Source organism: Pristis pectinata, chromosome 16 (assembly GCF_009764475.1).
Source record: "Pristis pectinata isolate sPriPec2 chromosome 16, sPriPec2.1.pri, whole genome shotgun sequence".
Lineage (NCBI taxonomy): Eukaryota > Metazoa > Chordata > Chondrichthyes > Rhinopristiformes > Pristidae > Pristis > Pristis pectinata.
The window spans coordinates 11,408,349-11,552,527 of record NC_067420.1 but is presented as its reverse complement, the minus strand read 5'-3'; positions in this window follow the sequence as shown (position 1 = coordinate 11,552,527).

Sequence of the window (144,179 nt, the reverse complement as noted above, 5' to 3'; positions counted from 1 at the left end):
TGAGGTGGGAGAGGAAAGGGGAGAGAGAGGGGGAGAGCGAGGTGATCAGGGGGAAGAGAGGTAGGGAGGGGAATAGAGAGAAGGAGGGGACAGAGAGGTAGAGAGAGGATGAGGGATAGGAGACAGAGGGGGAAAGGGGGGAAGAAGAGTGGGAGAGGAGAGAGTGTTGGGAAAATGTGGAAGGAGGAGTGAAATGGAGAGGGAGAGAAGAGAGGGGAGAGTGGGGAGAGAGGGAGGGGAAAGTGAGCGAGAGAGGGAGAAGGGGTGGGAGAGGGAGGGACAGAGGGAGATGGAGGGTGAGAGATGGTGGGGAAAGATGAATGGAGAGGGAGAGGAAGGGAGTTGGGGAGAGGAGGGAGGGGAGAGGAGGGAGGGGAGGGGAGGGAGGGGAGGGGAGGAGAGAAGGAAAGGAAGAGAGAGGAGGGAGATGTAGGGGAAGAATGGAGTGGAGATTGGAATGGGGAGGGAGAGAGGGAGAGAGAGAGGATGGGGAGACGGGGAGGGATAGTGGGAGAGAGGGATGGGAGAGAGGGGGTTGAGAGAGGTAAGGGGAGAGAGGGGGGAGATAAGGTGAGAACAAGAGGGAGACCAGGTAGGCCAGGACAGAGGTAGGGGAGAGAAGGATAGAGATAGACGGGGAGAGGGAGTGAGCAGTGGGAAAGAAGCAGGTGCAGAGCGGGAGCGAGACAAGGAGAGGGAGAGAGGTAGCGAGAGTGAGGGAGTGCAACTGTGATATTGTCCCTGATTAAAGGTGCACACCCCACCCCACCTCATTTATCTCTAACTTCTAAAACGTGGAAACCCTGAAACATTGTATCAAGTACTGCCTCTCAACCAAGTCTCTGTAATTGCCACAACATCATAGTTTCACGTACTGATCCGTGCTCTTTCATCACCCTTACCCCGAATGCTCCCACGAATTACAACCACATCGTCTACAGTTCACAGTGTCCGACTCCCAGTAATACATGACCACCGGTTCACGTGATCCATTCGGTTGTGTGAGCAGCATTCGGTACAATGTTACTGTGGCAGACTCCCATCAGCCCTGCGTGACCTCACTGGCAGGTGTTCACTCACAGGCCGGTCAGTTACTGGCAACAAATGAACTTCTCCAATATTTCACCTCCCCGGCCATACAGTACCTTCCGAGAGAACTACCTGCTCTGATACAACAGTCAGTGTCCCAGTCAAGGCAACAGCGACATTTTCAGGGCTCCCATGAGGCACAAACAGAGATTTACGTACGGTTGACTGAATGTAATGAAAGGGCAGTGGTGATTCAGTCTATTTAACTTCATGTATATCGCAGGTGTCTGAATAACGGTCATCAATCTGACAGAGTGGAACGATATTAAAAGTAAACAGCCAGGTCATTGAACAGTGAAGCAATGAGGCACTTCGACCGTGTTTTGTGCTTCAATACGATTCTAGTAAATCCTGTTTTTGCACGAGATTCCATCTCTCCAGAGGTCTATCTATCTCAGTTTTAGGTATGTTCAACCATTTGGTCTCCTGACCCTCTGTGGCAAAGAGATCCACAAGGCCACTTCCGTTCAAGAGAATAAGTTTCTCTTTATCTCAGTTCTAAATCTCCGGTATCGTACGCTGAGACATTGAACTTTGGTTCCAGAGACCCCCAATGAGAGGAAATATTTTCCTGCATCCAACCGGAAATTTGAATTGCGTACTCTTCTAAACTCTTCTAATCTATTCTCTTCTAAACTCTAGTGAACACAGGCATGATCCAATCTCTTCTCTAAGAGCCGTCCTGTCATTCGGGGGATCGCGAAATGCTGGAGAATCTCAACAGGTCAACTGAAACAGAGTTCACATTTCAGGTTGAAGACATTTCATCACCAGCGGGAAAATGACTAGATAAATTAGCTTTAGGTTGCAGACGGGATGCCGTGGAAGGGCTGAACTGGAAAAAGTGAATTTACCTGCTTGGATGCGGCTTTCGTTGCCGTGATGATGCGATGTTTCGAAAGCCACCTGGTAGATAGATTAATGAAGATAGTTAAAGAGAGAGAAAAAGTACAAACAGTGCAACATGTAAACATTGTGAACTGCAGGTCAGAGCTTTTGCAGAGAACTGAAAGAACACGAAGAATGTAGGAAAAGCCAGCTGGTCAGGCAGTTTTTATGGAAAGAAAACAAAAACTACGTTAACCTTACAGACGAATAACCTCACAGTGGAACTGGCCATTTCTGATACAAGCAGAGAAAGCGAGCTATCCAAAATCCTTGAACTTGGTATTGAGTTCCAAAGGCTACAAGGTGCCCAGAAGGAACACATTTCATCGTTCTCAATTGTCCAATTCTCATGTAAGTTCTACGACTCGAAACTGCCCGCATATCTTGGCTGACCTGCTGTCTGTTTTCAACAGTATCTGCATTTATTTCGGATTTCTCGCATATGCATATTGCTTCCAGTGACTGGTGTACGAGAACACTATGGTCCTTTCACCCACTAAAGATTCCCAATCAACAACCATTTTAACAAGACTCTGTCTTTCCTCCTTTTTCCCTACAAAACGGATAAGCTCACATTTATACTGCGACTCTGTGATTTGGGAGGAGAATATTGAGCAGGCACTGGCTTATTACAGCTGCCATTGAACAAGACGTTCAGTTGTTACAGTTTCAGCAATTAAACATACTGAAGCATCTGAACTATGACTAAAGTACGTAACAATGTTCATTAAAAAATCAATGATCATAAAAAACATTAAGGACAAAAGGACAGGGACAGGTACATGGATGGGAAAGGTTTAGAGGGACACTGGCCAAACACGGGCAAATGGGACTAGCTTGGATGGGAATCTTGGTTGGCATGGACCAGTTGGGCCGAAGGGCCTGTTTCCGTGCTGTATGACTCTATGATACGCGAAATGCCACATTAGATACGTGCTGGCCCATTCACAACTTGTATAAATTAGCATGAAACTCTTTGCATCCTCAGCAGCTTCATGTCGTCAACAAACTTAGAAATATTACATTTGATTCCTTCATCTAAATGTTAAGAAAATATTGCAAATAACAGGGGCTCAAGCAGTGAACCTGTCGTACCCACTCAAAACAGAAACGGTTATTCCTACTATCTGCTTCTTGTGTGAAACAACGTGCAATTCATGTGCTTCAGTTTTGCATTGAATTATGTGCGAATTTATCGAACATTTCAATATACAAATACACCACATCAAATGGTTCTCCCTTGTCTACTCTTCTCGGTGCCTCAGCCCTGCCTCACCCCTCCCACTCCGGACATTCTCTCTTCTCCCCCGTCAATCGGGCAGAAGATACAAAAGCCTGAAAGCACGTACCACCAGGCTCAAGGACAGCTTCTATCCCGCTGTCGTAAGACTATTGAATGGACCGCTTGTACAATAAGACAGACTCTTAACCTCACAACCTATCTTGTCATGGCCTTGCACCTTATGGTCTACCTGCACAGCACTTTCTCTGTACCTGTAACACTTCATTCTGCATTCTGTTATTGTTTTTCCTTTGTACTACGTCGATGCACATATGTGATGGAATGATCTGCATGGATGGCATGCAAGACAATGTTTTTCATATGTACATATGACAATAATAAACCAATTACCAATTCTATCCTTAAGAATCTCCACGACGTTTCCTATTCTGAAATCCGTCTTAACTGCTTCTATTCAGTGATATATGTAATGCCCTGATAATAGACTCTAATGGTTCCCTACTACTGATGTTACACTCACCGCTCCGTATTTCCTCGCTTTCCCTCTGCCTCCTTTACTTACACATTGGGGTTGCCATCCTCCAGTCTGCAGGAACCTTCCCATTATCGATAGAATTTTGGAAGATGACTGTCAGTGCATCCTCCCTTTCTTCTATCTCCATGGCCATCTCTTTCAGTAGTATGAGATGCAGATTTTCAGGCCCTGGGATGTATCCGTTTTCGGTCCTATTAATTTTTCCAGCGCTAGTTATTTCTCATTAATTTCATTCATTCCCCCTCTCTTGATTTCCCAGCATTTCCCCTTCGGCGAAGACAGAATGTTCAGCCATGTTCAGAATGTTTCTTTGTTTTGCAGTGTAAAATCACACATGGAGTTGCAGAACTTAAATTGTTGCGCTTCCTTACCACAAACCCCCATGACTGCGATGATCACGTACAATATTTTCTCGGCATCGCCATATGTTTTGAGTATTTTCTCTGTGAAACGATGGGGCCCTTTATACTGCGGGCTATCCACCCGAATGAAAATTCAGGCGATACTTCCCCAAGGGTTTTTATATCCTTCGGGAGATCCAAATTATCCGCTTAAAGATTAATCTAAATCAGGAATTACGGCCCAATAGCAAAAACAAAACGACCATTCTCTGGGTGAAGTATCAGCTCAGTCCCGAATGGCTGATACTTCATTATATGGATCTGGATCTTGGTTCTAAACACCCGAGCCAGGTGAAACATCCTTGCTGCATCTACACTTTCATCCCGCAGCAAGGCTAAAATACGTTTTTTTTGTTTCAATTCCTCTGTTAGTTTCAGTTTCTCTGTAAGTCTAATGGGCCATTTTGAGGTATTGAGAGAGTTTAACAAGCACCAACGGCTGACAGATGTATCAGACTGAGGGACGATACCTTGTTCGATTCAAATGCTATAATATTCTAAAGATTTTAGTTCGTCTTCGGGGCAGCTGGACATCTGTGTGCTGTATTAGTTTGCCCAATTATACAATTTAATGCAGTCTGCTATTTTGCGACGAACAATTACATTTATTTTTCAGTCGCAGAACTTCTGCTTTCAAACAACGCAGTCACGTGTCCCGGGCGATCCTCTGGTATTTGCAATTAATACTGACGGAAGCTGATTGAATGACATCAGCCACATAAGATGAGATGGAGACATGGGTTGGATGGTATTTGAAACAATATCCCAATTAGAGTCATGGAGAGTCATAGAGTCATGAAGCAATATTGCGGGAAGAATACCGCTCCTAATTATTCACACAGGGATCAGATCTTCCAGTTTTGGGAGATTCGTAATTAAATCTCTGAATTGAACAAGAGGGAATTTACTCGGCAGTCGTAATTGATTTGCTCACATTTCTGTAAAATCCCTGTTTTAAATGTCCCAGAAGAGGCACCAAATGTATAAAAATTCTAGGAATGAATGTCCTCAAATTCATAGAAAATGCGGGGAGGATATTTCAGCGCCGAGAAAATATTGTACGTGATCGTCGCCGTCATTTGGAGTTCCTGGTTAATCAGAGCAGCAATTCATGTTGTGTAACACCGTGTACGTGTTGCTTTCCTCTGTTTACCGTCTTGTAACGAGCCGGGCAACTGGTGGTCGTTCTACAGAGATCAGTGATAAGTCCTTGAATTAAATTTCCCGAATCATCGCTGCTCTTTCATTATTTTCAGTCAACCCAAAATTAACCTCTGTAACTCAAGAAGCCCTGAGCATATTCATATTGCCTTTGGTGGAACGTTGTGCTCTGCTTTACCAGAATCGGTAGCAGGCAGTTGTCAGAGAAGGAAGTATTGGGAGGGCTTTACCTTAAAGAAGTTCATTGGAATGAGTAATTGGTACTTGGTTGATGCTTGTCACGTGTACTGAGATACAGTGAGAAACGTTATTTTTCCATGCATGCATCTATACAGATCATTTCATTACATCAGTACATCGAGGTAGTACAAGGGAAAAGCAATAACAGAATGCGGAATATAGTGTTACAGATATGGAGAAAGTGCAGGAAGACAATAAGGTGCAAGGCCATGACGAGGTAAACTATGAGGCCAAAAGTCCATCTTATCGCACAAGAGAATGTTCAATAGTCTTAGAACAGCGGGATAGAAGTTGTCCTTGAGCCTGGTTGTTCCTGCTTTCAGGCTTTTGTATCTTCTGCTTGATGGGAGGGGGGAGGAGAGAATGTCTGGGGCAAGAAGGTCTTTGATTATGGTGGCTGCTTTTCTGAAACGTAGTGAAGTGTAGACAGAGTCCATCGAGGGAAGGTTGGTTTTCGTGATGAGCTGAGCTGTGTCCACAACTTTCTGCCGTTATTCTTTCTCAGTTATCAACCTGAGTGGGACTCCTGGCTCCATGGCCACCAGGAGCCTGTCATTCACTAAGGAATGGATCAGCTGAACTAGTGGCTAGGTATGTTACTACGTGTAATTCTCAGCGTGAATCCCCGTTTATTACTGGGAGAATCTGTCACCGCACTTCGCCATAGAAGTTCGCCATTCACCATAGAAATATACTCAGTGTGGTGTAATGTGGTAACGCAACATTCTGCTGAGGACCCCACATCGTTCCTGCCTTCTCTCTAAATCTCTCTTCCTTCGATAAGGTACTGAGTTTACAGAGGCCCGGGTAACGCGGCCGTTCCAATTAAGTCTGCAGACTTGATTCCATCAGCGGCTCCAGACATGGTTAAAACCCACCTACCGACAGCGGCAAGGTCCCTCCCGGAATTAACCTCAGTCCCCCTTACCTGAAACAGGCAGATTGTGGTGTAGTTGGAGCCGTGTTTCGCGTATCATTGGACCCGCATGCTAATATTTGCGTGGTTAGTTTGAGTTTGTGCTAACACCCTGAAATTCAGTTCAGTGATGCCCAGTGTCCGTTCTCTTCTCTTTCTCCAGTGAATTTGGTGGCAATTCTGATCCTGTCCCGGGGAAGCTGCAGCCTCTCCACTTGCACCACTCGCTACCTGGTGGCCATGGCAGCAGCCGATTCAAAGCTCATCATCACCGAGGTCATTTTGCTTTGGATTAAATATCATTACTCCTCGGGGAGTTCGCTGGACATTACCCCAGTGTGCAGTGTCATATTTGCACTGTCTCCGGCATCCATGGACTGTTTGGTTTGGTTCACCATCACTTTCATCTTTGATCGGTTTGTCGCCATTTGTTGTCAGAAGCTGAAAACAAAATATTGCAGTGGAAAAACTGTGGCTGTGATTCTAGCAACAGCGGGAATTCTTTTCTGCGTGAAAAACGTTCCCTTCTACTTCATATTTGAACCACGAGAAGTCATCGACAATGTACCCTGGTTCTGTTATCCAAAGCAGAGTTACTACACTGACCCCGGGTGCGTGGGATTTGACTGGTTCGGTACGGTTCTAACTCCATTGCTCCCTTTCGCTGTAATCCTGCTGCTCAACGATCTGACAGTCAGGTACATTTCAGTGGCCAGTCGGGTCCGTAAGGCGCTGAGGGGTCAGGGCAAGGGGGAGAACGGCAGTGACTCGGAGGTGGAGAGCAGGAGGAGGTCTGTGATTTTACTCTTCACCCTCTCCGGCAGCTTTCTATTCCTCTGGCTGGCGTTTGTTATAGATTTCATCTATCACCAGGTCACAGGGATAGGAGTGGATCGGTATGATTCTGAACTCATCTTTCATGATGTAGGATATTTACTGCGCAATGTTAGCTGCTGCATGAACATGTTTACTTACATGGCGACTCAGTCCAAGTTCAGGGAGCAGTTGAAGAGCGCGGCAAAGTATCCGCTCATCTCAATGCTTAAGGTCATTCAGAAGTTCGTTCACCGAGAGTAGCAGGCGCCTTGTCTCCACTCAGGGCTCCAGCTCCAGATATTCTTCGCCAAATCCATAACGGGTCACTCCGGGAAGAACATCCAACTCTCAGTCTCCAGCCCTTAAATAATTACAAAATCACACCACACAAGAGCCGAAGAGAAGGACGAGGCCACCTGACCCCTCAAGCCCACGTCGCCTTTCAATATGATCGTGGCTGATCTACTCCAGGCCTCACTCCACTTCTGTGTCAGTTCCACATCGACCTCAATTCCCTGACCTTTCAACAATCTCTCTGCTTCCTGTTTAAATGCCCTCCAGTGATCCAGTCTCCTCAAGACTTCTGTGCCGAGAATTCTGGAGGGTCCCTACACTCTATGATCAGTAGTTCTCACGCATGCATCTTTCAGATGATACCCCCATTGTTTAGTAACAATGGCCCCTCGTTCAAGATTCTCCCACTAGTGGGAACATTTCAACATCTACCCTGTCAAGCTCCCTCAACGTCCTACATGTTCCAATGTATCACTCATTCTCCCCTCCATTTTTTCTAAACTCGGAAGAACATAGATCCGGCTTTTGTAGCCGCAAGTGATAGGTCAACACTGTCAACCCAGGAAATGAGGTGAAAGAAGGTGTTCTGGACAGCCTTCAATGCCAGCGTATTCTTTCTTAAAAGGGGGACCAAAACTGTGAGCAGTACTCACCACTGGTTGTGAACAGTACAGCCACAAGTTGTTGGCTTCACCGACAACTTGTGCAACTGCAACATCACTCTTTTTTACCCCACCCCCACCCCTCATTCATTTGCCTTCCTAACTACTTGCTGCACAGGTTGTTAGGGTTTTTGTGCCCAATGCACAAGAACATCCAGATCCTTCTGTTCTCCACTCACTTTCAATGTCTCTCCATTCAGATGAGTCTGCCATTGGATGCTTTCCAAAAGTCACAAGAAGGATCCACTTTGCTGCATTAAGCTCCATTTGCAAGCTTTGGCGCATTCACTCGTCCTATGCATATCATGTTGCAGAGACCAAATATCCTCATTGCGGTGTACACTCTGCTCTCTCCTCCAGACCTTCATATAAATAATAAATAACTGAGGACCAAGAACTGATCAAGAAACTCAAAATCTCAGGGCCTGAAAAAAATATTATTCTCAATTTCTGTCTTCCATGACCATCTGCCTCTGTCCAGCTCAAGTTATCAACCTGTATACATTGTACGCAAGTGAATGTCGGAGTTGTTGGCAGGAGAATGATTGGAGCAAAAAGTTGTCTTTGTTAACATATTTATCTTTTAAGGCAAATGATATATTGTTTATCGTTTCAATGCATTTATCACTACACATTTGAAAATAATTTACCCGTGATTGAAAACAAAATGACAAAAATAAGAGTTGATGCTGGAAAACTGAACAAAAAATGCAAATATCGGAAGTTTGAAATAGATCAGCATTGTCCGTGAATTCTTGGAATTCTCCGGAATTCTCGAGAAAAGTGAGTTAGAGACTGATGACCTGTCAGCAGAATTTGGGGAAGTTAGAAATCAAACGCATTTAAAAATGCAAAGAAGGCAGTGGTATGGTGAGGAGAGAGGAAACTGTGCTGTAATGTGGAGATCAATGGAGACCTAATAAAGCAGCTGGTGCTGGCTGAGAGGGCATGACAGATGATTGTGAATTTCAGCTGATTTAATTGTCTGACTGGTATTGAAATGGAAATAGATAAATATTAGAACTAATGAACAACAGACATGCTACAAATCTGAATCTATGAGTTATACAGCATAGAAACAGGCCCTTCAGCCCAACTGGTCCATGCCGACTGTGTTGCTCAGTGAGCTAGTCCCATCTGCCTGCATTTGGCCCATAGCCCTCTAAACTTCTCCTATCCATGTACTTATCTAGATGGCTTTTAAATGTTGCTGTTTTAAATGTTTTAAATGTTCCTCAACCAATATTTCTGGCAGCTGATTCCAAATACGTACCACCTTTAGATTAAGAAACTGCCCCTAATGGTCCTTTTAAATCTCTCGCCTCTGATCTTAAATTTATGGCCTTTTGTTTTTAGCACCCCCTCCCTGAGAAAAAGAATATGTGCTTTCACCCTGTCTACGTCCCTCATGTTCTTATATACCTCTATAAGGTCACCCCTCAATCTCCCATGTTCCAGGGAATAAAGTTCTAGTCTACACAACCTCTCCTTGTAACTCAGGCTCCCAAGTCCAGGCAACATCCTGGTAAATCTTTTCTGCACTCTTTCTAGTTCAAAAACATCCTTCCTATAACAGGGTGACCAAAACTGTACACAATACTCCAAGTGCGGCCTCACCAATATCTTATATAACTGCAACATAACTTCCCAACTCCTATACTTAATGCACTGCCTGATGACCAGTGTGCTAAATGCCTTCTTCACCACTCTATCCAGCTGTGATGCTGCTTTCAGTAAACTATGCACTAGCACTCTCAGATCCCTCTGTTCCATAACACTCCCCAGGGCACCACCATTCACTCTAAGTCCTACCCTGGTTTGATTTCCCAAAATGCACTACCTTACATTTATCTGGATTGAAAACCACTTGCCAAATTTTAACCCATGTACCCAGCTGATCAAGATCCCCCTGTAATTTTTGAAACCTTCTACACTATCTACAACACCACCTATTTTAGTATCATCCGCAAACTTACTAACCGTGCCTTTTACATCCACATTCAAATCATTTACAAAATAATTTATATAAATTACAAACAACAAAGGTCCCAGTACTGGCCCCTGTGGCACACCACTAGACACAGGCCTCCAGTCTGAGAAACAACTCTCAACCATCACTCTCTGCTTCCTACCACTGAGCCAATCATGAAATCCAGTCTGCTCCCTCCACCTGGATCCCAGGCGATCTAACCTTCCAGACTAGCCTGCCATGAAGGACCTAGTCAAAGGCCTAAGTCAAAGGCCTAAAGTCCATATACACAACATTCACTGTCCTTTGTTACCTCCTCAAAGAATTCTAAGAGATTTGTCAGACACGACTTCCCAAGCACAAAACCATACTAACTGTCCTGGATCAGACACTGCCTCTCCAAACTTTGGTAGATCCTGTCCCTCAGAATCCCCTCCAGCAATGTATCCACCATTGATGTCAGATTCACCGGCCTGTAGTTTCCTAACTTGTTTTTGCTACCCTTTTTAAATAATGGTATCACATTAGCCACTCTCCAGTCCTCCAGAACCTCACCTGTGACCAGAGATGAAGCAAAAGCCTCTGCAGGGGCCTTCGCATTTTCTTCTCCAGCTTCCCACGAGGTCCGAGAAAGCACCAGGTCAGGCTCTGGGAATTTATCCATCTTAATGCACTTTAAAGCCTCTAGTACCCCCTCCCTGCTAATTCAAATGTGGTCCAGGTCAACACCACTCATTTCCCCCATTTCCTTAGCTTCCATCATTTTCTACACAGTAAGAACTGCAGAGAAATTTTCATTAAAAATCTCACCCATTTCCTTTGGCTCCACACACAGACGGCGATGTTGGTTCCCTCCTAAGGGTGCTCATTCCCTCCTGAGGGTGGAAAGGAATGTGCTACCTAGCAAATCTCTCAGCCAGGATATTGGTCCCCTTCCAATTCAGGTGCAACCCATCTCTCTTGTACAGGTCACCCCTACCCCAGAAGAGATCCCAATGATCCAAGAACTTGAATCCCTGCCCCCTGCACCAGCTCCTCAGCCACGCGTTCATTAGAGCTATCTTTTCTATTTCTACTCTCACTAGCACACGGCACTGGGAGTAATCTAGAGATTACTACACATGAAGTTCTGCTTTCTAGGTTCTCTCCTAACTCCCTATATTCACTATGCAGGACCTCATTCTTCTTTTGACCTATGTCATTGGTACCAACATGCACAATGGCATCTGGCCTGTTTATCGTCCCCCTTCAGAATGTTCTGTATTATCAAAAAACATTATCATGGGAACTATAGACCAGTAAGTCTTACATCTGTGGAAGGTAAATTACTAGAGGGGATTCTGAGGCATTTGGAAGATCATAGAATCCTGCAGCAGAGAAACGAGCCCTTACAGCTCACCTCATCCATGCCAACTGTGATGCCTGTCTACTCTGATCCCATTTGTGCACATTAGGATCGTATCCATCTACACCCTCCCCATCCAGGTACCTGTCCAAGTACCGGTTAAATCCTGTAATTGTATCTATCCCCATCACCTCCTCTGGCAGCTCTTTCCAGATATTTGCCACCCTCCATTGAAAAATTATTTCTCAGCTCTTCTTTAAAATTCTCCCCTCTCACCTTAAACCTGTCCCCTCTAGGGAATGGTGCTATTATATTATTGGAAGTAGGCAGGAATGTGCAGAAACCTACTCTTCCCCCCTCACTCTTCCCCCCTCACTCCTGAAGTACTTGTTTTTATTATTGTTCAATGGACTTCTCTGATGATCCATGGAATACTTGAACATTAGGAAAGACATGTCCCCGGGGCCAGACGGGATATACCCCAGGTTACTACAGGAGGCGAGGGAAGAGATTACTGGGGCATCAATGATAATATTTGTGTCCTCCCTGGCCACAGGAGTGGTACCAGAGGATTGGAGGGTGGCAAGTGTTGTTCCCTTGTTCAAGAAAGCTAATAGTGATAATCCTGGGAATGAAAGACCAGTGAGTCTTACGTCAGTGATGGGCAAGCTATTGTAGAGGATTCATAGGGATAGGATCTACAAAACTTTGGAGAAGCATAGTCTTATACAGGATAGTCAGCATGGCTTTGTGAGGGGCAGGTCATGCCTCATGAGCCTATTTGGGTATTTTGAGGAGGCGACAAAACAAATTGATGAAGGTAGAGCGATGGATGTGGTGTATATGGACGTTAGGAAGGTGTTTGACAAGGATCCCAATGGTAGGCTAATCTAGAAAGTCATGAGGCATGGAATGCATGGAAACTTGGTTGTGTGGATTTGGAATTGACTTACCCACAGAAGGCAAAGCGTGATAGTAGACAGAGAGTATTCTGCCTGGAGGTCAGTGACTAGTGGTGTTCTGCAGGCATCTGTTCTGGGACCGTTGCTTTTTGTGATTTTTATAAATGACTTAGATGAGGAAGTGAAGGGATGTGTTAGTAGGTTTGAAGATGATATGAAGGGTGGGGATGTTGTGGATAGTGTAGAAGGTTGTTGTAGGTTACAATGGCATACAGACAGGATGCAGAGTTGGGCAGAGAAGTGGCAGATGGAGTTCAATCCAGAAAAGTGTGAAATGATACACTTTGGAAGAACAAACTTGAAGGTGGATTACAAGGTTAATGGCAGGATTCTTAGTAGTGTGGAGGAACAGAAGGATCTTGGGGTCCAAGCCCATAGATTCCTCAAAGTTGCCACGCAAGTTGATGAGTTCAAGATCCATGAGGTAATGTTGCAGCTCTATAAAACTCTGGTTGGACCACACTTAGAGTATTGTGTTCATTTCTGGTCACCTCATTATGGGAAGGATGTGGAAGCTATAGAGAGGGTGCAGAGGAGATTTACCTGGATGCTGCCTGGGTTAGAGAACATGTTTTATGAGGAAAGGTTGAGTGAGCTACGGCTTTCCTCTTTGGAGTGACGCTGGATGAGAGGCGATTTGATAGAGGTATATAAGATTATGAGGGGCATAGATAGAATGGACAGTCAGCACCTTTTTTCCCAGGGTGGCAATGGCCAATACCCGAGGACATCAGTTTAAGGTCAGAGGAGGAAAATTTAGGGGAGATGTCAGAGGTAGGTTTTTTATCAAAGAATACAGTGGGACCTAGATCAGTTACAGATATGGGCAGAGAGGTGGCAGATGGCAAATGGAGTTTAATCTGGGAAAATGTGTGGTTTTGCACTTCGGGAGGTCAACTGAAGGGAGAAAGTATACAGTTAATGCCCCTTAATAGCATTGAGGTACAGAGGGATCTTGGATCCAGGTCCATAGTTCACTGAAAGTGGCTACACAAGTGGATAAGGTAGTAAAGAAGGCGTATGGAGTACTTGCCTTCATTGGTGGGGGTGTTGAGTATCAGAGGGAGGAAGCCATGCTGCAGCTGTGTAAAACTCTTGTCAGACCGCACTTGGAGTATTGTGTGCCCATCATCAGAAGGATGTGGAGACTGTGGAAAAGGTGCAGAAGAGACTTACCAGGATGCTGCCTGGATTAGAGAGTATGAGGACAGGTTGGACAGGTTGGACAAACTTGGGTTGTTCTCCCTAGAACATCGGAAGCTGAGGGGAGACCTGATGGAGGATTTTTAAATTACAAAGAGTATAGATAGGGTAGACAATCAAAATCTTTTCCCCAGAGTGGAAATGTCAAACACCAGAGGATATGCTTTTTTAAGGTTTGAGGGGGGACATTTAAAGGCGAAATGTGGGGCAAGATTTTTCACACAGAGAGTGTTAGGTACCTGGAATGGGTTACCAGGGGTAGTAGTGGGATCAGGCAGTTTGGTGGAGTTTAAGAGGCTTTTACATAGACACATGAATATCAAAGGAATGGAGGGATATGGATGATAAACATTTAGTATAAGTTGGCATCAAGATTGACACAATATCGTGGGACGAATGGCCTGTCCAGTGCTGTGCTGCTCTGTTCTATGCAACTGATTATTGACTTCAGGAAGGGGAAGGTGGGAAAATGTTCACCAATCAACACTGGGGTATCAGCGGTGGAGAAGGTCATCAGCTTTAAATTCCTGGGCGTTAAGATATCGGATAACCTGTCCTGGGCCCAGCACATAGATGCAATCACAAGGAAGGCACGCCAGCGTCTTTACTTTCTTTGAAGGTTAAGGAGGTTCGGCATGTTACCAAGCACGCCAACGAACTTGTACAGGTGTACTGTTGAAAGAATCCAGACCAATTGCATCACCTTCTGGTATGGCAATTCGAATGCGTAGGAACATAAGAAGCTCAGAGTAATAGACTCAGCCCAATACATTACAGAAACATCCCTGTCCACCATCAGTAGTATCTACAGGAGGCACTGCCTCAAGAAGGCAATATTCATCATCAAAGACCCTCACCATCCAGGCCATGCCATCTCCTTGCAGCTACTTATCAGGCAGGAAGTACAGAAGCCTAAAATCCCACACCACCATGTTGAAAAACAACTACTTCCTTTCAACCCTTCGGTTCTTCAGCCAACATACACAACCCTAATCACGATAGTATAGTGATCACTTTGCACTAAAACGGACTTGGTTTTTTTGCACTGGAGGTCAGGAATGAACTGGCTCGCTGGAGCTGTGAAGCAGCAGATGTAATGGCTGTGCTGCTCAATAGGGAAAATGCTGGAATCTATGAGGACAGGTGTAATAATAGAACATCGTGACAAGATTGAAGAGAGTTAATTGGGATTTATGATCATTTTGCAATGAAATTTCTGTTTTCCTTGTGAATGTGCCTGTGCTGCTGCTGCTGCAAGTAAGTTTTTTCATTACACCTGTGGATGCATGACCTTGTGCATATGACAATAAACTCAACTTCGACTTTGGCTGCTGGAAGGCACTCCCATGTCCACAGATGCCCTAGTTGGTGGGTTCAGACCACTGCCCCAGCCAGTTGAAGAAACGGTCTGGCTATGCATCACAGACTGTTCGAGAGGCTGGGAGATGTGAGAGGTGGATCAGTGCCTGTGAGGTGGAACATCAGTGTGATGAAGCTGCCCTCCTGACCACACCTGCATGGCAGTCCACTGGAGCCTAGAACCCAGCACCTTTGTTTCAATGCCCAGACCCTGCAGCTGAGCTGCTGACAGACAGCAGACATCTGTGTGCTGCAGTCTACACCCAGCATGGAGTCATCTCAGCACTAGCTGACGAGAGGTGGAAAGAACTTAGAACAGTACAGCACAGGAACAGGCCCTTCAGCCCACAATATCTGTGCCGAACACAATGTCAATGATCCATATCCCTTCATTCCCTACATATTCTAAAAACCTCTTAAATGTCACTAACCACCCCTCCACCACCACCCCTGGCAGCCCATTCCAGGCCCCCACCACTCTGTGTAAAAAAAAACTGCCCCACGCATCTCTTTTAAACTTTCCTCCTCTCGCCTTCAATTGCAAGTCCTCTAGTGTTTGACATTTCTACCCTGGGAAAATGATTCTGTCTGCTATGTTTGTTCTTCATCAAGCGATAAACCGCGTGGGTTTAACATCTGAACATTTTTATTAACCAACACAGACTGGCTTGCTTTCCCTCCCTTTTTACAGCCACTTCCTGTTCTCCCATGTGACCCCTTGAATTGCCTACTGGGAACTGTAGTTCTTTATTATAACTGCATAATATCACATAATAACACAACTTCCCCCTTTAAAGAGAAACAAACTTTGTCCTTATAAACCTGCCAAGAACCCTTATCCACTCAGCAGCTTTCAATCAGTCTCTGAGGTGGTTTAATGGTCCTTTTTGACCTGGTACTTGTTTTCGCAGGTGTAAGTGGTTCTGCTTGCTGTTTTGGTCTGTAGGTAAGGCATATTTCACATGAAGCAGTGGTCCGGCTGATGTCTCTACGTTTACATTTTTCCTCACCAAGATGCCCGTTGGGTATCTTCTGGAGCATCTCCTTGCATTGTGACACTGGAATCACAAACCTGTTCCCTTTGAAGACCATTTCTTTCACTACTGACAGTTCAGCTCTGCATGCCCAGTAATCCCGAATACATATTGGACAGTCATCCTTTGCTGCTGGCCATCCTTTCTGTATTGTATCATTGACTACTTCCATTGTTTCATCTGCCTCTGCTGCTTTCCTAATCTGCTCTGTTCTATCCGGAGATACTGGAAGAGAGGTGACAATCATGTCAACATAGGCCTGTATATCTGCATTAACCTGTTGGTCACTCTTTTCTGTCTTGTCGACTGCTCAAGACAGAGCATCAGCAGCAAACATATATTTTCCCGGTGTGTAGATCATCTTCACATCATATTTCTGCAGCCTTATCAACATGTGCTGTATCCTCCAGTGGTTTGGACATAATTGATACCAATGGTTTATGGTCCATCTCCACTTCAATAGCTTGCTCATAGATGTACTGATGGAACCTTTCACATGCATATGTACTGGCGAGAAGCTCTTTCTCTATCTGTGCAAAGTTGGCTTCCACACTTGTTAAAGCCCTTGATGCATAGGCCACAGGTTGCCATGTGCTATCGTGCTGCTGCAGTAGTACTGCTGGCCATCCTTTCTGTATTGTATCATTGAGTACTTCCATTGTTTCATCTGCCTCTGCTGCTTTCCTAGGCTGATCCAAGGCTGTGCTGGGACGCATCAGCTGATATCCAGATACACTTTTCCGGATCATAAAACTTCAGCACGGGCTCTTCAGTTAGGACCCTTTTCAATGTCTGGAAACACTCTTCTTGCAGGTCTAATGCAGACTGTTGGACCATTTCAAATTCTTCTGCCAGCTTCTGCCTCTGTGCTTGCTCGCTGAGCATGGTTTCTTCCAGCTGGATTTTAACCTTGGCAGGCTCTAGCTCAGCTTCAACACTGCATCACACATGTGGGACTCCATGTCACACAGCTGCTGTCTCACCAGTGAGAGCTATTCGCTGTGTTTCTGCACCTCTCTATTGGCTGATTCAAGCTGCTGCTTTAACTTTTCCTCCAATTCAGCCAGCAGGTCCTTCAGCTGCTCCCTGTTTTGGGAATCTAACTTCAGCTTCTCCAAAGAGCCCTCTAACGTTTTTACTTGTGATAAAATACTCAAAATTTTTCATCAAAGTGCCCGACTCAAAAGCTGTCTCATCAATTTGAAAGCTGTTATAGATATCCAAAGCATCTTCGCCAATCACATACAGAAAAATAGATGCTTTCAATTTTTCATCGTTCCCTCCTGCATCTAAATATATGTTGAATCGCTGTTTGAAGCGTTTCCAATTTTCAGTTTGGTTGCCATTAAACTGCATAGGCATGGGAGGACTTAGCTTATCTATAACGGGAACTCTCAGCCTCTCACCTGAATCTCTCTTGGCAAATCTGGTGACTGCTGAACTTCAGGAACAATGTGCTCCCTCGCCACACCGGCCAGCTTTTTCTCCGTCTTTTTACAGCTTTTCTTTTGTACTCACTGAGTCTCTTTCTCAATTGCACACAGTATTCATCTACTCTCCCTGTTCAGACCTCATACCAACTTCTGACACCATCTTATGTTTGTTCTTCATCAAGAGACAAACTTTGCGTGAGTTTAACATCTGAATATTTTTATTAACCAACACAGACTGGCTTGCTTTCCCTCCCTTTTTACAGCCACTTCCCGTTCTCCCATGTGACCCCTTGAATTGCCTACTGGGAACTGTAGTTCTTTATTATAACTACATAATAACACATAATAACACACGGTCTACCCTATCTATGCCTCTCTGAATTTTATAAACTTCTATCAGGTCTCCCCTCAGTCTCTGATGCTCCAGAGAAAACAACCCAAGTTTGTCCAATCTCTCCTGATAGAGATGTGTGACTATGGGGGGATGAGGAGTGGGGAGACAGACTCCTCCTCCTTCTTCAGCAATTCCTGCCTTTGGGCAGCAGGCGTGACAGTTCGCCCACTCTCTCAATGTTGAATAAAACACAGGCCCTGCATCCCCACATCAACACACACCTTTTTGCCATCCCAGACACTGTTGACCTACAGTGTTCTGTTTGTTGTCCCAAACTCCAGCATCTGTGGTCCCTGTTGCCATCATCACTGAATCACCTTTACATTGTCACACATTTGAAGGCTTGACTTCTGTGGGGCAGCTGATGTGGTAAAATGTCAGCAATGGGCTGAGGGCAGGAGACGTGGGATGAACAACAGTTTGTACGTGTGTACTTGTCTCTGGTAGGAGACAATTCCATTATAGTAAGGATGGGAGGCTATGGAGAGAGTGCAGAAGAGGTTTACCAGGATGTTGCCTGGAGTATGGGGCATGTGCTATGAGGAGAGGTTGGATAAACTTGTTTTTTTTTTCTCAAGAGTGGCGGAGGCTGAGGGGAGACCTGATAAAAGTTGATAAGATTAGGAGAGGTATAGATAAGGGTAGAGAGCCGGTATCTTTTTCCCAGGGTCGAAATGTCTAATACTAGAGAGCATGCATTTAAGGTTAGAGGGAGGTAAGTTCAAAGGAGTTTTTAATATGCACAGAGAGTGGCAGGTGCCTGGAATGTTTCTGCTATAATATAATATACTCAAATATCATATAGTATAACATGATGAAATATAATATAAATCTCCCATAAGGAGATTTTGGACAAGCTTGTGTTGTTTTCTCTGGAGCGGCGGAGGCTGAGGGGAGACCTGATAGAGGTTTATAAGTTTATGAGAGGCATAGATAGACAGCTGGTATCTTTTTCCCCAGGTCGAAATGTCTAATACCAAGAGGGCATACATTTAAGGATACAGAGGGCAAGTTCAAAGGAGGTAAATACGAAAGAGGCATTTTAGAGGCACTCGGATAGGCACACGAATGTGCAGAGAATGGAGGGGTATGGACATTGTGTAGGCAGAAGGGATTAGGCATTTAAATATTAGTTTAATGAGTTCGGCAGCACGGTAGTGTGGGTGGCACGGTAGCGTAGCAGTTAGCGTAACACTATTACAGCGCCAGCGACCCAGGTTCAATTCCCACTGCTGTCTGTACGGAGTCTGTATGTTCTCGCCATGTCTGCGTGGGTTTCCTCTGGGTGTTCCGGTTTCCTCCACATTCCAAAGACGTATAGGTTAGGAGCTGTGGGCATGCTATGTTGGCGCTGGAAGAATGGCGACACTTGTGGGCTGCCCCCAGCACATTCTCAGTAACGCAAAAAAGATGCATTTCACTGTGTGTTTCGATGTACATGTGACAAATAAATAAATATCTTATCTAATGTTATCTATTGTGGGCTGAAGGGCCTGTTCCTGTACTGTACTGTTTGATGTTCTATGGATAAGACAGCAGCATTTAGCAGTGCTTTCATGAAAATGAAATTTCTTACAAAATTGCTGCACCGTCCAGGATTCTCTCACTTCTGGAGTTAGCGCCTGCCTGGTCTTTTAGTGAAGGGTCTAGTAGGTCTCCTGGCTCCTCCAGTGTCCAGCACCACCACTTACTGATGACCATTTCTAAGTCCCTTCTTGCATAGCTCTCCCTCCTGTGGCAGTCACAGTCTGTACTGCACGCATGTGGCTGCCATGGCAAGTGTGTTTTCAAGGCCTTTCTCTGATTCCTGCAGCACAACGTGTCGACATGTGGTCTGAAGCTGGTCCAATCCCTAGCAGGTTACATTTTAGCACCTCTTATCCTTTAAGGCTGGATAACATGCAAATACTATTGTCTGCCTGTTTTCATCCAATTTTGCAAATTCTTTGCAGGGAAGTTTGATTTACAGAGTCATAGAGCAACACAGCATGGATACAGGCCCTTCGGCCCAACAAATTCATGCTGACAATGGTGCCCACCCAGCTAGTCCCAGTTTCCTGTATTTGGCCCATATTCCCCTGCATGTACCTATCCAAGTCCTTCTTAAATGATACTGTTGTATCTGCCTCACCTACTTCCTCTGGCAGCTTGTTCCATGTACTCACCACACTCTGCGTGAAAAAAGTTGCCCCTCAGATCCCTTTTAAATCTTTCCACTCTCACCCTAAATCTATGCCCCTTACTTTTGGACTCCCCTACCCTGAAAAAAAAAGACTCTTACTGTCCACCTTATCTATGCTTCTCAGAATTTTAAATATCTCTCTAAGGTCACCCCTAATTCTCCTACGTTCCAAGGAATAAAGCCCTAGCTTGGCCAACGTCTCCCTATAACTCAGGCCGTCTAGTCCTGGCAACATCCTCGTAAATCTATTTTGTAACAGGGTGACCAAAAACTGTACACAGTACTCCAAGTGCGGCTTCACCGACGACTTAAACAACTGCAACATACTGTCCCAACTCCTATACTCAATGCCCTGACTGATGAAGGCCAGTGTACGAAATGTCTTTTTCACCAACCTGTCTACCTGTGATGTCACTTTCAATGATCTATACACTTGTACTCCTAGGTCCTTCTGTTCCATAGATAAGGGTAGAGAGCCAGTATCTTGTTCCAGTGCCCTACCATTCATAGTATAAATCCTATGCTGGTTTGACTTTCCAAAGTGCATCACTTCACACTTATTTGTATTGAAATCAATTTGCCACTCCTCAGCCCACTTCCCTAACTGATCAAGATCCCCCTGTAATCTATGATAACTTTCTTCACTATCAACAACACCTCCTAATTTCATGTCATCCATAAACTTACTGATCAAGCCTTGAGCATTCACATCCAAATCATTTATATAAATAATGAATAACAAGGGTCCCAACACCGAGTTCTGCAGCACATCACTAGTTACAGGCCTCCATTCCAGGAAACAACCTGCAACTACCACCGTCTGCTTCCTACCTCTGAGCCAATTTTGAATCCACCTAACTAGCTCTGCATGGATACCATGGGATCAAGCCTTGTAGAGCAGCCAACCATGCGGGACATTGTCAAAGGCCTTGCTAAAGTCCAAATAGAAAACATCCACTGCCCTAGCCTCATCTGCCTTTTTGGTTACCTCTTCAAAAAACTCAAAAGGTTCGTCAAGCACAACTTTCCATACACAAAGCCATGATGACTCCTGCTAATCAGATTCTGCCTATCCAAATCTTAGTAGATCCTGTCCCTCAGAATTCCCTCCAGGAACTTCCCTACTACTGACACCAAGATGACCAGCCTGTAGTTCCATGGCTTGTCCTTGCCAGCCTTCTTAAACAGCGGAACAATGTTAAGCATCTTCCAGTCTTCGGGAACTTCACCAGGGGCTAATAATGAAACAAATATCTCCATGAGGGCGCTCCACGATTTCTTCTCTAGCCTCCCATAAAGTCCTAAGGTGCACCCGATCAGACCCTGGGGATTTGTCCACCTTCATGCACTGTAAGGCTGCAAATACCTCCTCCCTGGATATAAGAATTTTCTCCAAAACATCTCCACTAGTTTCCCTTGTCTCTTGAGCAACCATGATTTTTTCCTCAGTAAACACAGAGGAGAAATATTCCTTAAAAATCCCGCCCATCTCCTGCTGCTCGAGACATAGGCAGCCCTGCTGATCTCGAAGGGGACCTACTCTCTCCCTAGCCACCCATTTACTCTTAATATACTGTAGCTATAGAACATCTTAGGATTTTCCTTAACCCTAGCTGCCAGATCCATCTCAGACCCTCTCTTTGCCCTCCTGATTTTGATCTTAAGAGTATCCTTAATCTTTTTATAGTCATCAAGGGATTCACTCATCCCTAACTTCCTAAACCCAATGTATGCTTCCTTCTTTTCCTTGAAGGTTCCCCGAACTTCTCAGGTTTACTCTTCAGCCTCACAGGAACCTGCTGCTCCTTGACTCTTGGTACCACACCCTTAAAAGCCTCCCACTTACTATTCGTTCCTTTCCCTTCAAACAGGCTCACCCAATTGACCTCTGCTAGATCCTGCCTAATTCCCCCAAAATTAGCCCTGCTCCAGTTTAGCACCCCAACCTGTGTTCCTATCCTTTTCCATCACTATCTTAAAACCAACGGAATTATGGTGATGAGAGCCAAAGTGCTCCCTGACTGCCACTTCCATTATTTGCCCTACCTTGTTCCCTAAGAGGAGGTCCAGTTTTGCACTCTCCTGAGTAGGGTCAGGAAACTTTCCTGGACACATTTCACAAATTCCACCCCTTCCAGGTCCTTAACACTCTGGGTAGTCCAGTCAATAGAACCATAGAACCATAGAACACTACAGCACAGAAAACAGGCCATTCGGCCCTTCTAGTCTGTGCTGAAATGTTATTCCGCTAGTCCCATTTACCTGTGAGGAAGTGAAGGGTTAAGAATTGCAACCATACCTATAACTGGCAAACAAAATATATATATATATATGCATTTATATTTCTTTATCAAGGACTAGCAAGCTGCTGACCCACTAGTTAGGTTGGAATGTTAAGTATGTTAACTGCCTTTGTTTCGGGTAACAAACCATTCCGATATTTCAGACGGTGCGATACTGAGTGTAATTAACATCGAGGTGAAGACTTGGTCTGAACAATGAAGGGTGATACCTGCCTTTGAAAGCCTTGATTATAACTCAGTTATACTAAGACAAAAAGTGTGATAGCTGTCTCGGGATCTCTATAGCTTGACCGAAACTCGCGGCACCGTTTGCATGGGATGTGCGTGACAATTCCTGTATAAATGTCTGTCTGCCCTTTGTTTGGGGAGAACTCGGGAAGCGACTCTTAGTGAGTGCTGAAGAGAATTCTCCTAGCCGTGCACTGCTAATAAAGGTATTTGTTCGAATCGACCTTGTGGCACTGTGTTATTTACAGCGGACAGAAAGGGAAAATTGATTTCGGGATGACACTTGCACCCTCCAGACCTCTCCCAATTTATTCTTAAAACTTAAGAGTGAGCCCACATTTACTACATCAGATGGCAGCCCGTTCCACACTCCCATCACTCTTTGAGTGAAGAAGTTCCCCCTAATGTTCCCCTTGAACCTTTCCCCTTTCACCCTAAATCCATGTCCTCTTGTACTTTTCTCTCCTAATCTAGGTGGAAAGAGCCTACTCGCACTAACTCTGTCTATACCCCTCATAATTTTGTAAACCTCTATCAAATCTCCCCTCATTCTTCTGTGCTCCACGGAATAAAGTCCTAACCTTTCCCTGTAACTCAACTCCTGAAGACCCAGCAACAGTCTAGTAAATCTCCTCTGCACTCTTTCAATCTAACTGATATCATTCCTATAGTTAGGTGACCAGAACTGCACACGATACTCCAAATTTGGCCTCACCAATTTCTTATACAACCTCACCATAACATCCCAACTCCTATACTCAATACTTTGATTTTGCCAAAAGCCTTCTTAACAACCCTGTCTACCTGTGACGCCACTTTCAATATAGAACAATATAGAACAATGCGGCACAATACAGGCCCTTCAGCCCACCATGTTGTGCCGTCCTTCAAACCACACCTAAGACTATCTAACCCCTTCCTCCCACATATCCCTCTAACTTAAATTCCTCTATACGCTTATCTAACAATCTCTTGAACTTGTCCAATATATCAGCCTCCACCACCACGCCAGGCAGCGCATTCCATGCACCAACCACTCTCTGGGTGAAAAACCTCCCTCTGACATCACTCTTGAACTTCCCACCCAATACTTTAAAACCATGTCCTCTTGTTTTGAGCATTGGTGCCTTGGGAAAGAGGCGCTGGCTGTCCATTCTATCTATTCCTCTCAATATCTTGTATACCTCTATCATGTCTCCCCTCATCCTCCTTCTCTCCAATGAGAACAGCCCCAGCTCCTTTAGTCTCTCCTCATAATCCATACTCTCTAATCCAGGCAGCATCCTGGTAAATCTCCTCTGCACCCTTTCCAACGCCTCCGCATCCTTCCTATAATGAGGCGACCAGAACTGGACACAGTACTCTATGTGTGGCCTAACCAGAGTTTTGTAAAGCTGCATCATCACTTTACGGCTCTTAAACTCGATCCCACGACTTATGAAAGCTAACATCCCATAAGCTTTCTTAACTACCCTATCCACCTCTGTGGCAACTTTCAGATCCCTCTGCTCCTCTACACTGCCCAGAATCCTGCCACTTACCATGTACTCCGCCTTGGAGTTTGTCTTTCCAAAGTGTACTACCTCACACTTCTCTGGATTGAACTCCATCTGCCACTTGTCAGCCCACCTCTGCATCCTATCAACATCCCTCTGCAAGCTTTGACAGCCCTTCACACTATCCACAACACCCCCAATCTTTGTGTCATCTGCAAACTTGCTAACCCAACCTTCCACCCCCTCATCTAATAAATATCACAAAAAGTAGAGATCCCAGAACCGATCCCTGCGGGACACCACTAGTCACAGCCCTCCAATCCGAATGCACTCCCTCCACCACAACCCTCTGCTTTCTACAGTCAAGCCAATTTTGAATCCACATGGCCAAGCTTCCCCAGATCCCTTGGCCTCTGACCTTCTGAAGAGGCCTACCACGGGGAACCTTGTCAAATGCCTTACTAAAATCCATGTAGACCACATCCACTGCACTACCCTCATCAATCTTCCTGGTCACCTCCTCAAAGAACCCTATCAGTCTTGTGAGGCAAGATCTTCCCTTCACAAATCCATGCTGGCTGTCCCTAATCAGTCCATGTTTCTCTAAATGCTCATAGATCCTATCTCTTAGAATCCTTTCTAACAGCTTACCCACCACAGACATAAGGCTCACCAGTCTAATTCCCTGGACTATCCCTACTACCTTTTTTGAATAAGGGGACAACATTCTCCACCCTCCAATCCTCCGGTACCAGCCCCGTTGACAACGAGGATTCAAAGATCCTAACCAACGGTTCAGCAATCTCCTCCCTCGCCTCACAAAGCAGTCTGGGGAATATTCCGTCAGGCCCCAGGGAATTATCTGTCCTAATATTTTCTAGCAACTCCAACACATTCTCTCTCTTAATATCTACATAACTCTAGAACATTACCCTCACCAACACTGTTCTCAGCATCATTAAGACCCCTCTCCTTGGTGAATACTGAAGAGAAGTATTCATTGAGAACCTCACCCACTTCCACAGCTTCCAGGCACATCCTCCCACCTTTGTCTTTAATCGGACCTACCCTTACTCTAGCCATCCTTCTGCTCTTCATGTACAACAAAAAAGCCTTGGGATTCTCCTTAACCCTACTCGCCAAAGCCTTATCATGTCCCCTTCTTGCTTTCCTCAGCCCTTTCTTAAGTTCCTTCCTAGCTACTCTATATTCCTCACGAGCCCTGTCCGATCCTTGCTGCTTACACCTTAGGTATGCTGCCCTCTTCTTCCTAACTAGTCATTCCACCTCTCTCATCACCCACGGTTCCTTCACCCTACCATTCCTTCTGTGCCTCACTGGGACAAATTTATCCCTAACATCCTGCAAAAGATCCCTGAAGATCGACCACATCTCCATAGTACATTTTCCTTCAAAAATGTCATCCCAATTTACACTCCCAAGTTCTCACCTTGTAGCCTCATAATTTGCCTTTCCCCAATTAAATACCTTCCCGTCCTCTGCTCCTATCCCTGTCCATGACAATTCTAAAGGTTATGGAGCAATGGTCACTGTCCCCCAAATGTTCACCCACCGATAGATCTGTCACCTGACCCGGTTCATTACCGAAAACTAGATCTAAGATGGCATTCCCTCTAGTTGGTCTGTCAACATACTGTGTCAGGAATCAGTCCTGGACACACTTAACAAATTGCGCCCCATCTAAACCTTTAGCACTAAGTAAGTGCCAATCAATGTTTGGATAGCTGAAGTCTCCCATTATAATAACCCTGTTATTTTCGCATCTCTCCAAAAACTGCCTCCCAATCTGCTCCTCAGTATCCCTACTGTTACCGGGGGGGCCTATAGAATACTCCCAGGAGGGAAACTGCCCCTTTCTTATTCCACCCATGTTGACTCTAGAGAGGATCCTTCTCCATTATCCACCCTTTTTGCAGCTGTAACCGTGTCCCTGACCAGTATTGCCACCCCTCCTCCTCTTCTCCCCCCCATCCCTTTTAAAACTGAAAAACAGAAATATTCAATATCCATTCCTGCCCCGATGTCAGCCATGTCTCTGTAATAGCCACAATATCGTAGTTCCATGTACTTATCCAAACTCTCAGTTCATCTCCCTTATTCCTGATGCTTCTCGCATTCAAGTAAATGCACTTTAGCCCATCCACCTTACTACTTTTGCAGCCTGTATTCTGCTTCTCCTTCCCAAAGTCTCTCTACCTTCAGGGAATTATGTATCTGAACTCCCAGATCCCTTTGTTCCTCTGCACTCCTCGGTGCCCTACCATTTACTGTGTATGTCCTACCTTGATTTGTCCTTCCAAAATGCAACACCTCACACTTGTCTGCATTAAATTACATCTGCCATTTTCTGGCCCATTTTTCCAGTTGGTTCAGATCCCTCTGCAAGCTTTGAAAGCCTTCCTCGCTGTCCACTATGCCTCCAATCTTAGTGTCCTCAGCAAACTTGCTGATCCAATTTACCACATTATCATCTAGATCATTGATAGAGACAACAAACAACAATGGCCCCAGTACAGATCCCTGAGGCACACCATTAGTCACAGACCTCCAGTCTGAGAAACAATTGTGCACTACCACTCTCTGTCTTCTCCTACACAGCCAATTTCGCATCCAGTTTACAACCTTTGCATAGATACCTAGTGTCTGAACCTTCTGAAATAACATCCCACGTGGGACCTTGTCAAAGGCCTTACTAAAGTCCATGTAGACAACATCCACAGCCTTTCCTTCATCTACTTTCTTGGTAACCTCCTCGAAAAACTCTACAAGATTCGTTAAACACGATCTACCATGCACAAAGCCATGCTGACTATCCTTAATCAGCCCTTGGTTGTTCAAATACTTGTATATCCGATCTCTCAGAACACCTTCCAATAATTTACCTGCTACTGATGTCAGGCGCACTGGCCTGTAATTACCTGGTTTACTTTTAGATCCTTTTTTAATCAACGGAACAACATAAGCTAACCTCCAGTCCTCCAGCACCGCACCTGTGGCTAAGGACATTTTAAATATATCTGCCAGGGACCCTGCAATTTCTACACTAGTCTCTCTCAATGTCCGAGGAATTATCTTGTCAGGCCCGGGGGATTTATCTACTTTTATTCGCTGTAAAGCAGCAAGCACCTCCTCCTCTTTAATCTCTATATGTTCCATGACACTACTACTTGTTTCCCTTCCTTCCATATCCACTATGCCAGTTTCCTGAGTAAATACTGATGCAAAAAAAAACTGCTTAAGATCTCCCCCATCTCCTGAGGCTCCACACATAGACGACCACTCTGATCTTCTAAGGGACCAATTTTGTCCCTTACTTTTACTCTTAATATACTTGTAGAAACCCTTCGGTTTTACCTTCACATTATCTGCCAAAGCAACCTTATGGCTTCTTTTTGCCTTCCTGATTGCCTTTTTTAGTATTTTCTTACATTTTCTCTACTCTTCAAGTACCTCATTTGTTCCTAGTTGCCTATACCTGCTATACACCTCTCTCTTTTTCTTAACCAGATCACCAATATCCCTTGAAAACCAAGTGCTTGTTAACTAATACTGGGGAAATTAAAATCTCCCACTAATACAACCCTATTATTCTTACGACTATAAGCGATTTCTCTACACACCTGCTCCTCAAGTTCCTGCTGACTATTGGTGGGTCTACAATACAGTCCCACTGGAGTTACCCTCCCTTTCTTGTTTCTAAGTTCTACCCATATGGTCAAGAATGTCATCTTCTGTTATGTCTTTCTGAATCAAAAAGGCAACATCTCCTCCTCACTTACCTGTACCTCGGTCATGCCTGTACCTGTATCTTTGCCGCTGAGACTAACTGCAATGCTGTTTTAGTGGATCAAAAACAGTCACAATCAAATTTATAGGAAATCATGGGAACAGACTAAATAGATCTTTGCCTTTCATACGTTTGGTGGGATTAATACAGAGGTAAATGCTTTTGGGGCACAGGCCACCTTTCTGTCCCCCTAACTGTTGAATCATTATTTCATTGAACAAATTCATGCTCCCCACATTGAAATAAAACATAGAACAGTACAGCACAGGAACAGGTCCTTCAGCCACAATTTTGTGCTGAACTAATTAAACTAGTAATTAAATGCCTAACTAAACTAATCCCTTCTGCCTACACAATGTCCATATCTCACTTTATCATCCTCCCTAAGGAAATACAGCATGTTCTCAATAACCCTCAACAATTTTTATAGATACACCATGGAAAGCATCCTATCTAGATGCATCACTGCTTGGTCTGGCAACTGCTCTGCCCAGGACCACAAGAAACTGCAGAGAGTTGTGAGGACAGTTCAGCACATCACAAAAACCAGCCTCCCCTCCAAGGACTGTGTCTTTACCTCTCGCTGCCTCGGTAAAGTAACCAACATAATCAAAGATCCCACCCATCCCGGATATTCTCTCTCCTCCCCCCTCCCATTGTGCAGAAGGTATAAAAGCCTAAAAGCACTTACCATCAGGCTCAAGGACAGCTTCTATCCTCCTGCTATCAGACTATTGAAAGGACCTGCCCCTGCTGCACCATGCAGCCCTCTGACAATAAATCCTGGAGGGTGAGAACCACTCCCCATATCTAAGGGACCACCTCTTGGTGAAGGCAGCACCTTTAATGCATTAGCACAGCCTTTGGTTGAAAAGGGTGTTAGAAGATCAATCAGAATCAGGTTTATTATCACTGACTTACGGTATGTCGTCAAATTTGTTGTTTTGTGGCAACAGTACAGTGCAAGACATAAAGACATATAAATTACAATGTTACAAAAATAAATAAATAGTGCAAAAGAGGAATAACAAGTGTTCATGAACCGTTCAGAAATCTGATGGTGGAGGGGAAGAAGCTGTTCCTGAAACTTTGAGTGTGGGTCTTCACACTCTTGTACCGCCTCCCTGATGGTAGTAACGTGAAAAGGGCATGTCCCGGATGGTGAGGGTCCTTAATGATGGATGCTGCCTTCTTGAGGCACCACCTCTTGAAGGTGTCGTTGATGGCAGGGAGGGTTGTGCCCATGATGGAGCCAGCTGAGTCCACAACCGTCTGCAGCCTCAGACTCAGAATCAAGACCTCAGACCTGGTACAAAACTCAAGGTCGACTGGGCAGCAGTGATCCCAGACCTTCAGTTTGCTTCTGAGACCTGGACTACCTACATCGGGTATCTCAAAGTCAAAGTCGAGTTTATTGTCAAATGCACAAGCACATGTCTGTACAGGTGGAATGAAAAACTTACTTGCAGCAGCATCACAGGCACATAGCATCATATAAGCAGCATTCACAAGAAAAGCATAAATTAAACACAATTTTTACAAGAAAACACAATTAGAACAAAAGAAAACAAAGTCCATTGCAGTGCAAAATGATCAAGGTGGTCATAGTTTTGCTAAACTGTAGTGCGTAGTGTTGTGCAAATTGGTTCAAGAGTGAATGGCTGAAGGGAAATAGCTGTCCTTGAACCAGGTGGTGTGGGACTTCAGGCATCTGTACTTCCTGATAATGGTTGTTGTCTTCTTGAGGCAGCGCCTCCTGTAGATACTACCAATGATGGGGAGGGATGTTCCCTTGATGTATTGGGCTGAGTCCAATACTCTCTGCAGCTTCTTACATTCCTGCACATTTAAATTGCTGTACCAGACCATGATGCAACCAGTCAAGGATATTTTCAACAGTACATCTGTAGAAGTTTGTTGGAGTATTCAGTGACATGCTGAACCTCCTAAGAAAGTAGATGCTGGCATGCCTTCCTTGTGATTGCATCTATGTGCTGGGCCTGTGAAAGATAGCTGGGAATGTAAGGGTTAATGACTGGCAGTGTCATTAGCATGCTTTTTAGTATGGTTCTCACTGTGAAAGGATTTTCAAGGTAAGGAATGACTGCATTATGGTGTGATTTAGTTATGTCTAGTTTAAGTAGCAGGTGCAAGTGGAAAGAAGTAGTTTTTATACCTATACCTTGTTATGTTCAAAACTTTATGTAAACAATTGCCTGTGTAAGAGTAGTTTCTCACCTAGTGTTCCCACGAAAAAGGGTATAAAAATATGCTGTAGCCGAGCCTTCTTTGAGTGGGTTTCGGTATAGAGTTAGAGTTACATGGTTACTCTGTCACTGTATTTTTCTCACTCCCGCTAGTGAAAGCTAATAAAGCATTTACCATAAATTCTTTGGTTCTGCTGCTGTCTGATTCTTTCCAGAAGCATGGGTCGACTTTGACAGGCCCAGGACAGGTCACTGGAAAACCTTCCAAACCCACTGGAAGGACAATTGAACCAACATCAGTTCTCTCTCCCAGATCACCGGAGGGACAGAGGAAAAGATTCAGGGGATGTGCTGAAAAAGCCTCCTTGAAGAAATTAAACGTCCCCACTGACTCGTGGGAATCTCTGGCCCACAACTACTCAAAGTGGAGAAGGAACATTCAGAATGGGATTGAGAACCTTGAGACAGTGTGCAGGAGTGCACAGAGAATCTGTGGAAACTATCCACCTCCTGACCCTCTTGTGGAATAATTTGCAGTTCCAAAATTGGCTTTACCATTCACCTCAGAATCCACAAAATTGGTGTGGAAGTGTCATCCCTTGATCCAGGGACTGGCGATGAAGAACATTTATTCCAATCCTTTAACCAGCTGACATAAGTGGCCATTCCCATCTCTCACAGGACCTGTTCTTTTTTTTCTTATTCCTATCACTTATTCACAAAATAGCTTTAGCTTTTCCTCAACTTTACATGCCTATATTATTCCATGAACCCCCTTTAACTTCCTAATTTCCTTTTAAATTCATCCCGGAATGCCTGTACTTCATTGGGCTGTGTCGGGCCCTTTTTTTGCCTTATCTCACCCTGAATATCACCCGACAGTCGTCGAGATCTAAGTTTGAGAGAACCTATTCATTTACATATTTGGTCTGAACTTCACTGTTTCCGTCACAAATGTCCCGACTGCTCGGACACTGATTGGTCCTCACCACTGGTTCCAGTCCATCATCTCAGCCGAGTGAAAGTGATCTTGCCCCAACCTACAATTCTTAGTGCCAGTCCAACTCCAGACTTTTCCATACCTCTGTTCTGTCTAATTGATCTCTGACCCCTGACTCTCACATGTTTTTCACTGTTGTCCTTCCCACTTGTCCAAGTTCATTCCTGAAACCAGTCCTTCCCACCCCCTCCTCATGAGACCTGTACATACCCATTTAAGATGTTCCCCGAAATGTTGGTTTTATTCCTTCTGTTCCCTTTACTGCCATCCCAGTTAATGTTACAATCCCTGCCTTGTTATTTTTGTACTTCACAGAAACCTTTCTATGCATTTTTTGTGAACTAATCAAATTTTCTGCTTCCCAACACTCCTCTTCCCTCCCACCCTCCAATCATCCAAGAGAAATTTTAACTTGGGGTAATATTGGCAGCATGAATTTATACTGGATATGATTAAGACTGAAAAAGTACTTGTTTTTCTATTGCATTACAGTCCAGCTTTTTTAAAAATTGATAGTTACCTGCCTTTGATGCAGTTTCTGTTCAGGTTGGTGTAGCCATAGATAAATGTGCCAGAAGATTCGTCTTCATTTTCAGAACATCCATTATGAGAGTAAAATAAGCAGTAAAAAGGTTTGTGGGAAAATCCAAAGCATGAATACCATTGCTGCAAATCAAGTGCACTATGAATAATGGTGATATTGATCAGCACACACACAGGGGGTGAATCAGGAGTCAGAGGAGGCTACATGGCCCCTCGAGCCTGCTCTACCATTCTATAAGATCAACTGCATTCCCACCTACCCCCAGTAAACTTAGCTTTATGAAAAATTGATCTCCCTCTGCCTTAAAACTATTTGGACTCTGCTTCCACTGCCCTTTGAGGAAGAGAGTTCCAAAGACTCACAACACTCCTTGAGAGAAAAACAGAAATCACCTTGTCTGTCTTAAAGACTTGACCCCTGATTTATAAACAGTGAGCCCTCGTTCTAGATTTCCCCACAAGAGAAAACATCGTCTCCACATCCACCTTGTTGAGACCCCTCAGGACCTGAGAGGTTTCAGTTGAGTTCCCTCTCATTCTTCTGAACTCCAGTAATTACAGGAACATCCTGTCCAATCTTGCCTCATAGGACAATCCACTTATTGCATCTATTACAGAGAGGTACAGTAGGGAAACAGAACCTTCAGCCTACCAAGTCCATGCCAACCATCAGCTATCCATTTACATTAACCCTACATTCATTCTACTCATATCGGTCTAATAAACCTTTTCTGAACTGCTTTCAACATATTAATATCCTTCCATAAATAAGGAAACCAATACTGTACTCCAGGTGTGGTCTCACCAATGTTTGTACCATACCCTCTTTACTTTTGCATTCAGTTCCCTTTGTTATAACAAAAACACTGTTTGCTTTCCTAATTATGCTATGCACCCAGATCCCTCTGTATCTCACAGCTCTGCAATCTCTCACCATTTAGATAACATGTCTCTTTTATTCCTGCCAAAATGGATAACCCCACATTTTCCCCACATTATATTCCATTTGACAGATCTTTTTCCATTCACTTAACCTATCTATATCCCTTCGAAGCCTCCCATGTCCTCTTCACAACTCACTTTCCTTCTTGTTTATCAATCACTATAAAGATTGTGCGTGTGTGGAATGGGTTGCCAGAAACGGTGGTGGAGGCGGATACGATGGGGTCTTTCAAGAGACTGTTAGATAGGTACATGGAGCTGAGAAAAATCGAGGGCTATGGGTAAGCCTAGTAATTTCTAGGGTAGGGACGTGTTTGGCACAGCTTTGTGGGCCAAAGGGCCTGAATTGTGCTGTAATTGTTCTATGTTCTATTATTAGTATTTCCACGGGAGACTGGACATTCCTTGCATCAGAGGGACCTATTCCTTGCAATCCCTGCAATAGGTGGAAACTGCAAGACAGCTGATGTGCAGGAACTTCCTCTAGCTGTATGAATTCAAGGGGCCGGAACTCACCCCCTGAAGTGAGATGGAGGAAGAAAATCTCACCAGATTTATTTATTCTGCTGAAGTGTTTCACTTCACACTTCTTTGGAAAAGAATCCATCTGCCACTTTTCTGCCCCTTCTACCAGCATAGCTATGTCCTGTAACACACTTACTGTCGTCCTCACAGTTCATTGCACTTGCAACTTTTGGGTCATCCGCAGATTTGCACACCCATGTCTATATCATGAATATACGTACATAAAAAGCAGCGGTCCCAGCACTGACCCCTGGGGACACCACAGTCCACCATCCCCCAGTCTGGAAAATAACCCTTTACCACTATTGCTGCCTTTAATCCAAGTTCCCCTCCTTCCTGCTACTGAGCCTTTAATTCCACAGACTTCAATTCTGTTGACCAGTCTGGGACTTATCAACTCAAATTTCTCCAAGAGCCAGTTAATTTCTTCAAGAACCTGTGATTATTGTTTGTAAAAGCTTCCCCACATCTGAGGTTGAACAGACTGCCCAGTAACTGCCTCGCATTCTCTCATTCTCCAGTCCTTTGTCCCTGCCCTGTACCTTGAGAGGATTAGAAGATCATGACAAGTCCTTCTACAACCTCTGTCCTAGGACCCTCAGCAACCAGGGATACATCCCATCTGGACCAGGGAGCTTGTTCACTCTAAAGATTGTCAGCTTTTCTAGTCACTCCTCCTATCAATTCTCAGCCAGCATTCCCTCTACCACCACTCTTCTGAGATTTTACCAGCACTATCTTCCTGGGTAAAAGTTACACCATTTTCATCTCCCTCCCCTGGTCCTCCCCTCTTTACTCTGACATCCTATTAGAAGGCAGAGAAGCTGGGGATTAGCTCATGTTAGGATGTGATACAGATATGTAGAATATTTAATGGGGGGGGGAATGGGTGATGGTATGACAAGGAAAAATAGAAATAAATTGAGGAAGAAAAATCAAAGTATACTCAGCACCAACCTTTCTCCCAGTCTTCCTCAGGGGCAGGACACTGCCATGTACATTGAGGGATATCACAAGGCTTTCTTTGGGCATTGCAAACTGTGAAATGAGGAAACAATGACCACAATTTACAAACTTCAATCTAGTAATTTCAGAACAAAGTACCCCAATATAGAAACACCCCAATCTTTGCAACTTCACACATACTCCTAACCCCAGAGATGCCACCCTAATCTGACACTACCAGACGTGATTCAAATCAATACAGAGGCTTTAAGGGAAAGATCACAGAGTGCTCCAATCTCAGCACCCCAAAGAGCATTCAATCCATGCAATCCAAACACCAAGTGTACCGAATATGACCCATTCACAACAAGCCCCCTAGTCTGTATCTTAGAGAGCATTCTGATATCTGTGCCTCTGAGAGCACAGCCGAATTCATAACCTGCAATATAGAATTATCTGACTAAATTAGAACATCGAACAGTACAGCACAGTACAGAAACAGACTCTTCAGCCCACAATGTTGTGCCAAACTAAATAAACTAGTAATTAAATGCCTAACTAAACTAAGAGCCCCTTAAACACCTCTATCATATTTGCCTCCACCACCACCACTGGCAGTGCATTCCAGGCACCCACCACTCTCTGTGTAAAAAACTTGCCCTGCCCATCTCCTTTGAACTTACCCCCTCACCTTAAATGTGTGCCCTCTAGTATTAGACATTTTGACCATTGGAAAAAGCTACCCGTTGTCTACTCTATCCATGCCTCTCATAATCTTATAAACTTCTATCAGGTCTCCCCTCAGCCTCCACTGCTCAGGAGAAAACAACCCATGTTTGTTCAGCCTCTCCTCATAGTACAATCTGATAGAAAAGCACTGCAACACAATCCACACAGATATTTCACAAAATGACTTGGGGAAAAAAAAATTCCAGAGTGCAAATTTTAAGTTTGACTTCAAATAATAAGGTACAGAATGTGAATAAAATAACAGATTGATTCAACATTTGAGAGTTACTAAAACTCTATGGATGTCAGAGAGCAGGTTAATTATCTAGAGGTCAAACAAAACTCTTAGCTCAAAATTTTTCATTTAGTTCTGCAAGCCGCTCTGCATCAGCTGCCGTCTGGTTGCCCAAACAAGACCTTCCCTCCAGTTAAAAATGTAATTCAAGTAGAAAAGGACATAACCTGGTTAGTAATGCTTATCACATAGATCAACTGATATGACAAATTTATCCCAAATGGACACAACAGTTATATTCTCAAACCTGCAAAGTCATTAATCAATGAGATCTCACAACATGAAGACCAATTTATTTTCTTCTTCGGCAGTCTCTCGGGATCGAGGATACCTTGTCTACTGCACTTTTGGAATATTGGTCTTCCTCCAATTCAAGTGCAACCTGTCCCTTTTGTATAGGTCTCTGCTGTCCCAGAAGAGATCCCAAAGGTACACAAATCTGAATCCCTGCCCCTGCACCAACTCTTCAGCTGCCATATCTTCCAATTCTTGCCCTACCCTCAAGGTCCCGCTCTTTAATCTCTTTCCCAACTCCTTATATTCACTCTGCAGGACCTCATCCCTTTTTCTACCAATGCCATTCGTGCCGATGGGCACAATAATTTCTGGCTGCTCCCCCTCCCCTTTGAGAATGTTCTGTAACTGCTCAGAGACATCCTCGACCCTGGCACCAGGGAGGCAACACACCATCCTGGAGTCCCTTTTGCAGTCACAGAATCTCCTGTCTGCCCCTCGAACTGTCGAGTCTCCTATCACTATAGTCCTTTCTGCCTTCAGCCTCATGAGATTCTCAATGCCAAATGTTCTTACCATTTTGACAGCCTTGGGCTAAGAATTCTAGAAATTAGTGAACCATTGAGCACATCCTTGAAACTTGTTCTCCCATTGCCTGGTGATCTCTACCTGTGACAGAGATTGGAACAGTGTCTGCAGAAGGAGTCTGGTGTTGGGCCTGTGAACAACGTGGCCTCACTATATGACCAACCAAGGGCAACTGGAGTCTCAATGCTGGGAATGTTGACCTGGGGAAGGACACCGATGTTGCTTCATTTATCATTTCAATGAATTTGGAACATTTTGTGGAGACAGTGTAAATGGCATCTCTCCAGTGCCTCAAGATACCTGCCGTTGCTAGTCCAACTCTGAGAAGCATGTAGGAGGGCAAGGATCACTGTTGGCATAGACAATTAGGCAGCAGATGGCAGAGCTAGAGGAGCCACTGCCTCAGAGCACCGGTGACCCGGTGGAGTTTGTGCCTTCTCTCTGTGACTGTGTGGGTTTCCCCCAGGTCCTCCAATTTCCTCCCACATCCCAAAGATGTGTGGGGTCAGTGGGTTAATCTGGAGGCAGTTGATGGCAATGTGTGGAGAATGAAAAATGGGATTAATGTGTAATTGGTGTAAAGGGTCGCTAAGAGATGGTTCCTGAAACTTGGGAGGTGATCCAAATTTCTCAGGGTCTCGTCATGAACCTTTATTATTGGGGCAGCACTGTGGTGCACTGAGGGCATGTTAGTAGAGAACCTTGGTCTTGCTGATACTGAGTACAAGACACAATTTCTTGCCTGCTTCAGTGAACAAATCAAAAATGGATTGGAATTCGGCTCTGAGCTGTACAAATGCAAGCACTGCAGGTACATGGCTGCTCAATGAGGGCAACCTTGGTTCTACAGTGGAAATACATTGGTTGGAAAGTTTACCATGAGTCCTGTAGATTGGCTCCACTCTAGTCAGCAGCTTGTTCAAGGGGCAGTGTGGCAGTGCAACAAGAAAGATCAAGAGGTTTGAGGTCAGACACATCTGACACTTCACCTACGGCTAGCAAAGATTTAAAAATCTCTGCCAGGGTCCCCTGCCTCCTACAGCAGCCTGGGATACATCTCATCAGGCCCTGGGGAGATGATCGACCTTTAAGCCCACTAAGGCATCCAATGCCTCTTTTTCATTAATAACACATGATATAATTTCAGCCACCCATACCCCCCCAAAACCACCTCTTCCTGAATTCTCCAGCCACAAGGTCCTTCTCCTTAGTGAACACAGATGAGGTGTTCACAAAAAACCTCACCTCAACTTCTGGCTCCACAAACACACATTGCCTCTTTGGTCCCTAATGGGCCCTACTTTTTCCCCATTTATTCCTTTGTTCATAATGTGGTTTATAAAATGCCTTGGGATCTTCCATACCTTGTCCATCAGTGATATTTCATGGCCCCTCTTTGCCCTCTGAATTCTTAAATAACCTCCCCCCAACCTACATTCTCTTAACTCCTGAAGGGCCTCCGTATTTTCGGCCTGCTATATATCACACACTTCCTTCTGCCCCCTTTATCGACTCTTACACTTCCATCCTCTTGATCACCCCAGGTTGCTTCAGTCCATGTTGCTGTGTCACAAGTTGTCTGAACCCTTAATTTGGAATTTCCCTCCCCAAATCTACTACTACCTACAAGATACTCTTAAAAATTTGGCGAACCTTTTGCTTACTTATTTTTGTGACCCTTTTTCAATTTGCATATGTGACTCTGGCACTGTGGAGCAGTCGAGAGATCATTTATAAATCTGCATGCCCCACATCAGGTTGTTGCTGAGTGACTGAAAGCTGTGAATCTCATCTTCCTGCACTTGACCAGATGGTAGGGGAATCTGCAGGCACGGATGTGGTGGTTCCTACCATTGGGACACTGCAGGAGATTTTGGGGATCAACTGAACTCATTCTGCAAATTACAGACTTAAATTGGCAACACAAGGGGGAAACTGTCCTGATTGAGAACTTGGGCATTAGCTATATAATTTGGAGAGGGGGAGGGGGGCAGGTGAGGGGGCGGGGCAGAGTACCCCCTCCCTCTCCCCCTCCCCCTACGGTGCAGCACAAAGGTCGAGGGTCCCGAACACCACCCAGGAAGTGAGCATCGGTGCGTCAGAGCCCACCCACTCACCTTTCCCCCGACACTGACAACATCACCTCACATATGTGCAACACAAAATGTAACCCCCCTCCCACCCCTTCTGGCCACGTTGCCACCCCTGCTGTCATTCCACCTGATGCGAGGCGGGGTTTGTGATTGAGTGCCGAAGTCTTCTAAAATCAGAGAGGGTGTGAGACGGGGGATGGAGGGGGGATAGTGGGGATGGGTGGATGGGGAGGGGGACATGGGGGAAGGGGACAGAGGGGGATGGGAGAGGGACAGAGGGGGATAAGGGAGGGGGACAGAGGGGGAGGGGGACAGAGGGGGGCATGGGGAGGGGACAGAGGGGAGGGGGAAGCGGGGATGAGACGGGACAAAGTGGGGGACAGTGGGGCAGACACAGAGAGGGGGAGACAGAGGGACAGACAGAGAGAGGGAGAAACGGAGGGATAGACACAGAGAGAGGGGGAGACGGAGGCAGAAGCTACAAAATGCTGCAGATGCTGAAACTTGAACGAAAGTAAATATGGCAAATCCTCAGCAGGTCAGTCAGCATCTGTGGGGAGACAAACTGAGTTTGTGCCATAAGTTGATGACATGATATCTGATCTGACTACATCTGACACAAACAGCAAGGGCTGGTTAACCAAGGTTGTATAATAATATCCCGAGTCCTGCGGGCTGCTACTTGTCCATACAGTGGATGAGGTGTTCCTCATCCTTGTGCTGGATCTCATTGTGACAGTGCAGGAGACCATGGACAGGTACACCAGAGGGAGAGTTAGTGTGAACATTTAAGCTACAGGTTTATTTACACTCAGAACTGCTGTTGAGGAATGTATTGTCGTGCCCTGTAAAAGAATCTCCCAATCTGTGTTTGGGTTCTCCAATGGTGAGGATTGGAAAAGGTGCAAGTGAATCGCTGTTTCACCTGGAAGGACTGTTTGGGTCGCTGGATGGTGGGAAGAGAGGAGGTGAAAGCAAAGGCATTGAATCATGTAGTTCTCAGGTGTTTCTCTGCAGCAACTGATCCAGTGATGGAAACAGGCCCTTTGGCCCACCTTGTCCATGCCAGCTTTCGTATCCATCTACATGAAGCCGATTTTTGAGCAATTGCTCCATAGCCTTCTCTGTCTTGGCGATTCAAGTGCTGACCCAAATACTTAAAAGCTGAGAGTGTCTCTACCTCCCCCACCCCCTCAGGCAGTGTGTTCCAGATTCCAACCACCCCCTGGGAGAAAATATGCCTTCTTGGATCCCCTCAGAACCTCCTACCCTTAACTTTAAACTGATGGTCCCCAGTTTTAGACACCTCTGCCATGGGGGAATGTTCCTCCACAGCACCTTGTCTATGCCCCTTATAATTTTGTTATCAGTTCCCCCTCAATTTGTTCCACAAAAACAAACCCAGCTCATCCAGTGTCTCCTCATAACTGAGACACTCCATCCCAGGCAACATCCTGATGAATCTCCTCTGCACCCTCTCCAGTGCAATCTCATCCATCCTATAGTGTGGTGACCAGGTTTGCACATGGTACTCCTGCTGCGACCTAACCAGTGTTTAATAAAGTTGTACCAAGACCTCCCTGCTCTTTTATTCTGTTCACGATCTAATAGATCACAGACCAGTACAGCACAGGAACAGAACCATAGAACCATAGAACCATACAGCACAAAACAGGTCCTTCGGCCCAACATGTTGTGCCGTCCATCAGACCACCCTCACACTACCTAACCCCTTCCTCCCGCATATCCCTCTATCTCACATTCCTCCATATGCCTATCCAACAAGCTCTTGAACCTGTCCAATGTATCTGCCTCCACCACCACCCTAGGCAGTGCATTCCATGCACCAACCACTCTTTGAGTGAAAAACCTCCCTCTGACATCTCCCCTGAACCTCCCACCCATAACCTTAAAGCCATAACCTCTCGTCTTGAGCATTGGTGCCCTGGGAAGGAGGCGCTGACTGTCTACTCTATCTATTCCTCTCAATATTTTATATACCTCTATCATGTCTCCTCTCATCCTCCTCCTTTCCAGTGAATAAAGCCCTAGCACCTTAAGCCTCTCCTCATATTCAATACTCTCCAATCCAAGCAGCATCCTGGTAAATCTCCTCTGCACCCTCTCCAATGCCTCCACATCCTTCCTATAATGAGGCGACCAGAACTGAACACAGTACTCTAAGTGTGGCCTAACTAGAGTTTTGTAAAGCTGCATCATCACCTCGCTGCTCTTAAACTCAATCCCGCAATTTATGAAAGCTGACATCCCATTGGCCTTCTTAACTGCTCTTTCCACCTGTGAGGCAACTTTCAATGAACTGTGAATATGAACTCCCAGATCCCTCTGCTCCTCCACACTGCCAAGTACCTTGCCATTTACCCAGTACTCTGCCCTGGAGTTTGTCCTTCCAAAGTGTACCACCTCACACTTCTCCGGATTGTACTCCATCTGCCACTTGTCAGCCCAGCTCTGCATCCTATCAATATCCCTCTGTAAGCTCCGACAGCCCTCCACACTATCCACAACACCGCCTATCTTAATGTCGTCCGCAAACTTACTAACCCAGCCCTCCACCCCCTCATCTAAGTCATCTATAAATATCACAAAAAGTAGAGGTCCCAGAACTGATCCCTGCGGGACACCACTAGTCACTGCCCTCCAATCCGAGGGCACTCCTTCCACCACAATCCTCTGCTTTCTACATGCAAGCCGATTCCTAATCCACACAGCCAAGCTTCCTTGGATCCCTTGGCCTGTGACCTTCTGAAGAAGCCTACCATGAGAAACCTTATCAAATGCCTTACTAAAATCCATGTAAACCACATCCACCGCACTGCCCTCATCAATCTTCCTCGTCACCTCCTCAAAGAACTCTATCAGGCTTGCGAGGCAAGATCTTCCCTTCACAAAGCCATGCTGGCTGTCCCTAATCAGTCCATGATTCTCAAGGTGTTCATAAATCCTATCCCTTAGAATCCTTTCTAACAGCTTACCCACCACAGATGTGAGACTCACCGGTCTGTAATTCCCTGGCCTATCCCTATTACCTTTTTTTGAACAAGGGGACCAAATTCGCAACCCTCCAATCCTCCGGCACCATCCCCGTAGACAACGAGGACTCAAAGATCCTTACCAGCGGTTCAGCAATCTCCTCCCTAGCCTCTCGAAGCAGCCTGGGGAAAATCCAGTCAGGCCCTGGAGATTTATCTGTCTTAATATTATTTAACAACTTCAACACATCCTCTCTCTTGATATCAACAACCTCGAGAACATTACCCCTACCAGCACTCCCTTCCACATCATCAAGACCCCTCTCCCTGGTGAATACCGAAGAGAAGTACTCATTCAGAACTTCTCCCACTTCCGCAGCCTCCAGGCAAATTCTCCCACCTTTGTCCTTAGTCGGACCTACCTTCACTCTAGCCATCCTCCTACCCTTCACGTACTTGAAAAAGGCCTTGGGATTTTCCTTAACCCTACTAGCCAAAGCCTTTTCATGTCCCCTTCTAGCTCTCCTCAGCCCTTTCTTAAGTTCCTTCCTCGCTACCCTATATTCCTCACGGGCCCTGTCTGAACCTTGCTGCTTATACCTCACGTATGCTACCTTCTTCTCCCTAACAAGTCGTTCCACCTCTCTCGTCACCCACGGTTCCTTCACCCTGCCATTCCTTCTCTGCCTCACCGGGACATATTTATCCCTAACATCCTGCATAAGATCCCTGAATATCGACCACATCCCCATGGTACATTTTCCTTCAAAAAGGACATCCCAATTTACACTCCCAAGTTCTCTCCTTATAGCCTCGTAGTTAGCCCTTACTCAATTGAAAAACCTCTTGTCCTCTCTGCTCCTGTCCCTGTCCATGACAATTTTAAAGGTTTTGGAGCAATGGTCACTGTCCCCCAAATGCTCACCCACAACTAGATCCTTCACCTGTCCCGGTTCATTTCCTAAAACTAGATCTAACATGGCATTCCCTCTAGTCGGCCTGTCAACATACTGCGTCAGGAATCCCTCCTGGACACACTTAACAAATTCCGTCCCATCCAAACCTTTGGCACTTAGCAGGTTCCAGTCTATATTTGGGAAGTTGAAGTCTCCCATTATAACAACCCTGTTATTTCTGCTTCTCTCCAAACACTGCCTGCCAATCTGCTCCTCTATATCTCTACTGCTAGCGGGGGGGCCTATAGAATACTCCTAGTAGAGTAACTGCTCCTTTCTTGTTCCTTAATTCCACCCATACGGACTCTAGAGATGATCCTTCTACAACATCCATCTTTTCCACAACCGTAACAGTGTCCCTGACCAGTATCGCCACCCCTCCACCTCTTCTCCCCCCTTCCCTATCCCTCTTAAAACACTGAAAACCAGAAATATTCAATATCCACTCCTCTCCTGACGTCAGCCACATCTCAGTAATAGCCTCGATATCATAGTCCCCCATACTTATCCAAGCCCTCAGTTCATCCCCCTTATTCCTGACACTTCTTGCATTTAAGTAAACACACTTCAGTCCATCTACCTTACTACTTTTACAGCCTGTATTCTGCCTCTCCTTCCCCAAAGCCTCTCTACCTGTTTGATCTAACTTTTCCCCATTCCCTTCTTCCTCTGAGCTACTCCTCCGGTTCCCCTCCCCCTCACAAACTAGTTTAAACCCTCCTGTACCACCCTAGCAAATCTCGCCGCAAGGATATTGGCCCCCTTCTGGTTCGGGTGTAACCCATACTCTCTGTACAGGTCCCACCTTCCCGAGAAGAGATCCCAATGATCCAGAAATCTAAAACCCTCCATGCTGCACCAGCTTCTCAGCCACGCATTTATCTGCCACCTCCTCCTATTCCTACCTTCACTATCACGTGGCACTGGCAGCAATCCCGAGATTGCTACCCTTGAGGTCCTGTTCCTCAATTTTCTGCCTAGGTCCCTGAACTCACTCTTCAGGACCTCATCCCCCTTCCTACCTGTGTCATTGGTGCCAATATGGACCACAACTTCTGGCTGCTCTCCCTCCCACTCAAGAATCCTGTGGACCCCATCAGTGACATCCCGGACCCTGGCACCTGGGAGGCAACATACCATCCGGGATTCATGCTCACTGCCACAGAACCTCCTGTCTGTTTCCCTGACTATCGAGTCCCCTATCACTACCGCATGTCTCTTTCCCACCCTTCCCTTCTGAGCAGCAGTACCAGTCCCAGTGCCGGAGACCTGGTAACTGTAGCTAGGCCCCTGCAGGTCATCCCCCTCAACAGCTTCCAAGGCAGAAAACTTGTTTCTGAGGGGAACGGCCTCCAGGGTTCTCTGTCCTGTCTGCCTGCCTGACTTCTTCTTCCTCTTCCCTCCCCTGACAGTCACCATTCTATCTGCCTCCTGAACGTCAGATGTACCTACCCTAAGGGGGGTGACTGTCACCTGATGCACCATGTCTACATAACTCTCTCCCTCCCTTATGCTGCACAGTGTTTGTAGCTGCGACTCCAGCTCATCAACTCTGAGCCGAGGTTCCTCCAGCCTCAAGCACTTACTGCAGATGTGGCCATCTTGGACCGCAGCAAGGTCCACGAGTTCCCACATCAAACAGCTGCAGCACACCACCATGTCCTCCATCTGACTACCTTTTTTTCCCTATTTAGTCCCACCTACAAATCTATAATGACCAAAAGGTAAACCTTGCCTTTACCTACTTACCAGCTACTTACCCTCCTTGCCCCTTCACGCCAAAGCCCCTTGAGCCAAAGCCCAGAACACTCTGCTGCCACTCACTCCGCTGCCCGCTCTATAGGCTGTTTGCTTTTTAAGCTGCCCGCGCCGCGCCTGCGCAGTCCAGCCCCCACTCGACTACTTAAAAAACTTATTAAAAAATCTAAACCTTACACTAAAAACCCTAACAAAAACTAACCCTTACACCCAAAAACCCTAATAAAAGTGATAAACAGAGAAAAAACATAGAACAGTACAACACAAGGAGGCTGGAGTTGATGTGTGCCATGACCAGCCTCTCAAAGCAGAGGCTGGTCATAGCACACATCAAATCCAGCCTCCCAGGCAACCTCGACCCACTGCAAGTTACCTACCACCAATACAGTTCCATGGTGGACACCATCTCCCTGGCCTTACACTCATTTCTGGATCATCTGGATAACAAAGACACCTACATCAGACTCTTATTTATTGACTTCAGCTCCATCTTCAATACCATAATTCCAAGCAAACTCATCTCCAAACTCCTAGACCTAGGACTCAACACTTCCTTTTGCAACTGGATCCTTGAGTTCCTAAATTACAGACAGCAATCAGTAAGGACAGGCAGCAACGCACCCGCCACGATTATCCTCAACACTGGTGCCCCACAAGGCTGCTTCCTCAGCCCCCTACTTTACTCCCTACTGTGTTGCCAGATTCTGCTCTAACTCTAACTGCAAGTTTATGGATGACACCACTATAATGGGCTGGATCTCAAATAATGATGAGCTGGATTACAGGAAGGAGATAGAGGGTCAAGTAGCATGGTGCCAAGACAACAACAGTTCCCTCAATATCAGCAAACCAGAAAGCTGGTAATTGACTTTAGGAAGCCAGGCGGTGCACACGACTCTGTATGCATCAATGGTGCCGAGGTGTTGATAGTTGAGAGCTTCAAGTTCCTAGGTGTAAACATCACCAATATCTTGTACTGGTCCAACCACAAAAATGCCATAGCCAAGAAAGCACACCAGCACCTTTACTTCCTCAGAAGGCTAAGGAAATTTGGCACATCCCATTGACCCTCAACAACTTTTATAGATGGATCATAGAAAGCATCCTACCTGGATGCATGATGGCTTGGCATAACAACTGTTCTGCCTGAGACCGTGAGAAACCGCAGAGAGTTGTTGCCACAGCTCAGCACATCATGAAAAACAGCCTCCCTTGCATGGACCCTGTCTATACTTCTCACCGCCTTGGTAAAGCAGCCAACATAATCAAGGACCCCTTCCACCCCGGAGGGATGGGAGGGGGCTCTTCTCCCGTCTCCTATCAGGCAGAAGATACAAAAGCCTGAAAGCACATACCACCGGGGTCAAGGACAGCTTCTATCCCGCTGTTATAAGACTATTGAACAGACCTCTTGTACGATAAGATGGACTCTTGACCTCAAAATCAACCTCGTCATGGCCTTGATGTCTGCCTGAACTGCACTTTCCCTGTAACTGAAACATGAAATTCTGCATTCTGTTACTGCTTTTCTCTTGTAATACCTCAATGGACTGATGTGATGAAATGATCTGTATGGATGGAATGTAAAACAAAGTTTTCACTGTAGCTCACTAAATGTAACCAATTACTAAGTGACAGACCTGTCTCCACCACTAATGTACCCCAGTGTTATATGGTGACAAACCTGTCACCACCAGTACTGTACCACAGTGTTAGTGAAAGACCCGTCCTCACCAGTACTGTACCCTTGTTCTACAGTGACAGACCCAACCCCACCAGTGCTGTACCCCTGTGTTATACAGTGGCAGACCTGTCCCCACCACTACTGTACCCATGTTATACAGTGACAGACCTGTCCCGAACTGCTGTATCGCAGTGTTACAGTGAAAGACCAGTCCCCACCAGTACTATATCCCAGCGTTACACATTGTCAGACCGGTCACCACCAGTACTGCACCACAGGGCTATACAGTGGCGGACCTGATCCCACCTTTGCTGTACACCACTGTTATACAGAACAAACCCCTCCTCACCAGTAGTATAACCCAGTGATATACAGTGACAGACCTATCTCCAGCGGTACTGTACCCCAGTGTTATGTAGTGACAGATCCATCCCCACCAGTATGGTACTCCAGTGTTACAGAATGACAGACTTCTCCCTCCTGTACTGCACCGCAATGTTATACAGTTAAATACCCAGCCCACCAGTATTATACCTGTGTTATACAGTGACAGACCAGTCCCAAACAGTACTTTACTGCAGTGTTAGGTGAAAGACCAGTTCCCATCAGTACTATACCCCAGTGTTATACATTGAAATACCCAGCCCACCAGAACTGCACCCCAGTGTTATACGGTGACAGACCCATGCCCACCACTACTCTACCCATGTCACGCAGTAACAGACTCTCCCCACCAGTACTGTCCTCCAGTGTTATACAGTTACGGACCCATCCTCCCCAGTAATGCCCTCCAGTGTCAAACAGTGATGGACCTCGTCCCACCTGTGCTGTACCCCACTGATATACAGTGACAAATCCATCTTCACTAGTACTGTAACCCAGTGATATGCAGTGACAGACTTGTCCCCACCAGTACTGTACCCAGTCTTATACAGTGAAATACCTGGCCCACCAGTAATGTACTCCAGTGTTATACAATGACATACCTGTCCCAACCGGTACAGTACCCTGATGTTATTCAGCAACAGACCCATCCCCACCAGTACAGTACCCCAGTGTTATAGAGTCACAGACCAGTCCTCACCAGAGCTGTAACCAAATGATATACAGTGACAGACCCATCCGCACCAGTAATGTAGCCTAGTGTCATACAATGGGAGACCTGTCTCCACCAGTACTGTACCTCAGTGTCATAAAGTGACAGACCCATCCCCACTAGTACTGTACCCTGGTGTTATACAATGACAGATCCATCCCCACCTGTACTGTCTCCCAGTGTTATACAATGTCAGATCCATCCCCACCAGTATTGTTCTCCAGTGTTAGACCACTAAACCAGAAGACGTAGAAGCAGAATTAGGTTATTCGGCCCATCGAGTCTGCTCTGTCATTCAATCATGGCTGATTTTTTTCTACTCCATTTTCCTGCCTTCTTCCTGTAACCCTTAGTCCCTTTACCAATCAAGAACCTATCAATCTGCCTTAATACACCTAATGACTTGGCCACTACCACCCTATGTAGCAACAAATTCCACAGATTAATCACCTAGTGGCTGAAGAAATTCCTCCTCATCTCAGTTTTATTTTACCGTTCCTTTATTCCTATGCAATGTCCTCGGATCCTAGAGACTCCTCATCCACTCAATACAGGCCTATCAGTATTCAGTAGGTTTCAATAAGATCCCCCCCTCATCCTTCTGAACTCCATCGAGTATAGTCTCAGAGTCATCAGATGCCCCTCATATGTTAAGCCTTTAATTCCTGGGATCATTCTCGTGAGCCTCCTTTGTATACTTTCTAGGTACAGTGCCCAAAATTGCTCACAATATTCCAAATGCAATCTGACCAATGCCTTATAAAGCCACAGCAGCACTTACTTGCTCTTATATTATAGTCCTCTCAAAATGAATATCAACATTGCATTTTTCTTCTTTACTATCAAGTCAACCTGCAAGTTAACCTTAAGGGTATCCTGAACTAGGACTCCCAAGTCCCTTTGCACTTCTGATTCTTAAATTCTCTCCCCAAATAGAAAATAATCTACACCCTTATTCATCCTACCAAAGTGCATAACCCCTCACTTCCTCATACTGAATTTCATCTGCCACTTCTTTGCCCACTCTCCCAATCTGTCCAAGTCCTTCTGCAGACTCCCTGCCTCCGCAATACTACCTGTCCCTTCATTTATCTTTGTATAATCTACAAACTTGGCCAAAATGCCATCAGTTGTTTCATCTAGATCATTGTATAATGTGAAATGTTGTGATCCCAACACTGACCTTGTGGTACTCCACTAGTCACAAGCTACCATCTTGAAAAGGACCTTTTTATCCCATGCTCATCAGCCAATCAGCCAATTATCTGCCAGTCAGTCAATTTTCTGTCCATGCTCATACCTTGCTTTGAACACCATGGGCTCTTATCTTGTTAAGCAGCCTCATGTGTGGCACCTTGTCAAAGGCCTTCTGAAAATCCAAGTAAATAATATCTGCTGACTCTGCTTTGTACAGCCTGATTATTACCTCCTCAAAGAGTTCCACTAGAGTTGTCAGGGAAGATCTCCCCTCAACAAAACCATGCTGACTTTGCCCAATTTTATCACGTAATTCCAAGTACTCTGAAATTTCACCCCTAATAATGGCCTCCAAAATCTTAGCAACCATTGAGGTCAGGCTAACTGGCCGATAAATTTACTGTCTTTTGACTCCCTCCCTTCTTTAACAGTGGTGTTATATGTACATTATTTTCTGTATTTCATGGCACTGGATCATTTGGTCACATTTAATTGATTGTACAACTTAATACTGACAACTTAGAGCCAAATAAATAAGAAATCTTCCAAATTGGCTAAATTAGCATTTCCAATTTTGAGGGCATCAATTCTTTCCATTGCCACTTTCTGCAACAAATAAAGAATTTTATTTTACGTATTTCATGGTGTTGAATCGTTTGATAACACTTATTTGATTTTACAACTTAACCCTGAGAAGTTAGAGCAAATTGTATCACAAAAATTCTAAATTGTCCAAATCAGTGTTTCCAATGGAGTCTGCATCAATTCATTCCATTGCAATTGTCCAATGCAATTCATCCACATCTATGTGGATGAAACCATGCAGTGTCTTGTTGTAAAGTATATTATTTTATGCATTTCATGATGCTGAGTTGTTTGGTAACATTTATTTGATTGTACATCTTAATCCTGATAAGTTAGAGCCAATGGTTTCACAAAACATCCAAACTGGCTGAATCAGTGTTTCCAATGGAGACTGCATGAATTCATGCCATTGCCACTTTCTACAACAAAACTATACCATAATTAGAACATAGAACATAGAAAAACTATAGCACAATTCAGGCCCTTTGGCCCACAAAGCTGTGCCAAACATGTCCCTACCCTAGAAAATACTAGGCTTACCCATAGCCCTCTATTTTACTCAGCTCCATGTACCTATCTAACAGTCTCTTGAAAGACCCTATCATATCAGCCTCCACCACCGTTTCCAGCAGCCCATTTCACGCACTCACCACTCTGAGTAAAAAAACTTACTCTTGACATCTCCTCTATATCTACTCCCCAGCACTTTAAACCTACGTCCTCCTGTGGCCACCAATTCAGCCCTGGGGAAAAGCCTCTGACTATCTACCCTATCAATACCTCTCATCATCTTATACACCTCAATCAGGTTCCCCCTCATCCTCCGTCTCTCCAAAGAGAAAATGCCGAGTTCCCTCAATCTGCTTTCATAAGGCATCCTCCGCATTCCAGGCAACATCCTTGTAAATCTCCTCTGAACCCTCTCTATGGCTTCCACATCTTTCCTGTAGTGAGGCAACCAGAACTGAGCACAATACTCCAAGTAGGGTCTGACCAGGGACCTATATAGCTGCAACAATACCTCCCGGCTCCTAAATTCAATTCCCCGATTGATGAAGGACAATACACCATATGCCTTCTTAACCACAGAGTCAACCTGTGCAGCCGCTTTGAGCGTCCTATGGACACGAACCCCAAGATCCCTCTGATCCTCCACACTGCCAAGAGTCCTACCATTAATACTATATTCCGCCAACATATTTGACCTACCAAAATGAACCACTTCACACTATCTGGGTTGAACTGCATCTGCTACTTCTCAGCCCAACTCTGCATCCTACCTATGTCCCTCTGTAACCTCTGACAGCCCTCCAAACTATCCACAACACCCCCAACTTTCATGTCATCTACAAAATTACTAACCCACTCCTCCACTTCCTCATCCAGGTCGTTTATAAAAATCAGAAATAGTAAGGGTCCCAGTACAGATCCCTGAGGTACACCACTGGTCACTGACCTCCACTCAGAATAGGATCCTTCAACAGCCACTGTTTGCCTTCTGTGGGCCAGCTGGTTCTGGATCCACACTGCAATGTCCCCTTGGATCCCATGTCTCCTCACCTTCTACTTCTACAAATGTACTGTTGAAAGTATCCTGACTGATTGCACCATGGTCTGCTACGGCAATTCAAATGTGCAGGGACGCAAGAAGCAGCAGAGAGTAGTAGACTCTGCCCAGTACATCACAGGCACATCCCTCCCCACCATTGGTAGTATCTATAGGAGGGGCTGCCTCAAGAAGGTAGCATCTCTTTGATTGTTGTAATGAACTTTATTTTCTATATCTCCTAGTGTGGAATCGTTTCTTAACATTTATTTAATGTACAACGTAATGCTGAGAAGTTGGAGTCAAAAATATCAGAAACCTTCAAAATCGACTAAATCAGCGTTTGAAATAGAAATGGCATCAGTTCATTCCATTGCAACACTCTGCAATAAAACCATGCAGTGTCTTGTTGTAAAGTACATTATTTTATGTATTTCATGGTGCTGAATTGTTTGAAACATTTATTTGATTGTACACCTTAACCATGAGAAGTTGGAGCCAATGGTGTCACAAATGCTCCCAAGGTGACTTTCATCTTGCAGGGTCGGGAGTTGGAGCAAGATTTGGAGTGGGACCTTTGAAAAGAGGCGAGTCTCTGTGCAGGTGCTTGTGAGTTCCACCTTGCAAGAGTCTAAACGAGGCACATTTGCAAATTGTTACCAGTTGATTGTCTGACTATCAGCAGCAAATAAAGGGCCATTTTGGGAGCTGCCATTGTGTGAGTGGGGGATTGATATATAAGAGGCTTTGGTGAGAAGAGGCAAAGGTAAGTCCCTGATGAGTTTCTTTATTTCTTGCTTTGGAGTTTCCCTTAGTGCCAGGCCTGAGAAGTTAGAATAGCTCCAGGGTCAATATTGTGTTCATCTTGTGAGATGTGGGAGTTCTGGGAAACTTCCAGTCTCCTTGATAACTACATCTGCACCAGATGCATCCAGCTGCAGCTCCTTACAGACCACATTAGGGAACTTGAGTTACAACTGAATGACTTTTGACTCTGGTGGGACAATGAGGAGTGCATAGATAAGAGCTACAGGGTCACTCCTAAGCTGCAGGAGGCAGGTAGCTGGGTGACTGTCCAGAGAAGGATGGAGAATAGGCAAGTAGTGCAGAGTACACTTGTGGCCATTCCTTCAATAACAGGTATACTGCTTTGGATACTGTTGGGGGGAGTGACCTGCCAGGGGAAAGCCACAGTGACTGTGTCTCTGGCACTGAGCTGAGTTGTGTCACACTGAAGGGAAGTAGGGAGAAGAGCAGGGAAGTAGTGATAGAGGATTCCATAGTAAGGGGGGCAGACAGGACATTCTGTGTACAAGAAAGAGACTCCCAGATGGTATGTTGCCTCCTGGGTGCCAGGGACAGGGATGACTCAGATTGGGTCCACAACATTACATACATTTTGGTGCCAATGACAAAGGTAGGAAAAGAGATGAGGTCCTGAAGAGGGAATATAGGGAGCTAAGTAGGAAACTGAAAAGCAGGACCTCAAGGGTAGTAATCTCTAGATTGCTGTCTGTGCCATGCACCAGTGACGGTAAGAATAAATTGATTTTGAAGATGAATGTGTGGCTGAGGAGATGGTGCAGGGGTCAGGGTTTCAGATTTGTTGCTAATTGGGATTGCTTCTGGGGATAGTATGACCTGTACAAAAGGGATGGGTTATTCTTGAGGGCAGGTTTGCTCAAACTGTTGGGGAGGATTTAAGCTAGTTTGGCAGGGGGATGGGAATCAGAGTGCTAGGTTAGATGTTGGTGCAGTTAGTGTACAAAGATGCAGAGTGTAGAAAGACTGTGATGGAGGATAGGAATTTGAAAGGGCAAAATTGCAGTCAGTTGGATGGGCTGAAGTGTGTCTACTTTAATGTGAGAAGGATCAGGAAAATGGCTGATGAACCTAGAGCATAGGTCAGTCCATGGAACCCTGACGTAGTGGCCATTACAGAGACTTGGCTGCTGAATATTCTGGGGTTTAGATGTTTCAAATGTGACGGGGATGGAGGTAAAAGAGATGGGGGAGTGGTTTTGCTGATCAGTGACAGTGTCACAGCTGTAGAAAGGGAGGATGTCCTGGAGGAATCATCCACTGAGTCAGTGTGGGTGGAAGTCAGAAACAGGAAGGGAGCGATCACACTATTTGGAGTATTCTACAGACCCCTCAATAGCAGTAGAGACATGAAGAAGCAGATTGGGAGGCAGATATCGGAGAGGTGCAAAGATAATGGTTGTTGTAATGGGTGATTTCAACTTCACTAATATTGATTGGCACTTCCTTAGATGGGGTAGAGTTTGTTAGGTGTGTCCAGGAAGGATTCCTAACACAGTATGTGGACAGACCGACTAGAGGAGAGGCTGTTCTGGACCTGGTGCTAGGCAATGAACCTGATCAGGTTTCAGATCTCTCAATGGGAGAGCATTTTGGAGATAGTGACAATAACTCCTTGACCTTTACCATAGCCTTGGAGAGGGATAGGAGCAGATGATATGGAAAAGTATTTAATTGGGGGAGGGGGAATTTGATGCTATTAGGCAGCAACTTGGGAGTGTAAATTGGAAACAGATGTTCTTGGGGAAATGCATGCCATAAATGTGGAGGTTGTTTAGGGTATACATGCATGAGGTTCTGGGTAGGTTTGTCCCATTGAGTCGCTAAGGATAGTTGAGTGAAGGAACCATCATTAACAAGAAACATAGAATATCTTGTCAAGAGGAAGCAAAAAGTTTAATATTTAGAAAGCATAGATCAGACAGGGCTCCTGAGAGTTACAAGGAGGGAGCTTAAGAATGGACTAAGGAGACCTAGAAGGGGGGCATGAGAAGGCCATAGCAAGCAGGATTAAGGAAAACCCCAAGGTGTTCTACACGTATGTGAAGAAATAGGATGACGAGTGAGGGCAGGAATGATCAGGGATAAAAGGAAACATGAGCCTGGAGTAGGAAGAGGTAGGGGGAATCCATGATAAATATTTTGCTTCATATTCATTAATGAGAGAGACCTCTATGTTTGTGAGGAAGGCGTATGACAGGTTGATACATTAGGGCATGTCGATGTGAGGAAAGAGGATGTGCTGGGACTTTTGGAAAAACATGAAGATAGATAAGTCACTGGGGCTGGACGGTATATATCCAAGGTTATTACGGGAAGCGAGGGAAGAGATTGCTATGCCTTCGCCAATAATCTTTGCGTCCTCACTGGCCACAGGAGTTGTACCAGATGATTGGAGGGTGGCAAATGTTGTGCCTTTGTTTAAGAAAGGGAGGAGGGATAACCCTGGGAATTACAGACCAATGAGTCTTTCTTCAGTGGTGGGCAAATTACTGGAGAAGTTTCTTAGAGACAGGAATTATGGGTATTTAGAGAAGCATAGGCTGATTAGGGACTGTCAGCATAGCTTTGTGAGGGGCAGGTTGTGCATCATGAGCCTGATTGATTTCTTTGAGGATGTGACATGCATGGATTTTAGAAAGGTGTTTGATAAAGTGAGAAGTTCAAGGGAGATATCAGAGGGAGGTTTTTCTACCCAGAGAGTGGTTGGGGCATGGAATGTGTTACTTGGGGTGGTGGTGGAGGCAGGTACATCGGTAAAACTCAAGAGATTGTTAGATAAGCATATGGAGGAATTTAAAATAAGGGGATATGTGGGAGGAAGGGGTTAGATAGTCTTAGGTGAGGTTTAAAGGTCAGCACAACATTGTGGGCCAAAGTGCCTGTATTGTATTGTACTGTACTGTTCTATGGTAAATTTCCTCATGGAAGGCTCATTCAGAAAGTCAGGAGGCATGGCATTCAGGGAAACTTGACAGTGTGGATTCAGAATTGGCTTGCTCATAGAAGACGATCAGTGGTGGTAGATGGAGCGTATTCTGCCTGGAGGTTGGTGACCAGTGGTGTTCCACAGGGATCTGTTCTGGGACCCCTGCTTTTTGTGACTTTTGTAAATGACCTGGATGAGGGTGTGGAAGGGTGGGTTAGCAAGTTTGCTGATGATACAAAGGTTGGTGGTGTTGTGGAGCGTGTAGAAGGTTGCTGTAGATTACAACAGGATATTGATAGGGTGCAGACCTGGGCTGAAGTGGCAGATGGAAATCAACCAGGAAAAGTGTGATGTGATACACTTTGGGAGATCAAATTTGAAGGCAGAATACAAGGTTAATGGCAGGACTCTCAGGCAGTGTGGAGGAACAGAGCCTCAAGGATCCTGATAGGTTGAAGCCAATGGTGTCACAAAAAACTTCCAAATTGGCTAAATCAGTTTCCAATGGAGACTGCATGAATTCATTCCATTACCACTTTCTGCAATAAAAGTATGTCACAACTTGTTCTAAGGTACTTATTTTATGTATTTCATGTTGCTGAATTGTTTAACGTTTGTTTGGCTCTAACTTCTCAGACTTAAGTTGTACAATGGTATCATAAACCTTCCAAATTTATTAAATCAGTGTTTGCAATGGAGACTGCATCAATTCATACCATTGCCACTTTTGAAATTAAACCTATGTAGTAACTTGTTACAAAGTTCTTTATTATATGTATTTAATGGTTGAATGACATAGTCCTGAGAAGTTAGAGCAAATGGAATCACAATGTCCAAATTGGCTAAATCAGTGTTTCCAATGGAGACTTCAAGTCATTAAATGGCTATGTTCTATGATATAACTATGCAGTAACTTGCCCTAATATACTTATGTATTTCATGGTGCTGAGTCATTTGGTAACATATATTAAATTGCACAACTGAAAATTTGGAGCCAATACCACCACAACTTCCAAATTGGTCAAATCAGTTTCCAATGAAGACAGCATCAATTCATACCATTGCCACATTCTGCAATGAAGCTATGTAATATCTTGTTGTAAAGTTCTTTATTTCATGGTGCTGAATCCTTTGATACCATTTATTTGATTGTACAACTTAAACCTGAGAAGTTCAGCCATTTTTTCACACAACTTCTAAATTGCCTACATCAGTGTCTCTAATGGAGGCTGCATCAATTCATACCATTGTCACTTTCCACATTAAAATTATGTACCAACTTGCTGTAAATTACTTCCTTTTATGTATTTGGTGGTGGTGCTGAAGTAGTATGTGGTGGTGGTGGTGCTGAAGTAGTATGTGGTGGTGGTGGTGCTGAAGTAGTATGTGGTGGTGGTGGTGCTGAAGTAGTATGTGGTGGTGGTGGTGGTGCTGAAGTAGTATGTGGTGGTGGTGGTGGTGCTGAAGTAGTATGTGGTGGTGGTGGTGCTGAAGTAGTATGTGGTGGTGGTGGTGCTGAAGTAGTATGTGGTGGTGGTGCTGAAGTAGTATGTGGTGGTGGTGGTGGTGCTGAAGTAGTATGTGGTGGTGGTGGTGGTGCTGAAGTAGTATGTGGTGGTGGTGGTGCTGAAGTAGTATGTGGTGGTGGTGGTGGTGCTGAAGTAGTATGTGGTGGTGGTGGTGGTGCTGAAGTAGTATGTGGTGGTGGTGCTGAAGTAGTATGTGGTGGTGGTGCTGAAGTAGTATGTGGTGGTGGTGCTGAAGTAGTATGTGGTGGTGGTGCTGAAGTAGTATGTGGTGGTGGTGCTGAAGTAGTATGTGGTGGTGGTGCTGAAGTAGTATGTGGTGGTGGTGCTGAAGTAGTATGTGGTGGTGGTGCTGAAGTAGTATGTGGTGGTGGTGGTGCTGAAGTAGTATGTGGTGGTGGTGGTGCTGAAGTAGTATGTGGTGGTGGTGCTGAAGTAGTATGTGGTGGTGGTGGTGCTGAAGTAGTATGTGGTGGTGGTGGTGCTGAAGTAGTATGTGGTGGTGGTGGTGCTGAAGTAGTATGTGGTGGTGGTGGTGCTGAAGTAGTATGTGGTGGTGGTGGTGCTGAAGTAGTATGTGGTGGTGGTGGTGCTGAAGTAGTATTTGGTGGTGGTGGTGCTGAAGTAGTATGTGGTGGTGGTGGTGCTGAAGTAGTATGTGGTGGTGGTGGTGCTGAAGTAGTATGTGGTGGTGGTGGTGCTGAAGTAGTATGTGGTGGTGGTGGTGGTGAAGTAGTATGTGGTGGTGGTGAAGTAGTATGTGGTGGTGGTGAAGTAGTATGTGGTGGTGGTGAAGTAGTATGTGGTGGTGGTGAAGTAGTATGTGGTGGTGGTGAAGTAGTATGTGGTGGTGGTGAAGTAGTATGTGGTGGTGGTGAAGTAGTATGTGGTGGTGGTGCTGGTGAAGTAGTATTTGGTGCTGGTGAAGTAGTATTTGGTGGTGGTGAAGTAGTATTTGGTGGTGGTGAAGTAGTATTTGGTGGTGGTGAAGTAGTATTTGGTGGTGGTGGTGCTGAAGTAGTATTTGGTGGTGGTGGTGGTGCTGAAGTAGTATTTGGTGGTGGTGGTGGTGCTGAAGTAGTATTTGGTGGTGGTGGTGGTGCTGAAGTAGTATTTGGTGGTGGTGGTGGTGCTGAAGTAGTATTTGGTGGTGGTGGTGCTGAAGTAGTATTTGGTGGTGGTGGTGGTGCTGAAGTAGTATTTGGTGGTGGTGGTGGTGCTGAAGTAGTATTTGGTGGTGGTGGTGGTGAAGTAGTATTTGGTGGTGGTGAAGTAGTATTTGGTGGTGGTGGTGGTGAAGTAGTATTTGGTGGTGGTGAAGTAGTATTTGGTGGTGGTGGTGAAGTAGTATTTGGTGGTGGTGGTGGTGAAGTAGTATTTGGTGGTGGTGGTGGTGAAGTAGTATTTGGTGGTGGTGGTGAAGTAGTATTTGGTGGTGGTGAAGTAGTATTTGGTGGTGGTGAAGTAGTATTTGGTGGTGGTGAAGTAGTATTTGGTGGTGGTGAAGTAGTATTTGGTGGTGGTGGTGCTGAAGTAGTATTTGGTGGTGGTGGTGAAGTAGTATTTGGTGGTGGTGGTGAAGTAGTATTTGGTGGTGGTGGTGAAGTAGTATTTGGTGGTGGTGGTGAAGTAGTATTTGGTGGTGGTGGTGAAGTAGTATTTGGTGGTGGTGGTGGTGAAGTAGTATTTGGTGGTGGTGGTGAAGTAGTATTTGGTGGTGGTGGTGAAGTAGTATGTGGTGGTGGTGGTGAAGTAGTATTTGGTGGTGGTGAAGTAGTATTTGGTGGTGAAGTAGTATTTGGTGGTGAAGTAGTATTTGGTGGTGGTGAAGTAGTATTTGGTGGTGAAGTAGTATTTGGTGGTGAAGTAGTATTTGGTGGTGAAGTAGTATTTGGTGGTGAAGTAGTATTTGGTGGTGAAGTAGTATTTGGTGGTGGTGGTGCTGAAGTAGTATTTGGTGGTGGTGGTGAAGTAGTATTTGGTGGTGGTGGTGAAGTAGTATTTGGTGGTGGTGAAGTAGTATTTGGTGGTGGTGAAGTAGTATTTGGTGGTGGTGGTGGTGAAGTAGTATTTGGTGGTGGTGCTGGTGAAGTAGTATTTGGTGGTGGTGCTGAAGTAGTATTTGGTGGTGGTGGTGGTGAAGTAGTATTTGGTGGTGAAGTAGTATTTGGTGGTGAAGTAGTATTTGGTGGTGAAGTAGTATTTGGTGGTGAAGTAGTATTTGGTGGTGGTGAAGTAGTTGGTGGTGGTGAAGTAGTATTTGGTGGTGGTGAAGTAGTATTTGGTGGTGGTGAAGTAGTATTTGGTGGTGGTGAAGTAGTATTTGGTGGTGGTGAAGTAGTATTTGGTGGTGAAGTAGTATTTGGTGGTGAAGTAGTATTTGGTGGTGAAGTAGTATTTGGTGGTGGTGGTGCTGAAGTAGTATTTGGTGGTGGTGGTGCTGAAGTAGTATTTGGTGGTGGTGCTGAAGTAGTATTTGGTGGTGGTGGTGAAGTAGTATTTGGTGGTGGTGGTGAAGTAGTATTTGGTGGTGGTGGTGAAGTAGTATTTGGTGGTGGTGGTGAAGTAGTATTTGGTGGTGAAGTAGTATTTGGTGGTGGTGAAGTAGTATTTGGTGGTGGTGAAGTAGTATTTGGTGGTGGTGAAGTAGTATTTGGTGGTGGTGAAGTAGTATTTGGTGGTGAAGTAGTATTTGGTGGTGAAGTAGTATTTGGTGGTGAAGTAGTATTTGGTGGTGAAGTAGTATTTGGTGGTGGTGGTGCTGAAGTAGTATTTGGTGGTGGTGGTGCTGAAGTAGTATTTGGTGGTGGTGGTGCTGAAGTAGTATTTGGTGGTGGTGGTGAAGTAGTATTTGGTGGTGGTGGTGGTGAAGTAGTATTTGGTGGTGGTGGTGGTGAAGTAGTATTTGGTGGTGGTGGTGAAGTAGTATTTGGTGGTGGTGGTGAAGTAGTATTTGGTGGTGGTGGTGAAGTAGTATTTGGTGGTGGTGAAGTAGTATTTGGTGGTGGTGAAGTAGTATTTGGTGGTGGTGAAGTAGTATTTGGTGGTGAAGTAGTATTTGGTGGTGAAGTAGTATTTGGTGGTGGTGCTGGTGAAGTAGTATTTGGTGGTGGTGGTGCTGAAGTAGTATTTGGTGGTGGTGGTGCTGAAGTAGTATTTGGTGGTGGTGGTGCTGAAGTAGTATTTGGTGGTGGTGGTGCTGAAGTAGTATTTGGTGGTGGTGGTGCTGAAGTAGTATTTGGTGGTGGTGGTGCTGAAGTAGTATTTGGTGGTGGTGCTGAAGTAGTATTTGGTGGTGGTGCTGAAGTAGTATTTGGTGGTGGTGCTGAAGTAGTATTTGGTGGTGGTGGTGCTGAAGTAGTATTTGGTGGTGGTGCTGAAGTAGTATTTGGTGGTGGTGGTGAAGTAGTATTTGGTGGTGGTGGTGAAGTAGTATTTGGTGGTGGTGGTGAAGTAGTATTTGGTGGTGGTGAAGTAGTATTTGGTGGTGGTGAAGTAGTATTTGGTGGTGGTGAAGTAGTATTTGGTGGTGGTGAAGTAGTATTTGGTGGTGAAGTAGTATTTGGTGGTGAAGTAGTATTTGGTGGTGGTGGTGCTGAAGTAGTATTTGGTGGTGGTGGTGGTGCTGAAGTAGTATTTGGTGGTGGTGGTGGTGCTGAAGTAGTATTTGGTGGTGGTGCTGAAGTAGTATTTGGTGGTGGTGCTGAAGTAGTATTTGGTGGTGGTGGTGGTGCTGAAGTAGTATTTGGTGGTGGTGGTGGTGCTGAAGTAGTATTTGGTGGTGGTGGTGCTGAAGTAGTATTTGGTGGTGGTGGTGGTGAAGTAGTATTTGGTGGTGGTGGTGAAGTAGTATTTGGTGGTGGTGGTGAAGTAGTATTTGGTGGTGGTGGTGAAGTAGTATTTGGTGGTGGTGGTGAAGTAGTATTTGGTGGTGGTGGTGAAGTAGTATTTGGTGGTGGTGCTGAAGTAGTATTTGGTGGTGGTGAAGTAGTATTTGGTGGTGGTGAAGTAGTATTTGGTGGTGGTGAAGTAGTATTTGGTGGTGAAGTAGTATTTGGTGGTGAAGTAGTATTTGGTGGTGAAGTAGTATTTGGTGGTGAAGTAGTATTTGGTGGTGAAGTAGTATTTGGTGGTGAAGTAGTATTTGGTGGTGAAGTAGTATTTGGTGGTGAAGTAGTATTTGGTGGTGAAGTAGTATTTGGTGGTGAAGTAGTATTTGGTGGTGAAGTAGTATTTGGTGGTGAAGTAGTATTTGGTGGTGAAGTAGTATTTGGTGGTGGTGGTGGTGAAGTAGTATTTGGTGGTGGTGGTGGTGAAGTAGTATTTGGTGGTGGTGGTGGTGAAGTAGTATTTGGTGGTGGTGGTGGTGAAGTAGTATTTGGTGGTGGTGGTGGTGAAGTAGTATTTGGTGGTGGTGGTGGTGAAGTAGTATTTGGTGGTGGTGGTGGTGAAGTAGTATTTGGTGGTGGTGGTGGTGAAGTAGTATTTGGTGGTGGTGGTGAAGTAGTATTTGGTGGTGGTGGTGAAGTAGTATTTGGTGGTGGTGGTGAAGTAGTATTTGGTGGTGGTGGTGAAGTAGTATTTGGTGGTGGTGGTGAAGTAGTATTTGGTGGTGGTGGTGAAGTAGTATTTGGTGGTGGTGGTGAAGTAGTATTTGGTGGTGGTGGTGAAGTAGTATTTGGTGGTGGTGAAGTAGTATTTGGTGGTGGTGAAGTAGTATTTGGTGGTGGTGAAGTAGTATTTGGTGGTGGTGAAGTAGTATTTGGTGGTGGTGAAGTAGTATTTGGTGGTGGTGGTGGTGAAGTAGTATTTGGTGGTGGTGGTGGTGAAGTAGTATTTGGTGGTGGTGGTGGTGAAGTAGTATTTGGTGGTGGTGGTGGTGAAGTAGTATTTGGTGGTGGTGGTGCTGAAGTAGTATTTGGTGGTGGTGGTGCTGAAGTAGTATTTGGTGGTGGTGGTGCTGAAGTAGTATTTGGTGGTGGTGGTGAAGTAGTATTTGGTGGTGGTGGTGAAGTAGTATTTGGTGGTGGTGGTGAAGTAGTATTTGGTGGTGGTGGTGAAGTAGTATTTGGTGGTGGTGGTGAAGTAGTATTTGGTGGTGGTGGTGAAGTAGTATTTGGTGGTGGTGGTGAAGTAGTATTTGGTGGTGGTGGTGAAGTAGTATTTGGTGGTGGTGGTGAAGTAGTATTTGGTGGTGGTGGTGAAGTAGTATTTGGTGGTGCTGAAGTAGTATTTGGTGGTGGTGGTGCTGAAGTAGTATTTGGTGGTGGTGGTGCTGAAGTAGTATTTGGTGGTGGTGGTGCTGAAGTAGTATTTGGTGGTGGTGGTGGTGCTGAAGTAGTATTTGGTGGTGGTGGTGCTGAAGTAGTATTTGGTGGTGGTGGTGGTGCTGAAGTAGTATTTGGTGGTGGTGGTGGTGCTGAAGTAGTATTTGGTGGTGGTGGTGGTGCTGAAGTAGTATTTGGTGGTGGTGGTGGTGCTGAAGTAGTATTTGGTGGTGGTGGTGGTGCTGAAGTAGTATTTGGTGGTGGTGGTGGTGCTGAAGTAGTATTTGGTGGTGGTGGTGGTGCTGAAGTAGTATTTGGTGGTGGTGGTGGTGCTGAAGTAGTATTTGGTGGTGGTGCTGAAGTCTTAAAAATAGAGCCAAATGCATAAGAAACCTTCCAAATTGGCAAAACCTGTGTTTCCAACCGAGGCTACATGAATTTATTACATTGTTTTTTGCAGAATGTCAATGTAATAATCTGTTATAAGGTACCTTATTTTGTGTAGTTCATGGTGCTGAATTGTTTGTAACATGTATTTGACTGTACATCATAACCCTGAAAAGTTAAGGCCAATGGTATCACAAAACTTCCACCGTAGCTGAATCAGTGTTTCCAATGGAGACTGCATGAATTCATTCCAAATGCTACTTTCTGCTATAAAACTCTGCAGTATCTTATTGCAGAGTACATTAGTTTATGTATTTGATGGCCGTGAATCATTTGGTAACATTTATTTGATTTTACGACTTAACGCTGAGAAGTTAGAGGCAAATGTATCAGAAACCTTAAATTGGCTAAATCAGTGGTTTGAATGGAGACTGTAGTCCATTGCCACTTCCTGCAACAAAACTTGGTAGTAACTTGTGTTGAAGTACTTTGTTATGTATTTCCTGGTGCTAAATCCTTCAACATTTGCTTGATTGTGCAACTTAACCCTGAGAAGTTAGAGTGAAAGTATCACAAAACTTCTTAACTGGCTGAATCAGTGTTTCCAATGGAGAATGCATCTACTTATTGCATTGCCCATTTCTTCAATAAAACTATGTAGTAACTTGCTGTCACATACTTCATTTTATGTATATCATGGTGCTGAATCATTTGGTAACATTTATTTGGTTGTACAACTTAACCCTTAGAGCCAATGGTATCAAAACTTCCAATTTGGCTGAATCACTGTTTCCAATGGAGACAGTGTCAATTCTTTCCATTGTCAGTTTCTGCAATGAAGCTATGTAGTATCTTGTTGTGAGGTACTTTTTTTTGTATTTCTTTGTGCTGAATCATTTGGTAACATTTATTTGTTTGTACAACTTAACCCTGAGAAGTTAAAGGTTTTTTTATCACAAAACTTCCAAATTGGCTAAATCAGTGTCTCCAATGGAGGTTGTATTAAATTCCATTGCCACTTTTGACATTATATTGCATAGAAGATTGCTGAAGGATACAGTGGGATATAGATCTGTTGCAGGTTTGGGTAGAGATGTGGCAGATGGCATTTAATCCAGGCAAGTGTGTGTTGCTGCACTATGGGAGATGCAACATAAAGGGAGAGTACATGGTTAATAGCAGGATCCTTAACAACATTGGTGCAGAGGGAATTTGGGGTCCAGTTACATGGCATTCTAAAAGTGGCTGTGCAGGTTGATAGTGTGGTAAAGAAAGTGTAAGGCATGAGTTCAAGAGCCATTGAGTTCAAGGCATTGGCATTGAGGCATTGAGTTCAGGAGCCAGGAAATTGTTACAGCTTAATAAAACTCTGGTTAGGCCACATTTGTTCAGTTCTGGTTGCCTCGTTATAGGAAGGATGTGGAGGCTTTGAAGAGAGTGCAGAGGGGATTTACCAGGATGCTGCCTGGTTTGGAGGACAACATGCTATGAGGACAGGTTGGATGAGCTCGAGAGTGGCAGAAGCTAAGGGGAGATTTGATAGAAGTTAATAAAATTATGTGAGGCATAGATAGTGTAGACAGCTAGTATCTTTTTCCCAGACTTGGAATATCTTGCACTGGAGGACATGTATTTAAGGTGAGACGGGAGTACAAAGGAGATGTGCGAAGCAATTTTTTTTAAGTGGTGAGGCCTAGAATGCACTTCTGGGGGTGGTTGTAGAGCCAGATAGCATTGGAGCATTCAAGAGACTTGGATAAGCACATGAATATGCAGAAAAGGGAGGGATATGCTCAAGGTGCAGGGAAAAGGGGTTAGACTATTTAGGAGTCATTGGTTTAATTAGTTTGGCACAATATTGTGGGTCAAAGGGCCTGTCCTGTGCTGTATTGTTCTATATTCTATGTTCTCCAAAATATTAAAAAAAGACAGTTTAGAATGGGTTAGGAATCTGACTTCAAGCAACATGGGGATGACTTTGAGAATGGAGGCAGTGAGTACAGGACTGTGGGTGTTGTATTTGAATGAACACAGTATACGTAACAAAGTAAGTGTGCAGATTGAAATTCATGGGTACAATGTTGTGGGCACCACAGAGACATGGCTGAAAGAGGATAGGAGTTGGGAGCTATCCAAGGAGATGCATCCTATCAAAAAGACAGGCAGGTGGGCAGAGGGGGAGGGGTGGCCCTGTTGGTGAAAAATGAAATGAAATCAATAGAAATGAGTGATTATCAAATCAGAAGATGTAGAATCTTTGTGGGTAGTGTTGAGTTACTGCAAAGGTAAAAAGACCCTAATGGAAGTTATATACAGGCCTCCGAATAGTAGGATGTGGGGTATAAAATACACCAGGAGATAGAAAGGGCATATGAGAAAGGCATTATCAGAGATCATGGAGGACTTCAATATGCAGGTAGACTGGGAAAATTGGGTTGGCAGTGGACTGCAAGAAAAAGAATTTGTGAAATTTCCATGAGATGGCTTTTAAGAGCAGCTTGCAGCAGAGCCCCTTGGGAACAGACGATTCTAGATTTGGTGTTGTGTAATGAGGTAGACTTGATCAGGGAGCTTAAGGTGAAGGAACTTTTGAGGCAGTGACCATAATATGAGAAAATTCACCCTGCAATTTGAGACGGAAGCTAAAATCTGTATGATCTATTATCTAAGGGAGAAGATGAAACGTGAGGGTAAACTAGCCAATAATATAAAAGAAGATTCCAAATGACTTTTGATGCATAAAGGGTAAGAGTGGATATTTTACTACTTGAAAATGATACTGGGGAAGTAGTAATTGGGTACAGAGAAATGGCACAGGAGCTAAATAATACTTTGCATCAGTCTTCAGTGGAAGACACCAGTAACATACCACACATTCAAGAGTCGGGGAGGCAGATGTGAGTGTGGTGGCCGTTTCTAAGGATAAAGTGCTGGGGAAGCTAAAAGGCCTGAAGGTGGATAAATCACTTGGACCAGATGGACTACACCCCAGTGTGCTGAAAGGGATAGCTGAAGAGATTGTGGAGGCATCGGTAGTGATCTTTCAAGAATAACTGGAGCCGGGGAGGGCCCCAGAGGACTCAATAGAAAAGTCTCAATATTGCAAATATTAGTGAGAAGCAAGAGGATTAGGAAGCTTTTAAAAGCCAACAGAAGGCAACTAAAAGCAATAAGGGGAGAGAATATGAAGGTAAGCTAGCCAATAATATAAGAGGATATCAGAAGTTTCTTCAGATATAAAGAGTAAGAGGCAAGAGTTGACATTGGACAGTTGGAAAATGATGCTGGAAAAGTCTTAATAGGGAACAAAGAAACAACAGATGAACTATATAAGTGTTTTGTCAGTCTTCACTGTGGAATACACCAAATATGCCAGAAATTTAAGAGATTTTGGGGTGAGGAGAAGATGCTTGGGAGGCTGAAAGGTCTGAAGGTAGATAAGTCACCTGGACTGGATGGACACCCCAGGATCCTGAACAAGGTAGCTGAAGAGATGGTGAAGGCAGTAGTTGTGATCTTTCAAGAATCAGTAATGGTTCCAGATGACTGGAAAATCACAGATGTTACTCCACTCTTTAAGAAGGGAGGAAGGCAAAAGACAGGAAATTATAAGCTGGTTTGTCTGATTTCAGTGGTTGGTAAGATTTGAGTCCATTATTAAGGATGAGTTTTCAGGGTACTTTGAAGCACATGATAAAATAGGTCAAAGTCAGCATGGTTTCCTTCAGGAGATCTTGCCTGACAAATCTGTTGCAATTCTTTGAGGAAGTAACAGGCAGGATAGACAAAGGAGTCAGTGGATGTTGTTTACTTGGATTTTCAGAAGATCTTTGACAAGGTGCCACACTTGAGGCTGCTAAACAAGGTAGGAGCCCATGGCATTACAGGAAAGGACTGGCAGAAGGAAATCAGTGGGAATAAAGGAGGCCATTTTGATTGGCAGCCAGTGACTCGTGATGTTCTGCAGTTGTCAGTGTTGGGTCCTCTACTTTTCATGTTATATGTTAATGATCTGGATGATAGAATTCATGGCTTTGTGGCCAAGTCTGCAGATGATACAAAGATAGATGGAGGGGCAGGTAGTGTTGAGGAAGCAGAGTCTGCAGAAAGACTTGAACAGATTGGGAGAATGGACAAAAGTGGCAGATGGAATACAACATAGGGATGTGTATGGTTGTGCACTTTGGTAGAAGGAATAAAGGCATAGACTATTTTCTAAACAGGGAGCCAATTCAGAAATTAGAGGTGCAAAAGCACTTGGGAGTCCTAGTGCAGGATTCCCTAAATGTTAACCTGCAGGTTGAGTCGGTAGTAAGGAAGGCAAATGCAATGTCAACATTCATTTCGAGAGGACTAGAATATAAAAGAAAAGATGTAATGCTGAGGTTTCAGAAGGCCTTTGTGAGCCGTTTTGGGCCTCGTATCTAAGGATGAATATGCCAGTGTTGCAGAAGGTTCAAAGGGGGTTTACGAGAATTTTCCTGGGAATGAAAAGATTAACATATGAGGAGCATTTGATGGCTCTGGGCCAGTAACCCCTGGAGTTAAAAGGATGGGGGGGGGGGAGATCTCATTAATTTCAATCGAATATTGAAAGGCCAAGATGGAGAGAATGTGCCAAGGAATGGGAGAGTCTAGGACCAGAGGGCACAGCCTCAGAATAAAGGGATGTCCCTTTAGAACTGAGAAGGAGGAATTGAATCTGTGGAATTCATTGCCACAGATGGCTGTGGAGGCCAAGTCATTTGGTATATTTAAAGTGGAGGTTGGTAGGTTCTTGATTAGTAAGGGCATCAAAGGTTACAAGGAGAAGGCAGGAGAATGGGCTTGAGAAGGAAAAATAAATCAGCATTGAGCAAACAGTGGAGCAGATTCAATGGGCCACATGGCCTAATTCTGCTCCTTTGTCTTATGGTCTATCTTTTCCAAAACATTAAAACCCTGGAACATTAAGCATCCATTCCTGTCCCTCTCAATCAAGTCCCTGTTATGACTATAACATCATGCTCTAGGTTCATCACCGTTACCTATAATACTCAAGCATTAATATACACACTTTAATTCATCCCTCCCATTGTGTATATTACCTTGCCCCTGCCCATTCTTACTGGTCATGACCTCTACCTTCCTCTCAATCCCTGCACTTTCTGACCTGGTGCTCTAGTTCCCAACCTCCTACCAAACTAGCTTAAACCGTCCTGAGAAGCAACAGTGAAATTTCCAGCAAGGATTTTGATTCCCCTCCTGTTAAGGTACAACCAGTCCCTCTTGTACAGGTCATCCCTACCCCAGAAGAGGTTTCACTGATCCAAGAATGTGAAACCCTGCCCCCTGCACCAGTTCCTCAGCCACACATCCCATCCCCCACACACCCCATTCCCCATGCAGAACCCTCCCTCATCCCAACCCATCCACCCCACACAGCAACTCCCAGTCGCCACATAACCCCCAACACACCCATTTCCCATACAAACCATCCCCTACACACTACACCCCACAAACCCTATCCCAAACACACCCTATCCCCACACACACAAACAGCAACAGACCCCATCCCCCACATACCCTATCTCCTGCATAGCATCCCTCACGTACCCACCCCTGCACACAGCATGTCCCCCACATATCTGATCCTGCACATAACACAACCCCCACACACTCCACCTCCCCCACACCCCATCTTAGACAAACACCCCCTTTTCACACACCCCAGACCCCTGCATGCACCTCATCCCTCACACACCCTATCTCTCACACCCCTTCCCCAACACACACCATCCCCCAGACAGATCATTCTATGTGCGCCCCACTCTCCCTCCCCTACACACTCCATCCCCAAAACATCTCACCAGCCACAAACATTCTATTTCAAACATAACCCATCCCCACACATCCCAACTCCCCACACACCCCTTTCCCCACATAACCCATCCCCACACACACACTCCCCCAAACACCACATTTCCCACATACACCCCTTCCCCAACACATACACCACACCCCAGGGACACCAAGCCCAACTAACACCCCATTCCTCTCGCACCCCATCTCCAAAAACATCCCATTGCCCACAAACATTCCATCCCACATGTACACCATACCCACACAACCCTTCATCCACACAGACCCCACCCCATCCCCCCACACATCCCATTCCTGACATGCCTGATTCCCACACAACTCATGTCCCCCACACACCCCTTCCCCCCACACTCCACATGCCTCACACACATCGCATCCCCTTCCCATACACGATCCCCTGCACATCCCATCCCCTGCACATTCCATTCCCTACACACCCCATTATTTCACATACTCTATCACCCAGACATACCCCATTCTCAACATGCATCCTATTCTCTGGATTCTGGACAGGTCCCAGTGGACTGGAAGACAGTGGATGTCAGTCACTGTTTTAAAAAAAAGTATGTAGACAAAAGGCAGGTGACAATAGTCCAGTTAGCTTAGTCTGTCATCAGGAAAATGATTGAAGTTATTACTTAAGGGAAAACTAACGAGACATCTGGATCAAAATGGTTCCATCAGGCAGACACAGCATGGATTTGGGAAGGGTAGATCCTGTTTGACAAACTTACCGGAGTTCTTTGAGAATATAATGAGCGCAGTGGATAGAGGGGAACAGCTGGATGTCGTATACTTGGATTTCCAGAAGGCATTCAATAAGGTGCTGGATAAAAGACATCCATAAGATAAGGATGCATGGAGTTGAGGGTAATGTATTAGCATGGATAGAGGACTGGTTAACCATTAGAAGGCAGAGAGTTGGGATAAATGGGTGTTTCTCTGGTTGGCCATCAGTGGTGGCCTGGGTGCCATGGGGGTCTGTGCTGGGCCCGTAACTGTTCATGATATACATTAACAACTTGGAAGAGGACTGAGTATCTAAGTTTGCTGATGATACTAAATCGAGTGGAAAAGCAAATTATGCAGAGTCTGCAGAGAGATATATAGACAGGTTAAGTGAGTGGGCGAGGGTCTGACAGATGGAGTACAATGTTGGTAAATGCGATGTCATGTATTTTGGAAGGAAAAATAGATCGGATAATTTAAATGGAAAAGATTGCAGCATGCTGTTGTGCAGAGGGTCTTGGGACTGCTGGTGCATAAATCACAAAAGGTTGGTCTGTAGGTGCAACAGATTATCAAGAAGGCAAATGGAATGTTGGCCTTCATTGCTGGAGGGATTGAACTTAAGAGCAGGGACATTATGCTGCAACTGTACAGGATACTGGTGAAGCCACACCTGGAGTACTTAATGCAGTTCTGGTTGTCTTAATTGAATAAAGATATACTGGCTTTGGAGGTGGGAGATGAGGGGGTTAGCCTATGAGGACAGATTGAGTTGCCTGGAACTATACTCGCTGGAATTGAGAAGAATGAGAGATCTTATAGAAATGTATAAAATTATGAAAGTGATAGATAAGATAGAGGCAGGAATGAGGGGACAGCCCCAAGATTTGGTGGAGTATATTTAGAATGGAGAGGAGGAGGAACTGCTTTTCCTAGAGTAGTGAATCTGTAGAATTCTCTGCCCAAGGAAGCAGTAGAGGCTACCTCATTAGGTGTATTTAAGATACAGTTAGATGTTTGCAGAGTAGGGGAATTAATGGTTGTGGGGAAAAGGTGGAGCTGAGTCCACGACCAGATCAGCCATGATCTTATTGAATGGCAGAACAGGCATGACAGGCCAGGTGGCCAACTCCTGTTCTTGTTTTGTATGTTCTTATACCCCTCACCCCATTCCCCCAGACACACCAACCCCTCACACACCTGACTACCCCACATTCTCCACACATACCCCATACACTCCATCTCCCACACATCCCACCTCCCCACACATCCCACCTCCCCACACATCCCACCTCCCCACACATCCCACCTCCCCACACATCCCACCTCCCCACACATCCCACCTCCCCACACATCCCACCTCCCCACACATCCCACCTCCCCACACATCCCACCTCCCCACACATCCCACCTCCCCACGCACCTCAGCCACACCATTCCCCCACACCCCACCACAGATATAGTCAGGCACATACATCCCATCCATTACACACCCCATCACCCCCACACACATACCTCATCTCCCCACACAGATATCATCCCCAAACCCACCATCCCACACACACCCCATCCCAGGCACATCCCAACCCCCACACAAATATCCCCCCCACATAGCCCATCTCCCCCACACATCCCATCCCCATTCAAACCACACCATGCACCTCATCCCCTCAGACACCTCACCCCTCTGACACCCCATCTCCCCAGACACCCCATCACTCCCACACACCGCATACCCTGCATATTCCAGCCCCCGCACAAAATTCCCCACATACACCCCATTCCCCTACAAACACCAGCCCCACACTCTACCCACAGATATCGTCAGGCACACAAATCCCATCCATTACACGCCTCGTACCCCCCACACTCGCCTCGTACCCCCCACACTATCCCCCCGCCTTTTTTATATAAATGTTTATTACCTAAAAGCTCTACAAAAAGGACAACCAGTGTCAATACATTACATCTAATACAGAAAGAAGAAACAACTAAGCAACTACATAACTACAGGAAAATAATGTGAACTAATACCCGTGAAACACACGCAACACTACACCCACTAACGCAACACGCGACACTTCAGATAAGTGCATTTGTACCACTCACGACACACGTGATCCCGAGGAGCCCACCGAGCACAACTCAACTAGGATGCCCACGGAGACTGTGCTCCCTCTCCAGGGACACCCGTGCGCACATGTAAGCACAGGAGACGAGCGGGCAGGCAGACCAGCTGGAACCCTTGGCCACCTGCCGCTGCATCCTGTGAATGGCCAGCTTGGCCAGAAGATCCTCCACGTGACCCACCCTGCGCTGCACCGGGTGAGCATAGATCAACAGCGTTGTGCTGAAGTGCAGCCAGAACTTAAGCAGCAGCCCCTTCAGATATCCAAAGAGGGGCTGCAACCTTTCACATGCCACATACACGTGGTACACAGTCTCCTCCCGGCCACAAAAGTGACAGGCAGCCAGGGTGTCGGTGAACCTGCTCAGAAACCAATTGCACAGCACCACCCGGTGCAGTACCCTCCACCTCAGGCCCCTGATGTAAAGGTCGCGGACTCCCACGTAGAGAGACCTCCACCGGGGAACCCCCTCGCCACCCAATGGCAAGATGGACCGCCACGGCATATTCGGCCAGCAGACCAGGGTGAAGACGTGAAAGGTGCGCAAGGAGCAGCCCGTACAAGAAACGCCTCGGTGCCACGTGGAACGGCACTGTCGGCATGTCCTCCAGGTGGCTCAGGTTGTGCCGAGGAGTCTATTGGTGGCGCTGCATGGAGTGAGACATAGTTGGGTCAGAGCCAATATAACTTTCATGTACTACTCTTTAAGACTTTTATAATACTGTTACAAGATTAATTTTGATTTTTAACTGTCAAAATGAATACCAGATCCAAAGCTGGAGCTAATAGCAAGAATAATGGAGACCCTCAACCTACTTTGGAAGCTATTTCTAAACTGGATAAAAAGCTTGATCGAAGATTTGCCGATTTGGAAACACTTTTAAAGGACATGGAAGACAGACAAAATACACTCATTCAGGAAAATGCTAAACAGCAGCAATTAAATGCTAAGCTGGTAAAAAGAGATTCCAGACTGAACTCACTTGAAAAAAGATTTAATTACAACTAAACAAAAGCTGGAACAGCAAAAAGGGGATTATTGATTTAAGAGAGTCACAGTCGGAGAACGAATGTAAGAAACATCGGATTTCCAGAAAATGCTGAAACTGGCAACCCTATTGAATTCTTTTCTAAACTTCTGGTCGATGTGTTTGGCTCGGAAGTGTTTTCTGCTCAGCCTATTCTTGACCGTGCTCATTGAGCAACAAGACCAAAGCCTCCGCCAGAGCAAAAACCACGGCCAGTAATATTGAGATTTCATTACATAAGTATGAAAGAACATTTGCTTCGAATTGCTCGTCATCATGGAATAATTCAATATAAACAGTGGCAGTTTCGTTTGGTTGAAGATTATATCCCAGAAGTTATGAAAGAGATTGAGTTACAAACCAGTTATGTCACGTCTTTATCAAAGCAATTACCATCCAGCATTATAATTTCCAGCACGGCTGAGAACTACATTACCTGATAAATCTTGTAAATGGTTTAACTCCGTCAAGAATGCTGAAGATTTTCTCATGGACTAGCCTTCAATTCTAGAGGGTTAAGGAATGCATTCTTCCTTGATTTAATACTTATTTGATCTATTAAGTAATAATTAACTTTCAGATTTGACTCTTCCTAACTTTGGAGATACCTTTTTTCCCTCTTTTGTTAACGTTCTCTTGCTTGGTTCTGGAACATGGACACCTATCATACTTAATGATTCTGCTTTTCCTTTTTCTATTATCTTTTATTTCAATAATTTTTTTAAGGCTCTGTTTTAATAATAATCAAGAATTTGACAAAGTGATCGTTTTTTCTTTGAAATAATTATAAAACTGTATTTTTTAAATGTTGACTGTTAATATCCTTTGCTTTTGTTTAAATTTTTTTAACAAGTTTGCTTATAGTTCGGTAAATTTGTTTTGGGTTTTTCGATAGTTTGTTTTGATTACAAAAGGTGGTATACATTCTTTTCAATTTTGGAGATTTGCCACCAATAGAGTTGGAGGTATTCAAACTAGTAGATACTTTCTGGCTGCCTATTGGCCAGTTTTCAGGCTTTAGTGGGTGGGGGGGTGGGGCTGTTTTTAGGTTAGTTTTTTTCCTCTGGACTGAACTACAAATATGTCTGAATTCTTATATCCGGCTCCTCTTTGAACTCTTTCCTCTTCCTGTTAATGATCCTCCTGTACAGTAAGGTTAACCCTTTATGTACCATGTTTTTAGTCTATTAAAATGGATAAGATTAATTTTGTTTCCTAGAATATGAACAGTTTAAATAATCCAATTAAGCATAAAGTTTTTCATAGACTGAATGCCCAGATTATTTTTGTCCTGGAGACACATGAGGAGAGAGGATAATCAACGCTTTTTTAGATTTTGGAGAGGTCAACAGTTCATTCTAATTCACAAGCAAAGGTGAAAGGAGTCTCTATTTTTATAGACTCCTCAGTTTCATTTGTTCATCATGAGATAACTTCAGACCCAAATGGTGATTTTTATTAATTACTGGTTTATTTCATAATAAAGTTGTTATGGTTAATGTGTATGCACCAAATGTTGATCATCCTGAATTTTTTAAACATTTATTTGCATCTTTTCCTAATTTAAACGAATATACTTTGATTATGGGTTGAGATTTCAACTGTTGTTTAAACCCTCCGATGGATAGATCTGTGTCGAATCCTGCACTTCCAAACAAATCTACTCTTTATTAATTCCTTTTTAGTCGATTCCAGAATTTTAGATGTTTGGAGATTTCTACACCCATATGATAAAGCATTTACATTTTTTCTCACGTTTATCATAATTACTTGAGGATTGATTATATTTTTACCAATGCTAGATTAGCTCCATTATTGACTGTAAATATGACGCAATTGCCATTTCTGATGATACACCATTGAAATTATCAATTAAATTAGCAGATGTACCCTCTGGTGTCAGAATGGCAATTCAATCCTTCTCTATTGCAAGGTTTAGACTTTGTCCAATTTATTAGAGAATAGATTTCAGTTTTCCTTTTAACTAATTTTACTGAAGAAATTTCCAGTGGGATAATATGGGATATTTTTTTAAAGCATATATCCGTGGTCAAATTATTTCATATTCTGCTGGACTGAAAAATGAACCAGTAATGAAATATGTACATTGGCTGATAAGATTAAAGAAATTGATAAAACAATATTCTGATGCTCCTAATTTGGAGCTCTTTAAAAAGAGAACAGAACTTCAATTACAACATAGTTTACTATTAACATCTCCAATTGAAAATCAATTACTTAAAACCAGAAGTCAGTTTTATATACATGGTGACAAATCTGGTAGATTGCTTGCCAGTCAACTGAAAGCTGCTTCAACCAAATGTCAGATTATTTAAAATTCATAAACCAGATGGTAACTATACAGTGGACCATGAACAAATTAATAAATCTTTTCAAGAATCTTGTACTACTTTATACCAATCAGAATTCCCTGAGAATTCTGCATTAATGTATGAATTTTTAAGGGACCTGAAGACTCTGAAATTATCATGTAATGAATGCTCAATATTAGATGCACCCATTTCGGAGGAAGAAATAAAGAAAACAATATTTTCAATGAATTCTGGTAAAACACCCAGTCCTGATGGGTATACAGTCAAATTTTTAAAATCTTTTTCTGATCTTCTTTCTCCCTGGTTAGGAAAAATTTTTAAAGATGCCCTACCACAATCCTTTAAGAATTAAAGAGATTGTAGCTTCATAAAAAGATAAAGATCCCACTGAATGTGCATCTTATAGACCCATTTCTTTATTAAATGTGGATTCCAAAATATTGGCTTCTAGATTGAGAAAGGTTCTTCCACAAATTATCTCTGATATAGAATATATAGAAAGTAGAGGCTATGCTTTTTTTATTCATAGTCTGCTCTGTGTTTAAGATGGCTGCTGATCTCCTTAAGACGGCTGCTGGGCCTCCTTCAGCTCGAGCACGGGAAACTCTTAGTGCAGGAAACATATAACTAATTAAAGAAATAGTTAGCCCATTCCTAGGGAGACACTTTTGATTTACTGTAACTCATTAAACAGATGGTTATCCCATTCCTAGGAAGACACTGTTGATCTATTGTGTAGCTAATGGTTGTTAGGGCTAGTGTGACTAATGATTTTGTAGCAGTTCTGTAGCTGCATTTTTTTTATAACTGATAAGCCAGGTGCAAGCGAGTCTTAGAACTCATAAGTAATAGAGACCATTGTAATGTTTTATAACTGTTAGCCTTGTAGTGAATAAGCCTAGTATTGTTTTATAACTGATGGTTCTGTAGCCTAGTACCAGTACTCCCGATGCCCATAAATAATTGGGGCACACTGCGATTGAGTCAGGAAATAACTGGCGAAAGACAAATGGTTGTGAGGAGGCAAATGGTGAAGGATGAAACTGAAGATAAGAGAGAACATGATGGATTGTAACAATGTAATTGAGCTAAGAAAAAAGGTATTAAAAGAAAGCCCACGAGCTTTGCTTGGGGGCAGTCAGAGGGCAGTAGTCAGAGGGTGACTAGTAACTGTCTGACTGTCACAACTTTTCTTTGCAAATAAAAATTTAATTCTTGAGTAATCTTCTGCTTCTGGTCATCTATTTATTGCGGGTAACCATCACCAATTTGGCATCACAAACAGGATTGGAAAGAGACCCATAGGAAGTGTCCTTGATTTGTCGTTCTTTTCTTAAGTCCCTAGGGGACCCACACGAGACCAGCAGAGTAAAGGGTGATGACCCAGAAAAAAAACTTTTTTGCTGTTAATTCGGACCAAAACTCTTGGGTGTGGGAGGTCTCTGGATGCAGAAGTGTTAAATGATTGTTAAAGGGTCTCTCCGATCCAAAGAATCTGACATAAATTGAAATTAAAGGAGCCTCAGAGGATTGATCAAGAAAACTGTGCAGTGGGGTGAGTACAGATTGAGTAAAAATTCCACGTGGTGTTGGTAAGTCCCTGTGGCTACTGCCTCGCAGGAGACGAGGGTCTGAATGGACAGGGCAGAAAGTCCTCATGGATACCGCCTCGCTGGAGATGAGAGTCTGAACGGACAAAGTGTAAAGGAAAGTTCTGTGGATACTGCCCTAGGAAGGGGTCTACATGGGCAGAACAGAAGAGGTAAGAATATTTTGATAAATTGGATAAGATTAAATAATACAAAAGCTGGCAAATTGGGCAGTAAAAATTAGAGTTACCTGTAGAAGTAGTACAGGAAACAACAGCGCTAACAAGTGAGTTGTGAGATTCTGACAAATGCCCTGTAAAACATGATGGGAAAAGGAGCTGCAGTTGAAATATTAAGTAAAAAATTTCCAATATCTAAAAGTTATATCACAAAAATTTCAGAAAAGTGGGAAAGGAGAACCAAAGATCTAGTCACGAAATGGCCAAAAGAGGGAATTTTTGACTTAAGTCTGTGTGACGAAATGAAGGGGTTAATTTAAAAACTGCAAACCAAAAGACAAATCTGAAAAAGAAACCAGAAGAGGGAGCAGGAGGCAGAGATACTAAAACTCTTTAGGACGGGAGGAGAAAGAGTAAGGAAAACGTATCAGGCACTGGTAGTAACTAGACAGGGTGCCAAAGAGTTAGAAAAACAACTCCCTATAGAAGAAGAGGAGGAAGGGTCAACTCTCTATCCAGATTTAAGAGGAGCAGAAAAACCCCCTCCCTATCCAGACCAAGGGAATCCAAAACAGTGCCCAATAATGAAAGGAATAGTGGGGGTACAAGGGGAAGTAGAATTCTACGACAATGAGCGGCAGATAAGGGAATTCAGAGAGAAGGGAGGAAGAAAAAGAATGTTCCAAGTAGCAAAGGAGGAAATAGAAAGGCAAAGGTTAGAATTACAGGAAGAGAGTAGAAAATTGCAGGAGGACAGAACGGAGGGAGTTCGAGGAATTCCAAATGTATAAAAGCTACGCTGAGCTACTTCGGACAAAAAGGGAACAGGAGAAAACAGAAGAGCGAGGGATAAAAGAAACCCTGGCAAAATCGGGGTGGCAGAAAATAGAAACAGAATTAGGACCAGAGACTGAGGAATTGGACAGTGGATCAACAAGCCAGTGCCCGGAAGGAGGAAGGGGAGTGTATCCACTGTTAGTGAAAGGAGCAGGACAGAAACAGTACATTCCTTGGGGAACTCAGGAACTGGAAGGGCTGATAAATAACCCAGTATTATACAAAGGAGCAGGAAAATGGATTAGAGCCTTTGAGGATGAGACCACAGGAAATTTACTGGCAATGGGTGACTTGAAGGCACTACTAGTAAAGGTGGTGGGAACCTCAACTAAGAACTGATGATTTCAGCTGGTAGCAGTAGAGAGATAGAGGAGCAGATTGGCAGGCAGTGTTTGGAGAGAAGCAAAAATAATAGGGTTGTTATAATGGGAGACTTCAACTTCCCAAATATAGACTGGAACCTGCTTAGTGCCAAAGGTTTAGATGGGATGGAATTTGTTAAATGTGTCCAGGAGGGATTCCTGACGCAGTATGTTGACAAGCCGACTAGAGGGAATGCCATGTTAGATCTAGTTTTAGGAAATGAACCGGGACAGGTGAAGGATCTATTTGTGGGTGAGCATTTGGGGGACAGTGACCATTGCTCCATAACCTTTAAAATTGTCATGGACAGGGACAGGTGCAGAGAGGACAAGAAGATATTTAATTGGGGAAGGGCGAACTATGAGGCTATAAGGAGAGAACTTGAGTGTAAATTGGGATGTCCTTTTGAAGGGAAATGTACCATGGAGATGTGGTCGATGTTCAGGGATCTTATGCAGGATGTTGGGGATAAATATGTCCCAGTGATGCAGAGAAGGAATGGCAAGGTGAAGGAACCGTGGGTGACGAGAGGTGGAACAACTTGTTAGGGAGAAGAAGGTAGCATACATAAGGTATAAGCAGCAAGCTTCAGACAGGGCCCGTGAGGAATATATAGTGAGGAAGGAACTTAAAGGGCTGAGGAGAACTAGAAGGGGACATGAAAAGGTGTTGGCTAGTAGGGTTAAGGAAAATCCCAAGGCCTTTTTCACATATGTGAAGGGTAGGAGGATGGCTAGAGTAAAGGTAGGTCCGATTAAAGACAAAGGTGGGAGAATGTGCCTGGAGGCAGCGGAAGTGGGAGAAGTTCTCAATGAATACTTCTCTTCGGTATTCACCAAGGAGAGGGGTCTAGATGATACGGAAGGGAGTGCTGGTAAGGGTAATGTTCTCGGTTGTAGATATCAAGAGAGGATGTGTTGAAGTTGATACAATATCAAGACAGATAAATCTCTGGGGCCTGACGGGATTTCCCCAGGCTGCTTTGTGAGGCGAGGGAGGAGATTGTTGAACTGCTGGTAAGGATCTTTGAGTCCTCGTTGTCCACGGGGATGGTGCTGGAGGATTGGGGGGTGGCAAATGTTGTCCCCTTGTTCAAAAAAGGTAGTAGGGATAGTCCAGTGAATTACAGACCAGTGAGCCTTACGTCTGTGGTGGGTAAGCTGTTAGAAAGGATTCTAAGGGATAGGATCTATGGACACCTAGAGAATCATGGACTGATTAGGGACAGCCAGCATGGATTTGTGAAGGGAAGATCTTGCCTCACAAGCCTGATAGAGTTCTTTGAGGAGGTGACGAGGAAGATTGAGGGTAGTGCGGTGGATATGGTCTATATGGATTTTAGTAAGGCGTTTGATAAGTTTCCTCATGGGAGGCTTCTTCAGAAGGTCAGAGGCCGAGGGATCCATGGAAGCTTGGCTGTGTGGATTAGGAATTGGCTTGTCTGTAGAAAGCAGAGGGTTGTGGTGGAAGGAGTGCCCTTGGATTGGAGGGCAGTGACTAGTGGTGGCCCGCAGGGATCAGTTCTGGGACCTCCACTTTTTGTAATATTTATAGATGACTTAGATGAGGGGGTGGAAGGCTGGGTTAGTAAGTTTGCGGACGACACTAAGATCGGCGGTGTTGTGGATAGTGTGGAGGGCTGTCGGAACTTAGAGGGACATTGATAGGATGCAGAGCTGGGCTGACAAGTGGCAGATGGAGTACAATCCGGAGAAGTGTGAGGTGGTACACTTTGGAAGGACAAACTCCAGGGCAGAGTACAAGGTAAATGGCAAGGTACTTGGCAGTGTAGAGGAGCAGAGGGATCTAGGGGTTCATATTCACAGGTGGATAGAGCAGTTAAGAAGGCCTATGAGATGTTAGCTTTCATAAGTCGTGGGATTGAGTTTAAGAGCCGCGAAGTGATGATGCAGCTTTACAAAACTCTAGTTAGACCACACTTAGAGTACTGTGTTCAGTTTTGGTCGCCGCATTATAGGAAGGATGTGGAGGTGTTGGAGAGGTTGCAGAGGAGATTTACCAGAATGCTGTCTGGATTAGAGCATATGGAATATGAGCACAGGTTTAAGGTGCTTGGGCTTTATTCACTGGAAAGGAGGAGGATGAGAGGAGACATGATAGAGGTGTATAAAATATTGAGAGGAATAGATAGAGTAGACAGCCAGCGCCTCCTTCCCAGGGCACCAATGATCAGGACGAGGGGGCATGGCTTTAAGTTGTGGGTGGGAGGTTCAGGGGAGATGTCGGGGAGGTTTTTCACCCAGAGTGGTTGGTGCATGGAGTTTGTTGGATAGGCACATGGAGGAATGTGAGAGAGAGTGATATGCGGGAGGAAAGGGTTAGATAGTGTGAGGGTGGTTTGATGGACGGCACAACATGGTGGGCCGAAGGGCCTGTTTTGTGCTGTATGGTTCTATGGTTTAACGAATGTAGCAGACAACCCAAAGGTTGATGGAAGTGGTTTTGACCGAGTGAGGCAGAGGGTATGGAAGCCCTCAAACTGCTATCCACCTAAAGTGGACCCCAAAGCTTTAAAAGGGGATCCACTGGGAGAGACTGAAATCCTGGCAGCATACCTAGAAAACCAATTGAAAAAGTAGAGACTGGAAACAGAGCAAGAGGTGGAGGGCAACCAGTTGATGACCACGTTGTTTCGGACTGCTATTGTAGATGCAATGCACCCTCCCCACCCCCCCCCCCCCCCCCCAAGTCAAGTCCAGACTCGGAGGTGGTACGGGTGACGTCAAGACCACGTAGTCAAGAAATACTGAAAAGACAGACAAGCTGAGGAGGTGCAAAGAAAGCTGACACAGATGCAGCTTGAGGAGCTTAAAAAGAAAGGCAAAAAGATGTTGCCAGCAATAACTGATCTGATTGTGCTGACTGAAATGAACAAAGCGCCAGCTTCTGGAGGAACCTGTTATATTGCCAGACAAGGGCCAAAAAGCCCCATGCCAGTGATAGACATCTTTGAGGGAGTGTTTCCTCAAACGCCATGTCAAGGGCAAAATGAATTTAGACAACAGCCCAGACAGGACTGGAACTTCCAAGGAAGAGGGCAGAGAGGAAATTGGCAAAGAGGGCCAGGGAACAGACAGGTAGAAAGAGGAACAGGAGGATTATGTTGGGGATGTAATCAGCCAGGGCACATCAGGAGAGACTGTCCTTGCAACCCGTGGCCTGCCACATTTCGGCGGGAGTCAATGATTAGAGAGCAGCAGTTTAATCAAGGACCAGCCCCAGCAGGTCCGACCGGACCTGTCAACCCCTATGGAAGGTGCTGGGGTGCCCAGAGAACCAGAGTGGGAAGGGACAGTACCCAATGATAACACGGGAGGCAGAAGAAGAGCCCATTGTTCAGATCATTCTAGAAGGGCAAATAACACCAATGATGATAGATACTGGAGCCACATACACTTGTGAACAGCCACAATATGCCTCCCACCTTCCCATGTCAGAAAAGTTTGTTAAAACTGTAGGGTTCTCAGGAAAAGCACAGTTAACACAATTTACAGCTCCAGTGAGTTTAAAGATGGGAAATGAAATAGTTTTACTGATTTTAGTGTTCAAAGGAACCCCGATCAATTTGTTAGGCAGAGATGCACTGCTAAAGCTGGGATTGAAAATAGAATGCACCCCAAAGGGGTTAAGCATGGGAAAAATAAGCACTCAGCTTGTGATGCAGGCAGCTGAAAGAGCGAAGGTGTATTGGATAGGAGACATAGAAGATCAAGTTTGGAAAACTTGGAGAAAATTGAAAGAGGGTGCTCTGGCAATATTACCTAAGGCCTAGCTGCCTAAGACTGAGTTGCATTGTACAGTGATTTTTGATGAGACTCGGTGTAAAGAAATAGAGAGACAATGACACAATGAAGTAAATACTCAGCTGCATTTAAAAGGTGAGGCAATAATAGGGAAACAGGGAGCTGCCTTGCAAATAAAACAAAATGCATTTCTGGAGAAATGGTACAGGGTGCCAGGAGCTGCAGCCCATGTAACACTGTTAGTAAATGAGGGATACCAGTCCAAAGATTTTGGGTCCATGGTGAAGCAAGCAGGAACAATTATTGATTGGCAGACAGGTGACACCAAGGTTCTGGAAGTCTGGGGACAATAATTATGTCACAGTAGCAATAGACACAGATGGTAGGAAACCCTAAGGAGGTCGAGGTAACCCCTCAACAACACATGACATTGCTAGTAGAAGAAGAGGGCCAGCAGAAGAATAAAAGGCTGGAGGCACTGCCAGCCATTTTATGGTCACAACACAATACAGATGTAGGAAGAGTAAAATCAGCAAGCCCAGTAGAAATAAAACTGAAACAGGGAGCAATTCCACCTAAAAGACCACAATATCCCCTGAAACTAGAAGCAGTGGAAGGAATAGCGCTAACAATACAGGGATTGCTTGAGGTAGGAGTGCTTGAGAGCACGAGTAGCCCCTGTAATACTCCACTGTTACCTGTCCTGAAAGCAGATAAGTCCAAGTGGAGACTGGTACGTGATCTCTGAGCAGTGAATGAAATAGTGGAAGATTGGCCAGCTGTAGTCCCAAACCTGCATACGCTACTGACTAATGTGCCACCGGAGGCAGTTTGTTTCTCGGTGATTGATTTGTGTTTGGCTTTTTTCAGCATTCCTTTAGCGAAGCAATGCCAGTATTTGTTTGCTTCCACTTAGAGGTAACCAGTATACTTACACTAGGATGCTGCAGGGATTTAAGCATTCACTGCATATTTTTAACCAGACACTGAAGGCAGACCTAGAGGGTGTAACATTGGAAAGTACACTGATACAGTATGTGGATGATTTGTTGGTTTGCTCCAAAAGCGAGGAACAGTGCGAGTGGGATACTCTGACTTTGTTAGAAAGATTGGCATGTGGAGGTCATAAAGTATCCAGAAAGAAGCTGCAGTTTTGTAAACAGCAGGTGGAATATTTGGGTAGATTAATATCTAAGGGAGCAAAGTCGATAGCACCAGATCAAATTGCGGTGATAACTAAAGCTCCTAAACCTCAGACAGTAGGACAGATGATGACATTTTTGGGAATGGCAGGATACAGTTCAGACTGGATTGGAGAATATGCTGAAATTGTGACACCATTGAGGAAAATGGGGAAGGAAGCTGGACATACAGACTTGAAGGGTGTTTTGCAATGGAATGAGGAGGCAGAAATAGCCTTTAACACTCAAGCAGGAATTGCAGTCAGCCCCAGCACTAGCTTTGCCTGATTATGAAAAGGTCTTTCATCTCTGTGTCGAACAGACAGGAAAGTTATGTTGCAGCAGTGCTGACACAGGAGATGGACATAGGGAGAGCAAAACAGCCAATAGCATATTATAGTGCGAGACTAGATGAGGTGGCACAGGGATATCCACCTTGTTATCAGGGACTAGCAGTATTGTACTATGCTTAGGAGAAAGCATCATCTGTGACCATGGGCTATCCTGTGATTCTGTACATGCATCATAAGGTAGCAGAGTTATTGGAAAAGGGAAAGTTTGTACTGACACCAGCTAGGGTAGTTGCATTTCGGATGTTATTGACATTTCCAGACATAACTATACAAAGGTGTACCACAAGTAACATAGCTGATTATGTTCCACTGGGATATGAAGGAGAGCTCCATAAGTGTGTGAGGGATACGATGATATTTGCCAAATTAGGAGTGGACTTACAGTCAGAACTGTTGGATGATGAGGATAGAAAAGATTTTGTTTGTGGACGGCTCTTGCTACAGGGACCACGATGGGAACCACGCAGGGTTTTCAGTGGTGCAACAGGATCAGTCTCAGTTTAAAACAATTAGGCTGGAAGCTTGTCTGCAACCCTGTTCAGCTTAATTAGTGGAGGTTAAGGCTCTGACAGCAGCATGTGAGATGAAGGGTGAGAAAGTTGATATCTATACGGATTCAGCATATGCTCATGGAGTATGTCATTTGTTTGGAGCAGTATGGAAACAGGTTTCAGGAAAAGCAATGGAGACCCTACACAGCATTGTCAGCAAATTTTAGATTTAATAACAGTGATGATGAAACCTAGAGTGTTGGTTCTTATAAAGTGTCAGGCACGTGAAAAGGGAAATGACATGGTGACAAAGGGAAATCAGGCTGCAGATGAAGCAGCCAGGAAAGCCCCTGGGGCGACACGGTAGCGTAGTGGTAGTGCGACGCTATTACAGTGCCAGAGATCGGGGTTCAATTCCAGTTGCTGTCTAAGGAGTTTGTACGTTCTCCTGTGTCTGTGTGGGTTTCCGCCGGATGCTCCGGTTTCCTCCCACATTCTAAAAATGTATGGGTAGGTTAACTTGGGGTTTAAAATGGGTGGCGTGGACTCGTTGGGCTGGAAGGGCCTCTTACCATGCTGTAAATAAAATTTTTAAAAAATTTTAAAAGTCATTTGACTGTTATTGCACCTCAGGTGAGTCTGAGTCCAGGACCTGTAATGGAGGACAGAATTGAAATAAAAGGTAAGGCAACTCTAGCAGAACAAACAATGTGGAGACAAAGAGGAGCCAAGCAGAACCAGGAAGGCTTATGGAGCACAGATGACAGTTTGTTGGTAGCACCCACCCCTTTGTTGACTACCCTCATTTCAGAGGCACATGGGTTAGACCATTGTGCAAGGGGGGAAGTGATGAGAAAGATTTTAAAGTGTCTGTGTACTGTTTGGGGAACATTGTTGTAGTTTTATACCAAATAACACCAGCCCAGAGGGATCCTTTGCTAAGGCAACAAATAAACTGAAAAATTTGAGGAAAGGTTAAATAATGCAGGGTTTGGACATCAGTTTTTTGATTGGCTGGAAAGTAAGTTAGGTGGTTGGGGAGCCTGGTTAACCAAAATTGCAATGGTTGTGGGTATGGCATTGCTTATGTCTACACTTATTTTGTGTTGCTTCCTTCCACTCTTTAAGTCCTTCCTCGTGCACGCCACAGTGAAACAGTTTCTGATACTTTGGGCAATGGCTGAATCGAACCCCCGGAGAAGGAAGTTGCGGCAATGTACTTCTGACTCGGGGAGATGTGCCGAATGATGACGATAACACTGCAGATGACAATTATGTTTGTGTTGGGAATAGTCTGTGAGGGCCTCTGTCTTTTTTCCCTGTCTCCGTTATGGAGGGATGAGTTTTTGGCCCTCTGGCCCAGGAAACAGTGAATCCATGGGGCTCATGCACGAAAAGTACACTATACCTGTTTTTGGGATGATTGGCTTTAGCATCTAAATGCTGTGCCCTTTTGAATTCTCTCTATGTGAGACCTAACGGTCTCAAAGGGGGGAATATAGAAAATAGAGGTTATACTTTTTTTTATTCATAGTCTGCTCTGTGTTTAAGATGGCTGCTGATCTCCTTAAGATGGCTGCTGGGCCTCCTCCTTCAGCTCGAGTGCGGGAAACTCTTAGTGCAGGGAAACATATAGCTAATTAAAGAAATAGTTAGCCCATTCCTAGGGAGATGCTTTTGGTTTACCATAACTCATTAAACAGATGGTTATCCCATTCCTAGGAAGACACTGTTGATCTATTGTGTAGCTAATGGTTGTTAGAGCTAGTGCGACTAATGATTTTGTAGCAGTTCTGTAGCTGAGTTTTTTTGTAACTGATAAGCCAGGTGCAAGCGAGTCTTAGAACTCATAAGTAATAGAGACCATTGTAATGTTTTATAACTGTTAGCCTTGTAGTGAATAAGCCTAGTATTGTTTTATAACTGATGGTTCTGTAGCCTAGTACCAGTACTCCCGATGCCCATAAATAATTGGGGCACACTGCGATTGAGTCAGGAAATGACTGTGGCGAAAGACAAATGGTTGTGAGCCAGGAGACAACTGTGAAAGGAGGCAAATGGTGAAGATAAGAGAACATGATGGATTGTAACAATAATTGAGCTAAGAAAGGTATAAAAAAAAAGCCCACAAACTTTGCTCAGGGGCAGTCAGAGAGGGCAGTAGTCAGAGGGTGACTAGTAACTGACTGACTGTCACACCTTTTCTTTGCAAATAAAAGTTTAATTCTTGAGGAATCTTCTGCTTCTCCTGGTCATCTATTTATTGTGGGTAACCACGACAATGACCAGACAGGATTTATCTAGAATCGTTATTTGCAGTTTAACATTAGGAGGTTAATGAATATTATACATACTCCCTCATCTTAAAAAACAGAACATGTTATTTCATTAGATGCTGAAAAAGCATTTGATAGTCGAATGGGAATATTTAATATACTTGAGAAATTTAATTTTAGTCCCAATTTTATATCTGCGATCAAATTGATTTATCATACACCTATGGCTTCAATACTTACTAATAATCAGAGATCCCCTCTGTCCAGGCTTTTTCAAGGCACTAGACAGGGTTGCCCTCTAAGTTCTTTATTATTTGATATTGCTTTGGAACCCTTGGCAATTGTCCTTCAGGATTCTTTTCACATATTTGGTATCACTCATGGACAGGGGATTCATAAGGTATCTCTATATGCAGATGACTTGTTACTTTATATTTCTAACCTGGAGGAATCCATCCCTGCAGTATTATCACTGCTTGCTCAGTTTAGTGTTTTTTACTGGTTATAGATTAAATCTTAAGAGTGAACTCTTACCATTAAATATGCAAACCCCAATTTATAGGCAATTACCATTTAGATTAGTAATAGACCATTTTATGGATTTGGGTGTTAAAATTACCAAAAAGCATAAGGACCTGTTTAAAGTTAACTTGTTTATTGATTAACTTTATCAATAAACTTGATCAATCAATTAATTGATCACATTAAACAATTATTTATGAAATGGTCCCCATTATCTCTATCATTGATAGCTGAATTAATGCGGTTAAGATGAATATTTTACCAAAATTTCTATATCTATTTCAGGTGATTCCAACTTTCATCCCAAAATCTCTTTTTGACACTATTGATTCTAAAATTCTTTCACACATTTGGCAGAATATAAACCTAAGGTTAAGTAAGAAATATTTACAAAAATTAAAGGATGGTGGCATGGCTTTGCCTAACCTTAGATTATATTACTGGGCAATTAATATCAGATATTTAATTTTTTGGGCACAAGATTGAATTACATCTCAATGTGCCAAGTGGGTACACCTTGAGCATGAATCAGTGCCAGGATTTTCATTAGTTTCTATTTTAGGAGCCTCACTCCCTCTTGCACTTACTAAATTGAGTAAACATATGACTAACCTGATAGTTAAGCATACAATACAAATATGGTTTCAATTCTGTAAATTCTTTGGATTGAAAGAAAAAATAGATTGAATGTGGCTTGATAAGTTAAATTTATTCAGCCATCCAGAATCGACTTAGCTTTTTCTTTATTGAAAATGAAGGGAATAACATGTTTCCGTGATTCATTCATTGATAACTTTTTTATCTATTGAACAGTTGTCTAATAAATACAATTCGACTAGACCACACTTTTTTCAATACTTACAGATTAGAAATTTTTTTAAAAGCTACTATGCCTTCTTTTCTGACTCCATATAAAATTGAAATTACAAAAAATTTTAGGCTTTAATCCCTATCGGAAGGGCTTGATAGCAATAATTTATGATCTAATTATGAAAATACATCCAGAGACACTTGATAAAATTAAGAATGAATGGGAAAGAGAACTCCAGATACTTTTACCCACAGAGACATGGAAGAAAATTCTTCAATTAATTAATACATCTTCAATGTGTGCCAGACACTCTTTGATACAATTTAAGGTGGTTCACAGGACCAATATGTTGAAGGACAAGTTGGTCTGTTTTTAATCACCATATAAATCCTATATGTGATAGATGTAATTCGGAGGTGGCTTCCCTGACACATATTTTGGTCCTGTCCTCTTTTGGAAAAATATTGGAAAGACATTTTTAACATTATTTCAACTGTATTGAATATTGATTTACAACCTCACCCAATTACTGTAATTTTTGGGCTACCAATGATGGAATCTGTCCACTTATCTGCTGCTGCTTGTCATATGATTGCCTTTATTACATTAATGGCCAAGCGATCCATTTCCTTCAACTGGAAGGATCTAATACCTCCCACTACTTTTCAATGGTTTTCTCAAAGTATATCATGTTTAAACTTAGAAAAAGTTAGGAATGGCACTGTTGATTCTTCGCTTAAATTTGAGGAAGTTTGGAGTCCATTCATTCAATACTTTCATATGATATAGATCCTTTGTCAATAATCTTTCTACTTAGAAGAGTAGAGTTGATGACATAATGCTCTGTGTTCATCGAGAAATATCAGTCCAGTTTTGTTTTCTTTCGAATTTTTTTTTAGTTTGTTTTGTTTTATTACTTTTTTTTCTGATTTGGGTGTTTTTAATATAATAAATCTTTTTGTTTTTTTTGTAATATAATCGTTTACCAAGAAACCATGGGGCCTAGAATTTTTATTCTTTGACTATACGTCATGATTGTCCTCCCAATCTCTTTGTATTACATGTACAATTACTGATGTTATATGTATTAATCTGTATTAATTTGAAAATTAATAAAAAGACTGAAAAAGAATTGTGCCGCGCCACCTCCCATGAGAGACGCCAGGCCCTGGGCCCGACCAGCAACTCTGGCGGGGCAAGGGCTGGTGTAGCCGGGACTCACCTTCTTCCCCCCCCCCCCCCCCCCAGCACGGAACAGCCCCGCACTCGCTTCACACCACTGCGCCCCATACCCCACATCAGATCCCGATAGAAACCGGGCAGATCTCACAGAGTGGCACGGCCGCCAGCAGGAGATGAGCCCCTCCTGGAGGCAGCATACCCAGCAGAGGAAATAGGTGGCCAGCGCATGCCATCACAGGGGGTGCTCAGTATACAGGTACCGCTGCAGCACCCTGAGGTGGACAGCGACCAGCTGGGTACACAAGCACACCAGCAACTGACCACCCCACCATCAGCAGACTCAGGACTGCCGCAGAGACCCAGTGCCTCTGGCCGCACCAGAGGTCCACCAACCTCCTCTGGGTGGTGGCGATAAAGACGTTGGGCGGCACCAGCGTGGTCAGCCGGTATCACAGCATGGAGGCCACCAGCTGGTTGATGACCAGCGCCCTGCCCCAGTAGGAGATCGCCCAGAGCAGACCTGACCAGCAACACAACCGAGCGGAGACTTTCGCCTCTAACTCCTGCCAGTTCGCCGGCCAGGACCCCTCGGCCGGAGACAGATAGACTCCCAGGTAGAGGAGGTGCGTGGTGCTCCACTCAAAGGGCCACAACTCCTCTGGCAGGGAGTCCACCTGCCACAGACCCACCAGCAGACCCGAACACCACCCAGTTGACCCTGGCGGAGGATGCGGCCGAGTAGACCTGTAGGCAGTCGTGCATCCTCTGCAGGTCCTCCGGGTCGGTGAGTGTGAAGTGGACGTTGTCTGCGTAAGCTGAGAGGACGATCTCCATCACTGGCTCACGCAAGACCAGACCCATCAGATGCTTCCGAAGGCGGCACAGGAACGGTTCCACACAAATTGAGTACAACTGCCCCGACCTTGACTAGGCTCTGCCGCAGTATACAGCAGCTGGACGTAGGCTGCAAAATGCAGCCCGAGCCCGAACACGCGCAGAATCCCGAATAAGTAACAGTGATCCACCCTGTCGAACACCTTCTCCTGGTCAAGGGAGAGAAAGGCAGCCAACATCCCGGCCTCCCGGCACAGGTACATCAGGTCCCGGATAAGGTGGACGTTGTCCTGGATGGACCGGCCTGGGACTGTGTATGACTGGTAGGGGTGGATCACCTGGGCCAGCACGAAGCACAGACTATTGGTCATCGATCAGGCAAACACCTTGTACTCTGAGCAGAGGAGGGACACTGGGCGCCAGTTCCGCAGACTGCAGAGATCCCCCTTTATCGGCAGCAGGACCACGACTGCCCTGCGCCAAGAGAGGGGCATCTCACCCGTTGCCAGGGTCTCCCCCAGCACCCTTGCATAGTCCACCTCCAGGACATCCCAGAAAGCCAGGAGGAACTCTACCACCAGCCCATCCAACCCCAGAGCCTTGCCCCGTCGCATCTGGTCCAGGGTGCCAGTCAGCTCCTCCAGACTCAAGGGAGCCTCCAGCCGCTCGACAGCCTCGGGGCTGACTCGCAGCAGACCCTCCCACAGAGTCGTGCACGCGTCCTCACTGGATGATCCGGCAAGAACAGAGCCACGTAAAAGGCACGGACCTCCCGGATGATTCCCGCCTGTTCCATGACTGAGGATCCATCCTCCGCCAGCAGCTCCGTAAGCTGCCTGCAGACACCCCACCTGCCAGTGGTCCAGAGAATGGCAAGGCATGATCCAGATCCCGCAGCATCTGGACCCGTGATGGCACGTACACACCTCGGGACCTCTCAAGCTGCAGGTCTCTCAGCACCTCCTGGCACCTGCGCCAAAGGAGCGAGTCCTCGGCAGTCGGTCCCGGCCGAGACCAAGTCAAGCAGCTCCCTCTCAAGCTGCTCGATCTTGGACACCCACCCCTTGGTCACCCCCGCGTGTACTGCCAGAAAAGATGAACGTGAGCCTTGCCGACATCCCACCAGAGCCTTACAGAACAGAAATCTTTCAGCTCCCTCCAAGCCGCCCAAAACAGGTGGAAAAAATCCTGGAATCGCTGGTCATCGAAATGCCAGTATGCGCACCCAGCCCTCATAGGCAGTAGACTGAGCACCACCCACATCAGGTAGTGGTCCGAGCATGCCACCGGCCGCCAACACGCAGGAGATATGCACCTTGGATACATACAGCCGATCGATCTGCGAAACTCCACCTCCCCCGGACCTCCGCGAGAAGGCACAGGAGTCTGGATGAAGGTTCTACCAGACGTCGACTAGGTCAAATGATCTGACCAGATCCCGCAACAGCCACATGGATGCAAGGCTACACTGGGGCCCGGAGCGATCCCTCTCCTTGAGGGTACAGTTGAAGTCGCCCCAAGGATGATGCACTTGCCATGGTCGAAAGAGCCTACCAAAGCAGACACCTCCCAAAACAGGCACATTTGTATTGGGCTGAGCTCGGGAGCGTACACGTTAAAGAACAATGGCACGCCATCCAAGCGCACGGCGAGATGAAGCAGATGGCCCGGCACCAGTTTCTGAACCTTCAATATTTCAGGCTGGAAGGTCCGGGCCAACAAGATCGCCACCCCGCTTGAAGTGGAGCTGAGGTGACTCATGTAGACACCCCACCCCCCCCCCCCACCCCACCATGCCACTCCAGGAGTCAGGTGGACTCGTCTCCTGGAACAGTGTGGGTCTCCTGCAGGAAGCTCACCGTGTACCTCCTGTCCTGCAGGACTGAGAGGTGGTGGAACCTGTGGAGAGACCCCCTGCCGCCATTGATGTTCAGACTGGAGACGGTAACCTTCATAATGATTACATTGTAGCCGTACGCAGTGCATGGCAGAAAAGAAAACACAAACGTGGAGGCTGGACTGGAACACACTTAACTGACTCAAACAAAACGTGCGCACTCGCTAAAGTAACCGAGACCCTCTCCGCCAGATATGACGTGCGGTCCCCGCCGGAAGGCCCGCCCCGCGGTTAGTCTGTGTCGCGCTCCTGTGCATACGCCTGCCAATGGTGGTTTGAGTCCTGCGGGTCTGGGCCGCTACACCCCCCCCCCCCCCCCAGAATCACCTATCGGGGCGTGGGATCCCTAGTCTGTGTGTCCTTCTTGGGTGGCCTGCCCTGCCGGCGCGGTGAGGGCACCTTCACGGGCTGTCCGATGTCCAAATGTGTCGGTTTGAGGCGGTCCACTGTGAAGGTCTCCTCGCGGCCCCCCACCTCCACAACACACGTAGATCCGTTGTGCCGGGTCACCTTGAAGGGTCCTTCGTACGGCCTCTGCAGAGGGGACTTGTGCACGCCCCTGCGAATGAAAATGCACTCTCAGTCCGAGATCCCTAGGAACTAAAGACGGTGTAGTGCCATGTCTGGAGGTTGGAACTGGTGCCAGGCTCCCCACCTTGTCCCGCAGCTTCGTCAGCACTTCCGCCGGCGTCCCTGCTGGACCTTGGGCCTCCAGCATGAACTTGCACAGGACCGTCAGAGGGGTGCTGTAAACCAACTCCACCGAGGTGCCCTGGTCCTCCTCGGGGGCCGTGCGGATGCCCAGTAGAACACAGGGAAGTTCATCTGCCCAGTTGGACCCTCTGAGGCACGCCATCAGGGCTGACTTGAGGTCCCTGTGGAAACGCTCGACCAAACCATTGGCCTGTGGGTGGTACGCCGTGGTGTGGTGTAACTGAGTGCCCAGGAGCTGTGCTGTCCACAACCCTGACGTGAACTGTGCCCCTCTGTCGGAGGTGATGTCCACTGGAAGTCCGAACCTGGCGATTCAGTTTGCAATGAGCGTCCTGGACTCTGGATGTGTCCGCTAGCGGCACGGCCTCCAGCCATCTGGTGAACCTGTCAACCATGGTGAAGATGTACCTGGCGCCCCGGGAGACGGGCAGGTGGCCGAAGATGTCCACGTGGATGTGCTGAAATCTGCCGAGCGTCGGTTGGAACTGTTGGAGGGAGGCCTTCATGTGCCGCTGGACTTTGGTGGTCTGGCAGTGTACGCAGGTCCTGGCCCAGTGTCCGACCTGCTTGCGCAGACTGTGCCAGACAAACTTGTCTGAGACCAATTTGATGGATGCCCGGATGGACGGGTGGGCCAGGCCGTGTAACGTGTCGAACACCCACTGCCTCCATGCTGTTGGTACCATGGGCAGAGGTCTGCCAATTGACATGTCACACAGGAGCCAAACCGCTGTAGGGCTGACGGGGACATCCTCCAGCTGGAGTCCCGAAACGGCAGTGCGATAGGCCAGGATCTCGGTGTCTGCTTGTTGTGCCAGCGCCCTGTAGTCGACCCCTGGGGCTGAGGTGGTCACTGAGTGGATGTGGGGACGAGACAGCGCGTCGGTGACCATGTTGTTCTTCCCCGCGATGTGGCAGATGTCGGTGATAAACTCCGAGATAAACAAGAGGTGCCTCTGCTGCTGAGCTGACCATGGGTCCGATACCTTTGAGAGGGCGAAGGTGAGGGGTTTGTGGTCCGTATACGCAGTGAAATCCCGTCCTTCAAGGAAATACCGGAAGTGCTGGATAGCCAGGTAGAGCGCAAGCAACTCCCTGTCGAAGACGCTGTACTTCACCTCCAGCAGTCGCGGGTGTTGGCTGAAAGAGGCGAGCGGTCGCCACTGGCCCTCTACAAGCTGTTCCAGGACTCTGCCGACCGCCATGTCGGAAGCGTTGACTGTGAGCGCAGTGGGTACATCGACTCTCAGGTGTACTGGGAGGGCCGCCTTCGCCAACGCCTCTTTGGTCTGCTCGAAGGCTTCCGTGGACTTCACATCCCATTCCACCTCCTTGGCCTTGCTCACCATCAGACCGAACAGGGGTTTCATGACGTGCGCTGCTGCCGCCATGAACCAGTGGTAGAAATTCACCATCCCCACGAACTCTTGCAGGCCCTTGACTGTGCTGGGTTTAGGAAACTGACGGATGGCCTGAACCTTGTCAGGCAGAGGGGTGGCTCCAGACTGGTTGACCCAGTGGCCCAAGAAGTCGATTTCCGGCAGCCCGAACTGGCACTTCGCCGGGTTGATTGCCAGTCTGTGGTCGCTCAGGCACTGGCAGAGCTGGCGCAAATGTGCCACGTGCTCCTTGCGTGACTTGCTGGCCACCAGGATGTCATCTAGGTAGATGAAGACGAAATCCAGGCCTCGCCCAACCGAGTCCATTAGCCTCTGGAAAGTCTGAGCAGCGTTCTTGAGGCCAAAGGGCATCCTTAGGAATTCAAACAGCCCAAAAGGGGTGATGATGGCTGTCTTGGGCACATCGTTGGGGTGCACGGGGATCTGATGATAACCTCGGACCAGGTCGATTTTTGAAAAGATGGTCACCCCATGGAGGTTGGCCGTGAAGTCCTGGATGTGGGGCACCGGATATCTGTTGGCGGTTGTGGCGTCGTTAAGTCTCCTGTCATCCCTGCAGGGCCTCCAACCTCCTGCGAACTTGGGCACCATGTGCAGTGGTGATGCCCAAGGACTGTCCGAGCGGCGGATGATCCCCATCTCCTCCATTTTCCGGAACTCCTCCTTGGCGAGGCAGAGCTTGTCGGGTGGCAGCCTACGGGCCCAGGCGTACAGCAGTGATCCTTGCGTGGGAATGTGGTGCCCTACGCCATGCTTGGGGCCAGTAGTGGAGAACTGTGGGGTGATGATGGAGGGGAAATCCGCCAGCACCCTGGCGAACTCGTCACCCGAGAGCGTGACGGAGTCCAGGTGAAGGGCCGGGAACTGGGCTTCCCCAACCTGGAAGGTTTGGAAAGTCTCACCGTGGACCAAACACCAGCCTTTCAGGTCGACCAGAAGACGGTTGGCCCATAGGAAATCCGCCCCTAGTAATGGCCGCGACACCGCTTCTTCCGTGAAGGTCCAGGTAAAACAGCTGGGGCCAAAACGCAGCGGGATGGTATGCGAGCCGTACGTCCTGATGGTGGTGCTATTCACAGCGGTGAGGTTGGGGCCTGGGGCCCTGGTAGGGGTGTCCATATTTGAGGGGGGAAGGACACTGATCTCAGCCCCGGTGTCCACCAGGAAACGTCGTCCGCAGTGTTGGTCCCAGAGGAACAGGAGGCTGTCGCGATGGCCAGCCGTCAAAACCACTAGCGACGGCCGGCCTTGGCATTTCCCGGGAAGGCACAAGGCGGATGGCAGCGGCGCGCGTTTGACCCCCACCTCTGATGGTAAAAACACCACTGGTCTGAACCCTCGTCTTTGTCCCCCGTGGGTCTCAGCGGTTTCAGTTGTGGGGTTTTGGCCTTAGGCTGCGTGGTCATGGTTAGGCAGATGGAAGCCACTCCCCGCTGCTTACTCTGCCACAAAATGTCCGCCCTGGCCACAAGACTGCGCGGGTCACTGAAATCTTCACCTGCAAGGAGAAGGCGAAGGTCCTCTGGCAGTTGATCAAGGAACAGCTGCTCGAAAAGGAGGTAGGGTTTATGGCTATCCAGGAGCGCCAGCATGTCGTCCATCAGCTCGGATGGCCTGCGGTTGCCCAGGCCGTCCATGCGCAGGAGCTGCGCAGTTCATTTGCTGCGGAAGAGTCCGAAAGTGCGGAGGGGGAGTGCCTTGATTTTAATGTACCTGTCCTCCGTAGGTGGATGGTGCAGGAAGTCGATGATCTGCGCTGCCATGTCCTGGTTGAGCGCACTGACCACGTAGTAGTACCGCGTGGCGTTGGCTGTAATGCCTCTGATGCTGAACTGGGCCTCAGCCTGCTCAAACCAAACATGAGGCTGAGCGGCCCAGAAAGTCGGGAGCTTGAGCGAGACTGCGTTGTGCGAGTCATTGGGATTCATGTCGCGGGTTCCAGATGCCGTCTGGGAGCGTCGGGGTCACCAAATGTAGCCGTACGCGCGCGGCAGAAAAAATAACGCAGAAACACGGAGGCTGGACTGGAACACACTTTACTGACTCAAACAAAATGTGCACGCTCGCTAAAGTAACTGAGAGCCTCTCTGGCAGACATGACATGCGGTCCCTGCCAGAAGGCCCGCCCTGCGGTTAGTCTGCGTCGCGCTACCGCGCATGCGCCCGCGGCCACTGATGGCAGTTCGAGTCCTGCGGGTCTGGGCCGCTACACCATTACACTACCCTCACTAGTGCTACAGGTGGAGGGAGCAGGGCTCCCCACCGAGCTCCCCAGCACCCAGCCTCCAGAACCTGTGCCAGGTCTTTGAACCGGCGGTTCTCCTGCCTGTCCAGTCCCGATCCCCTCCCCTGCACAAGGATGTTGCGGATGAACCACACGACACCAGGAGGATTTCCCAGTGGGAGGTGGCCAGCTTGGCCTTGTGCTGCTTCTTCCAGGTTTCCTCCAGGAACACCCGGATCCCCTCCACAGTGACAGGCTGTGACATGGCGCCGAGGACGAGGTAGTCCTCCATCTCAGCATCGGAGTCTTCCTTGTCCTCCCCACCGCACCTCAAACTCTCGTTATCCTCCGGGCAGTCATCACCATCAGGCGCCATGCCCACCCCAATCTGGGTTGCAGCCCCCTCAGCAGATCTTGCCTCAGGGGCTACCCCACCCCCAGAATCAGCATCCAGAGGAGACCCTGCTACTTCCGGGTCCAGGACCCCACACACCATCTCCTACCATACCATCCCCCCACACACCTTCCCGCTCACACACCATCCCTTCACACCAGACACCCACACACCATCCACACAGACACCATCCCCTCACACACCGTCCCCCACACATCATTCCCCACACCCCACACCCCAAACACCATTCCCTCACACACCATACCCCTGCACACCATGCCCCCACACACCAGCCCCTCACACACCATCATCCCCTCCCACACTATCTCCAATACCCACCACGTTCCCCACACACAACCCACATCCCCCACACGCTATCTCCACACACACCATCCCCCACACACCACCCCAACATACATCATCTTCTCACCCACTATCCCCAATACCCTCCCAGTTCCCCATATGCACACCACCCCCCACACACTATCCCCCCACACCAACCCCCTCAGACACCATCCCTTCACACCACCCCCCCACACTCCATCCCCCCACAAACAATCCCCCCCACACACCATCCCATCACACAACATCCCCCCACTCACCATCCCCTCACACCATCCCCTCATACCATCCCCCCACACACTATCCCCCCACATTCCATCCTCTCACACACCATCACCCACACACCGCCCTGCAACACAGCTTCCCTTCACACTCTATCTCCAATACCCACCGCTTCCCCACAAGCAACCCACATCCCCCCCACAAACTAACCCCACACACACCATCCCATCACACACTATCCCCTCATAAAAATTCCCCAAAACCCAGCCCGTTTCCCATCCACACCACCCCCCAACGCACCAATCAACCACACCATACTTCACACATCACCCCCCACACACCATCCTCCAACACACCATCCCCTCAAATACCATCCCCCCAAATCCCAACCCTCCGCACACTATCCCTTCACGCACCACCACCCCACCACACACCTTCCCCCTACACACCATCCCCTCACACGACATCCCCAATACCAGCTGGTTTCCCACACATACCACACGCCCTGCACACACCATCACCCCACACACCATCCCCCTCACACACCATCACCCAACATACCATCCCCTCACACACTATCCCCAATAACCTCACAATTCCCCACACGCACCCCACCCCCACACACTATCCCCCCACAACAACCCCCTCAGACGCCATCCCCTCACACCGTTCCCCACACATTGTCCCCCCACACAACATCCCCCCACACACCATCCCCCGCACATACCATGCCCTCACACAACATCCCCCCACTCACCAACCCCCCCAATTACTATCCCCCACACTCCATCCATTCACACACCATCCCCCTCACACACCATCACCCACACACCGCCCCACAACACACTTTCCCTTCATACACTATCTCCAATACCCACCGCATTCCCCACATGCAACCCACACCCCCACACACTATCGCCCCACACGCTATCCCCACACACAGCATTCCCTCACACACCATTCCCAATACCCAGCCCGTTTCCCCCACACACCACACCCCACCACACACCATCACCCTACCCACCATCCCCCACACCACCCCTCAACACACCGTTCAACCACACCACCCCCCACACATCATCCTTCAACATAGCATCAGTCAACAAAACATTCCGCTCATACACCACTCCCACACGCCATCCGCACACACATCAGCCCTCCCATACTCTACCCCCCTGCACACCATCCACCCACACACCATTCCCACACACACTATCCCCCCACAAACTATCCCCCACACATTATCTCTCCACTCACCATCCCCCCAACGTACTATCCCCCACCCTCTATCCATTCACACACCATCCCCCTCACACACCATCATCCACACACCGCCCTGCAACACACCTTCCCTTCACACACTATCTCCAATACCCCCCCACCTTCCCCACACACTATTCCCCAAAAAATATCTCCCAACACACACCATCTCCCCAAAGACCACACCCCACACACCATCCACCACACACCATTGCCCCATACACCATCTCCTCACACACCATCCCCCTTCACACCATCCCCCTTCACACCATCCCTCTAACACGCCATCCGCGCACACACGCCATCCGCGCACACACGCCATCCGCGCACACACGCCATCCGCGCACACACGCCATCCGCGCACACGCCATCCCCCCCACACGCCATCCCCCCCACACGCCATCCCCCCACACACCATTCCCCCACAGACCATCCCCTCACACACCATCCCCTCACACACTTTCCCAATACCCTCCATGTACTCCACATGCTCCCCACCCCCACACATTATCCCCCCACACCATCTCCCCACACACCATCCCCCCACACCACCCCCCACAAACCATCCGTCCCCTCACACCATCCCCTCACACACTAGCCCCCCACACACCATCCCTCGAACACACCGCACCCCCACACACCATCCCCCACACACCACACTCCCACACACCACCCCCAACACACCATTCAAACACACATCTCACACACCATCCCCCCACACTCCTTACCCCCACGCACCATCCCCACACACCAACCCCCAACAAAACATCCAGCCACATCACCCTCACACACCATCCCCCCACACACTGCACCCCCACGCACCATCCCCACACACCAACCCCCAACAAAACATCCAGCCACATCACCCTCACACACCATCCCCCCACACACTGCACCCCCACATACCATACCCCACACACCACCCCCCAAACACCATCCCTTCACACAATATCCCCAATACCCAGCCCACTTCCAACACACACTCCACCCCCCACGCACCATCCCCCCACACCACCCCCCAACATACCATTCAAACAAACATCTCACACACCTTCCCACCACACCACCCCCAACACAACATTCAGCCACACCACCCTCACACACCATTCCCCCCACACCATCCCCCTCATACAACATCCCTCTCACACACCATCCCCCTCACACACCACACCCACAAACCACACCCAACACACTATCCCCTCACACACTATCCCCAATACTTATCCAGTTCTCCACAACAACCCCAACACACCGTCCCCCCATACACCACCCCCACACACCATCCGCACACACACCAGCCCCCCACACTCTATCCCCCCAACACACCATCCCACACACACCGCCCACACACAAACCACCACACACACCATCCTCCCCACGCACCATCTGCACACACACTATCGCCCCCACACACCATCACCCACACACCATCTTACCATAATCACCATCTCCCCACATACCTCTCACCCCACAGACCACGCCCACACACCATCACCAACATATCATCGCCTCACACACCATCACCAACATATCATCGCCCCACACACCATCCCCTCACACACCAACCCCGACACACCATCCCCTCACATCACACTCCTCCACACAGAATCCCCACACACAGAATCCCCACACACACCATCCCCTACACTCCATTCCCCCACACACCATCCCTCACACACCATCTTCCCACACACTACCCCATACACACCATCCCTCACACACCATCTTCCCACACACTACCCCATACACACCATCCCCTCACACACTATCCCCAATACCCTCCCTGTTTCCACCACACTCCCCACCCCACCGCACACCATCCCCCACACACCATCCCCTCACACACTGCACCCCCAGACACTACCCCATACACACCATCCCCTCACAGACTATCCCCAATACCCTCCTTGTTCCCACCACGCTCCCCACCCCACCGCACACCATCCCCCACACACCATCCCCCCACACACCATCTCCCTGCACCACCCCCCACACACCATCTCCCCACACACCATCCCTCTTCACACCATCCCTCTAACATACCATCTCCCCTCACATCATCCCCCACACATACTGTTCACCCACACACCATCCGCATACACACCGTCTCCCCGCAGACCACCCACCCCACACACACCATCCGCTCCCCCACAGCATCCCCTCCCACATGAGCCCCGACACACCATCCCCTCACACACCAACCCCGACACACCATCCCCTCACACTACACTCCCCCACATGCCATCCCCCCCACACGCCATCCCCACACACGCCATCCCCACGCACCATGCCCCAGACACAACCCCCACACACACCACCCCACACACACCATCCGCTCCCCCACAGCATCCCCTCACACACCAACCCCGACACACCATCCCCTCACACACCAACCCCGACACACCATCCCCCACACTACACTCCCCCACACTACACTCCCCCACACGCCATCCCCCCACACGCCATCCCCACGCACCATGCCCCAGACACAACCCCCACACACACCAACCCCACACACACCATCCCCTCACACACCAACCCCCACACACCATCCCCTCACACACCAACCCCGACACACCATCCCCCCACACTACACTCCCCCACACTACACTCCCCCACACGCCATCCCCACGCACCATGCCCCAGACACAACCCCCACACACACCATCCCCCCACACGCCATCCCCCCACACGCCATCCCCCCACACGCCATCCCCCCACACGCCATCCCCCCACACGCCATCCCCCCACACGCCATCCCCCTTACACACCATTACCCACACTTCACACCGCAACACACCTTCTATTCAGACACTATCTCCAATACCCACTGCGGTCCCCACACGCAACCCACATCCCCACACACTATCCACCCACACACCATCTTCCCACAGACTACCCACCCCACACACCATCCTCACACCAATTCCTCACACACCATCCCCAATACCCAGCCCATTTCCCACACAGACACCACCACCCCACACACCAGCCCCTACACACCATCCCCCCATATACCATCCGCCTCACACACCATACTCCCACACACCATCCCCTCAAATACCATCCTCCCGTACCCCTCCCCTCCATACACCATCCCTTCACACACCAACACCCCACACACCTTCCCCCCACACACCATCCCCTGACACATTACCCCCATATACCATCCCCTCACACACTGTCCTCAATACCCAGCTGGTTTGGCACCCACACCACACCCCCTGCACACACCTACCACCACCTACCCCCACATACCATCCCCCACACTAGTCCCCAACACAACATTCAACCACACCACCCTCACACACCATCCCCCAACACACCATCCCCCAACACACCATCCCCCAACACACCATCCCCCAACACACCATCCCCCAACACACCATCCCCTCACACACCATGCCCCTCACACACCATGCCCCTCACACACCATGCCCCTCACACACCATGCCCCTCACACACCATGCCCCTCACACACCATCCCCCAACACACCATCCCCCAACACACCATGCCCCTCACACACCATCCCCTCACACACCATCCCCTCACACACCATGCCCCTCACACACCATGCCCCTCACACACTATCCCCAATACCCACCCTGTTCCCCACATGCAATCCACCCCCCACACACTGTCCCTCCACACGCTATCACCCCACACACCGTCCCCCCACACACCGTCCCCCCACACGCTATCACCCCACACACCGTCCCCCCACACACCGTCCCCCCACACACCATCCGTACACACACCATGCTCCCCACACACAGCATCTCCCCACAGACCACCCACCCCACAGACCACCCCTCACACACAATCCCCCACACACCATTGCTCCACACACCATCCCTTCACACACTAACCCCGACACACCATCCCCCCACACATCATCTATACACACCATCCCCCCACACATCATCCATACACACCATCCCCACACACCATCCCCACACAAAGAATCCCCACACACACCACCCCCATACACACCATCCCCCCACACACACCCCCACACTCTATCCCCCCACACACCATCCACTCACACACCATTCCCACACACCCCGTCCACCCACACACCACCCCACACTCCATCCCCCCACACTCCATCCCCCCACACTCCATCCCCCCACACTCCATCCCCCCACACTCCATCCCCCCACACTCCCCATCCCCCCACACTCCCCATCCCCCCACACTCCCCATCCCCCCACACTCCCCATCCCCCCACACTCCCCATCCCCCCACACTCCCCATCCCCCCACACTCCCCATTCCCCCACACTCCCCATTCCCCACTTACACCATCACCCACATACCATCCTCCCACGTATCTCATCCCTCACACACCCCATCCCCCATACAACATAGCCCGACACATCTCATCCCTCAATCCCATCCCCTCAGACATCCCATCCCCTCAGACACCCCATCCCCCCACACACCATCCCTTACACACTCCATCCGCCACAATCCATTCCCCACACCCCATCAACAACACATCCCATCCCCAGCAAACACTCCATCCCCACTAAACCTATACCCCAGACACCCAATCCCACACACACACAGAAACCCATTGACATTCTATTCCTTGCACACGTTAGTCCCCACACACAACATCCCTGCGCAACCCATCCATGCACACCTCATCCCACATACACGCACCTTTCCGAACACGCCCCATTCCCCACACACCCCATCCCCAACCATGCCAGTCCCCATAGACCCAATCTCCTACACATCCCCCTTCCACACACACACACACACACCATTCCCCACACACACCATCTCCCACACACCATCTCCCATAACCTACCAGTGCCCCCCACACCATCTGCACATACCGTCCTCTCCCACACACTCCGAACACAAATCCTCACCCACAAATACCCCACCTCATACACACACCACCTGTAAACACACCCCATACCCCACACAACCCATACCCCATAAAACCACCATCCCCCACACATGCTATTCCCCCCAGTTACTTCATTGTTTTATTTTTAGATAATGACAGTGGAATGAAACATGTCCAGTCTACATTTCAAAAACCTATTTCGTCTATATGAAGCATTCTTTGTGATACAGTTGGCTCTAACTCATCAGGATTAAGTTGTACAATGAAATGAAGGTTACCAAATGATACAGTACCATTACATACATAAAATAAGTACTTTACAACCAGTTTCTTCCTTCTTTTATTTTAGATAATGGCAGTGGAATAAAACATATCCAGTCTACATTGTAAACTCCTATTTAATGGATTTGAAGCATTGATGATTCCTTATTATACCGTTGGCTCTAACTAATCAGAATTAAGTTGTAAAATCAAATGAATGTTAGCAAATGATTCAGCATCATGAAATACATAAAATAAAGCATTTTACAATCAGTTATTTGACTGTCTTATTTTTTATGATGGCAGCGGAATGAAATACTTCACAGGAAACATTCATTGAATGTTTGAAACATTCTTCAGAATCAGAATCAGGTTTATTATCACCCTCTTATATGATGTGCAATTAGGTAGCAATACAGTGCACAGATATAAAATTACTATAAATTACAAAAAATTGCAATAAAGGAATAACAACGTAGTGTTCGTGTTCATGGACCATTCAGAAATCTGATGGCAGAGGGAAGAAAGCTGTTTTTGAATCCATAAGTGTGGGTCTTCAGGCTCTTGTACCTCCTCCCGGCTGGTAGCAATGAGAACAGGACATATCCTGGATGATGAGGATCCTTCATGATGGATGCCACCTTCTTGAGGCATCACCTCTTGAAGATGTCCTCGATGGTGGAGAGGGTTGTGCCCGTGATGGAGCCGGCTGAGTCTACAACCCTCTGCAGCCTTTTGCGATCCTGTCATTGCGCCATCCTCTATGCCACGCTGTGATGTAACCAGTCACAAAGCTCTCCACTGTACATCTAGAAATTTGCAAGACTCTTTGTTGACATACCAAATCTCCTCAAAATCCTAACAAAGTAGAGCCACTGGCATGCCTTCTTCATGATTGTATCAACGTGTTGGGCCCAGGATAGAGCCTCCAAGATGTTGACACCCAGTAACTTAAAAGGTGCATACCCTTTCCACCACTGACCCCTCAATGAGGGCTAATGTGTGTTCCCCTGACCTCCCCAACTCCTTGGTCTTACTGATGTTGAGTGCAAGATTGTCGTGACACCACTCAACCAGCCGACCTATCTCACTCCTGTATGCCTCCTTGTTGCCATATAAGATTTTACCAAAAACAGTGGTGTCATCTGTGAATTTATAGATGACATTTGAGCTGTGCTTAGCTACACATTCATGAGTGTGGAGAGAGTAGAGCACGCATCCTTGAGGTGTACCTGTGTTGATTTTCAGCGAGGAGGAGATGTTATTACCAATCTATACTGACTGTGGTCTCCTGATGAGGAAGCCAAGGATCCAGTTGCAGATGAAGATAGAGAGGCCCAGGTTCAGAAGAAGGGTGATTAATACTGAGGGGATAATAGTATTGAATGCCGAGCTGTAATTGATAAACAGCAGCTTGACATATGTTTTGCTGTTGCTTAGGTGCTCCAGAGTAGAGTGGAGAGTCAGTGTGGTTGTATCCTCAGTAGGCCTGTTGCAGTGGTAGGCAAATTGCTGTAGATCCAGGTCCTAGCTCAGGCAGGAGCTAATTCTATTGATACTGTTGGCTCTGACTAATCAGGATTAAGTTGCACAATCAAATGAAGGTTACCAAATGAATCAGCACCATGAAGTACATAAAATAATTACTTTACAACTAGTTAATTCATTGCTTTATTTCAGATAATGGCAGTGGAATGAAACATATCCAATTTAAGTTGCAAACATATAGACAAAAAATGTTACCAAATGATTCAGCACAATGAAATACACAACATGACGTACTTTACAACCAGTTACTTCATTGTTTCATTTTAGATAACGTTAGTGGAAAGATACATATTCAGTCCACATTGCAAACACCAATTTAGCTTATTTGAAATATTCTTTGTGATACCGTCAGCTGTAATTAATCAGGATTAAGTTTTATGATCAAATGAATCATCACCGAATGCTGCAGCTTCATGAGAAACACAAAATAATCACTTTACAACCAGTTACTTCATTGTTTTATTTCAGATAATGGCAGTGGAACAAAACATCCAGTTGACATTGCAAACATCCATTTAGCCTACTTGAAACTTTGATTGTGATACCGCTGGCTCTAACTAATCAGGGTTAATTTGTACAATCAAATGAAGGTTACCAAATGATTCAGCACCATGAAATACATAAAATAAGTACTTTACAGTCAGCTACTACATTGCTTTATTTTAGATAATGGCAATGGAATGACATTTATCCAGTCTGCATTGCAAATACCCATTTAGCTTACGTGAAGCATTCATTGTGATACCATTAGCTCTAACTAATCAGGATTAAGTTAATCAAATTAATGTTACCAAAATATTCAGCTCCATCATTAATAAAATAAAATAATTTACAACCAGTTACTTCATAATTTTACTTTGGATAATGGCAGTGAAATGATACACTTCCAGCCTACATTGCAAACACCCATTTAGCTTGTTTGAAGCAGTGAGGGTTCTTCGTGATACAATTGGCTTCAACTAATCAGGATTAGGTTGCACATCAAATAATATTTACCAAAGAATTAGGACCATTAAACACATAACATACTGTAGTTTACAATGAGTTACTTATTTATTTTATTTTAGACATTAACAGTGGAATGGAACATATCCAGTCGATATTGCAAACATCCCTCTAGCCTATTTGAAGCATTGAGGATTCTTTGTGATGCAGCTCAATCCAACTAATCAGGACTAAGTTGTACAACCAAATAAATGTTACCAAATGATTCAGCACCATGAAATACATAAAATAAAGTACTTCACAACATTAATTCATTGTTTTATTTAAATTATGGCAATGAAATGAAGCTACTCAGTCGACATTGCAAACATCCATTTTGCCTGTTTGAATAATTTTGGATGCTTTGTGAAACCGTTGTCACCCTCTTCTCAGCATTAGGTTGTACAACCAAACAAATGTTACCACAATTTAGCACCAAATTGCTCATTGTTTTATATTGTAAATGGCAATGGAATGAATTTCTTCAATCTACATTGCAAACACCTTTTTCACCTGCTTGAAGAATATTGGATGCATTGTGATACCGTTGAATTTGTTCAGCCTGCATTGCACATGCCCATTCAGCCTGTTTGAAAACATTTGGGTTCAGATAACATTGTCTCTTAAGTTTCAGTGTTAAGTTGTGCAACCAAACAAATGTTGCCAAAGGATTCAGCACCATGAGATATATAAAATAAAGTACTTTGAAACAAGTTACTTCATTGCTTTATTTCAGATAATGGCCATGGAATTAATTTATTCCGTCTACATTGCACACACCCATTTCACCTGCAGAAGGAAAATTGGATGAATTGTGATACCATTGGCTCTAACTTCTCAAGATTAAGCTGTACAATCAAATAAATGATACTTAACAATTCAACACCAATGCATAAAATAAGGTACTTCACAAGTTACTTCACTGTTTTATTTAAATTATGGGAATGGAATGAATTTGTTCAGTCTACATTATAAACACTGATTTCACCTGTTTGAAGAATTTTGGATGCTTTGTGATACTGTTGTCTCTAACTTCTCTAACATCACTAATGTAGGCTTTAACATCTCAGCATCATGAAATACATAACATGAAGTACTTTGCATCAAGATACTTCATTATTTTCTATTATAATGGGAATGGTATGAATTCATGTGGTCGATATACCAAACACCCATTTAGTCTGAAGAATTTTGGATGCTTTGTGGTACCGTTGTCTCTAACTTCTTAGAATTAAGTTGTAGAACCAAATAAATGCTAGCAGAGGATTCAGCATCATGAAATACATAAAATGAATTATTGTAGAGCAAAGTGCTTCATTTTTTTTTACATTAGTTAATGGCAATGGAATGAATTTATTCAGTCCACATTTTGTCTATGTCAAGAATTTTGGAAGCTTTCTGATAGCGTTTGCACTATCTTCTCAGAATTATGTTGTACAACCAAACAAATGTTCCCACATGATTCAGCTGCATGAAGTAATAAAATGAAGTACATTACAAAAAGTTACTTCATTGCTTTATATCGGATAATGGCAATGGAATGAATTTATTCAGTCCACATTACAAACACGCATTTTGCATGTTTGAAGAATGATGACACCTTTGGTTCCAACTTCCCATGATAAAGCTCTAGAACAAAATAAATGTTACCAATCTTTTCATCATCAAGAAATATATATTGTAAACACCAACTGAGCCTGTTTGAACTACTTCAGATGCTTTGTGATACCAGAGCCTTGAAAATTTCAGGGTTGTGAAACCAAATAAATTTTGCCAAACCATTTCAAACATCAAGAAATACATAAAATGAAGTTCTTTACAGCAAGTTTCTTCATTGTGGCATTTTCGATAATGGCAATGGAATGAATTTATTCAGTCCACATTGCAAACACCCATTTAGCCTGTTTGAATTATTTTGGATGCCTTGTGATACCGTTGGAATGATCTTCTCAGGATTTTGGCTCTAACTCCTCAGGATTATGTTTTACAACCAAATAAATGTTACTAAAATATTCAACACCATGAAATACACAAAATAAAGTACTTCACAACAAGTTAATTCATTGTTTTATTTAAATTATGGCAGTTGAATGAATTTATTCAGTCTACATTGCAAACACCCACTCAGCCTGTTTCAAAACTTTTGATTCCTTATGATAACATTCTCTCTAACTTCTCGGGATTAAGTTGTGCAAACAAACAAATGTTACCAAACAATTCAGCACCATGAAATACATAAAACAAAGTAGTTTACAGCATGTTACTTCATTGTTTCATTTCAGATAATAGCAATGGAATGAATCTATTCAGTCTACATTGCAAACACCCATTTCTCCCGTTCGAAGAATTTTGGATTCTTTGTGATACCGTTGGAACGATCTTCTCAGGATTAAATTGTACAAACATATAAATGTTAGCATATGATTCAGTGCTATGAGACACATAAAACAAAGTATTTCAGAAGAAGTTACTTCATTGTTTAAATGGTTTCATTTCGGATCATTTGGGTTTCATTTTGGGTCGTTTTGGCGCACTTCGGAGCAGCTAAGTGTTTTTTCTCTCTAGTCGGGAATAGTAGGGCAAGACTGCACAGGCACATGACATAAGCGGGTAGCGCGCGAGCAGTTTAAAAAGACTGCCATAACCATCAGGCAGCATAGGAGCGGGCAGTGGAGTGAGAAGTAGCAGAGTGATTGGGCTTTGGCTCAACAGGATTAGGCAGTAAAGGGGTGCGGTGAGGTAGGTGATTTGAGGAAAGGAAGTAGTATGAGTGCAGCTTTCTGTGCTCAGTGTCAGATGTGGGAGGTCCTGGAGTCTCCCAGTTTCCAGGACGGCCGCATCTGCGCCCGGTGTGTCGAGCTGCAGCTCCTGAGGGACCGCGTTAGGGAACTGGAGATGCAGCTCGATGACCTTCGTCTGGTCAGTGTTGTGAGAAACGATTCTTTGGGGTCTTAAAGGACAAGGACTCTAGATACAGTCTTTGGAGCTTAAAAATAGTTTATTCGCAAAGACAAACACAGGAACAGAATGAATGGGAATGGATGCACACTCGCACATGAGTGATTGCAAAATGTGGGGGAAATCGCAATGGGGTGAGATATGCGCACACACGCACACACACACACACGCACGCACGCACGCACGCACGCACGCACGCACGCACACACACCCCAAACTGGGTACAAACAAATCAAGGAAGAAACAATACGACCCCTGCCACTCTCCTTGACTCAGTGCAAGCATCGGCTCTTTGGTGCCAGGAATCCTTAACTAATTACCCTTAAGAAGTGCACAGCTTACCTCCACATCCTCAGAGAGACAAAAAGACAGCAAGCCAACATGCGACACTTTTTATACCGCTTGAGGGCTGGGGGTGGTCCAGCCCAGGTAATTCAAAAGGTTCAATGACTCGGTGCCAGCAAGGACAAAGGTGCTTAAACGAGCCAATTGTTCAGGTGTATACGTAATGGGTGGGCTGGAGCCAAACCTTGATTGACAGTGGTGTCGCTTCTGACCCAATGAGAACTGGTATCATCCAACCAGAGGGGTCAGTGTTGTCACTGTCACATGACAGCCATGACCTTTGTCACTGTACAGTCAGGGAGAGTGAGGAGGTGATAGAGAGGAGTTATAGGCAGGTGGTCACACTGGGGCCATATGGCAAGTGGGTCAACGACAGGAGGGAGAAGGGGAAGAGTCGGGTACTGGAGAGCACCCCTGTGGCTGTACCCCTTGACAACAAATACTCCTGCTTGAGTACTGTTGGGGGAGACAGCCTACCTGGGGGAAGCAACAATGGCAGTGCCTCTGGCACAGAGTCCAGCCCTGTGGCTCAGAAGGATAGGGTAAGAGAGAGGAGGGCAGTAGTGATAGGGGACTCTACAGTTAGGGGGCAGACAAGCGATTCTGTAGAAGCAGGAAGGAAACTCAGATGGTAGTTTGCCTCCCAGGTGCCAGGGGCCGGGATGTTTCAGATCGCAGCCAAGATATCCTGCAGAGGCAGGGAGAACAGCCAGAAGTCGTGGTACGTATTGATACCAATGACATAGGTAGGAAAGGTGGATGGGTTAAAGTGCATTTACTTAAATGCAAGAAGCATCAGGAATAAGGGAGATAAAATGAGAGCTTCGATAAGTACATGGGAGTACAATATTGTGGCTATTACAGAGAAGTGGCTGACATCAGGGCAGGAATGTATATTGAATATTCCTGGTTTTCAGTGTTTTAAAAGGGATAGGGAGGGGGGGAGAAGAGGAGGAGGGGTGGCGATACTGGTCAGGGACACTGTTACAGCTGCAGAAAGGGTAGATAATGTAGAAAGATCAGCTCTAGACTCAATATGGGTGGAAGTTAGGAACAAGAAAGGAGCAGTTACCCTCGTGGGAGTATTCCATAGGCCCCCTGGTAGCAGTAGGGATACTGAGGCGCAGATTGGGAGGCAGTTTTTGGAAAGATGTGAAAATAACAAGGTTATTATAATGGGAGACTTCAACTTTCCAAATATTGATTGGCACCTGCTTAGTGCCAAAGGTTTAGACGGAGCGGAGTTTGTTAAGTGTGTCCAGGACGGATTCCTGACACAGTATGTTGACAGGCCAACTAGAGGTAATGAACTGGGACAGGTGACAGATCTATCAGTGGGTGAGCATTTAGAGGACAGTGATCATTGCTCCATAACCTTTAGAATTGTCATGGACAGGGATAGGAGCAAAGAGGACGGGAAGATGTTTAATTGGGGAAAGGCGAATTATGAGGTTATAAGGCGAGAACTTGGGAGTGTAAATTGGGATGACATTTTTGAAGGGAAATGTACTATGGAGATGTGGTCAATGTTCAGGGATCTTTTGCAGGATGTTAGGGATAAATTTGTCCTGGTGAGGCAAAGAAGGAATGCCAGGGTGAAGGAACTGTGGGTGACGAGAGAGATGGAACAGCTAGTTAGGAAGAAGAAGGCAGCATACATAAGGTGTAAGCAGCAAGGATCAGACAGGGCTCATGAGGAATTTAGAGTAGCAAGGAAGGAACTTAAGAAAGGGCTGAGGAGAGTGAGAATGGGACATGAAAAGGCTTTGGCGAGGAGGGTTAAGGAGAATCCCAAGGCTTTTTTCTCATACGTGAAGAGCAGAAGGATGGGTAGAGTAAAGGTAGGTCCGATTAAAGACATGTCCATGGAGGATGTGCCTGGAAGCTGTGGAAGTGGGTGAGGTTCTCAATGAATACTTCTCTTCAGTATTCACCAAGGAGAGGGGTCTTGATGATGCTGAGGACAGTGTTGGTAAGGCTATTGTTCTTGATTATGTAGATATCAAGAGAGAAAATGTGTTGGAGTTGTTAGAAAATATTAGGACAGATAAGTCCCCGAGGCCTGACGGAATAATCCCCAGGCTGCTTCGTGAAGCAAGGAAGGAGATTGTTGAACCATTGGTTAGGATCTTTGAGTCCTCATTGTTCACGGGGATGGTGCCGGAGGATTAGAGGGTGGCTAATGTTGTCCCCTTAGTCCTGACGAGGTCCTGATAAAAGACTATAGGGAGTTAAGAAGCAAGTTGAGAAGCAGGACCACAAAAGTATTAATTTCAGGATTACTGCCTCTGCCACACGATAGTGAGTATAGGCAAAGAATGAGGTGGAGGTTAAATGTGTGGCTGAGGGTAGTAGGGATAGTCCAGGGAATTACAGACAAGTGAACCTTATGTCTGTGGTGGGTAAGCTGTTGGAAAGGATTCTAAGAGATAACATCTATGAGCATTTAGAGAATCATGGACTGATTAGGGACAGCCAGCATGGCTTTGTGAAGGGAAGATCTTGCCTCACAAGCCTGATAGGGTTCTTTGAGGAGGTGACCAGGGAGATTGATGAGGGTAGTGCAGTGGATGTGGTCTACATGGATTTTAGTAAGGCGTTTGATAAGGTTCCGCACAGTAGGCTTCTTCAGAAGGTCAGAGGCCAAAGGATCCAGGGAAGCTTGGCTGTGTGGATTCAGAATTGGCTTGCCTGTAGAAAGCAGAGGGTTGTGGTGGAGGGAGTGCATTCAGATTGGAGGGCTGTGACCCGTGGTGTCCCGCAGGGATCAGTTCTGGGACCTCTACCTTTTGTGATATTTATTAATGACTTACATGAGGGGGCGGAAGGGTGGGTTAGCAAGTTTGCAGATGACACAAAGATCGGTGGTGTTGTGGATGGTGTGGAGGGCCGTCGAAGCTTACAGAGGGATATTGATAGGATGCAGAGCTGGGCTGAGAAGTGGCAGATGGAGTTCAATCCAGAGAAGTGTGAGGTGGTACACTTTGGAAGGACAAACTCCAAGGCGGAGTACAAGTTTAATGGCAGGATTCTGGGCAGTGTAGAGGAGCAGAGGGATCTGGGGGTTCATATCGACAGATCACTGAAAGTCACCTCACAGGTAGATAGGGTAGTTAAGAAAGCTTATGGGATGTTAGTTTGCATATGTCGTTGGATCGAGTTTAAGAGCCGCGAAGTAATGATGAAGCTTTACAAAACTCTTGTTAGGCCGCACTCAGAGTACTGTGTCCAGTTCTGGCCACCTCAATATAGGAAGGATGTGGAGGCATTGGAAAGGGTGCAGAGGAGATTTAGCAGGATGCTGCCTGGATTAGAGAGTATGGATTATGAGGAGAGACTAAAGGAGCTCGGGCTTTACTGATTGGAGAGAAGGGGGATGAGGGGAGACATGATAGAGGTATACAAGATATTAAGAGGAATAGATAGAGTGGATGGCCAGCACCTCTTTCCCAGGGCACCAATGCTCAAAACAAGAGGACATGGCTTTAAGGTAATGGGTGGGAAGTTCAAGTGAGATGTTAGAGGGTGGTTTTTCACCCAGAGAGTGGTTAGTGCATGGAATGCGCTGCCTGGAGTGGTGGTGGAGGCTGATACGTTGGTCAAGTTCAAGAGATTGTTAGATAAGCATATGGAGGAATTTAAGATAGAGGAATATGTGGGAGGAAGGGGTTAGATAGTCTTAGGTGTGGTTTGAAGTTCGGCACAACATGGTGGGCCGAAGGACCTGTATTGTGCTATATTGTTCTATGGTTCTATAGTTCTAAAAGGGACGAGGTCCTGAAAAAAGACTATAGGGAGTTAGGAAGGAAGTTGAGAAGCAGGACCATAAAGGTATTAATTTCAGGATTACGGCCTATGCCACACGATAGTGAGTATAGGAAAAGAATGAGGTGGAGGTTAAATGTGTGGCTGAGGGATTGGAGTGAGGGACAGGGATTCAGATTTCTGGATCACTGGGGCCTCTTTTGGGGCAGGTATGACCTGTACAAAAAGGATGAGTTGCACTTGAATCCCGGAGGGACCAATATCCTGGCGAGGAAGTTTGCTAAGTCTACTGGGGAGAGTTTAAACTGGAATTGTTGAGGGGGGTGGGATCCAAACTGGAGAGACTGGGGAAGGCATGTTTGGCTCTCAAATAGAGAAAGCTTGTAGACAGTGTGAGAGGGAGGATAGGCAGGTGATAGAGAAGGGACGTGCTCAGACCTACGGTTTCAGATGTGTCTATTTTAACGCAAGGAGTATTGTGAACAAGGTAAATGAGCTTAGAGCTTGGATAAATACTTGGAGCTGCGATGTGGTGGCCATTACAGAGACTTGGATGGCTCAGGGACAGGAATGGTTACTTCAAGTGCTGGGTTTTAGATGTTTCAGAAAGGACAGGGAGGGAGGCAAAAGAGGTGGGGGAGTGGCACTGTTGATCAGAGATCGTGCTGCAGCTGCAGAAAAGGTGGATGTCATGGAGTGACTGTCTATGGAGTCTCTGTGGGTGGAGGTTAGGAACAGGAAGGGGTCAATAACATAACTGGGTGTTTTTTTATAGGCTGCCCAATAGTAACAGGGATATCGAGGAGCAGATAGGGAAACAGATCCTAGAAAAGTGTGAGAATAACAGAGTTGTTGTGATGTGGGATTTTAATTTTCCAAATATCGATTGGCATCTCCATACAGTGAGGGGTTTAGATGAAGTAGAGTTTGTTAAGTGTTTTCAGGAAGGATTCTTGACACAATACATAGATAAGCCTACAAGAGGAGAGGCTGTGCTTAATTTGGTATTGGGAAATGAACCTGGTCAGGTGTCAGATCTCTCAGTGGGACAGCATTTTGGAGATAGTGATCATAATTCTATCTTCTTTACAATAGCATTGGGGAGAGGAACAGACAGACTAGAAAGACATTTACTTGGAGTAAAGGGAATTATGAGGCTCTCAGGCAGGAAATTGGAAGCTTAAACTGGGAACAGATATTCTCAGGGAAAAGCATGGCTTTGTCAATGGCAGGTCCTGCCTTACGAGCCCAATTGAATTTTTTGAGGATGTGACTAAACACATCGATGAAGGGAGAGCAGTAGATGTAGTGCATATGTGACCTACAAACCAATTATGGCTCGTCTCTATCAAATTAATTATCATCCTGCATTATTATTCCCAGCAAGGTTGAGAATTACACTACCTAATAAATCTCGCAAATGGTTTGAATCCGTCCAAGAGGCCGAAGAATTTCTTATGAACTAGCTTTTAATTTGAGAAGCTAAGAAATGCGGAAGAGACACAGTGTTTTTCCTTTGATTTACTACCCAATTAATTTTTAGATTTAATCCTTTCCTTTTTCTTCTTCTAATATTTTTAATGTTTTGTTTTAATAATAATTAAGAATTTAACAAAGTGACTGATCGTTTGCTTTCCTTTGGAAATAACTATTAAACTGTATCTTTTAAATGCTGACTGTTAACACCCTTTGGCTCTGTTTCAATCTCACAACTTTGGTTGTTAGTTCGATATCTTTGTTATGACTATGTTGATAGCCTTTAGACTAAACATGAGTGGTTTATACATTTTTTTTAACTTGGACTACTGCCACCAATAGAACTGGGGTTAGTTCAATTAGAGGGCCAGTTTTCGGGTTGTTGGGAGATGGGGGTGAGGCTGTTTTTAGGTTTTTTTTCTTCTGGACTAAACTACAAAGTTTTCAAAAATGTCATCATATCCACTTACTCTTTTTTTTATTTCTTCCTGCTGGTGAGACTCATGTATACAAGAGTAACCCTTTACATACCATATGTTTTTTAATCTGTTAAAATGGATAAGACTATTAATTTTATTTCATGGAATGTTAACGGCTTAAACAATACGGTCAAGCGCAAGAAGATCTTTAAAGCTTTTCACAGATTAAATGCTCAGATCATTTTTGCTCAGGAGACTCACATCGGGAAGAAAGATAATCAATGTTTTTTAAGATTTTGGGGGGGGTCAACAGTTCCATTCAGATTCACAAGCTAAGGTGAAAGGAGTCTCTATTTTTATAGACTCCTCAAATTTTTTTGTCCATCATGAGACAATATCAGACCCAAATGGTAGACTTTTATTAATTACTGGTCTACTTCATAATAAAAAAGTTGTTATGGTTAATGTTTATGCATCCAATGTAGATCACCCTGAATTTTTTAAACATCTGTTTGCATTTTTTCCTAATTTAAATGAATACACTTTGGTTATGGGTGGAGATTTCAACTGCTGTTTAAACCCTTCAATGGATAGATCTGTGTCAAATCCTACACTTCCAAACAAATCCGCTGTCTTTATTAACTCCTTCTTAGTTGACTTTGGAATTTTAGGTGTTTGGAGATTTCTACACCCATATGATAAAGAATTTTCATTCTTTTTTCATGTTTACCATAATTACTCGAGGATTGATTATTTTTTTATTGATGCTAGACTAGCTCCACTTACTACAGACCATAAATACGATGCAATCGCCATTTCTGATCATGCACCATTGTAATTATCAATTAAATTACCAGATGTATCCTTCGATGCCAGGCAATGGCGATTTAACCCTTCTCTATTACAAGACTTAGACTTTGTCCAGTTTATTAAAGAACAGATTTCATTTTTCTTTTTAACCAATTTTACTGAAGAAATCTCCAGTGAGATAATATGGGATACTTATAAAGCATATATCCGTGGTCAAATTACTTCATATTCCGCTGGATTGATAAAACGAACTAATAATGAAATACGTATATTAGCTGACAAGGTTAAAGAAATCGATAAAAAATATCCTGATACTCCTAATTTGGAGCTTTATAAAAAGAGAAAAGAACTCCAATTACAACATAGTTTATTACTAACATCTTCAATTGAAAATCTACTACTTAAAAACAAAAGTCAATTTTATATACATGGTGACAAATCTGGTAAATTATTGGCCAACCAATTGAAAGCTACTTTATCTAAACATCAAATTAATAAAATTCATAAACCAGACAGTACCTACACGATAGATCATGTTCAAATTAACAAATCCTTTCAAGAATTTTATTCTTCTTTATACCAATCAGAATCCCCTGAGGATTCTACATTAATGCATGAATTTTTAAGAGATCTGAAGACTCCCCAATTATCTTTAAATGAACATTCTACATTAGATGCTCCCATTTCAGAGGAAGAAATAAAGAAAGTAATATTTTCAATGAACTCGGGTAAAGCACCCGGCCCTGATGGATATACAGCCGAATTTTTAAAATCCTTTTCTAATATTCTTGTTCCTTGGTTAGCAAAAATTTTTAAAGATGCCCTCTCAGTAGGTAAACTACCACAATCTTTCTATGAAGCAACTATTTCTTTAATTCTTAACAAGGATAAAGATCTATAAGATAATAGGTCTATAAGATGCACTGATTGTGCATCTTATAGACCTATTTCTTTATTAAATGTAGATTCAAAAATATTTGCCAAAATATTGGCCTTCAGATTGAAAAAGGTTCTTCCACAAATTATCTCTGAAGACCATACAGGATTTATTCAGAATCATTATTTACAGTTTAATATTAGGAGATTAATGAATATTATATATACCCCTTCATCCCAAATTCCAGAATGCGTTATCTCACTAGATGCTGAAAAGGCGTTTGACAGGGTCGAATGGGTCTATTCATTACACATCAAAAATTTAATTTTGGCCCTAAATTTATGTCTGCGATTAAACTGATTTATTATACACCTATGGCTTCAATACTTAGTAATAATCAAAGATCTCCTTTGTTTAGGCTTTTTCGAGGTACTAGACAAGGTTGTCCTTTAAGACCTTTATTATTTGATATTGCTTTGGAACCCTTGGCTATTGCACTCAGGCATTCTTCAATTATATGTGGTATTACTCATTGGCAGAAGATTCATAAGATATCTCTTTACGCAGGTGACCTGTTACCTTATATTTCTAATCTGGAGGAATCTATCCCCACAGTACTATCACTACTAGATCAGTTTAGTGTTTTTTCTGGCTGTAGATTAAATTTTAATAAGAGCAAACTTTTTCCATTAAATATGCAAACCCCAATTTACCTTTTAGATTGGTAACTGACTATTTTATGTAATTAGGTATTAAAATTACCAAGAAACATAAGGATTTATTTAAAGCTAATCTATTGCCTTTAATTGACCATGTTAAACAATTATTTACTAAATGGTCCCCAGTGTCTTTATCATTGGTAGGCTGAATTAATGCGATTAAGATGAATATTTTACCTAAATTTTTATATTTATTTCAAACGATTCCAACTTTCATCCTGAAATCTTTTTTTGACACCATTGATTCTAAAATTCTTTCATATATTTGGCAGAATAAAAACCCAAGGTTAAGAAAGAAATATTTACAAAAACTAAAAAAGGATGGCCCTGCCTAACTTTAGATTATATTATTGGGCAATTAATATCAGATATTTAATTTTTTGGATACAGGATTCAGATGTAATTCAATGTCCCAATTGGGTACACCTTGAGCACCAATCAGTACTTGGATTTTCATTAGTTTCTATTTTAGGAGCTTCACTCCCTTTTGCACTTACCAAATTAGGTAAACACATGAATAACCCAATTGTTAAACATACAATATGAATATGGTTTCAATTTCATAAATTTTTTCGATTGAATAAATTTAATTTGTCAAGTCCCATTCAATCTAATTTTTTTCTTTCATCCATCCAGAGTTGACTCAGCTTTTTCTGTATGCAAAAGGAAGGGAATAGTATGTTTTTGTGATTTATTCATTGATAACTGTTTTTCATCTTTTGAACAACTGTTTAACAAATACAATTTGTCTAGATCACACGTTTTTCGATATTTGTAGATTAGAAATTTTTTTAAAAGCTACTATACCCTCTTTTCCGACACCTTACAAAACTGAAATTACGGAAAAAAAATTAGGTCTTAATCCTTATCAGAAGGGCTTGATAGCAATAATCTATGATTTAATTAAGAAAATACATCCAGAATCACTGGACAAAATTAAGAATGAATGGGAAAGTGAACTCCAGACATCCTTACCCACAGAGACTTGGAAGAAAATTCTTCATTTAGTTAATACATCTTCAATGTGTGCCAGACACTCATTGATACAGTTTAAGGTAGTTCACAGGACCCATATGTCCAAAGATAAGCTAGATCATTTTTATCACCATATAAATCCTATATGTGACAGATGTAAATCGAGTGTGGCTTCTTTGACACATGTGTTTCTGTCCCCTTTTGGAAAAATATTGGAAAGACATTTTTAACATTATCTCAACTGTATTGAATATTGATTTACAACGTCATCTTATCACTGCAATTTTTGGATTACCAAGGATAGAGTCTGGCCATTTATCTGCTTCTGCTTACCGTATGATTGCCTTTGTCACATTAATGGCCAAATGATCCATTTTGCTTAAATGGAAGGATCCAATACCCCCTACTACTTTTCAATGGTTCTCTCAAACTATATCATGTTTAAACTTGGAAAAAATTAGGAGTGGTACTGTTGATCCTTCGCTTAAATTTGAAGATATTTGGAGTCCATTTATCCAATATTTTCACATGACATAGATCCCCTTTCAATAACTTTCTAATTTAAAGGAATGGAGTTGATGACATAATATTGCTCTGTTTTTACTGAGAAATTTCAGTCCAGTCTTTTTTTTTCTTTTTTTGTTCTTTTTTTGAAATTTTTTCTGTCTAGTTTGGTTTGATATATTGTTTATAATTTTTCTTATTGATTTGGGGATTTTATTTTTTCTTTTTTGTATATATATAATAAATCTTTTTCTTTCCTTTCTTTTATATTATATTCATTTACTAAGAGATCGTGGGATCTACAGATTTTTTTTATATTTCATTGTTCTTTATGATTATCTATGCCATGATTGTTCTCCTGATCTCTTTGTATTACATGTACAAACATCAATGTTATATATTAATCTGTATTAATTTGAAAACTAATAAAAAGATTGAAAAAGAGAAAAAGAAAAGATGTAGTGTATATGGATTACAGCAAGGCGTTTGATAAGGTAGCCCATGCAAGGTTTATTGAGAAAATAAAGAGACATGGGATCCAAGGGGACATTGCACTGTGGATCCAGAACTGGCTGGCCCGCAGAAGGTAAAGAGTAGTTGTTGAAGGACCAAGTTAAGCAGTGGGAAAGTGTGTATGGATCCGGAAGAAATAGCGGAGGAACTTAATGAATATTTCACATTAGTATTCAGTACGGAAAAAGATCTTCTCTTAAAATTATTAAAAAATTTTTTTTTACAGCGTGGTAACAGGCCCTTCCGACCCAATGAGTCCGTGCCGCCCATTTTAAAACCAAATTAACCTACCCGTACGTCTTTGGAATGTGGGAGGAAACCAGATCACCTAGAGGAAACCCACGCAGACACGGGAGAACATACAAATTTCTTACGGACAGTGACGGGAATCGAACCCCGATCGCTGGCGCTGTAAGAGCGTCGCGCTAACTGCTACGCTACGGTGCCATGTACGTACCATGTAGTGAGGACTTGCAGCAGGCAGAAAAGCTTGAGAATGTATATATTAAGAAAGAAGAGGTGCTGGAACTTTTGGAAAGCATCAAGTTGGATAGGTCGCTGGGACCCAATGAGATGTACCCCAGGCTGCTGTGGGAGGCAAGGGAGGAGATTGCAGAGCCTCTGACGATGATGGGACAGGTTCCAGAAGATTGGAGGGTTGCAGAAAGGGAGTAGAGATAGCCCAGGAATTATGTACCAGTGAGTCTTACCTCAGTGGTTGGTAAACTGATGGAGAAGATCCTGAGAGGCAGGATTTATGAACATTTGGAGAGGTATAATATGATTAGGAATAGTCAGCATGGCTTTGTCAAGGGTAGGTCCTTCCTTATGAGCCTGATTGAATTGTTTGAGGATGTGACTAAACACATTGATAAAGGGAGAGCAATAGATGTAGTGTATATGGATTTCAGCAAGGCATTTGATAAGGTACCCCATTCAAGGCTTATTGAGAAAGTAAGGAGGCATGGGATCCAAGGGGACATTGCACTGTGGATCCAGAACTGGCTGGCCCGCAGAAGGCAAAGAGTGGTTGTTGAAGAGTTGTATTCTACATAGAGGTCGGTGACCAGTGGTGTACCTCAGGGATCAATTCTGGGACCGTTACTGTTTGTGATTTTTATAAACGACGTAGATGAGGAAGTGGAGGGATGGGTTAGTAAGTTTGCAGATGACACAAAGGTTGGATGTGTTGTAGATAGTGTGGAGGGCTGTCAGAGCTTACAGCGGGACATAGATAGGATGCAAAGTTGGGCTGAGAAGTGGCAGATGCAGTTCAACCCAGATAAGTGTGAAGTGGTTCATTTTGGTAGGTCAAATATGATGGCAAAATATAGTATTAATGGCAGGACTCTTAGCAGTGTGGCAGATCAGAGGGATCTTGGGGTCTGTGTCCATAGAATGCTCAAAGCAGCTGCACAAGTTGACTCTGTGGTTAAGAAGGCATATGGTGTATTGTCCTTCATGAATCATGGAATTGAATTTAGGAGCCGAGAGGTATTGTTGCAGCTTTATAGGACACTGGTCAGACCCCACTTGGAGTACTGTGCTCAGTTCTGGTCACCTCACTACAGGAAGGATGTGGAAGCCATAGAAAGGGTGCAGAGGAGATATACAAGGATGCTGCCTGGAATGCGGAGTATGCCTTACAAAAGCAGGTTGAGGAAACTTGGCCTTTTCTCCTTGGATCGACGGAGGATGAGAGGTGACCTGGTAGATGTATATAAGATGATTAGCAGCATTGATCGGGTAGATAGTCAGAGGCTTTTCCCCAGGGCTGAAATAGTGGCCACAGGAGGACATAGGTTTAAGGTGCTGGGGAGTAGGTATAGAGGAGATATCAGGGGTAAGTTTTTTTACTCAGAGAGTGCTGAGTGCATGGAATGGGCTGCCAGAAATGGTGGTGGAGGCGGATACGATAGGGTCTTTTAAAAGACTTTTGGATAGGAACGTGGAGCTGAGAAAAATAGAGGGCTGTGGGTAAGCTGAGTAATTTCTAAGGTAGGGACATGTTCGGCACAGCTTTGTGGGCTGAAGGGCCTGAATTATGCCGTAGGTTTTCTACGTTTCTAAATAATTCAGTATCATGAAATACATAAAATGATGCACTTTACCGCAAGTTACTTCATTGTTTGATTTTTAATAATGGCAAGGGAATGAATTTATCCATTTAGCCTACATGAAGAACATTGTCATACCATAGGCTCTAACTTCTCAGGATTAAGTTGTACCAACAAACAAATGTTACGAAACGATTCTGCATATATAAAGTGAAGTACATTATAACATGTTACCTCACTGATTTATTTTCGATCGTGGCAATGGAATTAATTTATTCAGTCTACATTGCAAACACCAATTTTGCCTGTTTGAAGAATTTTGTATGCTTTATGATACAGTTGGCTCTAAGTGCACAGTTTTAAGATGTACAATCAAATAACTGTTACCAAACAATTCAGCGGCATAAAGTACATGAAATAAATTACATTACAAAAAGTTTCTTCATTGATTTCTTTCACATATTGGCAATGGAATATATTCATTCAGTTTACATTGCAAACACCCATTTTGTCTTTTTTTTCCCAGCATAATACAGGCCCTTCTGCCTACCATGTTGTGCCGACCTTCAAACCACACCTAAGACTAACTGACCCCTACCTCCCATATATCCCCTTATTTTAAATTCCTCCATATGCTTATCTAACAATCTCTTGAACTTAACCAACATCTGTCTCCACCACTACCCCAAGGCACCGCATTCCATGCACCAACCACTTTCTGGGTGAAAAGCCCTCTGATATCTCCCTTGAACTTCCCACCCATTATTTGAAAGCCATGCCCTCTCATATTGAGTATTAGTGCCCTGGGAAAGAGGTGCTAGCTGTCTACTATATCTATTCCTCTTAGTATTTTGTATACCTCTATCATGTCTCCCCTCATCCACCTTCTCTCCAAAGAAAAACGCCCTAGCTCCCTTAGTCTCTCCTCATAATCCATACTCTCCAAACCAGGCAGCATCCTGATAAATCTCCTCTGCATCCTTTCCAATGCTTCGACATCCTTCCTATAATGAGGTGACCAGAACTGGACACAGTACTCTAAGTGTGGTCTAACCAGAGTTTTGTAGAGCTGCATCATTACCTCGCGGCTCTTAAACTCGATCCCACAACTTATGAACGCTAACATCCCATAAGCTTTCTTAACTACCCTATCCACCTGTGAGGCGACTTTCAGTGATATGTGGATATGAACCCCCAGATCCCTCTGCTCCTCCACACTGCCCAGAATCCTGACGTTAACCTAGTATTCCGCCTTGAAGTTTGTCCTTCGAAAGTGTACCACCTCACACTTCTCCAGATTGAACTCCATCTGCCACTTCTCAGCCCAGCTCTGCATCCTATCAATAGCCCTCTGCAAGCTTTGACAGCCCTCCACACTATCCACAACACCACTGACCTTCATGTTGTCTGCAAACTAGCTAACCCACCCTTCTATGCCCTCATCCAAGTCTTTAATAAATATCACGAAAAGTAGAGGTCCCAGAACAGATCCTTGTGGGACACCACTCGTCACAGCCCTCCAATCTGAATGCACTCCCTCCACCACAACTCTCTGCTTTCTACAGGCAAGCCAATTCTGAATCCACACGGCCAAGCATCCCTGGATCCCATGCCCTCTGACCTTCTGAAGAAGCCTACCATGTAGAACCTTGTCAAACGTCTTACTAAAATCCATGTAGATCTCATCCACTGCACTACCCTCATCAATCTTCCTGGTCACCTCCTCAAAGAACCCTATCAGACTTGTGCGACATGATCTTCCCTTCAGAAAGCTATGCTGGCTGTCCCTAATCAGTCCATGATTCTCTAAATGTTCATAGATTTTATCTCTAAGAATCCTTTCCAACAGCTTGCCTACCAGAGACGTCAGGCTCACTGGTCTGTAATTCCCTGGACTATCCCTACTACCTTTTTTGAATAAGGGGACAACATTTGCCACCCTCCAGTCCTCTGGTACCATTGCCATGGACAATGTGGACTCAAAGATCTTAGCCAATGGTTCAGCAATCTCCTCCCTCGCCTCTCAGAGCAGCCTGGGGAATATTCCATTAGGCTCCGGGGACTTATCTGTGCTAATATTTTCTAACAGCTCCAACACATCTTCTCTCTTGAACATGCTCTAGAACGTTAACCTTACCAACACTGTTCTCAGTGTCATCAAGGCCCCTCTCTTTGGTGAATACTGAAGAGAGGTATTCATTGAGAACCTCACCCACTTCCACAGCTTCTAGGCACATCTTCCTACCTTCGTCTCTAATCGGTCCTACCTTTACTCTCGTCATCCTTCTCCTCTTCACCTACGTGAAAAAAGCCTTGGGATTCTCCTTAACCCTACTCGTCAAGGCCTTTTCTTGTCCCCTTCTTGCTCTCCTCAGCTCCTTCTTAAGTTCCTTTCTTGCTACCCCATATTCCTCATGAGTCCTACCTGAGGAGTCTTACTTCAGTAGTGGGCAAATTACTGGAGAAGATTCTTAGAGACAGGACTTATGGGCATTTAGAGAAGCATAGACTGAATAGGGACCGTCAACATGCCTCACGAGCCTGATTGAATTCTTTGAGGATGTGACAAAGCACATTGATGAAGGTAGAGCAGTGGATGTGGTATACGTGGATTTTAGTAAGGCATTTCATGAGGTTCCTCATGGAAGGCTTGTTCAGAAAGTCAGGGGGCATGGGATCTAGGGAAACTTGGCTGTGTGAATTCAGAATTGGCTCACCCCATAGATGAGGATATGGAAGGGTGGGTAAGTAAGTTTGCTGAAGATACAAAGGTTGGTGGTGTTGTCAATAGTGTAGAAGGTTGCTGTAGATGACAACAGGTTATTGGTAGAATGCAGAACTGGGCTGAGAAGTGGCAGATGGAGTTCAACCTGGATAAGTGTGAAGTGATACACTTCAGGAGATCGAATTCGAAGGCAGAGTACAAGGTTAATGGCAGGACTCTTAGCAATTTGGAGGAACAGAGGGATCTTGGTGCCCATGTCCATAGATCCTTCAAGGTTGCCACGCCGGTCGATAGAGTTGTTAAGAAGGTGTATTGAGTGTTGGCCTTCAATACTTGGGGTATTGAGTTCAAGAACCACAAGGTGATGTTGCAGCTCTATAGAAATGTGGTCAGACCACACTTGGAGTATTGTGTTCAGTTCTGGTCGCCTCATTATAGAAAGGATGTGGAAGCTTTATAGAGGGTGCAGAGGAGATTGACCAGGATGTTGCCTGGATTGGAGAGCATGTCTTATGAGGATAGGTTGAGCAAGCTCGGGCTTTTCTCCTTGGAGAGGAGGATGAGATAGAGGTGTACAAGATGATAAGAGGCATAGATCGAGTGGACAGTCAGAGACTTTATCCCAGGGCGACAATAGCAAACATGAGGGGACATAATTTTAAGGTGACTGGAGGAAAGTATAAAGGGTATGTCAGGAGTATGTTTTTTTTTACACAGAGAGTGGTGGGTGCATGGAATGCACTGCTGGCAGAGGTTGTGGGGGCAGATACATTAGGGACATTTAAGAGACTCTTAGATAGACGCATGAATGATAAAAAAAATAGGGGGCTATGTGGGAGGGAAGGGTTAGATAGATCTTATACCAAGATAAAATGTTGGCACAACATTGTGCGCCGAAGGGCCTGTATTGTGCTGTAGTGTTCTGTGTTCTAATGAAGTACATAAAGTACTTTAGAACAGTTAATTCATTGTCCCATTTCAGATAATGGCACTGGAATGAATTTATTCAGTTCACACAGCAAATGCCTGTTTAGTTGTTTGAAGAATTTTGAATGCTTCGTGATACTGTTGGCTCTAAATTCTCAGGATTAAGTTGTACACCAAATAAATGTTAAAGAACAATTCAGCACCATGAAATACATAAAAGAAAGTGCTTTACATGTTACTTCAATGTTTTATTTAAATTATGGCAATAGAATTAATTTACTCAGTCTACACTGCAGCCTCACATTCAGCCTGTTTGAAGTTGGGACTTGTTTTTTTGCAGTTCCAGCAGCCAGAGCAGTAGAGGACAGGAGCCAGCAGCTTTTTATTAAAGTTGTTTCTGATTGGCGAAATGCATGGCAATAAAAGGCAGGTAGGGGAAAGCAGAGTGGCCATTTTGGAGCAGCCATTGTGTGAGTGGGCCAGTGTAAAAGTGGGGAGCTGAGGTGAGGTTCTCTGAAGTTCTCTTTCTTTCTTTGTTATTGCACAGCTAAAGCAGTGGGAATGACACTCAGTGCAGTGGTGTGCTCCTCTTTAATGATGTGGGAAGTCAGGGAGACCGCCTGTGTCCGTGATGACAACATCTGCGAGAAATGCACCCGGCTGCAGCTCTTTACAGACAGTGTGAGGGAACTGGAGCTGCAGGTGGATAATTCAGGAGATTGAGTGGTTGATAGGTGTGACTGCCTCCCTGTAAATCCTGTCTAAGTTGCAAGAGTTCCCCTCAATTACAAGTATATTGTTTTAGATACTGTTGGGGGGGATGACCACAGCGGTCAGGTCTTGGGCATTGACTCTGGCTGTTTGGTTCAGAAGGGAGGGGGGGAAAGAAGAGGCAAGTAGTTGTGATAGGAGATTCATTGGCTAGGGAAGCAGACAGGAGGTTTTTTGTTGATAAGAACGAGGCTCCCAGATGGTACAATATGTTGCCTCACAGGTGCCAGGGTCAGAGATGTCTCAGTCAAGTCCAAACCATTAAGGGGGAGGGCAAGCAGCCAGAAGTTGTGGTACATGTTGGTACCAATGACATAGGCAGGAAAAGTGACGAGGTCCTGCAAAGTTAATTCAGGGAGTTAAAAGACAGGACCTCCAAGGTGGTGATCTCAGGACTGCTACCCATGCCATGTGGTGAGGCAAGAAATATTGGTATTGGTTTATTATTGTCACTTATACCAAGGTACAGTGAAAACTTGTCTTGCATACTGTTTGTACAGATCAATTCATTACACAGTGCATTGAGATAGCAGAGGGTTAAAACAATAACAGAACACAGACTACAGTGTCACAGCTACAGGGAAGTGCATTGAAGGTAGACAATAAGGCACAAGGTCAAACAAGGTAGATTGTGAGGTCAAGAGTCCATCTCTTTGTTTCAGGGAACCATTCAGTATCTTATAACAGTGTGCTTGTGAGAGTTTGTGACAGGTGTCCTTGAGCCTGGTGGTATGTGCCCTCAGGGTCCTGTATCTTCTGCCTGATGGGAGAGGGGAGAAGAGAAAATAACCCAAGTGGGTGAGGTCTTGATTATGCTGGCTGCTTTGCCGAGGCAGCAAGAGGTAAAGACAGAGTCCAATGAGGGGAGACTGGTTTCCGTGATGTGCTAGGCTGTGTCCACAACTCTCTGCAGTTTCTTGCAGTCCCGGGCAGAGCAGTTGCCATACCACGCCATGATGTATCAATAAAAGTTGATGAGTGTCAAAGGGGAAATACCAAATTTCTTTAGCTTCCTGAGGAAGTGCAAGTGCTAGTGAACTTCCTTGGCCATGGCATCTATGTGGTTGGAGCAGGACAGCTATTGGTGATGTTCACTCCAAGGAACTTGAAGCTCTCATCCCTCGACTTCACCACCATTGATGTAGACAGGTGCATGTACACCACTCCCTTTCCTGAAGGGAATGGCCAGCTCTTGTTTAGCTGACATTGAGGGAAAGGTTGCTGTCATGACAGCATGTCACTAAGCTCTATCTCCTCCCTGTACTCTCATCATACTTGAGATATGGCCTACTACAGTGGTATCATCTGCAAAACTGGTAGATGGAGTTAGAGCAGAATCTGGCCATGTAGTCATGAGTATATAAGGAGTAAAGTCGAGGGCTGAGGATGCAGCCTTGTGGGGCACTAGTGTTGAGAATAATTGTGCTGGAGGTGTTGCTGCCTATCCTCACCGATTGCGGTCTGTTGGTCAGAAAGTCAAGGATCCAGTTGCAGAGGGAAGCATTGAGTCCCAGGTCGGAGTTTGGGGATGAGTTTGCTTGGAATTATAGTATTGAAGGCAGAGCTGTAGTCAATAAACAATAGTCTAATGTAGGTGTCTTTACTGTCCAGATGTTCCAGAGATGAGTGTAGGGCCAGGGAGATGTCATCCACTGTAGACCTGTTTTGGCAGTAGGCAAATTGCAGTGGGTCAAGGTTGCCTGGGAGGCTGGAATTAATGCATGCCATGACCAGCCTCTGGAAGCACTTCATGATGGTGGAAGTCAGAGCCACCAGTCAGTAGTCATTAAGGCATGTTACCTTGTTGTTCTTGGGTATCAGAATGATACTGGTCTTCTCAAAACAGGTGGGAACCTGAGACTGAAGCAGGGAGAGTTTAAATATGTTTGCAAATACCCCTGCTAGCTGATCAGCACAATATCTGAGGACATGGCCAGGGACACCATCTGAGCCAGATGCTTTCCTCGGGTTCACTCTCCAGAAGATTGATCTTACATCCTCAGCAGTGACCACGGGTTCAGTTACATTGGAGGCTGTAAGGGTGGTTAGTAACAAACCACTCCTTCTGTGGAAAACTTGCTCATCAGGAAGAGATGTGCTGTTGTTGGCTATGCTGCCTGACTTTGCTTTGTAGCCCTTCATAGCATGTAAGCCCTGCCACAACTGACTATTTTTTTTAAACTGGTATTGTCTCTTGGCATTTCTGATAGCTTTAGAGGTTTTATCTCAATTTCTTGTAAAGGTCAGGGTCACCTGATTGGAATGCAGCAGTCTTTGACTTCATTGAGTGGATCTTCTGGTTCATCCATAGTTTCTGGTTTAAATTTTTTGAATTTAATTTACAGTGTGGAAACACCTATTGTCCTCATTGGTACACAGTCCTCAACACACTGATAAAGTCTGTGGTGGTGGAAAACAGGAAGTTAGTGCAGTTTAACATGTGATGAAGGAAATGGTGCAGGAGGGAGGGCTTCAAAATTTTAGATCATTGGGCTCTTCCAGGGCAGGTGGGATCTGTACAATGGGACAGTTTGCTCCTGAACTGGAGGGGGACCAATCTCCTTGTGGAAAGGTTTGCTAGTGCTGTGGGGGGGGGGCGGTGGGGGAAGTAAGGAGGAAAGGAGGAGTTCAACAGTTGCAGGGGAGTGGGAAACAGAGTGACAGGACAACAAGTGGAGAGGTTGTGGGTAAGCAGACGTTAAGACGACAAGCAAAGATGGAAATGAAAAGGTTGAGAGTGGTCAGACTAATGTTCTGAGTTGCATCTGTTTCAATGCAAGGAGTATTGTAGGTAAGGTAGATGAACTTAGATCATGGATCAGCACGTGGAATTATGATGTTGCAGCCAGTAGTGAGACTTGGTTGCAGGAGGGGCAGGATTGGCAGCTCAATTTTCCAGGGTTTTGATGCTTTAGACACGTTAAAGAGGGAGGAATTAAACAGGGAGGGGTGGAATTACTCATCAGGGAATATGTCACAGCCATGCTCAGAGAAGACATACTGGAGGGCTCGACTACTGAGGCAAATTGGGTGGAACTGAGGAATAAAAAAGGACAATCACATTAGTGGGACTATATTATAGACCTCCAATTGTCAGTGGGATTTAGAAGACCAAATTTGCAGTGATAGCAGACATTTGCAGGAAATATAAAGTTGTGATAATAGGTCATTTTAACTTTCCACATATTAACTGGGATTCTCATGCTGTAAAAGGACTGGATTATACATTTGATAGTTTGTCAAATGTGTTCAGGAAAGTTTCCTTAATCAATATGTTGAGGTCCCAACTATAGAGCATTATATGGGATCTCCACTTAGGGTATGAAATAGGGCAGGTGACAAGTGTCTAGGGGAACACTTTGGATCTAGTGATCATAATGCCACTAGTTTCAAGATAATTATGGAAAAGGATAGGACTGGTCCCTAGAATAAGATTCTAAACTGGAGGAGGGCCTATTTTGATGGCATCAGAAGCTTGAAAGAGTGCAGAGAAAATTTACACTGATGTTGCCAGGACTAGAGAACCTGAGTTACAGGGATAGATTGAATAGGTTAGTACTTTATCCCCTGGGGCACAGGAGAATGAGGAGAGATAAGATATCATTATTAGTCAACTGTACATCAAAACACAGTGAAAAGCATCTTTTGCATAGAGTGTTCTGGGGGCAGCCTGCAAGTGTCACCATGCTTCCAGCACCAACATGGTAACAACTTCCTAACCCACACATAGAACACCACAGCACAGAAAACAGGCCATTTGGCTCTTCTAGTCTGTGCCAAAACTTTATTCCACTAGTCCCATTGACCTGCACCCAGTCCACAACCCTCCAGACCTCTCCCATCCATGCACCTATCCAATTTATTCTTAAAACTTAAGAGTGAGCCTGCATTTACCACATCAGATAGCAGCTCATTCCACAGTCCCACCACTGAGTGAAGTTCCCCCTAAATCTTTCCCCTTTCACCCATGTACTTCTCTCCTAATCTAGGAGAAAAGAGCCTACTTGCATTTACTGTCTATACCTCTCAATTTTGTAAACCTCTATCAAATCTCCCCTCATTCTTCTGTGCTCCAAGGAATAAACCTGTTCAATCTTTCCCTGTAACTCAACTCCTGAAGACCTGGCAACATTCTAGTAAGTCTTCTCTGCACTCTTTCAATCTTACTGATACCCTTCCTATAGTTAGGTGACTAGAACTGCGCACAATACTCCAAATTTGGCCTCACTAATGTCTTATACAACCACACCATAACATCCCAACTCCTTATACTCAATACTTTGATTTATGAATGCCAGGATGCCAAAAGCCTTCTTTACAACCCTGTCTACCTGTGATGCCACTTTCAGGGATTGTATCTGAACTCCCAGATCCCTTTGTTCCTCTGCACTCCAGTGCCCTCATTTACTGTGTATGTCCTATCTTGATTTGTCCTTCCAAAATGCAACACCTCACACTTGTCTGCATTAAATTCCATCTACCATTTTCTGGCCCATTTTTCCAGTTGGTCCAGATCCCTCTGCAAGCTTTGAAAGTCTTCCTTGCTGTCCACTACGCCTCCAATCTTAATGTTATCAGCAAAGTTGCTGATCTAATTATCACATTATCATCTAGATCATTGATATAGACAACAAACAACAATGGCCCCAGCACAGATCCCTGAGGCACGCCACTAGTCACAAGCCTCCAGTCTGAGAAACAATCCACTACCACTGTCTTCTCCCACACAGCCAATTTAGAATCTAGTTTACAACCTCTCCATGGATACCTAGTGCCTGAACCTTCTGAACTAACCTCTCATGTGGCCCTTGTCAAAGTCCATGTAGACAACATCCACAGCCTTTCCTTTATCTACTTTCTTGGTAACCTCCTTGAAAAACTACAAGATTCGTTAAATACAATCTACCATGCACAAAGCCATGCTGAATCATTCTTATTTAGCCCTTGGCTGTCCAAATATTTGTATATCCAATCTCTCAGAATACCTTCCAATAACTTACCTACAACTGATGTCAGGCTCACTGGCCTATAATTACCTGGTTTACTTTTAGAGCCTTTTTTAAACAATGGAACAACACAAGCTACCCTCCAGTCCTCTGGCACTGCACCCATTGCTTAGGACATTTTAAATATATCTGCCAGGGCCCCTGCAATTTCTACACTAGTCTCTCAAGGTCTGAGGAAATACCTTATCAGGCCTGGGGGATTTATCTCCCTTTATTTGCTGTAAGACAGCAAGCACCTCCTCCTTTTTAATCTCTGTATGTTTCATGACACTACTGCTTGTTTCCCTTCCTTCCATATCCACTATGCCCGTTTCCTGAGTAAATACTGATGCAAAAAAAAACTGTTTAAGATCTCCCATCTCCTGAAGCTCCAGATATAGCTGACCACTGATCTTCTAGGGACCAATTTTGTCCCTTACTATCCTTTTACTCTTAATATACTTGTAGAAACCCTTCGGGTTTACCTTCACATTATCTGCCAGAGCAACCTCATGTCTTTTTGCCTTCCTGATTTCCTTCTTTAGTATTTTCTTACATTTTCTATTTGGAATGTGGGAGGCAAACTGAACACCTGGAGGAAACCCATGCAGACACAAAGAGAATGTACAAACTCCTTACAGACAGTGGCCAGAATTGAACCTTCATCACTGGCACTGTAGTAGTGTTATGCTAACTAATTATGGAAGTACACAGAATTGAGGGTTACAGATAGGCTGAATGCATGCAGGCTCTTCCCCCTGCGCCCCCCCCCCCCCCAAGGTTGGGTGAGACTAGAACTAGAGGTCATAGGTTTTGGGTGAAAGGTGCAACATTTAAGGGGAATCTGAGGGGAAACTACTTCACTCACAAGGTGGTGCAAATGTGGAACGAGCTGTCAGCAGAAGTGGTGGATGTGGGTTCATTTGTAACATTTTAGAGAAGTTTGGATAAGTACGTGAATGAGAAGTATGAAGGGCTATGGTCCAGGTCCAAGTAGATGGGACTAGGCAGAAAACCAGGCTGGTATGGTCTCAATGGGCCAAAGGACCCATTTCTGTGCTGCAGTGCTTTATGTCTTGATGACTAACCAACAATTTTGGAAGCCTTCAAGTACCGTTGCCTCTAACTTCTCAGCTTCAGGTTGTACAACCAACAAAATATTACCAAACAAGTCAGCACTGTGAAATATGTAATATGAAGTACATAAAATGAAGTTATGACAATGGAATGAATTTATTCTGTCCACATAGCAAACAACAGCTTAGCCTGTGTAGAATATGGGAAGTGTTGTTCTAATTGGCTCTAATTTCTCAGGATTAAGTTGTCCAACCAAATACATTTTACCAAAAATTCAGTATCATGAAATACATAACCTGAAGTACTTAACATGTTACTTCATTGTTTTATATCAGATAATGACAATGGAATGAAATTATTCGGTCTACATTGCAAACCTGATTTTGCTTGTTTGAAGAATTTTGGATGCTTTGTGATCTCATTAGCTCTAACTTCAGTTTTAATCAGGATTAAGTTGTACCACGAAAGAGCTACCAAACGATTCAGCACCATGAAATACATAAAAAGTTCATTCATTGTGTAGTGGCTGCTACTGTGATGTAAAAGCAAGACACTAGTCGGTGGGCTGCAGAACAAAACTGATTTATTTTCCCACTTTGCGCGGGCCTTTTAAGCGGCGCGGTTCCCACCCACCAAAAACAGAAATGACATATGCGCTACATCATCAAACATTTCCCGCGCGCGGGTTCTCCCCGTTGCTCGGGGAAGACGAAGGCCCAACGCCATCTTGGGCCACGCCACGCGACTTGACCGCCAAGCCGGTTCGCTTGCTCAGATGGTGAGTCACTACACAAACCCCCCCACCCTCCCCCCCTCCCACCAGAACCGGCGATATGGTCCCCAAGGTTCGTGGGCTGTGCTAGCCGTTGCTTAGGAGGTCGGTCTCTGCATCGCAGTGTTGGGACCTCGACCAGTTGTTGTAGGTCTAAGTGGGCCAGTTTGAGGCGGTCCATCGTGAAGACCTCTTCCTTGCCCCCAAAGTCCAAAATAAAGGTGGCTCAGGGTGTGCCCCTGCGAAAGAAAACAAATTTACAGTCTCGTAGTTCCTTGGGCTCACAGGATGGGGCTTGACCATGCCGCGAAGTGGGAATAGGTGCCAAGCCTCTTGCACAGTCTTTCCAGGACTGCCGTGAGTTGTTCCTCTTGGCCCCGAAGGGCGGGTATGAAATCTCCTGGTACGACCAGAGGCACCCAGTACACCAGTTCAGCTGACAAAGTGTGGAGATCTTCCTTGGGGGCAGTGTGTATGCCAAGCAGGACCCAAGGCAGTTTGTCGACCCAGTTAGGACCCTTCTGGCAGGCCATCAGGGCTGATTTTAGATTGCGGTGGAAACGTTCCACCAACCCGTTTGATTGAGGGTGGTAGGCTGTGGTGGTGTGCAGCTGCGTCCCTAGCATGTTTGCTAATGCAGACCAGAGGCTGGAGGTAAACTGGGTGCCCCTGTCTGAAGTGATGTGGGCCAGAACACCAAAACATGAGGTCCAAGTTGTGAGCAGCGCCCGGGCGCAGGAATCAGTTGGGATGTCGGATAGAGGGGGTTGCCTCTGGCCACTTCGTGAACTGGTCCATGATGGTAAGTAGGTACCAGGCTCCTCTTGAAACTGGCAGAGGACCAACGAGGTCAACATGGATGTGGTCGAACCTTCTAGGGGTAGGCTCAAACTGCTGTGGCAGGACCTTGGCGTGTCGTTAGATTTTTGATGTCTGGCAGTGCGGACAAGTCCTGGCCCACTCACTGACCTGTTTGCACAGGCCATGCCAGATGAACTTGCTGGTGACCAGTCAAACAGTTGATCTGATGGACGGGTGCACCAACCCGTGTACCGAGTTGAAAACACGTTTCTGTCAGGCTGCTGGAACTATAGGGCAGGGTTGACCTGTTGCGATGTCGCAAAGGAGGGTCCGCTGACCTGGACCGACTAAGAAATCTTGGAGCTGCAGGCCCGAGATTGCGGTTCTGTAGCTGGGCAGCTTGTCATCGGCTTGCTGTGCGTCAGCCAGGGCTGTGTAGTCGACACCCAGGGACAGGCTGTGGATGGTGAGTCTAGAAAGTGCATCAGCAACGACATTGTCCTTTCCAGAGACATGTTGGATATCTGTTCTGAATTCAGAAATGTAGGGCAAATGTCGCTGCTGACGAGCTGACCAGGGATCAGAGACCTTGGAGAAGGTGAAGGACAAAGGCTTATGGTCAGTGAAAGCACTGAAAGTACTGGAAATGCCGGACCGCCAGGCACAGCGCTAGAATTTCCTGACCAAAAGCGCTGTATTTCAGTTCGGGTAGTCTAAGGTGCCTGCTGAAAAATGCCAAGGGTTGCCAATGGCCTTTGATTAGTTGTTCCAGTACTCCACCGTGAGGGCGGTTGGGATGTCTGTCCTAGGGTGTACCAGCATCACGGCGTCTGCCAGGGTGTCCTTGGCCTTAACGAAGGCAGCTGCAGCCTCGTCGTTCCAGGCGATGTCCTTGCCAGACATCAGTAAGAACAAAGGGCGCAGGATACGGGCTGCTGCAGGGATGAACCGATGGTAAAAGTTGACCATCCCCAGGTATTCCTGCAGGCCTTTGACTGTGTTGGAGTGGGCAAAATGGCGGATAATGTCTACCTTGCCGGGTAGGGGTGTTGCTCCTTCACTGGTGATCCTGTGGCTGAGGAAATCGATAGAGTCAAGTCCGAATTGGCACTTGGCCGGGTTGATAGTAAGGCCGAAATCACGAGACGGGAGTACAGTTGGCGGAGGTGGGAAAGGTGTTCTTGGCAGTCACTGTTGGCGATTAGTATGTCATCTAAGTAAATGAACATGAAGTCCAGGTCTCGGCCTACCACGTCCATCAGCTGCTGGAAGGCCTGCGTGGCGTTCTTAAGGTCGAACGGCATTCGAAGGAATTCAAAGAGGCCAAATGGAGTGATAAGCGCAGTTTTGGGGACGTCGTCAGGGTGGACCGGGATTTGGTGGTATCCCCAGACAAGGTCCACCTTGGAGAAGATGTGGGCCCCGTGTAGGTTTGCAGTGAAGGATGTGAGGGTCTGGGGTGGTGGCATCATTCAGCTTGCGGTAGTCGCTGCAGGGCTTCCACCCCCCCGGTGGCTTTGGGGACCATGTGCAGGGGGGAGGCCCAGGGGCTGTCTGACCTGCGAATGATCCCCAGCTCCTCCATGCGGCGGAACTCTGCCTTTGCCAGGCGGAGCTTGTCTGGAGGTAGTTGTCATGCTCGGGCATGAAGGGCTGACCCTGTGGTAATGATGTCGCGCTGCACCCTGTGTTTGGGCATTGAATTTGTAAACTGAGGTGCCAAAACCGATGGGAACTCATTGCCAGACAGGTAAACAGAGTCCAGGCACAGGGCTGGTAGTCTGGCTTCTCCCAGGGTAAGTTTGGAAAGTTCTGGAGTGCACTAGCCACTTCTCTCGCAGGTCAACTAACAGGCTGTGGGCCCAAAGGAAATCGGCTCCCAGGAGTGGCCGGGCGACGGTGGCAAGGGTAAAGTTCCAGGTAAAATGGCTGTCGCCGAATTGTAATCGAACTGTACAGGTACCGAAAGTCCATATCATTGTGCCGTTTGCGGCATTGAGTACAGGACCTTGTTGCCTGTTATGAGCCAGTCAAGGGGAAAATACTGACCTCTGCTCCAGTATCAACAAGGAAACGACACCCAGACTGCTTGTCCCAAACAAATAGGAGGCTGTGTTGGCGGTCAGCCGCCGTAGCCATCAGCAGCAGCTGGCCCTGTCATTTCCCTGAAACTTGCAGGGTGGGTGGTATCGACAGGCCTCTGTGCCCACCTCTGATGGTAGCAACACAGCTGGTCACCAGTGTTGTCGTCTGTGTTTCTGGGGTGTGGTCACTCAGTTGCTGGGACTGGTTTAGGTAGGTGTTGGGCCCACGGCCTGGTGATTTGACCGACGGACGACCCGCTCTCGCGTTTGGCCTTCCACAGGATATCTGCCCGGGCAGCTACCTCACGTTGATTGCTGAAATCGGTGTCGGCCAACAGTAGGTGAATGTCTTCGGTTAGTTGTTCGAGGAAGGCCTAGTTGAACATTGGGCAAGGCTTGTGTCCATCAGCCAAGGCCAGCATCTCATTCATTTGGGCCGATGGGGATCTGTCCCCCAGGCTGTTGAGATGAAGCAGGTGGGCGGCGTGCTCATGACAGGAGAGGCCGAAGGTCTGAATAAGAAAGCCGGGAACTTATCCTCCTCAGGAGGAGACTGGATGAAGTCTCTGACCTGGGTGGCTGTCTCCTGGTCCAGAGAGCTGACCACGTGGTAGTACTTTGTGGAGTTGGAGGTGATCTGCCGTAGCTGGAATTGTGCTTCAGCCTGGTCGAACCAGACGCTGGGCCAAAGCGTCCAAAAGGTGGGCAGCTTGAGTGTCACTGCATTGGCTGCTGCATTGTCGTCCATTGTGCGGGTCCAAAATCTGTTTGGACCATCAGGGTCACCAATGTAGTGGCTGCTACTGCGATGTCAAAGCAAGATACTAGTCGGTGGGCTACAGAACAAAAACTGATTTTCCCACCTTGCACGGGCCTTTAAAGAGGAGCGGTTCCCACCCACCGAAGACGGAAAAGACATATGCACTACGTCATCAAACCTTTCCTGCGCACGGGTTCTCTGTCACTTGGGGAAGACGAAGGCCCAACGCCATCTTGGGCTTTGCCGCTCTGACGACGCGCGACCCGACCACTGAGCCTGTTCGCTTGCTCAGATGGTGAGTCACTACAATTGCATTTTAGACAATGACAATGCAATGAATCAATTCAGCCAATACTGGAAAGGCCCATTCAGCCTGTTTGAATAATCTTAGGTGCTAATTTATAAATTAGGATGAGGGGAGACATGACAGAGGTATACAAAATATTGAGTGGAATAGATAGAGTAGACAGCCAGCGCCTCTTTCCCAGGGCACCAATACTCAATACAAGAGGCCATAACTTTAAAGTAATGGGTGGGAAGTTCAAGGGGGATAGAGGAAGGTTATTTTTAAACCCAGAGAGTGGTTGGGGCATGGAATTTCCTGCCTGGGGTGGTGGAGGAGGCCGGTACATTGGTCAAATTCAAGAGATTGCTGGATAAGCATATGGAGGAATTTAAAATAGAGGGATCTGGGGGTGGTAGATTGGAAGATTTGTGATACATCTGCAATTAACTGCTCAGTGTTAAGTTGTAGAGTCAACTAAATGTTACCAAACACTTCAGCACCATCAAATACATAACATTAATTGTTTTTCGACAAGTTGCTGCACAATTAAAGGTAAAAAGTGGCAAATGAATGAATTGACTCTTTCCTGATTCATCACGCTGATTTAGCCAAATTGGAGATTTTGTGATATATTTGCAATTAGCTTTTCAGGGTTAAGTTGTAGATTCTAATAAATGTTTCCAAGTTACTCAGCGCCGTTAAATACATGAAATGAAATGGTTTTCGACAAGTCACTGCATAGTTTATGCGTAGAAAGTTGAAAATGAAAGAATTCATGCAAACTCCATTGAAGACGCTGTTTTACCAAATTTGATGCTTTGGGATACATTGGCAAATAACTTTTCATGGTTAAGTTGTGCAATGAAATAAATGTTACGAAACTATTCAGCGCCATTAAATAGATGAAAAGAATTGGTTTTAGACAAGTTACTGCAGAGTTTATCTGTGGAAAGTGGCAAATGAATTAATTGATGTATTCTCCATAAAAAAAACGCTGTTTGAGACCAATTGGAAGTTTTGTGACACATTTAGAACCATTGAACCATACAGCACAAAACAGGCCCTTTGGCCCACCATGTTGTGCCGTCCATCAAACCACCCTCACACTACCTAACCCCTTCCTCCCGCATATCCCTCTATCCCACATTCCTCCATATGCCTATCCAACAAACTCTTGAAACTGTCCAATGTATCTGCCTCCACCACCACCCCAGACAGTGTATTCCATGCACCAACCACTCTCTGGGTGAAAAACCTCCCCCTGACATCTCCCCTGAACCTCCCATCCATAACCTGAAAGCCATGCCCTCTCATCTTGAGCATTGGTGCCCTGGGAAGGAGGCACTGGCTGTCTACTCTATCTATTCCTGTTAATATTTTATATACCTCTATCATGTCTCCTCTCATCCTCCCCCTTTCCAGTGAATTAAGCCCTAGCACCTTAAACCTTTCCTCATAATCCATACACTCTAATCCAGGCAGCATCCTGGTAAATCTCCTCTGCAACCTCTCCAATGCCTCCCCATCCTTCCTATAATGCGGCGACCAAAACTGAACACAGTACTCTAAGTGTGGTCTAACTAGAGTTTTGTAAAGCTGCATCATCACTTCGCGGATCTTAAACTCAATCCCACGACTTATGAAAGCTAACATCCCATAGGCCTTCTTAACTGCTCTTTCCACCTGTGAGGCAACTTTCAGTGAACTGTGAATATGAACCCCCAGATCCCTCTGCTCCTCTGCACTGCCAAGTACCTTGCCATTTACCTTGTACTCTGCCCTGAAGTTTGTCCTTCCAAAGTGTGCCACCTCACACTTCTCTGGATTGAACTCCATCTGCCACTTGTCAGCCCAGCTCTGCATCCTATCAATATCCCTCTGTAAGTTCTGACAGCCCTCCACACTATCCACAACACCGCCGATCTTAGTGTTGTCCGCAAACTTACTAACCCAGCCTTCCACCCCCTCATCTAAGTCATCTATAAATATCACAAAAAGTAGAGGTCCCAGAATCGATCCCTGCGGGCCACCACTAGTCATTGCCCTCCAATCCGAGGGCACTCCTTCCACCACAACCCTCTGTTTTCTACAGGCAAGCCAATTCCTAATCCACACAGCCAAGCTTCCCTGGGTCCCTTGGCCTCTGACCTTCTGAAGAAGCCTACCATGAGGAACCTTATCAAACGCCTTACTAAAATCCATATAGACCACATCCACCGCACTACCCTCATCAATCTTCCTCATCACCTCCTCAAAGAACTCTATCAGGCTTGTGAGGCAAAATCTTCCCTTCACAAATCCATGCTGGCTGTCCCTAATTAGTCCATGATTCTCCAGGTGTTCATAGATCCTATCCCTTAGAATCCTCTCTAACAGCTTACCCATCACTTGTCTGTAATTCCCTGGACTATACCCACTACCTTTTTTGAACAAGGGGACAAAATTCGCCACCCTCCAATCCTCCGGCACCATCCCCGTGGACAATGAGAACTCAAAGATCCTTACCAGCGGTTCAACAATCTCCTCCCTCACCTCTCGAAGCAGCCTGGGTAAAATCCCGTCAGGGCCCGGAGATTTATCTGTCTTGATATTATTTATCAACTTCAACACATCCTCTCTTGATATCTACAACCTCGAGAACATTACCCCTACCAGCACTCCCTTCCCGCGTCATCAAGACCCCTCTCCTTGGTGAATACCGAAGAGAAGTATTCATTGAGAACTTCTCCCACTTCCCCCGCCTCCAGGCACATTCTCCCTCCTTTGTCTTTAATCGAACCTACCTTTACCCTAGCCATCCTCCTACCCTTCACGTACGTGAAAAAGGCCTTGGGATTTTCCTTAACCCTACTGGCCAACGCCTTTTCATGTCCCCTGCTAGCTCTCCTCACTATATATTCCTTCCTCACTATATATTCCTCAGGGGCCCTGTCTGAAGCTTGCTGCTTATACCTCATGTATGCTGCCTTCTTCTCCCTAACTAGTCGTTCCACTTCTCTCGTCACCCACGGTTCCTTCACCCTGCCATTCTTTCTCTGCCTCATATTTATCTCTAACATCCTGCATAAGATCCCTGAACATCGACCACGGTACATAGTACATTTCCCTTCCCCAATTAAATATCTTCTTGTCCTCTCTGCACCTGTCCCTGTCCATGACAATTTTAAAGGTTATGGAGCAATGGTCACTGTCCCCCAAATGCTCACCCACCAACAGATCCTTTACCTGTCCCGGTTCATTTCCTAAAACTAGATCTAGCATGGCATTCCCTCTAGTCGGCCTGTCGACATACTGCATCAGGAATCCCTCCTGGACACATTTAACAAATTCTGTCCCATCTAAACCTTTGGCACTAGCAGGTTCCAGTCTATATTTGGGAAGTTGAAGTCTCCCATTATAACAACCCTGTTATTTTTGCTTCTTTCCAAACACTGCCTGCCAATCTGCTCCTCTATATCTCTACTGCTACCAGGGGGCCTATAGAATACTCCTAGAAGATTAACTGCTCCTTTCTTGTTCCTTACTTTCATTCATTCGGACTCTAGAGATGATCCTTCTACAACATCCATCCTTTCCACAGCCGTAACAGTGTCCCTGACCAGTATCGCCACCCCTCCTCCTCTTCTCCCCACTTCCCTATCCCTCTTAAAACACCCAAAACCAGGAATATTCAATATCCACTCCTGCCCTGACGTCAGCCACGTCTCAGTAATAGCCACAATATCATAGTCCTCTATACTTAGCCAAGCCCTCAGTTCATCTCCCTTATTCCTGACGCTTCTTGCATTTAAGTAAACACACTTCTACCTTGCTACTTTTATAGCCTGCATTCTGCTTCTCCTTCCCCAAAGCCTCTCTTCCTGTTTGATCTAACTTTTCCCCATCCCCTTCTTCCTCTGACCTACTCCTCCCGTTCCCTTCCCCCTCCCGAACCACCCTAGCAAACCTGGCCGCAAGGATATTGGCCCCCTTCTGGTTTAGGTGTAACCCGTCCTCTCTGTACAGGTCCCACCTTCCCGAGAAGATATCCCAATGATCCATAAATCTAAAATCCTCCCTCCTGCACCAACTTCTCAGCCACTCATTTATCTGCCACCTCCTCCTGTTCCTGCCTTCACTATCACGTGGCACCACCAGCAATCCCGAGATTGCTACCCTTGAGGTCCTCTTCCTCAGTCTTCTGCCTAGCTCCCTGAACTCGCTCTTCAGGACCTCATCCCCCTTCCTACCTATGTTGTTGGTGCCAACATGGACCACAACTTCTGGCTGCTCTCCCTCCCACTCAAGAATCCTGTGGACCTGATCAGTGACATCCCAGACCCTGGCACCTGGGAGGCAACATACCATCTGGGATTCATGCTCATTGCCACAGAAGCTCCTATCTGTTTCCCTGACTATCGAGTCCACTATCACTACCACATGTCTGTTTCAAACCATTCCTTTCTGAGCAGCAGTACCAGTCCCAGTGCCAGAGGCCTGGTTACTGCAGCTAGACATCTGTAGGTCATCCCCATCAACAGCCTCCAAAGCGGAAATCCTGTTACTGAGGAGAACAGCCTCCGGGGTTCCCTGCTCTGTCTGCCTGCCTGACTTCTTCATCTTCCTCTTCCCTCCACTGACAGTCACCATTCTACCTGCATAATGAACCTCAGATGTACCTGCTCTAAGGGGGGAGACTGCCTCCTGATGGACCGTGTCTACATAACTCTCTCCCTCTCTTATACTGCCATTATCTTTTTAGTGTTAAGTTTTGTAAACCAATAAATGTCACCAAGTTACTCAGAGCAATGAAATGCGTAACATAAAGTAGTTTTCAACATGTTTCCACATAGTTCTAGTGTACAAAGTTGAAAATGAATGAAATCATGCGATATCCATTCAAAATTCTATTTCATACAATTTGCACATTTGTGATACATTTGTAATTAACATTTGATGATTAATTTGTACAATCAAATAAATGTTTCTAAACTAGCCAACGCTATGACATACATGAAATAAATTGGTTTTCAACAAGCTACCAGGCAGGTTAACTGCAGAAATGGCAAATGAATGAATGGATGCATTCGCCATTCATCCAACTGTTTAAGGCAAATTGGAAGTTTTATGATACATCTGCAATTTACTGCTCAGTGTTAAGTTGTAGAATCAAATAAATGTTGCCAAATACTTCAGCACCATGACATACATAACATTAATTGTTTTTGACAAGATGCTACACAGGTTGAGGGTAAAAAGAAGCAAATGAATGAATTGACTCTTTCTCCATTCAACACGCTGATTTTGCCAAATTGGAGATTTCGCGATATATTTGCAATAAACTTTTAAGGGTTAACTTGTAGGTTCTAATAAATGCTTCCAAACTACTCAGCGCCATGAAATACATGAAATGAAATGGTTTTCGACAAGTCACTACATAGTTTATGTGTATAAAGTGGAAGATGAATGAATTCATGCAAACTCCATTCAAGATGCTTGTTTAGCCAAATTCGATGCTTTGGGATACATTTGCAATTAACTTTTCATGGTAAAGTTGTGCAATGAAATAAATGTTACCAAACTATTCAGCGCCATTAAATACATGAAAAGAATTGATTTTATAGAATATATAGAAAGTAGAGGCTATACTTTTTTATTCATAATTTGCTCTGTGCTTAAGATGGCTGCTGATCTCCTTAAGATGGCCGCTGGGCCTCCTTCTTCTTCAGCTCAAGCGCAGGAAACTCTTAGTGCGGAAAACATATGGCTCATTAAAGAAATAGTTAGCCCTTTCTTAGAGAGACACTTTTGATGTAGTGTAGTTCAATAAACCATGGTTAGCACATTCCCAGGAAGACACCATTGATCTATTGTGTAGCTAAGGGTCGTTAGGGTTAGTGAAACTAATGATTCTGCAGAAGTTCTGAAGCTGATAGTTTTTTTTTAACTGATAAGCCAGATGCTAGCAAGTCTCAGAGCTCATAGGTTATAAGGGCACATTGTAATGTTTTACAACCATTAGCCTTGTAGCGAATAAGCCTAGTATTGTTCTAGAACTGATAACTCTGCAGCCTACTACCAGGAATCCCAATGCCCATAAATAATTGGGGCACCCTGCGATTGAGTCAGGAAATAACTCTGGCGAAAGTCAAATGGTTGTGAGCTAGGAGACAATTGTGAAAGGAGGCAAATGGTGAAGGATGAAACTGTGAAGATAAGAGAGAACATGATGGATTGTAACAAAGTAAATAAGCTAAAAAAAAGGTATAAAAAAGGCCCGCGAGCTTTACTCGAGGGCAGTCAGAGAGGGCAGCAGTCAGAGCGTGACTAGTAACTGACTGTCTGACTGTCACAACTTTTCCTTGCGAATAAAAGTTTAACGTCTTGAGTAATCTTCAGCTTCTCTTGGTCATCTATCTATTGCGGGTAACCACAACAGTTTCATACAAATTACTACAGCGTTTATATGTAGAAAGTGGCAAATGAATTAATTGATGCATTCTCCAGTCAAAACGCTGTTTGAGACCAATTGGAAGTTTTGTGAAACATTTGCCATTATCTTTTCAATGTTCAGTAGTGTCAACAAATAAGTGTCACCACGTTACTCAGACCAATGAAATATGGAACATAAAGTAGTTTTCAACACTTTTCCAAACAGTTCTAGAGCAGAAAGTTGAAAATGAATTAATTCAATCGATATCCACTCAAAATTCTGTTTCATACAACTTGCACTATTGTGATACATTGGCAATTAACATTTCATGGTTAATTTGTACAATCAAATAAATGTTTCCAAACTAGCCAGCGCCATGACATGCATGATATAAATCTGTTTTCCACAAGCTACTGGGCAGGTTAACTGCAGAAATGCCAGATGAATGAATGGATGCATTCTCCATTCATCGAACCGTTTTAGGCAAATTGGAAGTTTATGATACATCAGCAATTAACTGCTCTATGTCTATTTGTAGAATCAAATAAATGTTACCAAACACTTCAGCACCATGAAATACATAACATTAATTGTTTTAAGACTAGTTGCTGCACCAGTTTAGGGGAAAAAGTGGCAAATGAATGAAATGCCTCTTTATCCATTCAAAACACTGTTTTAGCCAAATTGGAGATTTTGTGCTATATTTGAAATTAGCTTTTAAGGGTTAACTTGCAGATTCTAATAAATGTTTCCAAACTACTCAGCGCCATGAAATACATGAAATGAAATGGTTTTCGAAAAGTCACTAAACACTTTATGTCTATAAAGTGGAAGATGAAAGAATTCATGCAAACTCCATTCAAGACGCGACATTAGCCAAATTCGATGCTTTGGGATACATTTGCAATTAATTTTTCATCATAAATTGTGCAATGAAATAAATGTTACCAAAGTATTCAGCGCCATTAAATACATCAAACGAATTGGTTTCAGACATGTTACTGCAGAGTTTATCTTTAGAAAGTGGCAAATGAATTAATTGATGCCTTCTCCGAACAAAACGCTGTTTGAGTCCAAATGGAAGTTTTGTGAAACATTTGCCATTATCTTTTCAGTGCTCAGTACTGTCAAACAATAAATGTCACAACCTTACTCAGAGCAATGAAATATGTAACATAAAGTAGTTTTCAACACTTTTCCAATCAGTTCTAGTGCAGAAAGTGGAAAATAAATGAATTCATTCGATATCCACTCAAATTTCTATTTCATACAATTTGCACATTTGTGATATAATAGCAATTAACATTTGATGATTAATTTGTACAATCAAATTCAAATAACTGTTACCAAAACCTTCAGCACCATCAAATACATAACATTAATTGTTTTTCGACTAGTTGCTGCACAACTTTAGGGGAAAAAGTGGCAAATGAATGAAATGCCTCTTTATCCATTCAACACACTGTTTTAGCCAAATTGGAGATTTTGTGATATATTTGCAATTAGCTTTTAAGGGTTAACTTGCAGATTCTAATAAATGTTTCCAAACTACTCAGCACCATGAAATACATGAAATGAAATGGTTTTCGAAAAGTCACTAAACAGTTTATGTGTATAAAGTGGAAGATGAAAGAATTCATGCAAACTCCATTCAAGTCGCTGCTTTAGCCAAATTCGATGCTTTGGGATACATTTGCAATTAACTTTTCATGGTAAAGATGTGCGATGAAATAAATGTTACCGAATTATTCAGTGCCAGTAAATACATGAAAAGAATTGGTTTCAGACAACTTACTACAGAGTTTATCTTTAGAAAGTGGCAAATGAATTAATTGATGCCTTCTCCGAACAAAGCGCTGTTTGAGACCAAATGGAAGTTTTGTGAAACATTTGCCATTATCTTTTCAGTGTTCAGTACTGTCAAACAATAAACGTCACCACGTTACTCTGAGCAACGAAATATGTAACATAAAGTACTTTTCAACACTTTTCCAAACAGTTCTCGTGCAGAAAGAGGAAAATGAATCAATTCATTCGATTTCCACAAAAAATTCTGTTTCATACAATTTGCAGATTTGTGATATAATAGCAATTAACATTTGATGATTAATTTGTACAATCAAATAAATGTTTCCAAACTAGCCAGCTCCATGACATACATGATATAAATGGGTTTTCAACAAGCTACTAGGCAGGTTAACTGCAGAAATTTCATATTAATGAATAGATGCATTCTCCATTCATCGAACTGCTTTAGGCAAATTTGAAGTTTATAATACATCAGCAATTAACTGCTCAGTGTTTATTTGTAGAATCAAATAACTGTTACCAAAAACTTCAGCACCATGAAATACATAACATTAATTGTTTTTCGACTAGTTGCTGCACAACTTTAGTGAAAAAAGTGGCAAATGAATGAATTGCCTGATTTAGCCAAATTGGAGATTTTGTGGTATATTTGCATTTAGATGTTCAGGGTTAAGTTGTAGAATCTAATAAATACTTCAAAACTACTCACCGCCATTTATTACACGAAATGAATTGGTTTTCGACAAGTCACTTCATAGTTTATGTGTAGAAAGCAGAAAATGAGAGAATTCACGGCAATTCCATCCAAGATGCTGCTTGAGCCAAATTCGAAACTTTGGGATACACTTGTAATTAACTTATCATTGTTAAATTGTGCAATCAAATAAATGTTACCAAACTACTCAGCGCCATTAAATACATGAAAAGAATTGGTTTCAGACAAGTTACTACAGAGTTTATCTGTAGAAAGTGGCAAATGAATTAATTGATGTATTATCTGTAGAAAATGCTGTTTGAGACCAAGTGGAAGTTTTGTGACACATTTGCCCCTATCTTTTCAGTGCTAAGTACTATAAACCAATAAATGTCACCAAGTTACTCACAGCAACGAGATACATAACATAAAGTAGCTTTCAACACGTTTCCACATAGTTCTAGTGCAGAAAGTGGAAAAATAATGAATTCATGCAATATCCATTCAAAATTCTGTTTTATACAATTTGCACATTTGTGATTCATTTGCAATTAACATTTCATGGTTAATTTGTACAATCAAATATATGTTTCCAAACTAGCCAGCGCCATGACATACATGAAATAAATTGGTTTTCAACAAGCTACTAGGTAGGTTAACTGCAGAAATGGCAGATGAATGAATGGATGCATTCTCCATTCATCGAACTGTTTTAGGCAAATTGGAAGTTTTGTGATACATCAGCAATTAACTGCTCAGTGTTAGGTTGCAGAATCAAATAAATGTTACCAAACACTTCAGCACTATGAAATACATAACATTAATTGTTTTTGGACTAGTTGATGCACAACTTTAGGGGAAAAAGTGACAAATGAATGAAATGCCTCTTTATCCATTCAACACACTGTTTTAGCCAAGTTGGAGTTTTTGTGAGATACTTCCAATTAGCTTTTAAGGGTTAACTTGCATATTCTAATAAATGTTTCCAAACTACTCAGCGCCATGAAATACATGAAATGAAATAGTTTTCGACAAGTCACTAAATAGTTTATGTTTATAAAGTGGAAGATGAGACAATTCATGCAAATTCCATTCAAGACGCTGCTTTAGCCTAATTCGATGCTTTGGGATACATTTGCAATTAACTTTTCATGGTTACGTTGTGCAATGAAATAAATGTTACCAAACTATTCAGCGCCAGTAAATACATGAAAAGAATTGGTTTTAGACAAATTACTACAGAGTTGATCTTTAGAAAGTGGCAAATGAATTAATTG